Source organism: Rhododendron vialii, chromosome 11a, assembly GCF_030253575.1.
Source record: "Rhododendron vialii isolate Sample 1 chromosome 11a, ASM3025357v1".
NCBI lineage: Eukaryota > Viridiplantae > Streptophyta > Magnoliopsida > Ericales > Ericaceae > Rhododendron > Rhododendron vialii.
Window position 1 is genome coordinate 7255899 of NC_080567.1, and position 144179 is coordinate 7400077.

Genomic DNA, 144179 nt, shown 5'->3' on the forward strand with positions numbered 1-144179 from the left:
TTGGTGTGGTTTGGTACCGTATGGATGTAATCGTACGGTATTGCACCGTTTTGGTGTGGTTCGGTACCGTATGGATGTACTCGTACGGTATTGCACCGTTTTGCTGTGGTTTGGAACCGTAACGAAATACTCGTAAGGTATTGTACTGTTTTGGTGTGGTTTGGTACCGTATGGATGTAATCGTACGGTATTGCACCGTTTTGGTGTGGTTTGGTACCGTATGGATGTACTCGTACGGTATTGCACCGTTTTGCTGTGGTTCGGAACCGTAACGAAGTACTCGTAAGGTATTGTAACGTTTTGGTGTGGTTTGGTACCGTATGGATGTAATCGTACGGTATTGCACCGTTTTGGTGTGGTTCGGTACCGTATGGATGTACTCGTACGGTATTGCACCGTTTTGCTGTGGTTTGGAACCGTAACGAAATACTCGTAAGGTATTGTACCGTTTTGGTGTGGTTTGGTACCGTATGGATGTACTCTTACGGTATTGCACCGTTTTGGTGTGGTTTGGTATCGTATGGATGTACTCGTACGGTACTGCACCGTTTTGGTGTGGTTTGGTACCATATGGAGTTACTCGTACGGTATTGCACCGTTTTGGTGTGGTTTGGTACCGGATGGATGTACTCGTACGATATTGTACCATTTTGGTGTGGTTTGGTATCGTATGGATGCACTCGTACGGTATTGCACCGTTTTGGTGTGGTTTGGTACCTTATGGATGTACTCGTACGGTATTGCACCGTTTTGGTGTGGTTTGGTACCGTATGGATGTACTCGTACGGTTTTGCACTGTTTTGCTGTGGTTTGGAACCGTAACGAAGTACTCGTAAGGTATTGTACCGTTTTGGTGTGGTTTGGTACCGTATGGATGTACTCGTACGGTATTGCACCGTTTTGGTGTGGTTTGGTACCGTATGGATGTACTCGTACGGTATTGCACTGTTTTGCTGTGGTTTGGAACCGTAACGAAGTACTCGTAAGGTATTGTACTGTTTTGGTGTGGTTTGGTACCGTATGAATGTAATCGTACGGTATTGCACCGTTTTGGTGTGGTTTGGTACCGTATGGATGTACTCGTACGGTATTGCACCGTTTTGCTGTGGTTCGGAACCGTAACGAAGTACTCGTAAGGTATTGTAACGTTTTGGTGTGGTTTGGTACCGTATGGATGTAATCGTACGGTATTGCACCGTTTCGGTGTGGTTTGGTACCGTATGGATGTACTCGTACGGTATTGCACCGTTTTGCTGTGGTTCGGAACCGTAACGAAGTACTCGTAAGGTATTGTACCGTTTTGGTGTGGTTTGGTATCGTATGGATGTACTCGTACGGTACTGCACCGTTTTGGTGTGGTTTGGTACCATATGGAGTTACTCGTACGGTATTGCACCGTTTTGGTGTGGTTTGGTACCGGATGGATGTACTCGTACGATATTGTACCATTTTGGTGTGGTTTGGTACCGTATGGATGTACTCGTACGGTATTGCACCGTTTTGGTGTGGTTTGGTACCTTATGGATGTACTCGTACGGTATTGCACCGTTTTGGTGTGGTTTGGTACCGTATGGAGGTACTCGTACGGTATTGCACTGTTTTGGTGTGGTTTGGTACCGTATGGATGTACTCTTACGGTATTGCACCGTTTTGGTGTGGTTTGGTATCGTATTGATGTACTCGTACGGTATTGCCCCGTTTTGGTGTGGTTTGGTACATTATGGATGTACTCGTACGGTATTGCACCGTTTTGGTGTGGTTTGGTACCGTATGGATGTACTCGTACGGTATTGCACCGTTTCGGTGTGGTTTGGAACCGTAACGAAGTACTCGTAAGGTATTGTACCGTTTCGGTGTGGTTTGGTACCGTATGGATGTACTCTTACGGTATTGCACCGTTTTGGTGTGGTTTGGTACCGTATGGATGTACTCGTACGGTATTGCACCGTTTCGGTGTGGTTTGGAACCGTAACGAATTGCTCGTAAGGTATTGTACCATTTTGGTGTGGTTTGGTACCGTATGGATGTACTCGTACGGTATTGCACCATTTTGGTGTGGTTTGGTACCTTATGGATGTACTCGTACGGTATTGCACTGTTTTGCTGTGGTTTGGTATCGTATGGATGTACTCGTACGGTATTGCACCGTTTTGGAGGGGTTTGGTACCTTATGGATGTACTCGTACGGTATTGCACCGTTTTGGTGTGGTTTGGTACCGTATGGATGTACTCGTACGGTATTGCACCGTTTTGCTGTGGTTTGGAACCGTAACGAAGTACTCGTAAGGTACTGTACCGTTTTGGTGTGGTTTGGTACGGTATGGATGTACTCGTACGGTATTGCACCGTTTTGGTGTGGTTTGGTACCGTATGGATGTACTCGTACGGTATTGCACCGTTTTGCTGTGGTTTGGAACCGTAACGAAGTACTCGTAAGGTATTGTACCATTTTGGTGTGGTTTGGTACCGTATGGATGTAATCGTACGGTATTGCACCGTTTCGGTGTGGTTTGGTACCGTATGGATGTACTCGTACGGTATTGCACCGTTTTACTGTGGTTCGGAACCGTAACGAAGTACTCGTAAGGTATTGTACCGTTTTGGTGTGGTTTGGTACCGTATGGATGTACTCTTACGGTATTGCACCGTTTTGGTGTGGTTCGGTACCGTATGGATGTACTCGTACGGTATTGCACCGTTTTGCTGTGGTTTGGAACCTTAACGAAATACTCGTAAGGTATTGTACTGTTTTGGTGTGGTTTGGTACCGTATGGATGTAATCGTACGGTATTGCACCGTTTTGGTGTGGTTTGGTACCGTATGGATGTACTCGTACGGTATTGCACCGTTTTGCTGTGGTTCGGAACCGTAACGAAGTACTCGTAAGGTATTGTAACGTTTTGGTGTGGTTTGGTACCGTATGGATGTAATCGTACGGTATTGCACCGTTTTGGTGTGGTTCGGTACCGTATGGATGTACTCGTACGGTATTGCACCGTTTTGCTGTGGTTTGGAACCGTAACGAAATACTCGTAAGGTATTGTACCGTTTTGGTGTGGTTTGGTACCGTATGGATGTACTCTTACGGTATTGCACCGTTTTGGTGTGGTTTGGTATCGTATGGATGTACTCGTACGGTACTGCACCGTTTTGGTGTGGTTTGGTACCATATGGAGTTACTCGTACGGTATTGCACCGTTTTGGTGTGGTTTGGTACCGGATGGATGTACTCGTACGATATTGTACCATTTTGGTGTGGTTTGGTATCGTATGGATGCACTCGTACGGTATTGCACCGTTTTGGTGTGGTTTGGTACCTTATGGATGTACTCGTACGGTATTGCACCGTTTTGGTGTGGTTTGGTACCGTATGGATGTACTCGTACGGTTTTGCACTGTTTTGCTGTGGTTTGGAACCGTAACGAAGTACTCGTAAGGTATTGTACCGTTTTGGTGTGGTTTGGTACCGTATGGATGTACTCGTACGGTATTGCACCGTTTTGGTGTGGTTTGGTACCGTATGGATGTACTCGTACGGTATTGCACCGTTTTGCTGTGGTTTGGAACCGTAACGAAGTACTCGTAAGGTATTGTACTGTTTTGGTGTGGTTTGGTACCGTATGGATGTAATCGTACGGTATTGCACCGTTTTGGTGTGGTTTGGTACCGTATGGATGTACTCGTACGGTATTGCACCGTTTTGCTGTGGTTCGGAACCGTAACGAAGTACTCGTAAGGTATTGTAACGTTTTGGTGTGGTTTGGTACCGTATGGATGTAATCGTACGGTATTGCACCGTTTCGGTGTGGTTTGGTACCGTATGGATGTACTCGTACGGTATTGCACCGTTTTGCTGTGGTTCGGAACCGTAACGAAGTACTCGTAAGGTATTGTACCGTTTTGGTGTGGTTTGGTATCGTATGGATGTACTCGTACGGTACTGCACCGTTTTGGTGTGGTTTGGTACCATATGGAGTTACTCGTACGGTATTGCACCGTTTTGGTGTGGTTTGGTACCGGATGGATGTACTCGTACGATATTGTACCATTTTGGTGTGGTTTGGTACCGTATGGATGTACTCGTACGGTATTGCACCGTTTTGGTGTGGTTTGGTACCTTATGGATGTACTCGTACAGTATTGCACCGTTTTGGTGTGGTTTGGTACCGTATGGAGGTACTCGTACGGTATTGCACTGTTTTGGTGTGGTTTGGTACCGTATGGATGTACTCTTACGGTATTGCACCGTTTTGGTGTGGTTTGGTATCGTATTGATGTACTCGTACGGTATTGCCCCGTTTTGGTGTGGTTTGGTACATTATGGATGTACTCGTACGGTATTGCACCGTTTTGGTGTGGTTTGGTACCGTATGGATGTACTCGTACGGTATTGCACCGTTTCGGTGTGGTTTGGAACCGTAACGAAGTACTCGTAAGGTATTGTACCGTTTTGGTGTGGTTTGGTACCGTATGGATGTACTCTTACGGTATTGCACCGTTTTGGTGTGGTTTGGTACCGTATGGATGTACTCGTACGGTATTGCACCGTTTCGGTGTGGTTTGGAACCGTAACGAATTGCTCGTAAGGTATTGTACCATTTTGGTGTGGTTTGGTACCGTATGGATATACTCGTACGGTATTGCACCATTTTGGTGTGGTTTGGTACCTTATGGATGTACTCGTACGGTATTGCACTGTTTTGCTGTGGTTTGGTATCGTATGGATGTACTCGTACGGTATTGCACCGTTTTGGAGGGGTTTGGTACCTTATGGATGTACTCGTACGGTATTGCACCGTTTTGGTGTGGTTTGGTACCGTATGGATGTACTCGTACGGTATTGCACCGTTTTGCTGTGGTTTGGAACCGTAACGAAGTACTCGTAAGGTACTGTACCGTTTTGGTGTGGTTTGGTACGGTATGGATGTACTCGTACGGTATTGCACCGTTTTGGTGTGGTTTGGTACCGTATGGATGTACTCGTACGGTATTGCACCGTTTTGCTGTGGTTTGGAACCGTAACGAAGTACTCGTAAGGTATTGTACCATTTTGGTGTGGTTTGGTACCGTATGGATGTAATCGTACGGTATTGCACCGTTTCGGTGTGGTTTGGTACCGTATGGATGTACTCGTACGGTATTGCACCGTTTTACTGTGGTTCGGAACCGTAACGAAGTACTCGTAAGGTATTGTACCGTTTTGGTGTGGTTTGGTACCGTATGGATGTACTCTTACGGTATTGCACCGTTTTGGTGTGGTTTGGTACCGTATGGATGTACTCGTACGGTATTGCACCGTTTCGGTGTGGTTTGGAACCGTAACGAAGTACTCGTAAGGTATTGTACCGTTTTGGTGTGGTTTGGTACCGTATGGATGTACTCTTACGGTATTGCACCGTTTTGGTGTGGTTTGGTACCGTATGGATGTACTCGTACGGTATTGCACCGTTTCGGTGTGGTTTGGAACCGTAACGAATTGCTCGTACGGTATTGTACCATTTTGGTGTGGTTTGGTACCGTATGGATGTACTCGTACGGTATTGCACCGTTTTGGTGTGGTTTGGTACCTTATGGATGTACTCGTACGGTATTGCACTGTTTTGCTGTGGTTTGGTATCGTATGGATGTACTCGTACGGTATTGCACCGTTTTGGAGGGGTTTGGTACCTTATGGATGTACTCGTACGGTATTGCACCGTTTTGGTGTGGTTTGGTACCGTATGGATGTACTCGTACGGTATTGCACCGTTTTGCTGTGGTTTGGAACCGTAACGAAGTACTCGTAAGGTATTGTACCGTTTTGGTGTGGTTTGGTACGGTATGGATGTACTCGTACGGTATTGAACCGTTTTGGTGTGGTTTGGTACCGTATGGATGTACTCGTACGGTATTGCACCGTTTTGCTGTGGTTTGGAACCGTAACGAAGTACTCGTAAGGTATTGTACCATTTTGGTGTGGTTTGGTACCGTATGGATGTAATCGTACGGTATTGCACCGTTTCGGTGTGGTTTGGTACCGTATGGATGTACTCGTACGGTATTGCACCGTTTTACTGTGGTTCGGAACCGTAACGAAGTACTCGTAAGGTATTGTACCGTTTTGGTGTGGTTTGGTACCGTATGGATGTACTCTTACGGTATTGCACCGTTTTGGTGTGGTTTGGTACCGTATGGATGTACTCGTACGGTATTCCACCGTTTTGGAGTGGTTTGGAACCGTAACGAAGTACTCGTAAGGTATTGTACCGTTTTGGTGTGGTTTGGTACCGTATGGATGTAATCGTACGGTATTGCACCGTTTCGGTGTGGTTTGGTACCGTATGGATGTACTCGTACGGTATTGCACCGTTTTGCTGTGGTTCGGAACCGTAACGAAGTACTCGTAAGGTATTGTACCGTTTTGGTGTGGTTTGGTACCGTATGGATGTACTCTTACGGTATTGCACCGTTTTGGTGTGGTTTGGTACCGTATGGATGTACTCGTACGGTATTGCACCGTTTTGCTGTGGTTTGGAACCGTAACGAAGTACTCGTAAGGTATTGTACTGTTTTGGTGTGGTTTGGTACCGTATGGATGTAATCGTACGGTATTGCACCGTTTTGGTTTGGTTTGGTACCGTATGGATGTACTCGTACGGTATTGCACCGTTTTGCTGTGGTTCGGAACCGTAACGAAGTACTCGTAAGGTATTGTAACGTTTTGGTGTGGTTTGGTACCGTATGGATGTAATCGTACGGTATTGCACCGTTTTGGTGTGGTTCGGTACCGTATGGATGTACTCGTACGGTATTGCACCGTTTTGCTGTGGTTTGGAACCGTAACGAAGTACTCGTAAGGTATTGTACCGTTTTTGTGTGGTTTGGTACCGTATGGATGTACACTTACGGTATTGCACCGTTTTGGTGTGGTTTGGTATCGTATGGATGTACTCGTACGGTACTGCACCGTTTTGGTGTGGTTTGGTACCATATGGAGTTACTCGTACGGTATTGCACCGTTTTGGTGTGGTTTGGTACCGGATGGATGTACTCGTACGATATTGTACCATTTTGGTGTGGTTTGGAACCGTATGGATGTACTCGTACGGTATTGCACCGTTTTGGTGTGGTTTGGTACCGTATGGAGGTACTCGTACGGTATTGCACTGTTTTGGTGTGGTTTGGTACCGTATGGATGTACTCTTACGGTATTGCACCGTTTTGGTGTGGTTTGGTATCGTATTGATGTACTCGTACGGTATTGCCCCGTTTTGGTGTGGTTTGGTACATTATGGATGTACTCGTACGGTATTGCACCGTTTTTGTGTGGTTTGGTACCGTATGGATGTACTCGTACGGTATTGCACCGTTTCGGTGTGGTTTGGAACCGTAACGAATTGCTCGTAAGGTATTGTACCATTTTGGTGTGGTTTGGTACCGTATGGATGTACTCGTACGGTATTGCACCGTTTTGGTGTGGTTTGGTACCTTATGGATGTACTCGTACGGTATTGCACTGTTTTGCTGTGGTTTGGTATCGTATGGATGTACTCGTACGGTATTGCACCGTTTTGGAGGGGTTTGGTACCTTATGGATGTACTCGTACGGTATTGCACCGTTTTGGTGTGGTTTGGTACCGTATGGATGTACTCGTACGGTATTGCACCGTTTTGCTGTGGTTTGGAACCGTAACGAAGTACTCGTAAGGTATTGTACCGTTTTGGTGTGGTTTGGTACGGTATGGATGTACTCGTACGGTATTGCACCGTTTTGGTGTGGTTTGGTACCGTATGGATGTACTCGTACGGTATTGCACCGTTTTGCTGTTGTTTGGAACCGTAACGAAGTACTCGTAAGGTATTGTACCATTTTGGTGTGGTTTGGTACCGTATGGATGTAATCGTACGGTATTGCACCGTTTCGGTGTGGTTTGGTACCTTATGGATGTACTCGTACGGTATTGCACCGTTTTGGAGTGTTTTGGTATCGTATGGATGTACTCGTACGGTATTGCACCGTTTTGGTGTGGTTTGGTACCGTATGCATGTACTCGTACGGTATTCCACCGTTTTGGAGTGGTTTGGAACCGTAACGAAGTACTCGTAAGGTATTGTACCGTTTTGGTGTGGTTTGGTACCGTATGGATGTAATCGTACGGTATTGCACCGTTTCGGTGTGGTTTGGTACCGTATGGATGTACTCGTACGGTATTGCACCGTTTTGCTGTGGTTCGGAACCGTAACGAAGTACTCGTAAGGTATTGTACCGTTTTGGTGTGGTTTGGTACCGTATGGATGTACTCTTACGGTATTGCACCGTTTTGGTGTGGTTTGGTACCGTATGGATGTACTCGTACGGTATTGCACCGTTTTGCTGTGGTTTGGAACCGTAACGAAGTACTCGTAAGGTATTGTACTGTTTTGGTGTGGTTTGGTACCGTATGGATGTAATCGTACGGTATTGCACCGTTTTGGTTTGGTTTGGTACCGTATGGATGTACTCGTACGGTATTGCACCGTTTTGCTGTGGTTCGGAACCGTAACGAAGTACTCGTAAGGTATTGTAACGTTTTGGTGTGGTTTGGTACCGTATGGATGTAATCGTACGGTATTGCACCGTTTTGGTGTGATTCGGTACCGTATGGATGTACTCGTACGGTATTGCACCGTTTTGTTGTGGTTTGGAACCGTAACGAAGTACTCGTAAGGTATTGTACCGTTTTGGTGTGGTTTGGTACCGTATGGATGTACTCTTACGGTATTGCACCGTTTTGGTGTGGTTTGGTATCGTATGGATGTACTCGTACGGTACTGCACCGTTTTGGTGTGGTTTGGTACCATATGGAGTTACTCGTACGGTATTGCACCGTTTTGGTGTGGTTTGGTACCGGATGGATGTACTCGTACGATATTGTACCATTTTGGTGTGGTTTGGTACCGTATGGATGTACTCGTACGGTATTGCACCGTTTTGGTGTGGTTTGGTACCTTATGGATGTACTCGTACGGTATTGCACCGTTTTGGTGTGGTTTGGTACCGTATGGAGGTACTCGTACGGTATTGCACTGTTTTGGTGTGGTTTGGTACCGTATGGATGTACTCTTACGGTATTGCACCGTTTTGGTGTGGTTTGGTATCGTATTGATGTACTCGTACGGTATTGCCCCGTTTTGGTGTGGTTTGGTACATTATGGATGTACTCGTACGGTATTGCACCGTTTTGGTGTGGTTTGGTACCGTATGGATGTACTCGTATGGTATTGCACCGTTTCGGTGTGGTTTTGTACCGTATGGATGTACTCGTACGGTATTGCACCGTTTTGCTGTGGTTCGGAACCGTAACGAAGTACTCGTAAGGTATTGTAACGTTTTGGTGTGGTTTGGTACCGTATGGATGTAATCGTACGGTATTGCACCGTTTTGGTGTGGTTTGGAACCGTAACGAAGTACTCGTAAGGTATTGTACCGTTTTGGTGTGGTTTGGTACGGTATGGATGTACTCGTACGGTATTGCACCGTTTTGGTGTGGTTTGGTACCGTATGGATGTACTCGTACGGTATTGCACCGTTTTGCTGTGGTTTGGAACCGTAACGAAGTACTCGTAAGGTATTGTACCATTTTGGTGTGGTTTGGTACCGTATGGATGTAATCGTACGGTATTGCACCGTTTCGGTGTGGTTTGGTACCGTATGGATGTACTCGTACGGTATTGCACCGTTTTGCTGTGGTTCGGAACCGTAACGAAGTACTCGTAAGGTATTGTACCGTTTTGGTGTGGTTTGGTACCGTATGGATGTACTCTTACGGTATTGCACCGTTTTGGTGTGGTTTGGTACCGTATGGATGTACTCGTACGGTATTCCACCGTTTTGGAGTGGTTTGGAACCGTAACGAAGTACTCGTAAGGTATTGGACCGTTTTGGTGTGGTTTGGTACCGTATGGATGTAATCGTACGGTATTGCACCGTTTCGGTGTGGTTTGGTACCGTATGGATGTACTCGTACGGTATTGCACCGTTTTGCTGTGGTTCGGAACCGTAACGAAGTACTCGTAAGGTATTGTACCGTTTTGGTGTGGTTTGGTACCGTATGGATGTACTCTTACGGTATTGCACCGTTTTGGTGTGGTTTGGTACCGTATGGATGTACTCGTACGGTATTGCACCGTTTTGCTGTGGTTTGGAACCGTAACGAAGTACTCGTAAGGTATTGTACTGTTTTGGTGTGGTTTGGTACCGTATGGATGTAATCGTACGGTATTGCACCGTTTTGGTTTGGTTTGGTACCGTATGGATGTACTCGTATGGTATTGCACCGTTTTGCTGTGGTTCGGAACCGTAACGAAGTACTCGTAAGGTATTGTAACGTTTTGGTGTGGTTTGGTACCGTATGGATGTAATCGTACGGTATTGCACCGTTTTGGTGTGGTTCGGTACCGTATGGATGTACTCGTACGGTATTGCACCGTTTTGCTGTGGTTTGGAACCGTAACGAAGTACTCGTAAGGTATTGTACCGTTTTGGTGTGGTTTGGTACCGTATGGATGTACTCTTACGGTATTGCACCGTTTTGGTGTGGTTTGGTATCGTATGGATGTACTCGTACGGTACTGCACCGTTTTGGTGTGGTTTGGTACCATATGGAGTTACTCGTACGGTATTGCACCGTTTTGGTGTGGTTTGGTACCGGATGGATGTACTCGTACGATATTGTACCATTTTGGTGTGGTTTGGTACCGTATGGATGTACTCGTACGGTATTGCACCGTTTTGGTGTGGTTTGGTACCTTATGGATGTACTCGTACGGTATTGCACCGTTTTGGTGTGGTTTGGTACCGTATGGAGGTACTCGTACGGTATTGCACTGTTTTGGTGTGGTTTGGTACCGTATGGATGTACTCTTACGGTATTGCACCGTTTTGGTGTGGTTTGGTATCGTATAGATGTACTCGTACGGTATTGCCCTGTTTTGGTGTGGTTTGGTACATTATGGATGTACTCGTACGGTATTGCACCGTTTTGGTGTGGTTTGGTACCGTATGGATGTACTCGTATGGTATTGCACCGTTTCGGTGTGGTTTTGTACCGTATGGATGTACTCGTACGGTATTGCACCGTTTTGCTGTGGTTCGGAACCGTAACGAAGTACTCGTAAGGTATTGTACCGTTTTGGTGTGGTTTGGTACCGTATGGATGTACTCTTACGGTATTGCACCGTTTTGGTGTGGTTTGGTACCGTATGGATGTACTCGTACGGTATTGCACCGTTTTGCTGTGGTTTGGAACCGTAACGAAGTACTCGTAAGGTATTGTACTGTTTTGGTGTGGTTTGGTACCGTATGGATGTAATCGTACGGTATTGCACCGTTTTGGTTTGGTTTGGTACCGTATGGATGTACTCGTACGGTATTGCACCGTTTTGCTGTGGTTCGGAACCGTAACGAAGTACTCGTAAGGTATTGTAACGTTTTGGTGTGGTTTGGTACCGTATGGATGTAATCGTACGGTATTGCACCGTTTTGGTGTGGTTTGGAACCGTAACGAAGTACTCGTAAGGTATTGTACCGTTTTGGTGTGGTTTGGTACGGTATGGATGTACTCGTACGGTATTGCACCGTTTTGGTGTGGTTTGGTACCGTATGGATGTACTCGTATGGTATTGCACCGTTTTGCTGTGGTTTGGAACCGTAACGAAGTACTCGTAAGGTATTGTACCATTTTGGTGTGGTTTGGTACCGTATGGATGTAATCGTACGGTATTGCACCGTTTCGGTGTGGTTTGGTACCGTATGGATGTACTCGTACGGTATTGCACCGTTTTGCTGTGGTTCGGAACCGTAACGAAGTACTCGTAAGGTATTGTACCGTTTTGGTGTGGTTTGGTACCGTATGGATGTACTCTTACGGTATTGCACCGTTTTGGTGTGGTTTGGTACCGTATGGATGTACTCGTACGGTATTCCACCGTTTTGGAGTGGTTTGGAACCGTAACGAAGTACTCGTAAGGTATTGTACCGTTTTGGTGTGGTTTGGTACCGTATGGATGTAATCGTACGGTATTGCACCGTTTCGGTGTGGTTTGGTACCGTATGGATGTACTCGTACGGTATTGCACCGTTTTGCTGTGGTTCGGAACCGTAACGAAGTACTCGTAAGGTATTGTACCGTTTTGGTGTGGTTTGGTACCGTATGGATGTACTCTTACGGTATTGCACCGTTTTGGTGTGGTTTGGTACCGTATGGATGTACTCGTACGGTATTGCACCGTTTTGCTGTGGTTTGGAACCGTAACGAAGTACTCGTAAGGTATTGTACTGTTTTGGTGTGGTTTGGTACCGTATGGATGTAATCGTACGGTATTGCACCGTTTTGGTTTGGTTTGGTACCGTATGGATGTACTCGTACGGTATTGCACCGTTTTGCTGTGGTTCGGAACCGTAACGAAGTACTCGTAAGGTATTGTAACGTTTTGGTGTGGTTCGGTACCGTATGGATGTAATCGTACGGTATTGCACCGTTTTGGTGTGGTTCGGTACCGTATGGATGTACTCGTACGGTATTGCACCGTTTTGCTGTGGTTTGGAACCGTAACGAAGTACTCGTAAGGTATTGTACCGTTTTGGTGTGGTTTGGTACCGTATGGATGTACTCTTACGGTATTGCACCGTTTTGGTGTGGTTTGGTATCGTATGGATGTACTCGTACGGTACTGCACCGTTTTGGTGTGGTTTGGTACCATATGGAGTTACTCGTACGGTATTGCACCGTTTTGGTGTGGTTTGGTACCGGATGGATGTACTCGTACGATATTGTACCATTTTGGTGTGGTTTGGTACCGTATGGATGTACTCGTACGGTATTGCACCGTTTTGGTGTGGTTTGGTACCTTATGGATGTACTCGTACGGTATTGCACCGTTTTGGTGTGGTTTGGTACCGTATGGAGGTACTCGTACGGTATTGCACTGTTTTGGTGTGGTTTGGTACCGTATGGATGTACTCTTACGGTATTGCACCGTTTTGGTGTGGTTTGGTATCGTATTGATGTACTCGTACGGTATTGCCCCGTTTTGGTGTGGTTTGGTACATTATGGATGTACTCGTACGGTATTGCACCGTTTTGGTGTGGTTTGGTACCGTATGGATGTACTCGTATGGTATTGCACCGTTTCGGTGTGGTTTGGTACCGTATGGATGTACTCGTACGGTATTGCACCGTTTTGCTGTGGTTCGGAACCGTAACGAAGTACTCGTAAGGTATTGTACCGTTTTGGTGTGGTTTGGTACCGTATGGATGTACTCTTACGGTATTGCACCGTTTTGGTGTGGTTTGGTACCGTATGGATGTACTCGTACGGTATTACACCGTTTTGCTGTGGTTTGGAACCGTAACGAAGTACTCGTAAGGTATTGTACTGTTTTGGTGTGGTTTGGTACCGTATGGATGTAATCGTACGGTATTGCACCGTTTTGGTTTGGTTTGGTACCGTATGGATGTACTCGTACGGTATTGCACCGTTTTGCTGTGGTTCGGAACCGTAACGAAGTACTCGTAAGGTATTGTAACGTTTTGGTGTGGTTTGGTACCGTATGGATGTAATCGTACGGTATTGCACCGTTTTGGTGTGGTTCGGTACCGTATGGATGTACTCGTACGGTATTGCACCGTTTTGCTGTGGTTTGGAACCGTAACGAAGTACTCGTAAGGTATTGTACCGTTTTGGTGTGGTTTGGTACCGTATGGATGTACTCTTACGGTATTGCACCGTTTTGGTGTGGTTTGGTATCGTATGGATGTACTCGTACGGTACTGCACCGTTTTGGTGTGGTTTGGTACCATATGGAGTTACTCGTACGGTATTGCACCGTTTTGGTGTGGTTTGGTACCGGATGGATGTACTCGTACGATATTGTACCATTTTGGTGTGGTTTGGTACCGTATGGATGTACTCGTACGGTATTGCACCGTTTTGGTGTGGTTTGGTACCTTATGGATGTACTCGTACGGTATTGCACCGTTTTGGTGTGGTTTGGTACCGTATGGAGGTACTCGTACGGTATTGCACTGTTTTGGTGTGGTTTGGTACCGTATGGATGTACTCTTACGGTATTGCACCGTTTTGGTGTGGTTTGGTACGGTATGGATGTACTCGTACGGTATTGCACCGTTTTGGTGTGGTTTGGTACCGTATGGATGTACTCGTACGGTATTGCACCGTTTTGCTGTGGTTTGGAACCGTAACGAAGTACTCGTAAGGTATTGTACCATTTTGGTGTGGTTTGGTACCGTATGGATGTAATCGTACGGTATTGCACCGTTTCGGTGTGGTTTGGTACCGTATGGATGTACTCGTACGGTATTGCACCGTTTTGCTGTGGTTCGGAACCGTAACGAAGTACTCGTAAGGTATTGTACCGTTTTGGTGTGGTTTGGTACCGTATGGATGTACTCTTACGGTATTGCACCGTTTTGGTGTGGTTTGGTACCGTATGGATGTACTCGTACGGTATTCCACCGTTTTGGAGTGGTTTGGAACCGTAACGAAGTACTCGTAAGGTATTGTACCGTTTTGGTGTGGTTTGGTACCGTATGGATGTAATCGTACGGTATTGCACCGTTTCGGTGTGGTTTGGTACCGTATGGATGTACTCGTACGGTATTGCACCGTTTTGCTGTGGTTCGGAACCGTAACGAAGTACTCGTAAGGTATTGTACCGTTTTGGTGTGGTTTGGTACCGTATGGATGTACTCTTACGGTATTGCACCGTTTTGGTGTGGTTTGGTACCGTATGGATGTACTCGTACGGTATTGCACCGTTTTGCTGTGGTTTGGAACCGTAACGAAGTACTCGTAAGGTATTGTACTGTTTTGGTGTGGTTTGGTACCGTATGGATGTAATCGTACGGTATTGCACCGTTTTGGTTTGGTTTGGTACCGTATGGATGTACTCGTACGGTATTGCACCGTTTTGCTGTGGTTCGGAACCGTAACGAAGTACTCGTAAGGTATTGTAACGTTTTGGTGTGGTTTGGTACCGTATGGATGTAATCGTACGGTATTGCACCGTTTTGGTGTGGTTTGGAACCGTAACGAAGTACTCGTAAGGTATTGTACCGTTTTGGTGTGGTTTTGTACGGTATGGATGTACTCGTACGGTATTGCACCGTTTTGGTGTGGTTTGGTACCGTATGGATGTACTCGTACGGTATTGCACCGTTTTGCTGTGGTTTTGAACCGTAACGAAGTACTCGTAAGGTATTGTACCATTTTGGTGTGGTTTGGTACCGTATGGATGTAATCGTACGGTATTGCACCGTTTCGGTGTGGTTTGGTACCGTATGGATGTACTCGTACGGTATTGCACCGTTTTGCTGTGGTTCGGAACCGTAACGAAGTACTCGTAAGGTATTGTACCGTTTTGGTGTGGTTTGGTACCGTATGGATGTACTCTTACGGTATTGCACCGTTTTGGTGTGGTTTGGTACCGTATGGATGTACTCGTACGGTATTCCACCGTTTTGGAGTGGTTTGGAACCGTAACGAAGTACTCGTAAGGTATTGTACCGTTTTGGTGTGGTTTGGTACCGTATGGATGTAATCGTACGGTATTGCACCGTTTCGGTGTGGTTTGGTACCGTATGGATGTACTCGTACGGTATTGCACCGTTTTGCTGTGGTTCGGAACCGTAACGAAGTACTCGTAAGGTATTGTACCGTTTTGGTGTGGTTTGGTACCGTATGGATGTACTCTTACGGTATTGCACCGTTTTGGTGTGGTTTGGTACCGTATGGATGTACTCGTACGGTATTGCACCGTTTTGCTGTGGTTTGGAACCGTAACGCAGTACTCGTAAGGTATTGTACTGTTTTGGTGTGGTTTGGTACCGTATGGATGTAATCGTACGGTATTGCACCGTTTTGGTTTGGTTTGGTACCGTATGGATGTACTCGTACGGTATTGCACCGTTTTGCTGTGGTTCGGAACCGTAACGAAGTACTCGTAAGGTATTGTAACGTTTTGGTGTGGTTCGGTACCGTATGGATGTAATCGTACGGTATTGCACCGTTTTGGTGTGGTTCGGTACCGTATGGATGTACTCGTACGGTATTGCACCGTTTTGCTGTGGTTTGGAACCGTAACGAAGTACTCGTAAGGTATTGTACCGTTTTGGTGTGGTTTGGTACCGTATGGATGTACTCTTACGGTATTGCACCGTTTTGGTGTGGTTTGGTATCGTATGGATGTACTCGTACGGTACTGCACCGTTTTGGTGTGGTTTGGTACCATATGGAGTTACTCGTACGGTATTGCACCGTTTTGGTGTGGTTTGGTACCGGATGGATGTACTCGTACGATATTGTACCATTTTGGTGTGGTTTGGTACCGTATGGATGTACTCGTACGGTATTGCACCGTTTTGGTGTGGTTTGGTACCTTATGGATGTACTCGTACGGTATTGCACCGTTTTGGTGTGGTTTGGTACCGTATGGAGGTACTCGTACGGTATTGCACTGTTTTGGTGTGGTTTGGTACCGTATGGATGTACTCTTACGGTATTGCACCGTTTTGGTGTGGTTTGGTATCGTATTGATGTACTCGTACGGTATTGCCCCGTTTTGGTGTGGTTTGGTACATTATGGATGTACTCGTACGGTATTGCACCGTTTTGGTGTGGTTTGGTACCGTATGGATGTACTCGTATGGTATTGCACCGTTTCGGTGTGGTTTGGTACCGTATGGATGTACTCGTACGGTATTGCACCGTTTTGCTGTGGTTCGGAACCGTAACGAAGTACTCGTAAGGTATTGTACCGTTTTGGTGTGGTTTGGTACCGTATGGATGTACTCTTACGGTATTGCACCGTTTTGGTGTGGTTTGGTACCGTATGGATGTACTCGTACGGTATTGCACCGTTTTGCTGTGGTTTGGAACCGTAACGAAGTACTCGTAAGGTATTGTACTGTTTTGGTGTGGTTTGGTACCGTATGGATGTAATCGTACGGTATTGCACCGTTTTGGTTTGGTTTGGTACCGTATGGATGTACTCGTACGGTATTGCACCGTTTTGCTGTGGTTCGGAACCGTAACGAAGTACTCGTAAGGTATTGTAACGTTTTGGTGTGGTTTGGTACCGTATGGATGTAATCGTACGGTATTGCACCGTTTTGGTGTGGTTCGGTACCGTATGGATTTACTCGTACGGTATTGCACCGTTTTGCTGTGGTTTGGAACCGTAACGAAGTACTCGTAAGGTATTGTACCGTTTTGGTGTGGTTTGGTACCGTATGGATGTACTCTTACGGTATTGCACCGTTTTGGTGTGGTTTGGTACCGTATGGATGTACTCGTACGGTATTCCACCGTTTTGGAGTGGTTTGGAACCGTAACGAAGTACTCGTAAGGTATTGTACCGTTTTGGTGTGGTTTGGTACCGTATGGATGTAATCGTACGGTATTGCACCGTTTCGGTGTGGTTTGGTACCGTATGGATGTACTCGTACGGTATTGCACCGTTTTGCTGTGGTTCGGAACCGTAACGAAGTACTCGTAAGGTATTGTACCGTTTTGGTGTGGTTTGGTACCGTATGGATGTACTCTTACGGTATTGCACCGTTTTGGTGTGGTTTGGTACCGTATGGATGTACTCGTACGGTATTGCACCGTTTTGCTGTGGTTTGGAACCGTAACGCAGTACTCGTAAGGTATTGTACTGTTTTGGTGTGGTTTGGTACCGTATGGATGTAATCGTACGGTATTGCACCGTTTTGGTTTGGTTTGGTACCGTATGGATGTACTCGTACGGTATTGCACCGTTTTGCTGTGGTTCGGAACCGTAACGAAGTACTCGTAAGGTATTGTAACGTTTTGGTGTGGTTCGGTACCGTATGGATGTAATCGTACGGTATTGCACCGTTTTGGTGTGGTTCGGTACCGTATGGATGTACTCGTACGGTATTGCACCGTTTTGCTGTGGTTTGGAACCGTAACGAAGTACTCGTAAGGTATTGTACCGTTTTGGTGTGGTTTGGTACCGTATGGATGTACTCTTACGGTATTGCACCGTTTTGGTGTGGTTTGGTATCGTATGGATGTACTCGTACGGTACTGCACCGTTTTGGTGTGGTTTGGTACCATATGGAGTTACTCGTACGGTATTGCACCGTTTTGGTGTGGTTTGGTACCGGATGGATGTACTCGTACGATATTGTACCATTTTGGTGTGGTTTGGTACCGTATGGATGTACTCGTACGGTATTGCACCGTTTTGGTGTGGTTTGGTACCTTATGGATGTACTCGTACGGTATTGCACCGTTTTGGTGTGGTTTGGTACCGTATGGAGGTACTCGTACGGTATTGCACTGTTTTGGTGTGGTTTGGTACCGTATGGATGTACTCTTACGGTATTGCACCGTTTTGGTGTGGTTTGGTATCGTATTGATGTACTCGTACGGTATTGCCCCGTTTTGGTGTGGTTTGGTACATTATGGATGTACTCGTACGGTATTGCACCGTTTTGGTGTGGTTTGGTACCGTATGGATGTACTCGTATGGTATTGCACCGTTTCGGTGTGGTTTGGTACCGTATGGATGTACTCGTACGGTATTGCACCGTTTTGCTGTGGTTCGGAACCGTAACGAAGTACTCGTAAGGTATTGTACCGTTTTGGTGTGGTTTGGTACCGTATGGATGTACTCTTACGGTATTGCACCGTTTTGGTGTGGTTTGGTACCGTATGGATGTACTCGTACGGTATTGCACCGTTTTGCTGTGGTTTGGAACCGTAACGAAGTACTCGTAAGGTATTGTACTGTTTTGGTGTGGTTTGGTACCGTATGGATGTAATCGTACGGTATTGCACCGTTTTGGTTTGGTTTGGTACCGTATGGATGTACTCGTACGGTATTGCACCGTTTTGCTGTGGTTCGGAACCGTAACGAAGTACTCGTAAGGTATTGTAACGTTTTGGTGTGGTTTGGTACCGTATGGATGTAATCGTACGGTATTGCACCGTTTTGGTGTGGTTCGGTACCGTATGGATTTACTCGTACGGTATTGCACCGTTTTGCTGTGGTTTGGAACCGTAACGAAGTACTCGTAAGGTATTGTACCGTTTTGGTGTGGTTTGGTACCGTATGGATGTACTCTTACGGTATTGCACCGTTTTGGTGTGGTTTGGTACCGTATGGATGTACTCGTACGGTATTCCACCGTTTTGGAGTGGTTTGGAACCGTAACGAAGTACTCGTAAGGTATTGTACCGTTTTGGTGTGGTTTGGTACCGTATGGATGTAATCGTACGGTATTGCACCGTTTCGGTGTGGTTTGGTACCGTATGGATGTACTCGTACGGTATTGCACCGTTTTGCTGTGGTTCGGAACCGTAACGAAGTACTCGTAAGGTATTGTACCGTTTTGGTGTGGTTTGGTACCGTATGGATGTACTCTTACGGTATTGCACCGTTTTGGTGTGGTTTGGTACCGTATGGATGTACTCGTACGGTATTGCACCGTTTTGCTGTGGTTTGGAACCGTAACGCAGTACTCGTAAGGTATTGTACTGTTTTGGTGTGGTTTGGTACCGTATGGATGTAATCGTACGGTATTGCACCGTTTTGGTTTGGTTTGGTACCGTATGGATGTACTCGTACGGTATTGCACCGTTTTGCTGTGGTTCGGAACCGTAACGAAGTACTCGTAAGGTATTGTAACGTTTTGGTGTGGTTCGGTACCGTATGGATGTAATCGTACGGTATTGCACCGTTTTGGTGTGGTTCGGTACCGTATGGATGTACTCGTACGGTATTGCACCGTTTTGCTGTGGTTTGGAACCGTAACGAAGTACTCGTAAGGTATTGTACCGTTTTGGTGTGGTTTGGTACCGTATGGATGTACTCTTACGGTATTGCACCGTTTTGGTGTGGTTTGGTATCGTATGGATGTACTCGTACGGTACTGCACCGTTTTGGTGTGGTTTGGTACCATATGGAGTTACTCGTACGGTATTGCACCGTTTTGGTGTGGTTTGGTACCGGATGGATGTACTCGTACGATATTGTACCATTTTGGTGTGGTTTGGTACCGTATGGATGTACTCGTACGGTATTGCACCGTTTTGGTGTGGTTTGGTACCTTATGGATGTACTCGTACGGTATTGCACCGTTTTGGTGTGGTTTGGTACCGTATGGAGGTACTCGTACGGTATTGCACTGTTTTGGTGTGGTTTGGTACAGTATGGATGTACTCTTACGGTATTGCACCGTTTTGGTGTGGTTTGGTATCGTATTGATGTACTCGTACGGTATTGCCCCGTTTTGGTGTGGTTTGGTACATTATGGATGTACTCGTACGGTATTGCACCGTTTTGGTGTGGTTTGGTACCGTATGGATGTACTCGTATGGTATTGCACCGTTTCGGTGTGGTTTGGTACCGTATGGATGTACTCGTACGGTATTGCACCGTTTTGCTGTGGTTCGGAACCGTAACGAAGTACTCGTAAGGTATTGTACCGTTTTGGTGTGGTTTGGTACCGTATGGATGTACTCTTACGGTATTGCACCGTTTTGGTGTGGTTTGGTACCGTATGGATGTACTCGTACGGTATTGCACCGTTTTGCTGTGGTTTGGAACCGTAACGAAGTACTCGTAAGGTATTGTACTGTTTTGGTGTGGTTTGGTACCGTATGGATGTAATCGTACGGTATTGCACCGTTTTGGTTTGGTTTGGTACCGTATGGATGTACTCGTACGGTATTGCACCGTTTTGCTGTGGTTCGGAACCGTAACGAAGTACTCGTAAGGTATTGTAACGTTTTGGTGTGGTTTGGTACCGTATGGATGTAATCGTACGGTATTGCACCGTTTTGGTGTGGTTCGGTACCGTATGGATTTACTCGTACGGTATTGCACCGTTTTGCTGTGGTTTGGAACCGTAACGAAGTACTCGTAAGGTATTGTACCGTTTTGGTGTGGTTTGGTACCGTATGGATGTACTCTTACGGTATTGCACCGTTTTGGTGTGGTTTGGTATCGTATGGATGTACTCGTACGGTACTGCACCGTTTTGGTGTGGTTTGGTACCATATGGAGTTACTCGTACGGTATTGCACCGTTTTGGTGTGGTTTGGTACCGGATGGATGTACTCGTACGATATTGTACCATTTTGGTGTGGTTTGGTACCGTATGGATGTACTCATACGGTATTGCACCGTTTTGGTGTGGTTTGGTACCTTATGGATGTACTCGTACGGTATTGCACCGTTTTGGTGTGGTTTGGTACCGTATGGAGGTACTCGTACGGTATTGCACTGTTTTGGTGTGGTTTGGTACCGTATGGATGTACTCTTACGGTATTGCACCGTTTTTGTGTGGTTTGGTATCGTATTGATGTACTCGTACGGTATTGCCCCGTTTTGGTGTGGTTTGGTACATTATGGATGTACTCGTACGGTATTGCACCGTTTTGGTGTGGTTTGGTACCGTATGGATGTAATCGTACGGTATTGCACCGTTTCGGTGTGGTTTGGTACCGTATGGATGTACTCGTACGGTATTGCACCGTTTTGCTGTGGTTCGGAACCGTAACGAAGTACTCGTAAGGTATTGTACCGTTTTGGTGTGGTTTGGTACCGTATGGATGTACTCTTACGGTATTGCACCGTTTTGGTGTGGTTTGGTACCGTATGGATGTACTCGTACGGTATTCCACCGTTTTGGAGTGGTTTGGAACCGTAACGAAGTACTCGTAAGGTATTGTACCGTTTTGGTGTGGTTTGGTACCGTATGGATGTAATCGTACGGTATTGCACCGTTTCGGTGTGGTTTGGTACCGTATGGATGTACTCGTACGGTATTGCACCGTTTTGCTGTGGTTAGGAACCGTAACGAAGTAATCGTAAGGTATTGTACCGTTTTGGTGTGGTTTGGTACCGTATGGATGTACTCTTACGGTATTGCACCGTTTTGGTGTGGTTTGGTACCGTATGGATGTACTCGTACGGTATTGCACCGTTTTGCTGTGGTTTGGAACCGTAACGAAGTACTCGTAAGGTATTGTACTGTTTTGGTGTGGTTTGGTACCGTATGGATGTAATCGTACGGTATTGCACCGTTTTGGTTTGGTTTGGTACCGTATGGATGTACTCGTACGGTATTGCACCGTTTTGCTGTGGTTCGGAACCGTAACGAAGTACTCGTAAGGTATTGTAACGTTTTGGTGTGGTTTGGTACCGTATGGATGTAATCGTACGGTATTGCACCGTTTTGGTGTGGTTCGGTACCGTATGGATGTACTCGTACGGTATTGCACCGTTTTGCTGTGGTTTGGAACCGTAACGAAGTACTCGTAAGGTATTGTACCGTTTTGGTGTGGTTTGGTACCGTATGGATGTACTCTTACGGTATTGCACCGTTTTGGTGTGGTTTGGTATCGTATGGACGTACTCGTACGGTACTGCACCGTTTTGGTGTGGTTTGGTACCATATGGAGTTACTCGTACGGTATTGCACCGTTTTGGTGTGGTTTGGTACCGGATGGATGTACTCGTACGATATTGTACCATTTTGGTGTGGTTTGGTACCGTATGGATGTACTCGTACGGTATTGCACCGTTTTGGTGTGGTTTGGTACCTTATGGATGTACTCGTACGGTATTGCACCGTTTTGGTGTGGTTTAGTACCGTATGGAGGTACTCGTACGGTATTGCACTGTTTTGGTGTGGTTTGGTACCGTATGGATGTACTCTTACGGTATTGCACCGTTTTGGTGTGGTTTGGTATCGTATTGATGTACTCGTACGGTATTGCCCCGTTTTGGTGTGGTTTGGTACATTATGGATGTACTCGTACGGTATTGCACCGTTTTGGTGTGGTTTGGTACCGTATGGATGTAATCGTACGGTATTGCACCGTTTCGGTGTGGTTTGGTACCGTATGGATGTACTCGTACGGTATTGCACCGTTTTGCTGTGGTTCGGAACCGTAACGAAGTACTCGTAAGGTATTGTACCGTTTTGGTGTGGTTTGGTACCGTATGGATGTACTCTTACGGTATTGCACCGTTTTGGTGTGGTTTGGTACCGTATGGATGTACTCGTACGGTATTGCACCGTTTTGCTGTGGTTTGGAACCGTAACGAAGTACTCGTAAGGTATTGTACTGTTTTGGTGTGGTTTGGTACCGTATGGATGTAATCGTACGGTATTGCACCGTTTTGGTTTGGTTTGGTACCGTATGGATGTACTCGTACGGTATTGCACCGTTTTGCTGTGGTTCGGAACCGTAACGAAGTACTCGTAAGGTATTGTAACGTTTTGGTGTGGTTTGGTACCGTATGGATGTAATCGTACGGTATTGCACCGTTTTGGTGTGGTTCGGTACCGTATGGATGTACTCGTACGGTATTGCACCGTTTTGCTGTGGTTTGGAACCGTAACGAAGTACTCGTAAGGTATTGTACCGTTTTGGTGTGGTTTGGTACCGTATGGATGTACTCTTACGGTATTGCACCGTTTTGGTGTGGTTTGGTATCGTATTGATGTACTCGTACGGTATTGCCCCGTTTTGGTGTGGTTTGGTACATTATGGATGTACTCGTACGGTATTGCACCGTTTTGGTGTGGTTTGGTACCGTATGGATGTACTCGTACGGTATTGCACCGTTTCGGTGTGGTTTGGAACCGTAACGAATTGCTCGTAAGGTATTGTACCATTTTGGTGTGGTTTGGTACCGTATGGATGTACTCGTACGGTATTGCACCGTTTTGGTGTGGTTTGGTACCTTATGGATGTACTCGTACGGTATTGCACTGTTTTGCTGTGGTTTGGTATCGTATGGATGTACTCGTACGGTATTGCACCGTTTTGGAGGGGTTTGGTACCTTATGGATGTACTCGTACGGTATTGCACCGTTTTGGTGTGGTTTGGTACCGTATGGATGTACTCGTACGGTATTGCACCGTTTTGCTGTGGTTTGGAACCGTAACGAAGTACTCGTAAGGTATTGTACCGTTTTGGTATGGTTTGGTACGGTATGGATGTACTCGTACGGTATTGCACCGTTTTGGTGTGGTTTGGTACCGTATGGATGTACTCGTACGGTATTGCACCGTTTTGCTGTGGTTTGGAACCGTAACGAAGTACTCGTAAGGTATTGTACCGTTTTGGTGTGGTTTGGTACCGTATGGATGTACTCTTACGGTATTGCACCGTTTTGGTGTGGTTTGGTATCGTGTGGATGTACTCGTACGGTACTGCACCGTTTTGGTGTGGTTTGGTACCATATGGAGTTACTCGTACGGTATTGCACCGTTTTGGTGTGGTTTGGTACCGGATGGATGTACTCGTACGATATTGTACCATTTTGGTGTGGTTTGGTACCGCATGGATGTACTCGTACGGTATTCTACCGTTTTTGTGTGGTTTTTTACCGTATGGATGTACTCGTACGGTATTGCACCGTTTTGGTGTGGTTTGGTACCGTAACGAAGTACTCGTAAAGTATTAAACCGTTTTGGTGTGGTTTGGTACCGTATGGATATACTCGTACGGTATTGCACCGTTTTGGTGTGGTTTGGTACCGTATGGATGTACTCGTACGGTATTGCACCGTTTTGCTGTGGTTTGGAACCGTAACGAAGTACTCGTAAGGTATTGTACCGTTTTGGTGTGGTTTGGTACCGTATGGATGTACTCTTACGGTATTGCACCGTTTTGGTGTGGTTTGGTATCGTATGGATGTACTCGTACGGTACTGCACCGTTTTGTTGTGGTTTGGTACCATATGGAGTTACTCGTACGGTATTGCACCGTTTTGGTGTGGTTTGGTACCGGATGGATGTACTCGTACGATATTGTACCATTTTGGTGTGGTTTGGTACCGCATGGATGTACTCGTACGGTATTCTACCGTTTTTGTGTGGTTTTTTACCGTATGGATGTACTCGTACGGTATTGCACCGTTTTTGTGTGGTTTGGTACCGTAACGAAGTACTCGTAAGGTATTGTACCGTTTTGGTGTGGTTTGGTACCGTATGGATGTAATCGTACGGTATTGCACCGTTTCGGTGTGGTTTGGTACCGTATGGATGTACTCGTACGGTATTGCACCGTTTTGCTGTGGTTCGGAACCGTAACGAAGTACTCGTAAGGTATTGTACCGTTTTGGTGTGGTTTGGTACCGTATGGATGTACTCTTACGGTATTGCACCGTTTTGGTGTGGTTTGGTACCGTATGGATGTACTCGTACGGTATTGCACCGTTTTGCTATGGTTTGGAACCGTAACGAAGTACTCGTAAGGTATTGTACTGTTTTGGTGTGGTTTGGTACCGTATGGATGTAATCGTACGGTATTGCACCGTTTTGGTGTGGTTTGGTACCGTATGGATGTACTCGTACGGTATTGCACCGTTTGGCTGTGGTTCGGAACCGTAACGAAGTACTCGTAAGGTATTGTAACGTTTTGGTGTGGTTTGGTACCGTATGGATGCAATCGTACGGTATTGCACCGTTTTGGTGTGGTTCGGTACCGTATGGATGTACTCGTACGGTATTGCACCGTTTTGCTGTGGTTTGGAACCGTAACGAAGTACTCGTAAGGTATTGTACCGTTTTGGAGTGGTTTGGTACCGTATGGATGTACTCTTACGGTATTGCACCGTTTTGGTGTGGTTTGGTATCGTATGGATGTACTCGTACGGTACTGCACCGTTTTGGTGTGGTTTGGTACCATATGGAGTTACTCGTACGGTATTGCACCGTTTTGGTGTGGTTTGGTACCGGATGGATGTACTCGTACGATATTGTACCATTTTGGTGTGGTTTGGTACCGTATGGATGTACTCGTACGGTATTGCACCGTTTTGGTGTGGTTTGGTACCTTATGGATGTACTCGTACGGTATTGCACCGTTTTGGTGTGGTTTGGTACCGTATGGAGGTACTCGTACGGTATTGCACGGTTTTGGTGTGGTTTTGTACCGTATGGATGTACTCTTACGGTATTGCACCGTTTTGGTGTGGTTTGGTATCGTATTGATGTACTCGTACGGTATTGCCCCGTTTTGGTGTGGTTTGGTACATTATGGATGTACTCGTACGGTATTGCACCGTTTTGGTGTGGTTTGGTACCGTATGGATGTACTCGTACGGTATTGCACCGTTTCGGTGTGGTTTGGAACCGTAACGAATTGCTCGTAAGGTATTGTACCATTTTGGTGTGGTTTGGTACCGTATGGATGTACTCGTACGGTATTGCACCGTTTTGGTGTGGTTTGGTACCTTATGGATGTACTCGTACGGTATTGCACTGTTTTGCTGTGGTTTGGAACCGTAACGAAGTACTCGTAAGGTATTGTACCGTTTTGGTGTGGTTTGGTACCGTATGGATGTACTCTTACGGTATTGCACCGTTTTGGTGTGGTTTGGTATCGTGTGGATGTACTCGTACGGTACTGCACCGTTTTGGTGTGGTTTGGTACCATATGGAGTTACTCGTACGGTATTGCACCGTTTTGGTGTGGTTTGGTACCGGATGGATGTACTCGTACGATATTGTACCATTTTGGTGTGGTTTGGTACCGCATGGATGTACTCGTACGGTATTCTACCGTTTTTGTGTGGTTTTTTACCGTATGGATGTACTCGTACGGTATTGCACCGTTTTGGTGTGGTTTGGTACCGTAACGAAGTACTCGTAAAGTATTAAACCGTTTTGGTGTGGTTTGGTACCGTATGGATATACTCGTACGGTATTGCACCGTTTTGGTGTGGTTTGGTACCGTATGGATGTACTCGTACGGTATTGCACCGTTTTGCTGTGGTTTGGAACCGTAACGAAGTACTCGTAAGGTATTGTACCGTTTTGGTGTGGTTTGGTACCGTATGGATGTACTCTTACGGTATTGCACCGTTTTGGTGTGGTTTGGTATCGTATGGATGTACTCGTACGGTACTGCACCGTTTTGGTGTGGTTTGGTACCATATGGAGTTACTCGTACGGTATTGCACCGTTTTGGTGTGGTTTGGTACCGGATGGATGTACTCGTACGATATTGTACCATTTTGGTGTGGTTTGGTACCGCATGGATGTACTCGTACGGTATTCTACCGTTTTTGTGTGGTTTCTTACCGTATGGATGTACTCGTACGGTATTGCACCGTTTTGGTGTGGTTTGGTACCGTAACGAAGTACTCGTAAGGTATTGTACCGTTTTGGTGTGGTTTGGTACCGTATGGATGTAATCGTACGGTATTGCACCGTTTCGGTGTGGTTTGGTACCGTATGGATGTACTCGTACGGTATTGCACCGTTTTGCTGTGGTTCGGAACCGTAACGAAGTACTCGTAAGGTATTGTACCGTTTTGGTGTGGTTTGGTACCGTATGGATGTACTCTTACGGTATTGCACCGTTTTGGTGTGGTTTGGTACCGTATGGATGTACTCGTACGGTATTGCACCGTTTTGCTATGGTTTGGAACCGTAACGAAGTACTCGTAAGGTATTGTACTGTTTTGGTGTGGTTTGGTACCGTATGGATGTAATCGTACGGTATTGCACCGTTTTGGTGTGGTTTGGTACCGTATGGATGTACTCGTACGGTATTGCACCGTTTGGCTGTGGTTCGGAACCGTAACGAAGTACTCGTAAGGTATTGTAACGTTTTGGTGTGGTTTGGTACCGTATGGATGCAATCGTACGGTATTGCACCGTTTTGGTGTGGTTCGGTACCGTATGGATGTACTCGTACGGTATTGCACCGTTTTGCTGTGGTTTGGAACCGTAACGAAGTACTCGTAAGGTATTGTACCGTTTTGGTGTGGTTTGGTACCGTATGGATGTACTCTTACGGTATTGCACCGTTTTGGTGTGGTTTGGTATCGTATGGATGTACTCGTACGGTACTGCACCGTTTTGGTGTGGTTTGGTACCATATGGAGTTACTCGTACGGTATTGCACCGTTTTGGTGTGGTTTGGTACCGGATGGATGTACTCGTACGATATTGTACCATTTTGGTGTGGTTTGGTACCGTATGGATGTACTCGTACGGTATTGCACCGTTTTGGTGTGGTTTGGTACCTTATGGATGTACTCGTACGGTATTGCACCGTTTTGGTGTGGTTTGGTACCGTATGGGGGTACTCGTACGGTATTGCACGGTTTTGGTGTGGTTTGGTACCGTATGGATGTACTCTTACGGTATTGCACCGTTTTGGTGTGGTTTGGTATCGTATTGATGTACTCGTACGGTATTGCCCCGTTTTGGTGTGGTTTGGTACATTATGGATGTACTCGTACGGTATTGCACCGTTTTGGTGTGGTTTGGTACCGTATGGATGTACTCGTACGGTATTGCACCGTTTCGGTGTGGTTTGGAACCGTAACGAATTGCTCGTAAGGTATTGTACCATTTTGGTGTGGTTTGGTACCGTATGGATGTACTCGTACGGTATTGCACCGTTTTGGTGTGGTTTGGTACCTTATGGATGTACTCGTACGGTATTGCACTGTTTTGCTGTGGTTTGGAACCGTAACGAAGTACTCGTAAGGTATTGTACCGTTTTGGTGTGGTTTGGTACCGTATGGATGTACTCTTACGGTATTGCACCGTTTTGGTGTGGTTTGGTATCGTGTGGATGTACTCGTACGGTACTGCACCGTTTTGGTGTGGTTTGGTACCATATGGAGTTACTCGTACGGTATTGCACCGTTTTGGTGTGGTTTGGTACCGGATGGATGTACTCGTACGATATTGTACCATTTTGGTGTGGTTTGGTACCGCATGGATGTACTCGTACGGTATTCTACCGTTTTTGTGTGGTTTTTTACCGTATGGATGTACTCGTACGGTATTGCACCGTTTTGGTGTGGTTTGGTACCGTAACGAAGTACTCGTAAAGTATTAAACCGTTTTGGTGTGGTTTGGTACCGTATGGATATACTCGTACGGTATTGCACCGTTTTGGTGTGGTTTGGTACCGTATGGATGTACTCGTACGGTATTGCACCGTTTTGCTGTGGTTTGGAACCGTAACGAAGTACTCGTAAGGTATTGTACCGTTTTGGTGTGGTTTGGTACCGTATGGATGTACTCTTACGGTATTGCACCGTTTTGGTGTGGTTTGGTATCGTATGGATGTACTCGTACGGTACTGCACCGTTTTGGTGTGGTTTGGTACCATATGGAGTTACTCGTACGGTATTGCACCGTTTTGGTGTGGTTTGGTACCGGATGGATGTACTCGTACGATATTGTACCATTTTGGTGTGGTTTGGTACCGCATGGATGTACTCGTACGGTATTCTACCGTTTTTGTGTGGTTTCTTACCGTATGGATGTACTCGTACGGTATTGCACCGTTTTGGTGTGGTTTGGTACCGTAACGAAGTACTCGTAAGGTATTGTACCGTTTTGGTGTGGTTTGGTACCGTATGGATGTAATCGTACGGTATTGCACCGTTTCGGTGTGGTTTGGTACCGTATGGATGTACTCGTACGGTATTGCACCGTTTTGCTGTGGTTCGGAACCGTAACGAAGTACTCGTAAGGTATTGTACCGTTTTGGTGTGGTTTGGTACCGTATGGATGTACTCTTACGGTATTGCACCGTTTTGGTGTGGTTTGGTACCGTATGGATGTACTCGTACGGTATTGCACCGTTTTGCTGTGGTTTGGAACCGTAACGAAGTACTCGTAAGGTATTGTACTGTTTTGGTTTGGTTTGGTACCGTATGGATGTAATCGTACGGTATTGCACCGTTTTGGTGTGGTTTGGTACCGTATGGATGTACTCGTACGGTATTGCACCGTTTGGCTGTGGTTCGGAACCGTAACGAAGTACTCGTAAGGTATTGTAACGTTTTGGTGTGGTTTGGTACCGTATGGATGCAATCGTACGGTATTGCACCGTTTTGGTGTGGTTCGGTACCGTATGGATGTACTCGTACGGTATTGCACCGTTTTGCTGTGGTTTGGAACCGTAACGAAGTACTCGTAAGGTATTGTACCGTTTTGGTGTGGTTTGGTACCGTATGGATGTACTCTTACGGTATTGCACCGTTTTGGTGTGGTTTGGTATCGTATGGATGTACTCGTACGGTACTGCACCGTTTTGGTGTGGTTTGGTACCATATGGAGTTACTCGTACGGTATTGCACCGTTTTGGTGTGGTTTGGTACCGGATGGATGTACTCGTACGATATTGTACCATTTTGGTGTGGTTTGGTACCGTATGGATGTACTCGTACGGTATTGCACCGTTTTGGTGTGGTTTGGTACCTTATGGATGTACTCGTACGGTATTGCACCGTTGTGGTGTGGTTTGGTACCGTATGGAGGTACTCGAACGGTATTGCACGGTTTTGGTGTGGTTTGGTACCGTATGGATGTACTCTTACGGTATTGCACCGTTTTGGTGTGGTTTGGTATCGTATTGATGTACTCGTACGGTATTGCCCCGTTTTGGTGTGGTTTGGTACCGTATGGATGCACTCGTACGGTATTGCACCGTTTTGCTGTGGTTTGGAACCGTAACGAAGTACTCGTAAAGTGTTGTACCGTTTTGGTGTGGTTTATACCGTATGGATGTACTCTTACGGTATTGCACCGTTTTGGTGTGGTTTGGTATCGTATGGATGTACTCGTACGGTACTGCACCGTTTGGGTGTGGTTTGGTATCTTATGGATGTACTCGTACGGTACTGCACCGTTTTGGTGTGGTTTGGTACCATATGGAGTTACTCGTACGGTATTGCACCGTTTTGGTGTGGTTTGGTACCGGATGGATGTACTCGTACGATATTGTACCATTTTGGTGTGGTTTGGTACCGCATGGATGTACTCGTACGGTATTCTACCGTTTTTGTGTGGTTTTTTACCGTATGGATGTACTCGTACGGTATTGCACCGTTTTGGTGTGGTTTGGTACCGTAACGAAGTACTCGTAAAGTATTAAACCGTTTTGGTGTGGTTTGGTACCGTATGGATATACTCGTACGGTATTGCACCGTTTTGGTGTGGTTTGGTACCGTATGGATGTACTCGTACGGTATTGCACCGTTTTGCTGTGGTTTGGAACCGTAACGAAGTACTCGTAAGGTATTGTACCGTTTTGGTGTGGTTTGGTACCGTATGGATGTACTCTTACGGTATTGCACCGTTTTGGTGTGGTTTGGTATCGTATGGATGTACTCGTACGGTACTGCACCGTTTTGGTGTGGTTTGGTACCATATGGAGTTACTCGTACGGTATTGCACCGTTTTGGTGTGGTTTGGTACCGGATGGATGTACTCGTACGATATTGTACCATTTTGGTGTGGTTTGGTACCGCATGGATGTACTCGTACGGTATTCTACCGTTTTTGTGTGGTTTCTTACCGTATGGATGTACTCGTACGGTATTGCACCGTTTTGGTGTGGTTTGGTACCGTAACGAAGTACTCGTAAGGTATTGTACCGTTTTGGTGTGGTTTGGTACCGTATGGATGTAATCGTACGGTATTGCACCGTTTCGGTGTGGTTTGGTACCGTATGGATGTACTCGTACGGTATTGCACCGTTTTGCTGTGGTTCGGAACCGTAACGAAGTACTCGTAAGGTATTGTACCGTTTTGGTGTGGTTTGGTACCGTATGGATGTACTCTTACGGTATTGCACCGTTTTGGTGTGGTTTGGTACCGTATGGATGTACTCGTACGGTATTGCACCGTTTTGCTGTGGTTTGGAACCGTAACGAAGTACTCGTAAGGTATTGTACTGTTTTGGTTTGGTTTGGTACCGTATGGATGTAATCGTACGGTATTGCACCGTTTTGGTGTGGTTTGGTACCGTATGGATGTACTCGTACAGTATTGCACCGTTTGGCTGTGGTTCGGAACCGTAACGAAGTACTCGTAAGGTATTGTAACGTTTTGGTGTGGTTTGGTACCGTATGGATGCAATCGTACGGTATTGCACCGTTTTGGTGTGGTTCGGTACCGTATGGATGTACTCGTACGGTATTGCACCGTTTTGCTGTGGTTTGGAACCGTAACGAAGTACTCGTAAGGTATTGTACCGTTTTGGTGTGGTTTGGTACCGTATGGATGTACTCTTACGGTATTGCACCGTTTTGGTGTGGTTTGGTATCGTATGGATGTACTCGTACGGTACTGCACCGTTTTGGTGTGGTTTGGTACCATATGGAGTTACTCGTACGGTATTGCACCGTTTTGGTGTGGTTTGGTACCGGATGGATGTACTCGTACGATATTGTACCATTTTGGTGTGGTTTGGTACCGTATGGATGTACTCGTACGGTATTGCACCGTTTTGGTGTGGTTTGGTACCTTATGGATGTACTCGTACGGTATTGCACCGTTGTGGTGTGGTTTGGTACCGTATGGAGGTACTCGAACGGTATTGCACGGTTTTGGTGTGGTTTGGTACCGTATGGATGTACTCTTACGGTATTGCACCGTTTTGGTGTGGTTTGGTATCGTATTGATGTACTCGTACGGTATTGCCCCGTTTTGGTGTGGTTTGGTACCGTATGGATGCACTCGTACGGTATTGCACCGTTTTGCTGTGGTTTGGAACCGTAACGAAGTACTCGTAAAGTGTTGTACCGTTTTGGTGTGGTTTATACCGTATGGATGTACTCTTACGGTATTGCACCGTTTTGGTGTGGTTTGGTATCGTATGGATGTACTCGTACGGTACTGCACCGTTTGGGTGTGGTTTGGTATCTTATGGATGTACTCGTACGGTACTGCACCGTTTTGGTGTGGTTTGGTACCATATGGAGTTACTCGTACGGTATTGCACCGTTTTGGTGTGGTTTGGTACCGGATGGATGTACTCGTACGATATTGTACCATTTTGGTGTGGTTTGGTACCGCATGGATGTACTCGTACGGTATTCTACCGTTTTTGTGTGGTTTCTTACCGTATGGATGTACTCGTACGGTATTGCACCGTTTTGGTGTGGTTTGGTACCGTAACGAAGTACTCGTAAGGTATTGTACCGTTTTGGTGTGGTTTGGTACCGTATGGATGTAATCGTACGGTATTGCACCGTTTCGGTGTGGTTTGGTACCGTATGGATGTACTCGTACGGTATTGCACCGTTTTGGTGTGGTTTGGTACCTTATGGATGTACTCGTACGGTATTGCACTGTTTTGCTGTGGTTTGGTATCGTATGGATGTACTCGTACGGTATTGCACCGTTTTGGAGGGGTTTGGTACCTTATGGATGTACTCGTACGGTATTGCACCGTTTTGGTGTGGTTTGGTACCGTATGGATGTACTCGTACGGTATTGCACCGTTTTGCTGTGGTTTGGAACCGTAACGAAGTACTCGTAAGGTATTGTACCGTTTTGGTGTGGTTTGGTACGGTATGGATGTACTCGTACGGTATTGCACCGTTTTGGTGTGGTTTGGTACCGTATGGTTGTACTCGTACGGTATTGCACCGTTTTGCTGTGGTTTGGAACCGTAACGAAGTACTCGTAAGGTATTGTACCATTTTGGTGTGGTTTGGTACCGTATGGATGTAATCGTACGGTATTGCACCGTTTCGGTGTGGTTTGGTACCGTATGGATGTACTCGTACGGTATTGCACCGTTTTGCTGTGGTTCGGAACCGTAACGAAGTACTCGTAATGTATTGTACCGTTTTGGTGTGGTTTGGTACCGTATGGATGTACTCTTACGGTATTGCACCGTTTTGGTGTGGTTTGGTACCGTATGGATGTACTCGTACGGTATTCCACCGTTTTGGAGTGGTTTGGAACCGTAACGAAGTACTCGTAAGGTATTGTACCGTTTTGGTGTGGTTTGGTACCGTATGGATGTAATCGTACGGTATTGCACCGTTTTGGTGTGGTTTGGTACCGTATGGATGTACTCGTACGGTATTGCACCGTTTTGCTGTGGTTTGGAACCGTAACGAAGTACTCGTAAGGTATTGTACCGTTTTGGTGTGGTTTGGTACTGTATGGATGTACTCTTACGGTATTGCACCGTTTTGGTGTGGTTTGGTATCGTATGGATGTACTCGAACGGTACTGCACCGTTTTGGTGTGGTTTGGTACCATATGGAGTTACTCGTACGGTATTGCACCGTTTTGGTGTGGTTTGGTACCGGATGGATGTACTCGTACGATATTGTACCATTTTGGTGTGGTTTTGTACCGCATGGATGTACTCGTACGGTATTCTACCGTTTTTGTGTGGTTTTTTACCGTATGGATGTACTCGTACGGTATTGCACCGTTTTGGTGTGGTTTGGTAACGTAACGAAGTACTCGTAAAGTATTAAACCGTTTTGGTGTGGTTTGGTACCGTATGGATATACTCGTACGGTATTGCACCGTTTTGGTGTGGTTTGGTACCGTATGGATGTACTCGTACGGTATTGCACCGTTTTGCTGTGGTTTGGAACCGTAACGAAGTACTCGTAAGGTATTGTACCGTTTTGGTGTGGTTTGGTACTGTATGGATGTACTCTTACGGTATTGCACCGTTTTGGTGTGGTTTGGTATCGTATGGATGTACTCGAACGGTACTGCACCGTTTTGGTGTGGTTTGGTACCATATGGAGTTACTCGTACGGTATTGCACCGTTTTGGTGTGGTTTGGTACCATATGGAGTTACTCGTACGGTATTGCACCGTTTTGGTGTGGTTTGGTACCGCATGGATGTACTCGTACGGTATTCTACCGTTTTTGTGTGGTTTTTTACCGTATGGATGTACTCGTACGGTATTGCACCGTTTTGGTGTGGTTTGGTACCGTAACGAAGTACTCGTAAGGTATTGTACCGTTTTGGTGTGGTTTGGTACCGTATGGATGTAATCGTACGGTATTGCACCGTTTCGGTGTGGTTTGGTACCGTATGGATGTACTCGTACGGTATTGCACCGTTTTGCTGTGGTTCGGAACCGTAACGAAGTACTCGTAAGGTATTGTACCGTTTTGGTGTGGTTTGGTACCGTATGGATGTACTCGTACGGTATTGCACCGTTTTGCTGTGGTTTGGAACCGTAACGAAGTACTCGTAAGGTATTGTACTGTTTTGGTGTGGTTTGGTACCGTATGGATGTACTCGTACGGTATTGCACCGTTTTGCTGTGGTTCGGAACCGTAACGAAGTACTCGTAAGGTATTGTAACGTTTTGGTGTGGTTTGGTACCGTATGGATGTAATCGTACGGTATTGCACCGTTTTGGTGTGGTTCGGTACCGTATGGATGTACTCGTACGGTATTGCACCGTTTTGCTGTGGTTTGGAACCGTAACGAAGTACTCGTAAGGTATTGTACCGTTTTGGTGTGGTTTGGTACCGTATGGATGTACTCTTACGGTATTGCACCGTTTTGGTGTGGTTTGGTATCGTATGGATGTACTCGTACGGTACTGCACCGTTTTGGTGTGGTTTGGTACCATATGGAGTTACTCGTACGGTATTGCACCGTTTTGGTGTGGTTTGGTACCGGATGGATGTACTCGTACGATATTGTACCATTTTTGTGTGGTTTGGTACCGTATGGATGTACTCGTACGGTATTGCACCGTTTTGGTGTGGTTTGGTACCTTATGGATGTACTCGTACGGTATTGCACCGTTTTGGTGTGGTTTGGTACCGTATGGAGGTACTCGTACGGTATTGCACTGTTTTGGTGTGGTTTGGTACCGTATGGATGTACTCTTACGGTATTGCACCGTTTTGGTGTGGTTTGGTATCGTATTGATGTAGTCGTACGGTATTGCCCCGTTTTGGTGTGATTTGGTACATTATGGATGTACTCGTACGGTATTGCACCGTTTTGGTGTGGTTTGGTACCGTATGGATGTACTCGTACGGTATTGCACCGTTTCGGTGTGGTTTGGAACCGTAACGAATTGCTCGTAAGGTATTGTACCATTTTGGTGTGGTTTGGTACCGTATGGATGTACTCGTACGGTATTGCACCGTTTTGGTGTGGTTTGGTACCTTATGGATGTACTCGTACGGTATTGCACTGTTTTGCTGTGGTTTGGTATCGTATGGATGTACTCGTACGGTATTGCACCGTTTTGGAGGGGTTTGGTACCTTATGGATGTACTCGTACGGTATTGCACCGTTTTGGTGTGGTTTGGTACCGTATGGATGTACTCGTACGGTATTGCACCGTTTTGCTGTGGTTTGGAACCGTAACGAAGTACTCGTAAGGTATTGTACCGTTTTGGGGTGGTTTGGTACGGTATGGATGTACTCGTACGGTATTGCACCGTTTTGGTGTGGTTTGGTACCGTATGGATGTACTCGTACGGTATTGCACCGTTTTGCTGTGGTTTGGAACCGTAACGAAGTACTCGTAAGGTATTGTACCATTTTGGTGTGGTTTGGTACCGTATGGATGTAATCGTACGGTATTGCACCGTTTCGGTGTGGTTTGGTACCGTATGGATGTACTCGTACGGTATTGCACCGTTTTGCTGTGGTTCGGAACCGTAACGAAGTACTCGTAAGGTATTGTACCGTTTTGGTGTGGTTTGGTACCGTATGGATGTACTCTTACGGTATTGCACCATTTTGGTGTGGTTTGGTACCGTATGGATGTACTCGTACGGTATTCCACCGTTTTGGAGTGGTTTGGAACCGTAACGAAGTACTCGTAAGGTATTGTACCGTTTTGGTGTGGTTTGGTACCGTATGGATGTAATCGTACGGTATTGCACCGTTTTGGTGTGGTTTGGTACCGTATGGATGTACTCGTACGGTATTGCACCGTTTTGCTGTGGTTTGGAACCGTAACGAAGTACTCGTAAGGTATTGTACCGTTTTGGTGTGGTTTGGTACCGTATGGATGTACTCTTACGGTATTGCACCGTTTTGGTGTGGTTTGGTATCGTATGGATGTACTCGTACGGTACTGCACCGTTTTGGTGTGGTTTGGTACCATATGGAGTTACTCGTACGGTATTGCACCGTTTTGGTGTGGTTTGGTACCGGATGGATGTACTCGTACGATATTGTACCATTTTGGTGTGGTTTGGTACCGCATGGATGTACTCGTACGGTATTCTACCGTTTTTGTGTGGTTTTTTACCGTATGGATGTACTCGTACGGTATTGCACCGTTTTGGTGTGGTTTGGTACCGTAACGAAGTACTCGTAAAGTATTAAACCGTTTTGGTGTGGTTTGGTACCGTATGGATATACTCGTACGGTATTGCACCGTTTTGGTGTGGTTTGGTACCGTATGGATGTACTCGTACGGTATTCCACCGTTTTGGAGTGGTTTGGAACCGTAACGAAGTACTCGTAAGGTATTGTACCATTTTGGTGTGGTTTGGTACCGTATGGATGTACTCGTACGGTATTGCACCGTTTTGGTGTGGTTTGGTAACTTATGGTTGTAGTCGTACGGTATTGCACCATTTTGGTGTGGTTTGGTACCTTATGGATGTACTCGTACGGTATTGCACCGTTTTGGTGTGGTTTGGTACCGTATGCATGTACTCGTACGGTATTCCACCGTTTTGGAGTGGTTTGGAACCGTAACGAAGTACTCGTAAGGTATTGTACCGTTTTGGTGTGGTTTGGTACCGTATGGATGTAATCGTACGGTATTGCACCGTTTTGGTGTGGTTTGGTACCGTATGGATGTACTCGTACGGTATTGCACCGTTTTGCTGTGGTTTGGAACCGTAACGAAGTACTCGTAAGGTATTGTACCGTTTTGGTGTGGTTTGGTACCGTATGGATGTACTCGTACGGTATTGCACCATTTTTGTGTGGTTTGGTACCTTAGGGATGTACTCGTACGGTATTGCACCGTTTTGGTGTGGTTTGGTATCGTATGGATGTACTCGTACGGTATTGCACCGTTTTGGTGTGGTTTGGTACCTTATGGATGTACTCGTACGGTATTGCACCGTTTTGGTGTTGTTTGGTACCGTATGGATGTACTCGTACGGTATTCCACCGTTTTGGAGTGGTTTGGAACCGTAACGAAGTACTCGTAAGGTATTGTACCGTTTTGGTGTGGTTTGGTACCGTATGGATGTAATCGTACGGTATTGCACCGTTTTGGTGTGGTTTGGTACCGTATGGATGCACTCGTACGGTATTGCACCGTTTTGCTGTGGTTTGGATCCGTAACGAAGTACTCGTAAGGTATTGTACCATTTTGGTGTGGTTTGGTACCGTATGGATGTACTCTTACGGTATTGCACCGTTTTGGTGTGGTTTTGTATCGTATGGATGTACTCGTACGGTACTGCACCGTTTTGGTGTGGTTTGGTATCTTATGGATGTACTCGTACGGTATTGCACCGTTTTGGTGTGGTTTGGTACCATATGGAGTTACTCGTACGGTATTGCACCGTTTTGGTGTGGTTTGGTACCGGATGGATGTACTCGTACGATATTGTACCATTTTGGTGTGGTTTGGTACCGTATGGATGTACTCGTACGGTATTCTACCGTTTTTGTGTGGTTTTTTACCGTATGGATGTACTCGTACGGTATTGCACCGTTTTGGTGTGGTTTGGTACCGTATGGATGTACTCGTACGGTATTGCACCGTTTTGCTGTGGTTTGGAACCGTAACGAAGTACTCGTAAGGTATTGTACCGTTTTGGTGTGGTTTGGTACCGTATGGATGTACTCTTACGGTATTGCACCGTTTTGGTGTGGTTTGGTATCGTATGGATGTACTCGTACGGTACTGCACCGTTTTGGTGTGGTTTGGTACCATATGGAGTTACTCGTACGGTATTGCACCGTTTTGGTGTGGTTTGGTACCGGATGGATGTACTCGTACGATATTGTACCATTTTGGTGTGGTTTGGTACCGCATGGATGTACTCGTACGGTATTCTACCGTTTTTGTGTGGTTTTTTACCGTATGGATGTACTCGTACGGTATTGCACCGTTTTGGTGTGGTTTGGTACCGTAACGAAGTACTCGTAAAGTATTAAACCGTTTTGGTGTGGTTTGGTACCGTATGGATATACTCGTACGGTATTGCACCGTTTTGGTGTGGTTTGGTACCGTATGGATGTACTCGTACGGTATTCCACCGTTTTGGAGTGGTTTGGAACCGTAACGAAGTACTCGTAAGGTATTGTACCATTTTGGTGTGGTTTGGTACCGTATGGATGTACTCGTACGGTATTGCACCGTTTTGGTGTGGTTTGGTAACTTATGGTTGTAGTCGTACGGTATTGCACCATTTTGGTGTGGTTTGGTACCTTATGGATGTACTCGTACGGTATTGCACCGTTTTGGTGTGGTTTGGTACCGTATGCATGTACTCGTACGGTATTCCACCGTTTTGGAGTGGTTTGGAACCGTAACGAAGTACTCGTAAGGTATTGTACCGTTTTGGTGTGGTTTGGTACCGTATGGATGTAATCGTACGGTATTGCACCGTTTTGGTGTGGTTTGGTACCGTATGGATGTACTCGTACGGTATTGCACCGTTTTGCTGTGGTTTGGAACCGTAACGAAGTAATCGTAAGGTATTGTACCGTTTTGGTGTGGTTTGGTACCGTATGGATGTACTCGTACGGTATTGCACCATTTTTGTGTGGTTTGGTACCTTAGGGATGTACTCGTACGGTATTGCACCGTTTTGGTGTGGTTTGGTATCGTATGGATGTACTCGTACGGTATTGCACCGTTTTGGTGTGGTTTGGTACCTTATGGATGTACTCGTACGGTATTGCACCGTTTTGGTGTTGTTTGGTACCGTATGGATGTACTCGTACGGTATTCCACCGTTTTGGAGTGGTTTGGAACCGTAACGAAGTACTCGTAAGGTATTGTACCGTTTTGGTGTGGTTTGGTACCGTATGGATGTAATCGTACGGTATTGCACCGTTTTGGTGTGGTTTGGTACCGTATGGATGCACTCGTACGGTATTGCACCGTTTTGCTGTGGTTTGGATCCGTAACGAAGTACTCGTAAGGTATTGTACCATTTTGGTGTGGTTTGGTACCGTATGGATGTACTCTTACGGTATTGCACCGTTTTGGTGTGGTTTGGTATCGTATGGATGTACTCGTACGGTACTGCACCGTTTTGGTGTGGTTTGGTATCTTATGGATGTACTCGTACGGTATTGCACCGTTTTGGTGTGGTTTGGTACCATATGGAGTTACTCGTACGGTATTGCACCGTTTTGGTGTGGTTTGGTACCGGATGGATGTACTCGTACGATATTGTACCATTTTGGTGTGGTTTGGTACCGTATGGATGTACTCGTACGGTATTCTACCGTTTTTGTGTGGTTTTTTACCGTATGGATGTACTCGTACGGTATTGCACCTTTTTGGTGTGGTTTGGTACCATAACGAAGTACTCGTAAAGTATTAAACCGTTTTGGTGTGGTTTGGTACCGTATGGATATACTCGTACGGTATTGCACCGTTTTGGTGTGGTTTGGTACCGTATGGATGTACTCGTACGGATGTACTCGTACGGATGTACTCGTATGGTATTCCACCGTTTTGGAGTGGTTTGGAACCGTAACGAAGTACTCGTAAGGTATTGTACCGTTTTGGTGTGGTTTGGTACCGTATGGATGTACTCGTACGGTATTGCACCATTTTGGTGTGGTTTGGTAACTTATGGTTGTAGTCGTACGGTATTGCACCGTTTTGGTGTGGTTTGGTATCGTATGGATGTACTCGTACGGTATTGCACCGTTTTGGTGTGGTTTGGTACCTTATGGATGTACTCGTACGGTATTGCACTGTTTTGCTGTGGTTTGGTATCGTATGGATGTACTCGTACGGTATTGCACCGTTTTGGAGTGGTTTGGTACCTTATGGATGTACTCGTACGGTATTGCACCGTTTTGGTGTGGTTTGGTACCGTATGGATGTACTCGTACGGTTTTGCACTGTTTTGCTGTGGTTTGGAACCGTAACGAAGTACTCGTAAGGTATTGTACCGTTTTGGTGTGGTTTGGTACCGTATGGATGTACTCGTACGGTATTGCACCGTTTTGGTGTGGTTTGGTACCGTATGGATGTACTCGTACGGTATTGCACCGTTTTGCTGTGGTTTGGAACCGTAACGAAGTACTCGTAAGGTATTGTACTGTTTTGGTGTGGTTTGGTACCGTATGGATGTAATCGTACGGTATTGCACCGTTTTGGTGTGGTTTGGTACCGTATGGATGTACTCGTACGGTTTTGCACTGTTTTGCTGTGGTTTGGAACCGTAACGAAGTACTCGTAAGGTATTGTACCGTTTTGGTGTGGTTTGGTACCGTATGGATGTACTCTTACGGTATTGCACCGTTTTGGTGTGGTTTGGTACCGTATGGATGTACTCGTACGGTATTCCACCGTTTTGGAGTGGTTTGGAACCGTAACGAAGTACTCGTAAGGTATTGTACCGTTTTGGTGTGGTTTGGTACCGTATGGATGTAATCGTACGGTATTGCACCGTTTTGGTGTGGTTTGGTACCGTATGGATGCACTCGTACGGTATTGCACCGTTTTGCTGTGGTTTGGAACCGTAAGGAAGTACTCGTAAGGTATTGTACCGTTTTGGTGTGGTTTGGTACCGTATGGATGTACTCTTACGGTATTGCACCGTTTTGGTGTGGTTTGGTATCGTATGGATGTACTCGTACGGTACTGCACCGTTTTGGTGTGGTTTGGTATCTTATGGATGTACTCGTACGGTATTGCACCGTTTTGGTGTGGTTTGGTACCATATGGAGTTACTCGTACGGTATTGCACCGTTTTGGTGTGGTTTGGTACCGGATGGATGTACTCGTACGATATTGTACCATTTTGGTGTGGTTTGGTACCGTATGGATGTACTCGTACGGTATTCTACCGTTTTTGTGTGGTTTTTTACCGTATCGATGTACTCGTACGGTATTGCACCGTTTTGGTGTGGTTTGGTACCATAACGAAGTACTCGTAAAGTATTAAACCGTTTAGGTGTGGTTTGGTACCGTATGGATATACTCGTACGGTATTGCACCGTTTTGGTGTGGTTTGGTACCGTATGGATGTACTCGTATGGTATTCCACCGTTTTGGAGTGGTTTAGAACCGTAACGAAGTACTCGTAAGGTATTGTACCGTTTTGGTGTGGTTTGGTACCGTATGGATGTACTCGTACGGTATTGCACCGTTTTGGTGTGGTTTGGTAACTTATGGTTGTAGTCGTACGGTATTGCACCGTTTTGGTGTGGTTTGGTATCGTATGGATGTACTCGTACGGTATTGCACCGTTTTGGTATGGTTTGGTACCTTATGGATGTACTCGTACGGTATTGCACCGTTTTGGTGTGGTTTGGTACCGTATGGATGTACTCGTACGGTATTCCACCGTTTTGGAGTGGTTTGGAACCGTAACGAAGTACTCGTAAGGTATTGTACCATTTTGGTGTGGTTTGGTACCGTATGGATGTAATCGTACGGTATTACACTGTTTTGGTGTGGTTTGGTACCGTATGGATGTACTCGTACGGTATTGCACCGTTTTGCAGTGGTTTGGAACCGTAACGAAGTACTCGTAAGGTATTGTACCGTTTCGGTGTGGTTTGGTACCGTATGGATGTACTCGTACGGTATTGCACCGTTTTTGTGTGGTTTGGTACCTTATGGATGTACTCGTAGGGTATTGCACCGTTTTGTTGTGGTTTGGTATCGTATGGATGTACTCGTACGGTATTGCACCGTTTTGGTGTGGTTTGGTACCTTATGGATGTACTCGTACGGTATTCCACCGTTTTGGAGTGGTTTGGAACCGTAACGAAGTACTCGTAAGGTATTGTACCGTTTTGGTGTGGTTTGGTACCGTATGGATGTAATCGTACGGTATTGCACCGTTTTGGTGTGGTTTGGTACCGTATGGATGCACTCGTACGGTATTGCACCGTTTTGCTGTGGTTTGGAACCGTAACGAAGTACTCGTAAAGTGTTGTACCGTTTTGGTGTGGTTTATACCGTATGGATGTACTCTTACGGTATTGCACCGTTTTGGTGTGGTTTGGTATCGTATGGATGTACTCGTACGGTACTGCACCGTTTGGGTGTGGTTTGGTATCTTATGGATGTACTCGTACGGTATTGCACCGTTTTTGTGTGGTTTGGTACCATATGGAGTTACTCGTACGGTATTGCACCGTTTTGGTGTGGTTTGGTACCGGATGGATGTACTCGTACGATATTGTACCATTTTGGTGTGGTTTGGTACCGTATGGATGTACTCGTACGGTATTCTACCGTTTTTGTGTGGTTTTTTACCGTATCGATGTACTCGTACGGTATTGCACCGTTTTGGTGTGGTTTGGTACCATAACGAAGTACTCGTAAAGTATTAAACCGTTTTGGTGTGGTTTGGTACCGTATGGATATACTCGTACGGTATTGCACCGTTTTGGTGTGGTTTGGTACCGTATGGATGTACTCGTACGGTATTCCACCGTTTTGGAGTGGTTTGGAACCGTAACGAAGTACTCGTAAGGTATTGTACCGTTTTGGTGTGGTTTGGTACCGTATGGATGTACTCGTACGGTATTGCACCGTTTTGGTGTGGTTTGGTAACTTATGGTTGTAGTCGTACGGTATTGCACCGTTTTGGTGTGGTTTGGTATCGTATGGACGTACTCGTACGGTATTGCACCGTTTTGGTGTCGTTTGGTACCTTATGGATGTACTCGTACGGTATTGCACCGTTTTGGTGTGGTTTGGTACCGTATGGATGTACTCGTACGGTATTCCACCGTTTTGGAGTGGTTTGGAACCGTAACGAAGTACTCGTTAGGTATTGTACCGTTTTGGTGTGGTTTGGTACCGTATGGATGTAATCGTACGGTATTGCACCGTTTTGGTGTGGTTTGGTATCGTATGGATGTACTCGTACGGTATTGCACCGTTTTGGTGTGGTTTGGTACCTTATGGATGTACTCGTACGGTATTGCACCGTTTTGGTGTGGTTTGGTACCGTATGGATGTACTCGTACGGTATTCCACCGTTTTGGAGTGGTTTGGAACCGTAACGAAGTACTCGTAAGGTATTGTACCGTTTTGGTGTGGTTTGGTACCGTATGGATGTAATCGTACGGTATTGCACCGTTTTGGTGTGGTTTGGTACCGAATGGATGTACTCGTACGGTATTGCACCGTTTTGCTGTGGTTTGGAACCGTAACGAAGTACTCGTAAGGTATTGTACCGTTTTGGTGTGGTTTGGTACCGTATGGATGTACTCTTACGGTATTGCACCGTTTTGGTGTGGTTCGGTACCGTATGGATGTACTCGTACGGTATTACACCGTTTTGCTGTGGTTTGGAACCGTAACGAAGTACTCGTAAGGTATTGTTCCGTTTTGGTGTGGTTTGGTACCGTATGGATGTACTCTTACGGTATTGCACCGTTTTGGTGTGGTTTGGTATCGTATGGATGTACTCGTACGGTACTGCACCGTTTTGGTGTGGTTTGGTACCATATGGAGTTACTCGTACGGTATTGCACCGTTTTGGTGTGGTTTGGTACCGGATGGATGTACTCGTACGATATTGTACCATTTTGGTGTGGTTTGGTACCGTATGGATGTACTCGAACGGTATTGCACCGTTTTGGTGTGGTTTGGTACCTTATGGATGTACTCGTACGGTATTGCACCGTTTTGGTGTGGTTTGGTACCGTATGGAGGTACTCGTACGGTATTGCACTGTTTTGGTGTGGTTTGGTACCGTATGGATGTACTCTTACGGTATTGCAGCGTTTTGGTGTGGTTTGGTATCGTATTGATGTACTCGTACGGTATTGCCCCGTTTTGGTGTGGTTTGGTACATTATGGATGTACTCGTACGGTATTGCACCGTTTTGGTGTGGTTTGGTACCGTATGGATGTACTCATACGGTATTGCACCGTTTCGGTGTGGTTTGGAACCGTAACGAATTGCTCGTAAGGTATTGTACCATTTTGGTGTGGTTTAGTACCGTATGGATGTACTCGTACGGTATTGCACCGTTTTGGTGTGGTTTGGTACCTTATGGATGTACTCGTACGGTATTGCACTGTTTTGCTGTGGTTTGGTATCGTATGGATGTACTCGTACGGTATTGCACCGTTTTGGAGGGGTTTGGTACCTTATGGACGTACTCGTACGGTATTGCACCGTTTTGGTGTAGTTTGGTACCGTATGGATGTACTCGTACGATATTGCACCGTTTTGCTGTGGTTTGGAACCGTAACGAAGTACTCGTAAGGTATTGTACCGTTTTGGTGTGGTTTGGTACGGTATGGATGTACTCGTACGGTATTGCACCGTTTTGGTGTGGTTTGGTACCGTATGGATGTACTCGTACGGTATTGCACCGTTTTGCTGTGGTTTGGAACCGTAACGAAGTACTCGTAAGGTATTGTACCATTTTGGTGTGGTTTGGTACCATATGGATGTAATCGTACGGTATTGCACCGTTTCGGTGTGGTTTGGTACCGTATGGATGTACTCGTACGGTATTGCACCGTTTTTGTGTGGTTTGGTACCTTATGGATGTACTCGTAGGGTATTGCACCGTTTTGGTGTGGTTTGGTATCGTATGGATGTACTGGTACGGTATTGCACCGTTTTGGTGTGGTTTGGTACCTTATGGATGTACTCGTACGGTATTCCACCGTTTTGGAGTGGTTTGGAACCGTAACGAAGTACTCGTAAGGTATTGTACCGTTTTGGTGTGGTTTGGTACCGTATGGATGTAATCGTACGGTATTGCACCGTTTTGGTGTGGTTTGGTACCGTATGGATGCACTCGTACGGTATTGCACCGTTTTGCTGTGGTTTGGAACCGTAACGAAGTACTCGTAAGGTATTGTACCGTTTTGGTGTGGTTTATACCGTATGGATGTACTCTTACGGTATTGCACCGTTTATGTGTGGTTTGGTATCGTATGGATGTACTCGTACGGTACTGCACCGTTTTGGTGTGGTTTGGTATCTTATGGATGTACTCGTACGGTATTGCAGCGTTTTGGTGTGGTTTGGTACCATATGGAGTTACTCGTACGGTATTGCACCGTTTTGGTGTGGTTTGGTACCGGATGGATGTACTCGTACGATATTGTACCATTTTGGTGTGGTTTGGTACCGTATGGATGTACTCGTACGGTATTCTACCGTTTTTGTGTGGTTTTTTACCGTATCGATGTACTCGTACGGTATTGCACCGTTTTGGTGTGGTTTGGTACCATAACGAAGTACTCGTAAAGTATTAAACCGTTTTGGTGTGGTTTGGTACCGTATGGATATACTCGTACGGTATTGCACCGTTTTGGTGTGGTTTGGTACCGTAACGAAGTACTCGTAAGGTATTGTACTGTTTTGGTGTGGTTTGGTACCATATGGATGTAATCGTACGGTATTGCACCGTTTTGGTGTGGTTTGGTACCGTATGGATGTACTCGTACGGTTTTTCACTGTTTTGCTGTGGTTTGGAACCGTAACGAAGTACTCGTAAGGTATTGTACCGTTTTGGTGTGGTTTGGTACCGTATGGATGTACTCTTACGGTATTGCACCGTTTTGGTGTGGTTTGGTACCGTATGGATGTACTCGTACGGTATTCCACCGTTTTGGAGTGGTTTGGAACCGTAACGAAGTACTCGTAAGGTATTGTACCGTTTTGGTGTGGTTTGGTACCGTATGGATGTACTCGTACGGTATTGCACCGTTTTGGTGTGGTTTGGTATCGTATGGATGTACTCGTACGGTACTGCACCGTTTTGGTGTGGTTTGGTATCTTATGGATGTACTCGTACGGTATTGCACCGTTTTGGTGTGGTTTGGTACCATATGGAGTTACTCGTACGGTATTGCACCGTTTTGGTGTGGTTTGGTACCGGATGGATGTACTCGTACGATATTGTACCATTTTGGTGTGGTTTGGTACCGTATGGATGTACTCGTACGGTATTCTACCGTTTTTGTGTGGTTTTTTACCGTATCGATGTACTCGTACGGTATTGCACCGTTTTGGTGTGGTTTGGTACCATAACGAAGTACTCGTAAAGTATTAAACCGTTTTGGTGTGGTTTGGTACCGTATGGATATACTCGTACGGTATTGCACCGTTTTGGTGTGGTTTGGTACCGTAACGAAGTACTCGTAAGGTATTGTACTGTTTTGGTGTGGTTTGGTACCATATGGATGTAATCGTACGGTATTGCACCGTTTTGGTGTGGTTTGGTACCGTATGGATGTACTCGTACGGTTTTGCACTGTTTTGCTGTGGTTTGGAACCGTAACGAAGTACTCGTAAGGTATTGTACCGTTTTGGTGTGGTTTGGTACCGTATGGATGTACTCTTACGGTATTGCACCGTTTTGGTGTGGTTTGGTACCGTATGGATGTACTCGTACGGTATTCCACCGTTTTGGAGTGGTTTGGAACCGTAACGAAGTACTCGTAAGGTATTGTACCGTTTTGGTGTGGTTTGGTACCGTATGGATGTACTCGTACGGTATTGCACCGTTTTGGTGTGGTTTGGTATCGTATGTATGTACTCGTACGGTACTGCACCGTTTTGGTGTTGTTTGGTACCATATGGAGTTACTCGTACGGTATTGCACCGTTTTGGTGTGGTTTGGTACCGGATGGATGTACTCGTACGATATTGTACCATTTTGGTGTGGTTTGGTACCGTATGGATGTACTCGTACGGTATTCTACCGTTTTTGTGTGGTTTTTTACCGTATCGATGTACTCTTACGGTATTGCACCGTTTTGGTGTGGTTTGGTACCATAACGAAGTACTCGTAAAGTATTAAACCGTTTTGGTGTGGTTTGGTACCGTATGGATATACTCGTACGGTATTGCACCGTTTTGGTGTGGTTTGGTACCGTATGGATGTACTCGTACGGTATTCCACCGTTTTGGAGTGGTTTGGAACCGTAACGAAGTACTCGTAAGGTATTGTACCGTTTTGGTGTGGTTTGGTACCGTATGGATGTACTCGTACGGTATTGCACCGTTTTGGTGTGGTTTGGTAACTTATGGTTGTAGTCGTACGGTATTGCACCGTTTTGGTGTGGTTTGGTATCGTATGGACGTACTCGTACGGTATTGCACCGTTTTGGTGTCGTTTGGTACCTTATGGATGTACTCGTACGGTATTGCACCGTTTTGGTGTGGTTTGGTACCGTATGGATGTACTCGTACGGTATTCCACCGTTTTGGAGTGGTTTGGAACCGTAACGAAGTACTCGTTAGGTATTGTACCGTTTTGGTGTGGTTTGGTACCGTATGGATGTAATCGTACGGTATTGCACCGTTTTGGTGTGGTTTGGTATCGTATGGATGTACTCGTACGGTATTGCACCGTTTTGGTGTGGTTTGGTACCTTATGGATGTACTCGTACGGTATTGCACCGTTTTGGTGTGGTTTGGTACCGTATGGATGTACTCGTACGGTATTCCACCATTTTGGAGTGGTTTGGAACTGTAACGAAGTACTCGTAAGGTATTGTACCGTTTTGGTGTGGTTTGGTACCGTATGGATGTAATCGTACGGTATTGCACCGTTTTGGTGTGGTTTGGTACCGAATGGATGTACTCGTACGGTATTGCACCGTTTTGCTGTGGTTTGGAACCGTAACGAAGTACTCGTAAGGTATTGTACCGTTTTGGTGTGGTTTGGTACCGTATGGATGTACTCTTACGGTATTGCACCGTTTTGGTGTGGTTCGGTACCGTATGGATGTACTCGTACGGTATTGCACCGTTTTGCTGTGGTTTGGAACCGTAACGAAGTACTCGTAAGGTATTGTACCGTTTTGGTGTGGTTTGGTACCGTATGGATGTACTCTTACGGTATTGCACCGTTTTGGTGTGGTTTGGTATCGTATGGATGTACTCGTACGGTACTGCACCGTTTTGGTGTGGTTTGGTACCATATGGAGTTACTCGTACGGTATTGCACCGTTTTGGTGTGGTTTGGTACCGGATGGATGTACTCGTACGATATTGTACCATTTTGGTGTGGTTTGGTACCGTATGGATGTACTCGTACGGTATTGCACCATTTTGGTGTGGTTTGGTACCTTATGGATGTACTCGTACGGTATTGCACCGTTTTGGTGTGGTTTGGTACCGTATGGAGGTACTCGTACAGTATTGCACGGTTTTGGTGTGGTTTGGTACCGTATGGATGTACTCTTACGGTATTGCACCGTTTTGGTGTGGTTTGGTATCGTATTGATGTACTCGTACGGTATTGCCCCGTTTTGGTGTGGTTTGGTACATTATGGATGTACTCGTACGGTATTGCACCGTTTTGGTGTGGTTTGGTACCGTATGGATGTACTCGTACGGTATTGCACCGTTTTGCTGTGGTTTGGAACCGTAACGAAGTACTCGTAAGGTATTGTACCGTTTTGGTGTGGTTTGGTACGGTATGGATGTACTCGTACGGTATTGCACCGTTTTGGTGTGGTTTGGTACCGTATGGATGTACTCGTACGGTATTGCACCGTTTTGCTGTGCTTTGGAACCGTAACGAAGTACTCGTAAGGTATTGTACCATTTTGGTGTGGTTTGGTACCGTATGGATGTAATCGTACGGTATTGCACCGTTTCGGTGTGGTTTGGTACCGTATGGATGTACTCGTACGGTATTGCACCGTTTTGCTGTGGTTCGGAACCGTAACGAAGTACTCGTAAGGTATTGTACCGTTTTGGTGTGGTTTGGTACCGTATGGATGTACTCTTACGGTATTGCACCGTTTTGGTGTGGTTTGGTACCGTATGGATGTACTCGTACGGTATTCCACCGTTTTGGAGTGGTTTGGAACCGTAACGAAGTACTCGTAAGGTATTGTACCGTTTTGGTGTGGTTTGGTACCGTATGGATGTAATCGTACGGTATTGCACCGTTTTGGTGTGGTTTGGTACCGTATGGATGTACTCGTACGGTATTGCACCGTTTTGCTGTGGTTTGGAACCGTAACGAAGTACTCGTAAGGTATTGTACCGTTTTGGTGTGGTTTGGTACCGTATGGATGTACTCTTACGGTATTGCACCGTTTTGCTGTGGTTTGGTATCGTATGGATGTACTCGTACGGTACTGCACCGTTTTGGTGTGGTTTGGTACCATATGGAGTTACTCGTACGGTATTGCACCGTTTTGGTGTGGTTTGGTACCGGATGGATGTACTCGTACGATATTGTACCATTTTGCTGTGGTTTGGTACCGCATGGATGTACTCGTACGGTATTCTACCGTTTTTGTGTGGTTTTTTACCGTATGGATGTACTCGTACGGTATTGCACCGTTTTGGTGTGGTTTGGTACCGTAACGAAGTACTCGTAAAGTATTAAACCATTTTGGTGTGGTTTGGTACCGTATGGATATACTCGTACGGTATTGCACTGTTTTGGTGTGGTTTGGTACCGTATGGATGTACTCGTACGGTATTCCACCGTTTTGGAGTGGTTTGGAACCGTAACGAAGTACTCGTAAGGTATTGTACCATTTTGGTGTGGTTTGGTACCGTATGGATGTAATCGTACGGTATTGCACCGTTTTGGTGTGGTTTGGTAACTTATGGTTGTAGTCGTACGGTATTGCACCGTTTTGGTGTGTTTTGGTATCGTATGGATGTACTCGTACGGTATTGCACCGTTTTGGTGTGGTTTGGTACCGTATGCATGTACTCGTACGGTATTCCACCGTTTTGGAGTGGTTTGGAACCGTAACGAAGTACTCGTAAGGTATTGTACCGTTTTGGTGTGGTTTGGTACCGTATTGATGTAATCGTACGGTATTGCACCGTTTTGGTGTGGTTTGGTACCGTATGGATGTACTCGTACAGTATTGCACCGTTTTGCTGTGGTTTGGAACCGTAACGAAGTACTCGTAAGGTATTGTACCATTTTGGTGTGGTTTGGTACCGTATGGATGTAATCGTACGGTATTGCACCGTTTCGGTGTGGTTTGGTACCGTATGGATGTACTCGTACGGTATTGCACCGTTTTGCTGTGGTTCGGAACCGTAACGAAGTACTCGTAAGGTATTGTACCGTTTTGGTGTGGTTTGGTACCGTATGGATGTACTCTTACGGTATTGCACCGTTTTGGTGTGGTTTGGTACCGTATGGATGTACTCGTACGGTATTCCACCGTTTTGGAGTGGTTTGGAACCGTAACGAAGTACTCGTAAGGTATTGTACCGTTTTGGTGTGGTTTGGTACCGTATGGATGTAATCGTACGGTATTGCACCGTTTTGGTGTGGTTTGGTACCGTATGGATGTACTCGTACGGTATTGCACCGTTTTGCTGTGGTTTGGAACCGTAACGAAGTACTCGTAAGGTATTGTACCGTTTTGGTGTGGTTTGGTACCGTATGGATGTACTCTTACGGTATTGCACCGTTTTGGTGTGGTTTGGTATCGTATGGATGTACTCGTACGGTACTGCACCGTTTTGGTGTGGTTTGGTACCATATGGAGTTACTCGTACGGTATTGCACCGTTTTGGTGTGGTTTGGTACCGGATGGATGTACTCGTACGATATTGTACCATTTTGCTGTGGTTTGGTACCGCATGGATGTACTCGTACGGTATTCTACCGTTTTTGTGTGGTTTTTTACCGTATGGATGTACTCGTACGGTATTGCACCGTTTTGGTGTGGTTTGGTACCGTAACGAAGTACTCGTAAAGTATTAAACCATTTTGGTGTGGTTTGGTACCGTATGGATATACTCGTACGGTATTGCACCGTTTTGGTGTGGTTTGGTACCGTATGGATGTACTCGTACGGTATTCCACCGTTTTGGAGTGGTTTGGAACCGTAACGAAGTACTCGTAAGGTATTGTACCATTTTGGTGTGGTTTGGTACCGTATGGATGTAATCGTACGGTATTGCACCGTTTTGGTGTGGTTTGGTAACTTATGGTTGTAGTCGTACGGTATTGCACCGTTTTGGTGTGTTTTGGTATCGTATGGATGTACTCGTACGGTATTGCACCGTTTTGGTGTGGTTTGGTACCGTATGCATGTACTCGTACGGTATTCCACCGTTTTGGAGTGGTTTGGAACCGTAACGAAGTACTCGTAAGGTATTGTACCGTTTTGGTGTGGTTTGGTACCGTATTGATGTAATCGTACGGTATTGCACCGTTTTGGTGTGGTTTGGTACCGTATGGATGTACTCGTACGGTATTGCACCGTTTTGCTGTGGTTTGGAACCGTAACGAAGTACTCGTAAGGTATTGTACCGTTTTGGTGTGGTTTGGTACCGTATGGATGTACTCGTACGGTATTGCACCATTTTTGTGTGGTTTGGTACCTTATGGATGTACTCGTACGGTATTGCACCGTTTTGGTGTGGTTTGGTATCGTATGGATGTACTCGTACGGTATTGCACCGTTTTGGTGTGGTTTGGTACCTTATGGACGTACTCGTACGGTATTGCACCGTTTTGGTGTTGTTTGGTACCGTATGGATGTACTCGTACGGTATTCCACCGTTTTGGAGTGGTTTGGAACCGTAACGAAGTACTCGTAAGGTATTGTACCGTTTGGGTGTGGTTTGGTACCGTATGGATGTAATCGTACGGTATTGCACCGTTTTGGTGTGGTTTGGTACCGTATGGATGCACTCGTACGGTATTGCACCGTTTTGCTGTGGTTTGGAACCGTAACGAAGTACTCGTAAGGTATTGTACCATTTTGGTGTGGTTTGGTACCGTATGGATGTACTCTTACGGTATTGCACCGTTTTGGTGTGGTTTGGTATCGTATGGATGTACTCGTACGGTACTGCACCGTTTTGGTGTGGTTTGGTATCTTATGGATGTACTCGTACGGTATTGCACCGTTTTGGTGTGGTTTGGTACCATATGGAGTTACTCGTACGGTATTGCACCGTTTTGGTGTGGTTTGGTACCGGATGGATGTACTCGTACGATATTGTACCATTTTTGTGTGGTTTGGTACCGTATGGATGTACTCGTACGGTATTCTACCGTTTTTGTGAGGTTTTTTACCGTATGGATGTACTCGTACGGTATTGCACCGTTTTGTTGTGGTTTGGTACCGTATGGATGTACTCGTACGGTATTCCACCGTTTTGGAGTGGTTTGGAACCGTAACGAAGTACTCGTAAGGTATTGTACCGTTTTGGTGTGGTTTGGTACCGTATGGATGTACTCGTACGGTATTGCACCGTTTTGGTGTGGTTTGGTAACTTATGGTTGTAGTCGTACGGTATTGCACCGTTTTGGTGTGGTTTGGTATCGTATGGACGTACTCGTACGGTATTGCACCGTTTTGGTGTCGTTTGGTACCTTATGGATGTACTCGTACGGTATTGCACCGTTTTGGTGTGGTTTGGTACCGTATGGATGTACTCGTACGGTATTCCACCGTTTTGGAGTGGTTTGGAACCGTAACGAAGTACTCGTTAGGTATTGTACCGTTTTGGTGTGGTTTGGTACCGTATGGATGTAATCGTACGGTATTGCACCGTTTTCGTGAGGTTTGGTATCGTATGGATGTACTCGTACGGTATTGCACCGTTTTGGTGTGGTTTGGTACCTTATGGATGTATTCGTACGGTATTGCACCGTTTTGGTGTGGTTTGGTACCGTATGGATGTACTCGTACGGTATTCCACCGTTTTGGAGTGGTTTGGAACTGTAACGAAGTACTCGTAAGGTATTGTACCGTTTTGGTGTGGTTTGGTACCGTATGGATGTAATCGTACGGTATTGCACCGTTTTGGTGTGGTTTGGTACCGAATGGATGTACTCGTACGGTATTGCACCGTTTTGCTGTGGTTTGGAACCGTAACGAAGTACTCGTAAGGTATTGTACCGTTTTGGTGTGGTTTGGTACCGTATGGATGTACTCTTACGGTATTGCACCGTTTTGGTGTGGTTCGGTACCGTATTGATGTACTCGTACGGTATTGCACCGTTTTGCTGTGGTTTGGAACCGTAACGAAGTACTCGTAAGGTATTGTACCGTTTTGGTGTGGTTTGGTACCGTATGGATGTACTCTTACGGTATTGCACCGTTTTGGTGTGGTTTGGTATCGTATGGATGTACTCGTACGGTACTGCACCGTTTTGGTGTGGTTTGGTACCATATGGAGTTACTCGTACGGTATTGCACCGTTTTGGTGTGGTTTGGTACCGGATGGATGTACTCGTACGATATTGTACCATTTTGGTGTGGTTTAGTACCGTATGGATGTACTCGTACGGTATTGCACCGTTTTGGTGTGGTTTGGTACCTTATGGATGTACTCGTACGGTATTGCACCGTTTTGGTGTTGTTTGGTACCGTATGGAGGTACTCGTACGGTATTGCACTGTTTTGGTGTGGTTTGGTACCGTATGGATGTACTCTTACGGTATTGCACCGTTTTGGTGTGGTTTGGTATCGTATTGATGTACTCGTACGGTATTGCCCCGTTTTGGTGTGGTTTGGTACATTATGGATGTACTCGTACGGTATTGCACCGTTTTGGTGTGGTTTGGTACCATATGGATGTACTCGTACGGTATTGCACCGTTTTGCTGTGGTTTGGAACCGTAACGAAGTACTCGTAAGGTATTGTACCGTTTTGGTGTGGTTTGGTACGGTATGGATGTACTCGTACGGTATTGCACCGTTTTGGTGTGGTTTGGTACCGTATGGATGTACTCGTACGGTATTGCACCGTTTTGCTGTGGTTTGGAACCGTAACGAAGTACTCGTAAGGTATTGTACCATTTTGGTGTGGTTTGGTACCGTATGGATGTAATCGTACGGTATTGCACCGTTTCGGTGTGGTTTGGTACCGTATGGATGTACTCGTACGGTATTGCACCGTTTTGCTGTGGTTCGGAACCGTAACGAAGTACTCGTAAGGTATTGTACCGTTTTGGTGTGGTTTGGTACCGTATGGATGTACTCTTACGGTATTGCACCGTTTTGGTGTGGTTTGGTACCGTATGGATGTACTCGTACGGTATTCCACCGTTTTGGAGTGGTTTGGAACCGTAACGAAGTACTCGTAAGGTATTGTACCGTTTTGGTGTGGTTTGGTACCGTATGGATGTAATCGTACGGTATTGCACCGTTTTGGTGTGGTTTGGTACCGTATGGATGTACTCGTACGGTATTGCACCGTTTTGCTGTGGTTTGGAACCGTAACGAAGTACTCGTAAGGTATTGTACCGTTTTGGTGTGGTTTGGTACCGTATGGATGTACTCTTACGGTATTGCACCATTTTGGTGTGGTTTGGTATCGTATGGATGTACTCGTACGGTACTGCACCGTTTTGGTGTGGTTTGGTACCATATGGAGTTACTCGTACGGTATTGCACCGTTTTGGTGTGGTTTGGTACCGGATGGATGTACTCGTACGATATTGTACCATTTTGGTGTGGTTTGGTACCGTATGGATGTACTCTTACGGTATTGCACCGTTTTGGTGTGGTTTGGTATCGTATGGATGTACTCGTACGGTACTGCACCGTTTTGGTGTGGTTTGGTATCTTATGGATGTACTCGTACGGTATTGCACCGTTTTGGTGTGGTTTGGTACCATATGGAGTTACTCGTACGGTATTGCACCGTTTTGGTGTGGTTTGGTACCGGATGGATGTACTCGTACGATATTGTACCATTTTGGTGTGGTTTGGTACCGTATGGATGTACTCGTACGGTATTCTACCGTTTTTGTGAGGTTTTTTACCGTATGGATGTACTCGTACGGTATTGCACCGTTTTGGTGTGGTTTGGTACCGTATGGATGTACTCGTACGGTATTCCACCGTTTTGGAGTGGTTTGGAACCGTAACGAAGTACTCGTAAGGTATTGTACCGTTTTGGTGTGGTTTGGTACCGTATGGATGTACTCGTACGGTATTGCACCGTTTTGGTGTGGTTTGGTAACTTATGGTTGTAGTCGTACGGTATTGCACCGTTTTGGTGTGGTTTGGTATCGTATGGACGTACTCGTACGGTATTGCACCGTTTTGGTGTCGTTTGGTACCTTATGGATGTACTCGTACGGTATTGCACCGTTTTGGTGTGGTTTGGTACCGTATGGATGTACTCGTACGGTATTCCACCGTTTTGGAGTGGTTTGGAACCGTAACGAAGTACTCGTTAGGTATTGTACCGTTTTGGTGTGGTTTGGTACCGTATGGATGTACTCGTACGGTATTGCACCGTTTTGGTGTGGTTTGGTACCTTATGGATGTACTCGTACGGTATTGCACCGTTTTGGTGTGGTTTGGTACCGTATGGATGTACTCGTACGGTATTCCACCGTTTTGGAGTGGTTTGGAACTGTAACGAAGTACTCGTAAGGTATTGTACCGTTTTGGTGTGGTTTGGTATCGTATGGATGTAATCGTACGGTATTGCACCGTTTTGGTGTGGTTTGGTACCGAATGGATGTACTCGTACGGTATTGCACCGTTTTGCTGTGGTTTGGAACCGTAACGAAGTACTCGTAAGGTATTGTACCGTTTTGGTGTGGTTTGGTACCGTATGGATGTACTCTTACGGTATTGCACCGTTTTGGTGTGGTTCGGTACCGTATGGATGTACTCGTACGGTATTGCACCGTTTTGCTGTGGTTTGGAACCGTAACGAAGTACTCGTAAGGTATTGTACCGTTTTGGTGTGGTTTGGTACCGTATGGATGTACTCTTACGGTATTGCACCGTTTTGGTGTGGTTTGGTATCGTATGGATGTACTCGTACGGTACTGCACCGTTTTGGTGTGGTTTGGTACCATATGGAGTTACTCGTACGGTATTGCACCGTTTTGGTGTGGTTTGGTACCGGATGGATGTACTCGTACGATATTGTACCATTTTGGTGTGGTTTGGTACCGTATGGATGTACTCGTACGGTATTGCACCGTTTTGGTGTGGTTTGGTACCTTATGGATGTACTCGTACGGTATTGCACCGTTTTGGTGTGGTTTGGTACCGTATGGAGGTACTCGTACGGTATTGCACTGTTTTGGTGTGGTTTGGTACCGTATGGATGTACTCTTACGGTATTGCACCGTTTTGGTGTGGTTTGGTATCGTATTGATGTACTCGTACGGTATTGCCCATTTTTGGTGTGGTTTGGTACATTATGGATGTACTCGTACGGTATTGCACCGTTTTGGTGTGGTTTGGTACCATATGGATGTACTCGTACGGTATTGCACCGTTTTGCTGTGGTTTGGAACCGTAACGAAGTACTCGTAAGGTATTGTACCGTTTTGGTGTGGTTTTGTACGGTATGGATGTACTCGTACGGTATTGCACCGTTTTGGTGTGGTTTGGTACCGTATGGATGTACTCGTACGGTATTGCACCGTTTTGCTGTGGTTTGGAACCGTAACGAAGTACTCGTAAGGTATTGTACCATTTTGGTGTGGTTTGGTACCGTATGGATGTAATCGTACGGTATTGCACCGTTTCGGTGTGGTTTGGTACCGTATGGATGTACTCGTACGGTATTGCACCGTTTTGCTGTGGTTCGGAACCGTAACGAAGTACTCGTAAGGTATTGTACCGTTTTGGTGTGGTTTGGTACCGTATGGATGTACTCTTACGGTATTGCACCGTTTTGGTGTGGTTTGGTACCGTATGGATGTACTCGTACGGTATTCCACCGTTTTGGAGTGGTTTGGAACCGTAACGAAGTACTCGTAAGGTATTGTACCGTTTTGGTGTGGTTTGGTACCGTATGGATGTAATCGTACGGTATTGCACCGTTTTGGTGTGGTTTGGTACCGTATGGATGTACTCGTACGGTATTGCACCGTTTTGCTGTGGTTTGGAACCGTAACGAAGTACTCGTAAGGTATTGTACCGTTTTGGTGTGGTTTGGTACCGTATGGATGTACTCTTACGGTATTGCACCGTTTTGGTGTGGTTTGGTATCGTATGGATGTACTCGTACGGTACTGCACCGTTTTGGTGTGGTTTGGTACCATATGGAGTTACTCGTACGGTATTGCACCGTTTTGGTGTGGTTTGGTACCGGATGGATGTACTCGTACGATATTGTACCATTTTGGTGTGGTTTGGTACCGCATGGATGTACTCGTACGGTATTCTACCGTTTTTGTGTGGTTTTTTACCGTATGGATGTACTCGTACGGTATTGCACCGTTTTGGTGTGGTTTGGTACCGTAACGAAGTACTCGTAAAGTATTAAACCATTTTGGTGTGGTTTGGTACCGTATGGATATACTCGTACGGTATTGCACCGTTTTGGTGTGGTTTGGTACCGTATGGATGTACTCGTACGGTATTGCACCGTTTTGGTGTGGTTTGCTAACTTATGGTTGTAGTCGTACGGTATTGCACCGTTTTGGTGTGGTTTTGTATCGTATGGACGTACTCGTACGGTATTGCACCGTTTTGGTGTCGTTTGGTACCTTATGGATGTACTCGTACGGTATTGCACCGTTTTGGTGTGGTTTGGTACCGTATGGATGTACTCGTACGGTATTCCACCGTTTTGGAGTGGTTTGGAACCGTAACGAAGTACTCGTTAGGTATTGTACCGTTTTGGTGTGGTTTGGTACCGTATGGATGTAATCGTACGGTATTTCACCGTTTTGGTGTGGTTTGGTATCGTATGGATGTACTCGTACGGTATTGCACCGTTTTGGTGTGGTTTGGTACCTTATGGATGTACTCGTACGGTATTGCACCGTTTTGGTGTGGTTTGGTACCGTATGGATGTACTCGTACGGTATTCCACCGTTTTGGAGTGGTTTGGAACTGTAACGAAGTACTCGTAAGGTATTGTACCGTTTTGGTGTGGTTTGGTACCGTATGGATGTAATCGTACGGTATTGCACCGTTTTGGTGTGGTTTGGTACCGAATGGATGTACTCGTACGGTATTGCACCGTTTTGCTGTGGTTTGGAACCGTAACGAAGTACTCGTAAGGTATTGTACCGTTTTGGTGTGGTTTGGTACCGTATGGATGTACTCTTACGGTATTGCACCGTTTTGGTGTGGTTCGGTACCGTATGGATGTACTCGTACGGTATTGCACCGTTTTGCTGTGGTTTGGAACCGTAACGAAGTACTCGTAAGGTATTGTACCGTTTTGGTGTGGTTTGGTACCATATGGATGTACTCTTACGGTATTGCACCGTTTTGGTGTGGTTTGGTATCGTATGGATGTACTCGTACGGTACTGCACCGTTTTGGTGTGGTTTGGTACCATATGGAGTTACTCGTACGGTATTGCACCGTTTTGGTGTGGTTTGGTACCGGATGGATGTACTCGTACGATATTGTACCATTTTGGTGTGGTTTGGTACCGTATGGATGTACTCGTACGGTATTGCACCGTTTTGGTGTGGTTTGGTACCTTATGGATGTACTCGTACGGTATTGCACCGTTTTGGTGTGGTTTGGTACCGTATGGAGGTACTCGTACGGTATTGCACTGTTTTGGTGTGGTTTGGTACCGTATGGATGTACTCTTACGGTATTGCACCGTTTTGGTGTGGTTTGGTATCGTATTGATGTACTCGTACGGTATTGCCCATTTTTGGTGTGGTTTGGTACATTATGGATGTACTCGTACGGTATTGCACCGTTTTGGTGTGGTTTGGTACCATATGGATGTACTCGTACGGTATTGCACCGTTTTGCTGTGGTTTGGAACCGTAACGAAGTACTCGTAAGGTATTGTACCGTTTTGGTGTGGTTTGGTACGGTATGGATGTACTCGTACGGTATTGCACCGTTTTGGTGTGGTTTGGTACCGTATGGATGTACTCGTACGGTATTGCACCGTTTTGCTGTGGTTTGGAACCGTAACGAAGTACTCGTAAGGTATTGTACCATTTTGGTGTGGTTTGGTACCGTATGGATGTAATCGTACGGTATTGCACCGTTTCGGTGTGGTTTGGTACCGTATGGATGTACTCGTACGGTATTGCACCGTTTTGCTGTGGTTCGGAACCGTAACGAAGTACTCGTAAGGTATTGTACCGTTTTGGTGTGGTTTGGTACCGTATGGATGTACTCTTACGGTATTGCACCGTTTTGGTGTGGTTTGGTATCGTATGGATGTACTCGTACGGTACTGCACCGTTTTGGTGTGGTTTGGTACCATATGGAGTTACTCGTACGGTATTGCACCGTTTTGGTGTGGTTTGGTACCGGATGGATGTACTCGTACGATATTGTACCATTTTGGTGTGGTTTGGTACCGCATGGATGTACTCGTACGGTATTCTACCGTTTTTGTGTGGTTTTTTACCGTATGGATGTACTCGTACGGTATTGCACCGTTTTGGTGTGGTTTGGTACCGTAACGAAGTACTCGTAAAGTATTAAACCATTTTGGTGTGGTTTGGTACCGTATGGATATACTCGTACGGTATTGCACCGTTTTGGTGTGGTTTGGTACCGTATGGATGTACTCGTACGGTATTGCACCGTTTTGGTGTGGTTTGCTAACTTATGGTTGTAGTCGTACGGTATTGCACCGTTTTGGTGTGGTTTGGTATCGTATGGACGTACTCGTACGGTATTGCACCGTTTTGGTGTCGTTTGGTACCGTATGGATGTAATCGTACGGTATTGCACCGTTTTGGTGTGGTTTGGTACCGTATGGATGTACTCGTACGGTATTGCACCGTTTTGCTGTGGTTTGGAACCGTAACGAAGTACTCGTAAGGTATTGTACCGTTTTGGTGTGGTTTGGTACCGTATGGATGTACTCTTACGGTATTGCACCGTTTTGGTGTGGTTTGGTATCGTATGGATGTACTCGTACGGTACTGCACCGTTTTGGTGTGGTTTGGTACCATATGGAGTTACTCGTACGGTATTGCACCGTTTTGGTGTGGTTTGGTACCGGATGGATGTACTCGTACGATATTGTACCATTTTGGTGTGGTTTGGTACCGTATGGATGTACTCTTACGGTATTGCACCGTTTTGGTGTGGTTTGGTATCGTATGGATGTACTCGTACGGTACTGCACCGTTTTGGTGTGGTTTGGTATCTTATGGATGTACTCGTACGGTATTGCACCGTTTTGGTGTGGTTTGGTACCATATGGAGTTACTCGTACGGTATTGCACCGTTTTGGTGTGGTTTGGTACCGGATGGATGTACTCGTACGATATTGTACCATTTTGGTGTGGTTTGGTACCGTATGGATGTACTCGTACGGTATTCTACCGTTTTTGTGAGGTTTTTTACCGTATGGATGTACTCGTACGGTATTGCACCGTTTTGGTGTGGTTTGGTACCGTATGGATGTACTCGTACGGTATTCCACCGTTTTGGAGTGGTTTGGAACCGTAACGAAGTACTCGTAAGGTATTGTACCGTTTTGGTGTGGTTTGGTACCGTATGGATGTACTCGTACGGTATTGCACCGTTTTGGTGTGGTTTGGTAACTTATGGTTGTAGTCGTACGGTATTGCACCGTTTTGGTGTGGTTTGGTATCGTATGGACGTACTCGTACGGTATTGCACCGTTTTGGTGTCGTTTGGTACCTTATGGATGTACTCGTACGGTATTGCACCGTTTTGGTGTGGTTTGGTACCGTATGGATGTACTCGTACGGTATTCCACCGTTTTGGAGTGGTTTGGAACCGTAACGAAGTACTCGTTAGGTATTGTACCGTTTTGGTGTGGTTTGGTACCGTATGGATGTACTCGTACGGTATTGCACCGTTTTGGTGTGGTTTGGTACCTTATGGATGTACTCGTACGGTATTGCACCGTTTTGGTGTGGTTTGGTACCGTATGGATGTACTCGTACGGTATTCCACCGTTTTGGAGTGGTTTTGAACTGTAACGAAGTACTCGTAAGGTATTGTACCGTTTTGGTGTGGTTTGGTATCGTATGGATGTAATCGTACGGTATTGCACCGTTTTGGTGTGGTTTGGTACCGAATGGATGTACTCGTACGGTATTGCACCGTTTTGCTGTGGTTTGGAACCGTAACGAAGTACTCGTAAGGTATTGTACCGTTTTGGTGTGGTTTGGTACCGTATGGATGTACTCTTACGGTATTGCACCGTTTTGGTGTGGTTCGGTACCGTATGGATGTACTCGTACGGTATTGCACCGTTTTGCTGTGGTTTGGAACCGTAACGAAGTACTCGTAAGGTATTGTACCGTTTTGGTGTGGTTTGGTACCGTATGGATGTACTCTTACGGTATTGCACCGTTTTGGTGTGGTTTGGTATCGTATGGATGTACTCGTACGGTACTGCACCGTTTTGGTGTGGTTTGGTACCATATGGAGTTACTCGTACGGTATTGCACCGTTTTGGTGTGGTTTGGTACCGGATGGATGTACTCGTACGATATTGTACCATTTTGGTGTGGTTTGGTACCGTATGGATGTACTCGTACGGTATTGCACCGTTTTGGTGTGGTTTGGTACCTTATGGATGTACTCGTACGGTATTGCACCGTTTTGGTGTGGTTTGGTACCGTATGGAGGTACTCGTACGGTATTGCACTGTTTTGGTGTGGTTTGGTACCGTATGGATGTACTCTTACGGTATTGCACCGTTTTGGTGTGGTTTGGTATCGTATTGATGTACTCGTACGGTATTGCCCATTTTTGGTGTGGTTTGGTACATTATGGATGTACTCGTACGGTATTGCACCGTTTTGGTGTGGTTTGGTACCATATGGATGTACTCGTACGGTATTGCACCGTTTTGCTGTGGTTTGGAACCGTAACGAAGTACTCGTAAGGTATTGTACCGTTTTGGTGTGGTTTTGTACGGTATGGATGTACTCGTACGGTATTGCACCGTTTTGGTGTGGTTTGGTACCGTATGGATGTACTCGTACGGTATTGCACCGTTTTGCTGTGGTTTGGAACCGTAACGAAGTACTCGTAAGGTATTGTACCATTTTGGTGTGGTTTGGTACCGTATGGATGTAATCGTACGGTATTGCACCGTTTCGGTGTGGTTTGGTACCGTATGGATGTACTCGTACGGTATTGCACCGTTTTGCTGTGGTTCGGAACCGTAACGAAGTACTCGTAAGGTATTGTACCGTTTTGGTGTGGTTTGGTACCGTATGGATGTACTCTTACGGTATTGCACCGTTTTGGTGTGGTTTGGTACCGTATGGATGTACTCGTACGGTATTCCACCGTTTTGGAGTGGTTTGGAACCGTAACGAAGTACTCGTAAGGTATTGTACCGTTTTGGTGTGGTTTGGTACCGTATGGATGTAATCGTACGGTATTGCACCGTTTTGGTGTGGTTTGGTACCGTATGGATGTACTCGTACGGTATTGCACCGTTTTGCTGTGGTTTGGAACCGTAACGAAGTACTCGTAAGGTATTGTACCGTTTTGGTGTGGTTTGGTACCGTATGGATGTACTCTTACGGTATTGCACCGTTTTTGTGTGGTTTGGTATCGTATGGATGTACTCGTACGGTACTGCACCGTTTTGGTGTGGTTTGGTACCATATGGAGTTACTCGTACGGTATTGCACCGTTTTGGTGTGGTTTGGTACCGGATGGATGTACTCGTACGATATTGTACCATTTTGGTGTGGTTTGGTACCGCATGGATGTACTCGTACGGTATTCTACCGTTTTTGTGTGGTTTTTTACCGTATGGATGTACTCGTACGGTATTGCACCGTTTTGGTGTGGTTTGGTACCGTAACGAAGTACTCGTAAAGTATTAAACCATTTTGGTGTGGTTTGGTACCGTATGGATATACTCGTACGGTATTGCACCGTTTTGGTGTGGTTTGGTACCGTATGGATGTACTCGTACGGTATTGCACCGTTTTGGTGTGGTTTGCTAACTTATGGTTGTAGTCGTACGGTATTGCACCGTTTTGGTGTGGTTTTGTATCGTATGGACGTACTCGTACGGTATTGCACCGTTTTGGTGTCGTTTGGTACCTTATGGATGTACTCGTACGGTATTGCACCGTTTTGGTGTGGTTTGGTACCGTATGGATGTACTCGTACGGTATTCCACCGTTTTGGAGTGGTTTGGAACCGTAACGAAGTACTCGTTAGGTATTGTACCGTTTTGGTGTGGTTTGGTACCGTATGGATGTAATCGTACGGTATTTCACCGTTTTGGTGTGGTTTGGTATCGTATGGATGTACTCGTACGGTATTGCACCGTTTTGGTGTGGTTTGGTACCTTATGGATGTACTCGTACGGTATTGCACCGTTTTGGTGTGGTTTGGTACCGTATGGATGTACTCGTACGGTATTCCACCGTTTTGGAGTGGTTTGGAACTGTAACGAAGTACTCGTAAGGTATTGTACCGTTTTGGTGTGGTTTGGTACCGTATGGATGTAATCGTACGGTATTGCACCGTTTTGGTGTGGTTTGGTACCGTAACGAAGTACTCGTAAAGTATTAAACCATTTTGGTGTGGTTTGGTACCGTATGGATATACTCGTACGGTATTGCACCGTTTTGGTGTGGTTTGGTACCGTATGGATGTACTCGTACGGTATTGCACCGTTTTGGTGTGGTTTGCTAACTTATGGTTGTAGTCGTACGGTATTGCACCGTTTTGGTGTGGTTTTGTATCGTATGGACGTACTCGTACGGTATTGCACCGTTTTGGTGTCGTTTGGTACCTTATGGATGTACTCGTACGGTATTGCACCGTTTTGGTGTGGTTTGGTACCGTATGGATGTACTCGTACGGTATTCCACCGTTTTGGAGTGGTTTGGAACCGTAACGAAGTACTCGTTAGGTATTGTACCGTTTTGGTGTGGTTTGGTACCGTATGGATGTAATCGTACGGTATTTCACCGTTTTGGTGTGGTTTGGTATCGTATGGATGTACTCGTACGGTATTGCACCGTTTTGGTGTGGTTTGGTACCTTATGGATGTACTCGTACGGTATTGCACCGTTTTGGTGTGGTTTGGTACCGTATGGATGTACTCGTACGGTATTCCACCGTTTTGGAGTGGTTTGGAACTGTAACGAAGTACTCGTAAGGTATTGTACCGTTTTGGTGTGGTTTGGTACCGTATGGATGTAATCGTACGGTATTGCACCGTTTTGGTGTGGTTTGGTACCGAATGGATGTACTCGTACGGTATTGCACCGTTTTGCTGTGGTTTGGAACCGTAACGAAGTACTCGTAAGGTATTGTACCGTTTTGGTGTGGTTTGGTACCGTATGGATGTACTCTTACGGTATTGCACCGTTTTGGTGTGGTTCGGTACCGTATGGATGTACTCGTACGGTATTGCACCGTTTTGCTGTGGTTTGGAACCGTAACGAAGTACTCGTAAGGTATTGTACCGTTTTGGTGTGGTTTGGTACCGTATGGATGTACTCTTACGGTATTGCACCGTTTTGGTGTGGTTTGGTATCGTATGGATGTACTCGTACGGTACTGCACCGTTTTGGTGTGGTTTGGTACCATATGGAGTTACTCGTACGGTATTGCACCGTTTTGGTGTGGTTTGGTACCGGATGGATGTACTCGTACGATATTGTACCATTTTGGTGTGGTTTGGTACCGTATGGATGTACTCGTACGGTATTGCACCGTTTTGGTGTGGTTTGGTACCTTATGGATGTACTCGTACGGTATTGCACCGTTTTGGTGTGGTTTGGTACCGTATGGAGGTACTCGTACGGTATTGCACTGTTTTGGTGTGGTTTGGTACCGTATGGATGTACTCTTACGGTATTGCACCGTTTTGGTGTGGTTTGGTATCGTATTGATGTACTCGTACGGTATTGCCCATTTTTGGTGTGGTTTGGTACATTATGGATGTACTCGTACGGTATTGCACCGTTTTGGTGTGGTTTGGTACCATATGGATGTACTCGTACGGTATTGCACCGTTTTGCTGTGGTTTGGAACCGTAACGAAGTACTCGTAAGGTATTGTACCGTTTTGGTGTGGTTTGGTACGGTATGGATGTACTCGTACGGTATTGCACCGTTTTGGTGTGGTTTGGTACCGTATGGATGTACTCGTACGGTATTGCACCGTTTTGCTGTGGTTTGGAACCGTAACGAAGTACTCGTAAGGTATTGTACCATTTTGGTGTGGTTTGGTACCGTATGGATGTAATCGTACGGTATTGCACCGTTTCGGTGTGGTTTGGTACCGTATGGATGTACTCGTACGGTATTGCACCGTTTTGCTGTGGTTCGGAACCGTAACGAAGTACTCGTAAGGTATTGTACCGTTTTGGTGTGGTTTGGTACCGTATGGATGTACTCTTACGGTATTGCACCGTTTTGGTGTGGTTTGGTATCGTATGGATGTACTCGTACGGTACTGCACCGTTTTGGTGTGGTTTGGTACCATATGGAGTTACTCGTACGGTATTGCACCGTTTTGGTGTGGTTTGGTACCGGATGGATGTACTCGTACGATATTGTACCATTTTGGTGTGGTTTGGTACCGCATGGATGTACTCGTACGGTATTCTACCGTTTTTGTGTGGTTTTTTACCGTATGGATGTACTCGTACGGTATTGCACCGTTTTGGTGTGGTTTGGTACCGTAACGAAGTACTCGTAAAGTATTAAACCATTTTGGTGTGGTTTGGTACCGTATGGATATACTCGTACGGTATTGCACCGTTTTGGTGTGGTTTGGTACCGTATGGATGTACTCGTACGGTATTGCACCGTTTTGGTGTGGTTTGCTAACTTATGGTTGTAGTCGTACGGTATTGCACCGTTTTGGTGTGGTTTGGTATCGTATGGACGTACTCGTACGGTATTGCACCGTTTTGGTGTCGTTTGGTACCTTATGGATGTACTCGTACGGTATTGCACCGTTTTGGTGTGGTTTGGTACCGTATGGATGTACTCGTACGGTATTCCACCGTTTTGGAGTGGTTTGGAACCGTAACGAAGTACTCGTTAGGTATTGTACCGTTTTGGTGTGGTTTGGTACCGTATGGATGTAATCGTACGGTATTTCACCGTTTTGGTGTGGTTTGGTATCGTATGGATGTACTCGTACGGTATTGCACCGTTTTGGTGTGGTTTGGTACCTTATGGATGTACTCGTACGGTATTGCACCGTTTTGGTGTGGTTTGGTACCGTATGGATGTACTCGTACGGTATTCCACCGTTTTGGAGTGGTTTGGAACTGTAACGAAGTACTCGTAAGGTATTGTACCGTTTTGGTGTGGTTTGGTACCGTATGGATGTAATCGTACGGTATTGCACCGTTTTGGTGTGGTTTGGTACCGAATGGATGTACTCGTACGGTATTGCACCGTTTTGCTGTGGTTTGGAACCGTAACGAAGTACTCGTAAGGTATTGTACCGTTTTGGTGTGGTTTGGTACCGTATGGATGTACTCTTACGGTATTGCACCGTTTTGGTGTGGTTCGGTACCGTATGGATGTACTCGTACGGTATTGCACCGTTTTGCTGTGGTTTGGAACCGTAACGAAGTACTCGTAAGGTATTGTACCGTTTTGGAGTGGTTTGGTACCGTATGGATGTACTCTTACGGTATTGCACCGTTTTGGTGTGGTTTGGTATCGTATGGATGTACTCGTACGGTACTGCACCGTTTTGGTGTGGTTTGGTACCATATGGAGTTACTCGTACGGTATTGCACCGTTTTGGTGTGGTTTGGTACCGGATGGATGTACTCGTACGATATTGTACCATTTTGGTGTGGTTTGGTACCGTATGGATGTACTCGTACGGTATTGCACCGTTTTGGTGTGGTTTGGTACCTTATGGATGTACTCGTACGGTATTGCACCGTTTTGGTGTGGTTTGGTACCGTATGGAGGTACTCGTACGGTATTGCACTGTTTTGGTGTGGTTTGGTACCGTATGGATGTACTCTTACGGTATTGCACCGTTTTGGTGTGGTTTGGTATCGTATTGATGTACTCGTACGGTATTGCCCATTTTTGGTGTGGTTTGGTACATTATGGATGTACTCGTACGGTATTGCACCGTTTTGGTGTGGTTTGGTACCATATGGATGTACTCGTACGGTATTGCACCGTTTTGCTGTGGTTTGGAACCGTAACGAAGTACTCGTAAGGTATTGTACCGTTTTGGTGTGGTTTGGTACGGTATGGATGTACTCGTACGGTATTGCACCGTTTTGGTGTGGTTTGGTACCGTATGGATGTACTCGTACGGTATTGCACCGTTTTGCTGTGGTTTGGAACCGTAACGAAGTACTCGTAAGGTATTGTACCATTTTGGTGTGGTTTGGTACCGTATGGATGTAATCGTACGGTATTGCACCGTTTCGGTGTGGTTTGGTACCGTATGGATGTACTCGTACGGTATTGCACCGTTTTGCTGTGGTTCGGAACCGTAACGAAGTACTCGTAAGGTATTGTACCGTTTTGGTGTGGTTTGGTACCGTATGGATGTACTCTTACGGTATTGCACCGTTTTGGTGTGGTTTGGTACCGTATGGATGTACTCGTACGGTATTCCACCGTTTTGGAGTGGTTTGGAACCGTAACGAAGTACTCGTAAGGTATTGTACCGTTTTGGTGTGGTTTGGTACCGTATGGATGTAATCGTACGGTATTGCACCGTTTTGGTGTGGTTTGGTACCGTATGGATGTACTCGTACGGTATTGCACCGTTTTGCTGTGGTTTGGAACCGTAACGAAGTACTCGTAAGGTATTGTACCGTTTTGGTGTGGTTTGGTACCGTATGGATGTACTCTTACGGTATTGCACCGTTTTGGTGTGGTTTGGTATCGTATGGATGTACTCGTACGGTACTGCACCGTTTTGGTGTGGTTTGGTACCATATGGAGTTACTCGTACGGTATTGCACCGTTTTGGTGTGGTTTGGTACCGGATGGATGTACTCGTACGATATTGTACCATTTTGGTGTGGTTTGGTACCGCATGGATGTACTCGTACGGTATTCTACCGTTTTTGTGTGGTTTTTTACCGTATGGATGTACTCGTACGGTATTGCACCGTTTTGGTGTGGTTTGGTACCGTAACGAAGTACTCGTAAAGTATTAAACCATTTTGGTGTGGTTTGGTACCGTATGGATATACTCGTACGGTATTGCACCGTTTTGGTGTGGTTTGGTACCGTATGGATGTACTCGTACGGTATTGCACCGTTTTGGTGTGGTTTGCTAACTTATGGTTGTAGTCGTACGGTATTGCACCGTTTTGGTGTGGTTTGGTATCGTATGGACGTACTCGTACGGTATTGCACCGTTTTGGTGTCGTTTGGTACCTTATGGATGTACTCGTACGGTATTGCACCGTTTTGGTGTGGTTTGGTACCGTATGGATGTACTCGTACGGTATTCCACCGTTTTGGAGTGGTTTGGAACCGTAACGAAGTACTCGTTAGGTATTGTACCGTTTTGGTGTGGTTTGGTACCGTATGGATGTAATCGTACGGTATTTCACCGTTTTGGTGTGGTTTGGTATCGTATGGATGTACTCGTACGGTATTGCACCGTTTTGGTGTGGTTTGGTACCTTATGGATGTACTCGTACGGTATTGCACCGTTTTGGTGTGGTGTGGTACCGTATGGATGTACTCGTACGGTATTCCACCGTTTTGGAGTGGTTTGGAACTGTAACGAAGTACTCGTAAGGTATTGTACCGTTTTGGTGTGGTTTAGTACCGTATGGATGTAATCGTACGGTATTGCACCGTTTTGGTGTGGTTTGGTACCGAATGGATGTACTCGTACGGTATTGCACCGTTTTGCTGTGGTTTGGAACCGTAACGAAGTACTCGTAAGGTATTGTACCGTTTTGGTGTGGTTTGGTACCGTATGGATGTACTCTTACGGTATTGCACCGTTTTGGTGTGGTTCGGTACCGTATGGATGTACTCGTACGGTATTGCACCGTTTTGCTGTGGTTTGGAACCGTAACGAAGTACTCGTAAGGTATTGTACCGTTTTGGTGTGGTTTGGTACCGTATGGATGTACTCTTACGGTATTGCACCGTTTTGGTGTGATTTGGTATCGTATGGATGTACTCGTACGGTACTGCACCGTTTTGGTGTGGTTTGGTACCATATGGAGTTACTCGTACGGTATTGCACCGTTTTGGTGTGGTTTGGTACCGGATGGATGTACTCGTACGATATTGTACCATTTTGGTGTGGTTTGGTACCGTATGGATGTACTCGTACGGTATTGCACCGTTTTGGTGTGGTTTGGTACCTTATGGATGTACTCGTACGGTATTGCACCGTTTTGGTGTGGTTTGGTACCGTATGGAGGTACTCGTACGGTATTGCACTGTTTTGGTGTGGTTTGGTACCGTATGGATGTACTCTTACGGTATTGCACCGTTTTGGTGTGGTTTGGTATCGTATTGATGTGCTCGTACGGTATTGCCCATTTTTGGTGTGGTTTGGTACATTATGGATGTACTCGTACGGTATTGCACCGTTTTGGTGTGGTTTGGTACCATATGGATGTACTCGTACGGTATTGCACCGTTTTGCTGTGGTTTGGAACCGTAACGAAGTACTCGTAAGGTATTGTACCGTTTTGGTGTGGTTTGGTACGGTATGGATGTACTCGTACGGTATTGCACCGTTTTGGTGTGGTTTGGTACCGTATGGATGTACTCGTACGGTATTGCACCGTTTTGCTGTGGTTTGGAACCGTAACGAAGTACTCGTAAGGTATTGTACCATTTTGGTGTGGTTTGGTACCGTATGGATGTAATCGTACGGTATTGCACCGTTTCGGTGTGGTTTGGTACCGTATGGATGTACTCGTACGGTATTGCACCGTTTTGCTGTGGTTCGGAACCGTAACGAAGTACTCGTAAGGTATTGTACCGTTTTGGTGTGGTTTGGTACCGTATGGATGTACTCTTACGGTATTGCACCGTTTTGGTGTGGTTTGGTACCGTATGGATGTACTCGTACGGTATTCCACCGTTTTGGAGTGGTTTGGAACCGTAACGAAGTACTCGTAAGGTATTGTACCGTTTTGGTGTGGTTTTGTACCGTATGGATGTAATCGTACGGTATTGCACCGTTTTGGTGTGGTTTGGTACCGTATGGATGTACTCGTACGGTATTGCACCGTTTTGCTGTGGTTTGGAACCGTAACGAAGTACTCGTAAGGAATTGTACCGTTTTGGTGTGGTTTGGTACCGTATGGATGTACTCTTACGGTATTGCACCGTTTTGGTGTGGTTTGGTATCGTATGGATGTACTCGTACGGTACTGCACCGTTTTGGTGTGGTTTGGTACCATATGGAGTTACTCGTACGGTATTGCACCGTTTTGGTGTGGTTTGGTACCGGATGGATGTACTCGTACGATATTGTACCATTTTGGTGTGGTTTGGTACCGCATGGATGTACTCGTACGGTATTCTACCGTTTTTGTGTGGTTTTTTACCGTATGGATGTACTCGTACGGTATTGCACCGTTTTGGTGTGGTTTGGTACCGTAACGAAGTACTCGTAAAGTATTAAACCATTTTGGTGTGGTTTGGTACCGTATGGATATACTCGTACGGTATTGCACCGTTTTGGTGTGGTTTGGTACCGTATGGATGTACTCGTACGGTATTCCACCGTTTTGGAGTGGTTTGGAACCGTAACGAAGTACTCGTAAGGTATTGTACCATTTTGGTGTGGTTTGGTACCGTATGGATGTAATCGTACGGTATTGCACCGTTTTGGTGTGGTTTGGTAACTTATGGTTGTAGTCGTACGGTATTGCACCGTTTTGGTGTGTTTTGGTATCGTATGGATGTACTCGTACGGTATTGCACCGTTTTGGTGTGGTTTGGTACCGTATGCATGTACTCGTACGGTATTCCACCGTTTTGGAGTGGTTTGGAACCGTAACGAAGTACTCGTAAGGTATTGTACCGTTTTGGTGTGGTTTGGTACCGTATGGATGTAATCGTACGGTATTGCACCGTTTTGGTGTGGTTTGGTACCGTATGGATGTACTCGTACGGTATTGCACCGTTTTGCTGTGGTTTGGAACCGTAACGAAGTACTCGTAAGGTATTGTACCGTTTTGGTGTGGTTTGGTACCGTATGGATGTACTCGTACGGTATTGCACCATTTTTGTGTGGTTTGGTACCTTATGGATGTACTCGTACGGTATTGCACCGTTTTGGTGTGGTTTGGTATCGTATGGATGTACTCGTACGGTATTGCACCGTTTTGGTGTGGTTTGGTACCTTATGGACGTACTCGTACGGTATTGCACCGTTTTGGTGTTGTTTGGTACCGTATGGATGTACTCGTACGGTATTCCACCGTTTTGGAGTGGTTTGGAACCGTAACGAAGTACTCGTAAGGTATTGTACCGTTTGGGTGTGGTTTGGTACCGTATGGATGTAATCGTACGGTATTCCACCGTTTTGGTGTGGTTTGGTACCGTATGGATGCACTCGTACGGTATTGCACCGTTTTGCTGTGGTTTGGAACCGTAACGAAGTACTCGTAAGGTATTGTACCATTTTGGTGTGGTTTGGTACCGTATGGATGTACTCTTACGGTATTGCACCGTTTTGGTGTGGTTTGGTATCGTATGGATGTACTCGTACGGTACTGCACCGTTTTGGTGTGGTTTGGTATATCTTATGGATGTACTCGTACGGTATTGCACCGTTTTGGTGTGGTTTGGTACCATATGGAGTTACTCGTACGGTATTGCACCGTTTTGGTGTGGTTTGGTACCGGATGGATGTACTCGTACGATATTGTACCATTTTGGTGTGGTTTGGTATCGTATGGATGTACTCGTACGGTATTCTACCGTTTTTGTGAGGTTTTTTACCGTATGGATGTACTCGTACGGTATTGCACCTTTTTGGTGTGGTTTGGTACCATAACGAAGTACTCGTAAAGTATTAAACCGTTTTGGTGTGGTTTGGTACCGTATGGATATACTCGTACGGTATTGCACCGTTTTGGTGTGGTTTGGTACCGTATGGATGTACTCGTACGGTATTCCACCGTTTTGGAGTGGTTTGGAACCGTAACGAAGTACTCGTAAGGTATTGTACCGTTTTGGTGTGGTTTGGTACCGTATGGATGTACTCGTACGGTATTGCACCGTTTTGGTGTTGTTTGGTAACTTATGGTTGTAGTCGTACGGTATTGCACCGTTTTGGTGTGGTTTGGTATCGTATGGATGTACTCGTACGGTATTGCACCGTTTTGGTGTGGTTTGGTACCTTATGGATGTACTCGTACGGTATTGCACTGTTTTGCTGTGGTTTGGTATCGTATGGATGTACTCGTACGGTATTGCACCGTTTTGGAGTGGTTTGGTACCTTATGGATGTACTCGTACGGTATTGCACCGTTTTGGTGTGGTTTGGTACCGTATGGATGTACTCGTACGGTTTTTCACTGTTTTGCTGTGGTTTGGAACCGTAACGAAGTACTCGTAAGGTATTGTACCGTTTTGGTGTGGTTTGGTACCGTATGGATGTACTCGTACGGTATTGCACCGTTTTGGTGTGGTTTGGTACCGTATGGATGTACTCGGACGGTATTGCACCGTTTTGCTGTGGTTTGGAACCGTAACGAAGTACTCGTAAGGTATTGTACTGTTTTGGTGTGGTTTGGTACCATATGGATGTAATCGTACGGTATTGCACCGTTTTGGTGTGGTTTGGTACCGTATGGATGTACTCGTACGGTTTTGCACTGTTTTGCTGTGGTTTGGAACCGTAACGAAGTACTCGTAAGGTATTGTACCGTTTTGGTGTGGTTTGGTACCGTATGGATGTACTCTTACGGTCTTGCACCGTTTTGGTGTGGTTTGGTACCGTATGGATGTACTCGTACGGTATTCCACCGTTTTGGAGTGGTTTGGAACCGTAACGAAGTACTCGTAAGGTATTGTACCGTTTTGGTGTGGTTTGGTACCGTATGGATGTAATCGTACGGTATTGCACCGTTTTGGTGTGGTTTGGTACCGTATGGATGCACTCGTACGGTATTGCACCGTTTTGCTGTGGTTTGGAACCGTAACGAAGTACTCGTAAGGTATTGTACCGTTTTGGTGTGGTTTGGTACCGTATGGATGTACTCTTACGGTATTGCACCGTTTTGGTGTGGTTTGGTATCGTATGGATGTACTCGTACGGTACTGCACCGTTTTGGTGTGGTTTGGTATCTTATGGATGTACTCGTACGGTATTGCACCGTTTTGGTGTGGTTTGGTACCATATGGAGTTACTCGTACGGTATTGCACCGTTTTGGTGTGGTTTGGTACCATAACGAAGTACTCGTAAAGTATTAAACCGTTTAGGTGTGGTTTGGTATCGTATGGATATACTCGTACGGTATTGCACCGTTTTGGTGTGGTTTGGTACCGTATGGATGTACTCGTACGGTATTCCACCGTTTTGGAGTGGTTTGGAACCGTAACGAAGTACTCGTAAGGTATTGTACCGTTTTGGTGTGGTTTGGTACCGTATGGATGTACTCGTACGGTATTGCACCGTTTTGGTGTGGTTTGGTAACTTATGGTTGTAGTCGTACGGTATTGCACCGTTTTGGTGTGGTTTGGTATCGTATGGATGTACTCGTACGGTATTGCACCGTTTTGGTGTGGTTTGGTACCTTATGGCTGTACTCGTACGGTATTGCACCGTTTTGGTGTGGTTTGGTACCGTATGGATGTACTCGTACGGTATTCCACCGTTTTGGAGTGGTTTGGAACCGTAACGAAGTACTCGTAAGGTATTGTACCATTTTGGTGTGGTTTGGTACCGTATGGATGTAATCGTACGGTATTGCACTGTTTTGGTGTGGTTTGGTACCGTATGGATGTACTCGTACGGTATTGCACCGTTTTGCTGTGGTTTGGAACCGTAACGAAGTACTCGTAAGGTATTGTACCGTTTCGGTGTGGTTTGGTACCGTATGGATGTACTCGTACGGTATTGCAACGTTTTTGTGTGGTTTGGTACCTTATGGATGTACTCGTAGGGTATTGCACCGTTTTGGTGTGGTTTGGTATCGTATGGATGTACTCGTACGGTATTGCACCGTTTTGGTGTGGTTTGGTACCTTATGGATGTACTCGTACGGTATTCCACCGTTTTGGAGTGGTTTGGAACCGTAACGAAGTACTCGTAAGGTATTGTACCGTTTTGGTGTGGTTTGGTACCGTATGGATGTAATCGTACGGTATTGCACCGTTTTGGTGTGGTTTGGTACCGTATGGATGCACTCGTACGGTATTGCACCGTTTTGCTGTGGTTTGGAACCGTAACGAAGTACTCGTAAGGTATTGTACCGTTTTGGTGTGGTTTATACCGTATGGATATACTCTTACGGTATTGCACCGTTTTGGTGTGGTTTGGTATCGTATGGATGTACTCGTACGGTACTGCACCGTTTTGGTGTGGTTTGGTATCTTATGGATGTACTCGTACGGTATTGCACCGTTTTGGTGTGGTTTGGTACCATATGGAGTTACTCGTACGGTATTGCACCGTTTTGGTGTGGTTTGGTACCGGATGGATGTACTCGTACGATATTGTACCATTTTGGTGTGGTTTGGTACCGTATGGATGTACTCGTACGGTATTCAACCGTTTTTGTGTGGTTTTTTACCGTATCGATGTACTCGTACGGTATTGACCATAACGAAGTACTTGTAAAGTATTAAACCGTTTTGGTGTGGTTTGGTACCGTATGGATATACTCGTACGGTATTGCACCGTTTTGGTGTGGTTTGGTACCGTATGGATGTACTCGTACGGTATTCCACCGTTTTGGAGTTGTTTGGAACCGTAACGAAGTACTCGTAAGGTATTGTACCGTTTTGGTGTGGTTTGGTACCGTATGGATGTACTCGTACGGTATTGCACCGTTTTGGTGTGGTTTGGTAACTTATGGTTGTAGTCGTACGGTATTGCACCGTTTTGGTGTGGTTTGGTATCGTATGGATGTACTCGTACGGTATTGCACCGTTTTGGTGTGGTTTGGTACCTTATGGATGTACTCGTACGGTATTGCACCGTTTTGGAGTGGTTTGGAACCGTAACGAAGTAATCGTTAGGTATTGTACCGTTTTGGTTTGGTTTGGTACCGTATGGATGTAATCGTACGGTATTGCACCGTTTTGGTGTGGTTTGGTATCGTATGGATGTACTCGTACGGTATTGCACCGTTTTGGTGTGGTTTGGTACCTTATGGATGTACTCGTACGGTATTGCACCGTTTTGGTGTGGTTTGGTACCGTATGGATGTACTCGTACGGTATTCCACCGTTTTGGAGTGGTTTGGAACCGTAACGAAGTACTCGTAAGGTATTGTACCGTTTTGGTGTGGTTTGGTATCGTATGGATGTACTCGTACGGTATTGCACCGTTTTGGTGTGGTTTGGTACCTTATGGATGTACTCGTACGGTATTGCACCGTTTTGGTGTGGTTTGGTACCGTATGGATGTACTCGTACGGTATTGTACCGTTTTGGTGTGGTTTGGTACCGTATGGATGTAATCGTACGGTATTGCACCGTTTTGGTGTGGTTTGGTACCGTATGGATGTACTCGTACGGTATTGCACCGTTTTGCTGTGGTTTGGAACCGTAACGAAGTACTCGTAAGGTATTGTACCGTTTTTGTGTGGTTTCGTACCGTATGGATGTACTCGTACGGTATTGCACCGTTTTTGTGTGGTTTGGTACCTTATGGATGTACTCGTACGGTATTGCACCGTTTTGGTGTGGTTTGGTATCGTATGGATGTACTCGTACGGTATTGCACCGTTTTGGTGTGGTTTGGTACCTTATGGATGTACTCGTACGGTATTGCACCGTTTTGGTGTGGTTTGGTACCGTATGGATGTGCTCGTACGGTATTCCACCGTTTTGGAGTGGTTTGGAACCGTAACGAAGTACTCGTAAGGTATTCTACCGTTTTGGTGTAGTTTGGTACCGTATGGATGTAATCGTACCGTATTCCACCGTTTTGGTATGGTTTGGTACCATATGGATGTACTCGTACGGTATTGCACCGTTTTGGTGTGGTTTGATACCGTATGGATGTACTCGTACGGTATTGCACCGTTTCGGTGTGGTTTGGAACCGTAACGAAGTACTCGTAAGGTATTGTACCGTTTTGGTGTGGTTTCGTACCGTATGGATGTACTCGTACGGTATTGCACCGTTTTTGTGTGGTTTGGTACCTTATGGATGTACTCGTACGGTATTGCACCGTTTTGGTGTGGTTTGGTATCGTATGGATGTACTCGTACGGTATTGCTCCGTTTTGGTGTGGTTTGGTACCTTATGGATGTACTCGTACGGTATTGCACCGTTTTGGTGTGGTTTGGTACCGTATGGATGTACTCGTACGGTATTCCACCGTTTTGGAGTTGTTTGGAACCGTAACGAAGTACTCGTAAGGTATTGTACCGTTTTGGTGTGGTTTGGTACCGTATGGATGTAATCGTTTGGTATTGCACCGTTTTGGTGTGGTTTGGTACCGTATGGATGTACTCGTACGGTATTGCACCGTTTTGCTGTGGTTTGGAACCGTAACGAAGTACTCGTAAGGTATTGTACCGTTTTGGTGTGGTTTGGTACCGTATGGATGTACTCTTACGGTATTGCACCGTTTTGGTGTGGTTTGGTATCGTATGGATGTACTCGTACGGTATTGCACCGTTTTGGTTTGGTTTGGTACCTTATGGATGTACTCGTACGGTATTGCACCGTTTTGGTGTGGTTTGGTACCGTATGGATGTACTCGTACGGTATTCCACCGTTTTGGAGTGGTTTGGAACCGTAACGAAGTACTCGTAAGGTATTGTACCGTTTTGGTGTGGTTTGGTACCGTATGGATGTAATCGTACGGTATTGCACCGTTTTGGTGTGGTTTGGTACCGTATGGATGTACTCGTACGGTATTGCACCGTTTTGCTGTGGTTTGGAACCGTAATGAAGTACTCGTAAGGTATTGTACCGTTTTGGTGTGGTTTGGTACCGTATGGATGTAATCGTACGGTATTGCACCGTTTTGGTGTGGTTTGGTACCGTATGGATGTACTCGTACGGTATTGCACCGTTTTGCTGTGGTTTGGAACCGTAACGAAGTACTCGTAAGGTATTGTACTGTTTTGGTGTGGTTTCGTACCGTATGGATGTACTCGTACGGTATTGCACCGTTTTTGTGTGGTTTGGTACCTTATGGATGTACTCGTACGGTATTGCACCGTTTTGGTGTGGTTTGGTATCGTATGGATGTACTCGTACGGTATTGCACCGTTTTGGTGTGGTTTGGTACCTTATGGATGTACTCGTACGGTATTGCACCGTTTTGGTGTGGTTTGGTACCGTATGGATGTACTCGTACGGTATTCCACCGTTTTGGAGTGGTTTGGAACCGTAACGAAGTACTCGTAAGGTATTCTACCGTTTTGGTGTAGTTTGGTACCGTATGGATGTAATCGTACGGTATTCCACCGTTTTGGTGTGGTTTGGTACCGTATGGATGTACTCGTACGGTATTGCACCGTTTCGGTGTGGTTTTGAACCGTAACGAATTGCTCGTAAGGTATTGTATCATTTTGGTGTGGTTTGGTACCGTATGGATGTACTCATACGGTATTGGACCGTTTTGGTGTGGTTTGGTACCGGATGGATGTACTCGTACGGTATTGCACCGTTTTGGTGTGGTTTGGTACCGTATGGATGTACTCGTACGGTATTGCACCGTTTTGTTGTTGTTTGGCAACGTATGGATGTACTCGTACGGTATTGCACCGTTTTGGTGTGGTTTGGTACCGTATGGATGTACTCGTAAGGTATTGCACCGTTTTGGTGTGGTTTGGTACCTTATGGATGTACTCATACGGTATTGCACCGTTTTGGTGTGGTTTGGTACCGTATGGATGTAATCGTACTGTATTGCACCGTTTTGCTGTGGTTTGGTATCGTATGGATGTACTCGTACGGTATTGCACCGTTTTGGTGTGGTTTGGTACCTTATGGATGTACTCCTACGGTATTGCACCGTTTTTGTGTGGTTTGGTACCTTATGGATGTACTCGTACGGTATTGCACCGTTTTGGTGTGGTTTGGTATCGTATGGATGTACTCGTACGGTATTGCACCGTTTTGGTGTGGTTTGGTACCTTATGGATGTACTCGTACGCTATTGCACCGTTTTGGTGTGGTTTGGTACCGTATGGATGTACTCGTACGGTATTGCACCGTTTTGGTGTGGTTTGGTACCTTATGGATGTACTCGTACGGTATTGCACCGTTTTGGTGTGGTTTGGTACCGTATGGATGTACTCGTACGGTATTCCACCGTTTTGGAGTGGTTTGGAACCGTAACGAAGTACTCGTAAGGTATTGTACCGTTTTGGTGTGGTTTGGTACCGTATGGATGTAATCGTACGGTATTGCACCGTTTTGGTGTGGTTTTGTACCGTATGGATGTACTCGTACGGTATTGCACCGTTTTGCTGTGGTTTGGAACCGTAACGAAGTACTCGTATGGTATTGTACCGTTTTGGTGTGGTTTGGTACCGTATGGATGTACTCGTACGGTATTGCACCGTTTTTGTGTGGTTTGGTACCTTATGGATGTACTCGTACGGTATTGCACCGTTTTGGTGTGGTTTGGTATCGTATGGATGTACTCGTACGGTATTGCGCCGTTTTGGTGTGGTTTGGTACCTTATGGATGTACTCGTACGGTATTGCACCGTTTTGGTGTGGTTTGGTACCGTATGGATGTACTCGTACGGTATTCCACCATTTTGGAGTGGTTTGGAACCGTAACGAAGTACTCGTAAGGTATTGTACCGTTTTGGTGTGGTTTGGTACCGTATGGATGTAATCGTACGGTATTGCACCGTTTTGGTGTGGTTTGGTACCGTATGGATGTACTCGTACGGTATTGCACCGTTTTGCTGTGGTTTGGAACCGTAACGAAGTACTCGTAAGTTATTGTACCGTTTTGGTGTGGTTTCGTACCGTATGGATGTACTCGTACGGTATTGCACCGTTTTTGTGTGGTTTGGTACCTTATGGATGTACTCGTACGGTATTGCACCGTTTTGGTGTGGTTTGGTATCGTATGGATGTACTCGTACGGTATTGCACCGTTTTGGTGTGGTTTGGTACCGTATGGATGTACTCGTACGGTATTGCACCGTTTTGTTGTTGTTTGGCAACGTATGGATGTACTCGTACGGTATTGCACCGTTTTGGTGTGGTTTGGTACCGTATGGATGTACTCGTAAGGTATTGCACCGTTTTGGTGTGGTTTGGTACCGTATGGATGTACTCGTAAGGTATTGCACCGTTTTGGTGTGGTTTGGTACCTTATGGATGTACTCATACGGTATTGCACCGTTTTGGTGTGGTTTGGTACCGTATGGATGTAATCGTACGGTATTGCACCGTTTTGGTGTGGTTTGGTACCTTATGGATGTACTCGTACGGTATTGCACTGTTTTGCTGTGGTTTGGTATCGTATGGATGTACTCGTACGGTATTGCACCGTTTTGGTGTGGTTTGGTACCTTATGGATGTACTCCTACGGTATTGCACCGTTTTTGTGTGGTTTGGTACCTTATGGATGTACTCGTACGGTATTGCACCGTTTTGGTGTGGTTTGGTATCGTATGGATGTACTCGTACGGTATTGCACCGTTTTGGTGTGGTTTGGTACCTTATGGATGTACTCGTACGCTATTGCACCGTTTTGGTGTGGTTTGGTACCGTATGGATGTCCTCGTACGGTATTCCACCGTTTTGGAGTGGTTTGGAACCGTAACGAAGTACTCGTAAGGTATTGTACCGTTTTGGTGTGGTTTGGTACCGTATGGATGTAATCGTACGGTATTGCACCGTTTTGGTGTGGTTTGGTACCGTATGGATGTACTCGTACGGTATTGCACCGTTTTGGTGTGGTTTGATACCGTATGGATTTACTCGTACGGTATTGCACCCTTTTGGTGTGGTTTGGTACCGTATGGATGTACTCGTACGGTATTCTACCGTTTTTGTGTGGTTTTTTACCGTATGGATGTACTCGTACGGTATTGCACCGTTTAGGTGTGGTTTGGTACCGTAACGAAGTACTCGTAAACTATTAAACCGTTTTGGTGTGGTTTGGTACCGTATGGATGTAATCGTACGGTATTGCACCGTTTTGGTGTGGTTTGGTACCGTATGGATGTACTCGTACGGTATTGCACCGTTTTGCTGTGGTTTGGAACCGTAACGAAGTACTCGTAAGTTATTGTACCGTTTTGGTGTGGTTTCGTACCGTATGGATGTACTCGTACGGTATTGCACCGTTTCGGTGTGGTTTTGAACCGTAACGAATTGCTCGTAAGGTATTGTATCATTTTGGTGTGGTTTGGTACCGTATGGATGTACTCATACGGTATTGGACCGTTTTGGTGTGGTTTGGTACCGGATGGATGTACTCGTACGGTATTGCACCGTTTTGGTGTGGTTTGGTACCGTATGGATGTACTCGTACGGTATTGCACCGTTTTGTTGTTGTTTGGCAACGTATGGATGTACTCGTACGGTATTGCACCGTTTTGGTGTGGTTTGGTACCGTATGGATGTACTCGTAAGGTATTGCACCGTTTTGGTGTGGTTTGGTACCTTATGGATGTACTCATACGGTATTGCACCGTTTTGGTGTGGTTTGGTACCGTATGGATGTAATCGTACTGTATTGCACCGTTTTGCTGTGGTTTGGTATCGTATGGATGTACTCGTACGGTATTGCACCGTTTTGGTGTGGTTTGGTACCTTATGGATGTACTCCTACGGTATTGCACCGTTTTTGTGTGGTTTGGTACCTTATGGATGTACTCGTACGGTATTGCACCGTTTTGGTGTGGTTTGGTATCGTATGGATGTACTCGTACGGTATTGCACCGTTTTGGTGTGGTTTGGTACCTTATGGATGTACTCGTACGCTATTGCACCGTTTTGGTGTGGTTTGGTACCGTATGGATGTACTCGTACGGTATTGCACCGTTTTGGTGTGGTTTGGTACCTTATGGATGTACTCGTACGGTATTGCACCGTTTTGGTGTGGTTTGGTACCGTATGGATGTACTCGTACGGTATTCCACCGTTTTGGAGTGGTTTGGAACCGTAACGAAGTACTCGTAAGGTATTGTACCGTTTTGGTGTGGTTTGGTACCGTATGGATGTAATCGTACGGTATTGCACCGTTTTGGTGTGGTTTTGTACCGTATGGATGTACTCGTACGGTATTGCACCGTTTTGCTGTGGTTTTGAACCGTAACGAAGTACTCGTATGGTATTGTACCGTTTTGGTGTGGTTTGGTACCGTATGGATGTACTCGTACGGTATTGCACCGTTTTTGTGTGGTTTGGTACCTTATGGATGTACTCGTACGGTATTGCACCGTTTTGGTGTGGTTTGGTATCGTATGGATGTACTCGTACGGTATTGCGCCGTTTTGGTGTGGTTTGGTACCTTATGGATGTACTCGTACGGTATTGCACCGTTTTGGTGTGGTTTGGTACCGTATGGATGTACTCGTACGGTATTCCACCATTTTGGAGTGGTTTGGAACCGTAACGAAGTACTCGTAAGGTATTGTACCGTTTTGGTGTGGTTTGGTACCGTATGGATGTAATCGTACGGTATTGCACCGTTTTGGTGTGGTTTGGTACCGTATGGATGTACTCGTACGGTATTGCACCGTTTTGCTGTGGTTTGGAACCGTAACGAAGTACTCGTAAGTTATTGTACCGTTTTGGTGTGGTTTCGTACCGTATGGATGTACTCGTACGGTATTGCACCGTTTTTGTGTGGTTTGGTACCTTATGGATGTACTCGTACGGTATTGCACCGTTTTGGTGTGGTTTGGTATCGTATGGATGTACTCGTACGGTATTGCACCGTTTTGGTGTGGTTTGGTACCGTATGGATGTACTCGTACGGTATTGCACCGTTTTGTTGTTGTTTGGCAACGTATGGATGTACTCGTACGGTATTGCACCGTTTTGGTGTGGTTTGGTACCGTATGGATGTACTCGTAAGGTATTGCACCGTTTTGGTGTGGTTTGGTACCGTATGGATGTACTCGTAAGGTATTGCACCGTTTTGGTGTGGTTTGGTACCTTATGGATGTACTCATACGGTATTGCACCGTTTTGGTGTGGTTTGGTACCGTATGGATGTAATCGTACGGTATTGCACCGTTTTGGTGTGGTTTGGTACCTTATGGATGTACTCGTACGGTATTGCACTGTTTTGCTGTGGTTTGGTATCGTATGGATGTACTCGTACGGTATTGCACCGTTTTGGTGTGGTTTGGTACCTTATGGATGTACTCCTACGGTATTGCACCGTTTTTGTGTGGTTTGGTACCTTATGGATGTACTCGTACGGTATTGCACCGTTTTGGTGTGGTTTGGTATCGTATGGATGTACTCGTACGGTATTGCACCGTTTTGGTGTGGTTTGGTACCTTATGGATGTACTCGTACGCTATTGCACCGTTTTGGTGTGGTTTGGTACCGTATGGATGTCCTCGTACGGTATTCCACCGTTTTGGAGTGGTTTGGAACCGTAACGAAGTACTCGTAAGGTATTGTACCGTTTTGGTGTGGTTTGGTACCGTATGGATGTAATCGTACGGTATTGCACCGTTTTGGTGTGGTTTGGTACCGTATGGATGTACTCGTACGGTATTGCACCGTTTTGGTGTGGTTTGATACCGTATGGATTTACTCGTACGGTATTGCACCCTTTTGGTGTGGTTTGGTACCGTATGGATGTACTCGTACGGTATTCTACCGTTTTTGTGTGGTTTTTTACCGTATGGATGTACTCGTACGGTATTGCACCGTTTAGGTGTGGTTTGGTACCGTAACGAAGTACTCGTAAACTATTAAACCGTTTTGGTGTGGTTTGGTACCGTATGGATGTAATCGTACGGTATTGCACCGTTTTGGTGTGGTTTGGTACCGTATGGATGTACTCGTACGGTATTGCACCGTTTTGCTGTGGTTTGGAACCGTAACGAAGTACTCGTAAGTTATTGTACCGTTTTGGTGTGGTTTCGTACCGTATGGATGTACTCGTACGGTATTGCACCGTTTTTGTGTGGTTTGGTACCTTATGGATGTACTCGTACGGTATTGCACCGTTTTGGTGTGGTTTGGTATCGTATGGATGTACTCGTACGGTATTGCATCGTTTTGGTGTGGTTTGGTACCGTATGGATGTACTCGTACGGTATTGCACCGTTTTGTTGTTGTTTGGCAACGTATGGATGTACTCGTACGGTATTGCACCGTTTTGGTGTGGTTTGGTACCGTATGGATGTACTCGTAAGGTATTGCACCGTTTTGGTGTGGTTTGGTACCGTATGGATGTACTCGTACGGTATTGCACCGTTTTGCTGTGGTTTGGTACCGTTTGGATGTACTCGTACGGTATTGCACCGTTTTGGTGTGGTTTGGTAACGTATGGATGTACTCGTACGGTATTGCACCGTTTTGTTGTTGTTTGGCAACGTATGGATGTACTCGTACGGTATTGCACCGTTTTGGTGTGGTTTGGTACCGTATGGATGTACTCGTAAGGTATTGCACCGTTTTGGAGTGGTTTGATACCGTATGGATGTACTCGTACGGTATTGCACCGTTTTGGTGTGGTTTGGTACCTTATGGATGTACTCATACGGTATTGCACCGTTTTGGTGTGGTTTGGTACCGTATGGATGTAATCGTACGGTATTGCACCGTTTTGCTGTGGTTTGGTATCGTATGGATGTACTCGTACGGTATTGCACCGTTTTGGTGTGGTTTGGTACCTTATGGATGTACTCCTACGGTATTGCACCGTTTTTGTGTGGTTTGGTACCTTATGGATGTACTCGTACGGTATTGCACCGTTTTGGTGTGGTTTGGTATCGTATGGATGTACTCGTACGGTATTGCACCGTTTTGGTGTGGTTTGGTACCTTATGGATGTACTCGTACGCTATTGCACCGTTTTGGTGTGGTTTGGTACCGTATGGATGTCCTCGTACGGTATTCCACCGTTTTGGAGTGGTTTGGAACCGTAACGAAGTACTCGTAAGGTATTGTACCGTTTTGGTGTGGTTTGGTACCGTATGGATGTAATCGTACGGTATTGCACCGTTTTGGTGTGGTTTGGTACCGTATGGATGTACTCGTACGGTATTGCACCGTTTTGGTGTGGTTTGATACCGTATGGATGTACTCGTACGGTACTGCACCCTTTTGGTGTGGTTTGGTACCGTATGGATGTACTCGTACGGTATTCTACCGTTTTTGTGTGGTTTTTTACCGTATGGATGTACTCGTACGGTATTGCACCGTTTAGGTGTGGTTTGGTACCGTAACGAAGTACTCGTAAACTATTAAACCGTTTTGGTGTGGTTTGGTACCATATTGATATACTCGTACGATATTGCACCGTTTTGGTGTGGTTTGTTACCGTATGGATGTACTCGTACGGTATTGCACCGTTTCGGTGTGGTTTGGAACCGTAACGAATTGCTCGTAAGGTATTGTACCATTTTGGTGTGGTTTGGTACCGTATGGATGTACTCGTACGGTATTGCACCGTTTTGGTGTGGTTTGGTACCTTATGGATGTACTCGTACGGTATTGCACTGTTTTGCTGTAGTTTGGTATCGTATGGATGTACTCGTACGGTATTGCACCGTTTTGGTGTGGTTTGGTACCTTATGGATGTACTCATACGGTATTGCACCGTTTTGGTGTGGTTTGGTACCGTATGGATGTACTCGTACGGTATTGCACCGTTTTGCTGTGGTTTGGTACCTTTTGGATGTACTCGTACGGTATTGCACCGTTTTGGTGTGGTTTGGTACCATATGGAGTTACTCGTACGGTATTGCACCGTTTTGGTGTGGTTTGGCACCGGATGGTTGTACTCGTACGGTATTGTACCATTTTGGTGTGGTTTGGTACCGTATGGATGTACTCGTACGGTATTGCACCGTTTTGGTGTGGTTTGGTACCATATAGAGGTACTCGTACGGTATTGCACCGTTTTGGTGTGGTTTGGTACCGTATGGATGTACTCTTACGGTATTGCACCGTTTTGGTGTGGTTTGGTATCGTATGGATGTACTCGTACGGTATTGCACAGTTTGGTGTGGGCTGGTACCTTATGGATGTACTCGTACGGTATTGCACTGTTTTGCTGTGGTTTGGTATCGTATGGATGTACTCGTACGGTATTGCACCGTTTTGGTGTGGTTTGGTACCTTATGGATGTACTTCTACGGTATTGCACCGTTTTGGTGTGGTTTGGTACCGTATGGATGTACTCATACAGTATTGGACCGTTTTGGTGTGGTTTGGTACCGGATGGATTTACTCGTACGGTATTGCACCGTTTTGGTGTGGTTTGGTACCGTATGGATGTACTCGTAAGGTATTGCACCGTTTTGGTGTGGTTTGCTACCCTATGGATGTACTCGTACGGTATTGCACCGTTTTGGTGTGGTTTGGTACCTTATGGATGTACTCATACGGTATTGCACCGTTTTGGTGTGGTTTGGTACCGTATGGATGTAATCGTACGGTATTGCACCGTTTTGCTGTGGTTTGGTATCGTATGGATGTACTCGTACGGTATTGCACCGTTTTGGTGTGGTTTGGTACCTTATGGATGTACTCCTACGGTATTGCACCGTTTTTGTGTGGTTTGGTACCTTATGGATGTACTCGTACGGTATTGCACCGTTTTGGTGTGGTTTGGTATCGTATGGATGTACTCGTACGGTATTGCACCGTTTTGGTGTGGTTTGGTACCTTATGGATGTACTCGTACGCTATTGCACCGTTTTGGTGTGGTTTGGTACCGTATGGATGTCCTCGTACGGTATTCCACCGTTTTGGAGTGGTTTGGAACCGTAACGAAGTACTCGTAAGGTATTGTACCGTTTTGGTGTGGTTTGGTACCGTATGGATGTAATCGTACGGTATTGCACCGTTTTGGTGTGGTTTGGTACCGTATGGATGTACTCGTACGGTATTGCACCGTTTTGGTGTGGTTTGATACCGTATGGATTTACTCGTACGGTATTGCACCCTTTTGGTGTGGTTTGGTACCGTATGGATGTACTCGTACGGTATTCTACCGTTTTTGTGTGGTTTTTTACCGTATGGATGTACTCGTACGGTATTGCACCGTTTAGGTGTTGTTTGGTACCGTAACGAAGTACTCGTAAACTATTAAACCGTTTTGGTGTGGTTTGGTACCGTATGGATGTAATCGTACGGTATTGCACCGTTTTGGTGTGGTTTGGTACCGTATGGATGTACTCGTACGGTATTGCACCGTTTTGCTGTGGTTTGGAACCGTAACGAAGTACTCGTAAGTTATTGTACCGTTTTGGTGTGGTTTCGTACCGTATGGATGTACTCGTACGGTATTGCACCGTTTTTGTGTGGTTTGGTACCTTATGGATGTACTCGTACGGTATTGCACCGTTTTGGTGTGGTTTGGTATCGTATGGATGTACTCGTACGGTATTGCATCGTTTTGGTGTGGTTTGGTACCGTATGGATGTACTCGTACGGTATTGCACCGTTTTGTTGTTGTTTGGCAACGTATGGATGTACTCGTACGGTATTGCACCGTTTTGGTGTGGTTTGGTACCTTATGGATGTACTCGTACGGTATTGCACTGTTTTGCTGTAGTTTGGTATCGTATGGATGTACTCGTACGGTATTGCACCGTTTTGGTGTGGTTTGGTACCATATAGAGGTACTCGTACGGTATTGCACCGTTTTGGTGTGGTTTGGTACCGTATGGATGTACTCTTACGGTATTGCACCGTTTTGGTGTGGTTTGGTATCGTATGGATGTACTCGTACGGTATTGCACAGTTTGGTGTGGGCTGGTACCTTATGGATGTACTCGTACGGTATTGCACCGTTTTGTTGTTGTTTGGCAACGTATGGATGTACTCGTACGGTATTGCACCGTTTTGGTGTGGTTTGGTACCGTATGGATGTACTCGTAAGGTATTGCACCGTTTTGGAGTGGTTTGATACCGTATGGATGTACTCGTACGGTATTGCACCGTTTTGGTGTGGTTTGGTACCTTATGGATGTACTCATACGGTATTGCACCGTTTTGGTGTGGTTTGGTACCGTATGGATGTAATCGTACGGTATTGCACCGTTTTGCTGTGGTTTGGTATCGTATGGATGTACTCGTACGGTATTGCACCGTTTTGGTGTGGTTTGGTACCTTATGGATGTACTCCTACGGTATTGCACCGTTTTTGTGTGGTTTGGTACCTTATGGATGTACTCGTACGGTATTGCACCGTTTTGGTGTGGTTTGGATGTACTCGTACGGTATTGCACCGTTTTGGTGTGGTTTGGTACCTTATGGATGTACTCGTACGCTATTGCACCGTTTTGGTGTGGTTTGGTACCGTATGGATGTCCTCGTACGGTATTCCACCGTTTTGGAGTGGTTTGGAACCGTAACGAAGTACTCGTAAGGTATTGTACCGTTTTGGTGTGGTTTGGTACCGTATGGATGTAATCGTACGGTATTGCACCGTTTTGGTGTGGTTTGGTACCGTATGGATGTACTCGTACGGTATTGCACCGTTTTGGTGTGGTTTGATACCGTATGGATGTACTCGTACGGTACTGCACCCTTTTGGTGTGGTTTGGTACCGTATGGATGTACTCGTACGGTATTCTACCGTTTTTGTGTGGTTTTTTACCGTATGGATGTACTCGTACGGTATTGCACCGTTTAGGTGTGGTTTGGTACCGTAACGAAGTACTCGTAAACTATTAAACCGTTTTGGTGTGGTTTGGTACCATATGGATATACTCGTACGATATTGCACCGTTTTGGTGTGGTTTGTTACCGTATGGATGTACTCGTACGGTATTGCACCGTTTCGGTGTGGTTTGGAACCGTAACGAATTGCTCGTAAGGTATTGTACCATTTTGGTGTGGTTTGGTACCGTATGGATGTACTCGTACGGTATTGCACCGTTTTGGTGTGGTTTGGTACCTTATGGATGTACTCGTACGGTATTGCACTGTTTTGCTGTAGTTTGGTATCGTATGGATGTACTCGTACGGTATTGCACCGTTTTGGTGTGGTTTGGTACCATATAGAGGTACTCGTACGGTATTGCACCGTTTTGGTGTGGTTTGGTACCGTATGGATGTACTCTTACGGTATTGCACCGTTTTGGTGTGGTTTGGTATCGTATGGATGTACTCGTACGGTATTGCACAGTTTGGTGTGGGCTGGTACCTTATGGATGTACTCGTACGGTATTTCACTGTTTTGCTGTGGTTTGGTATCGTATGGATGTACTCGTACGGTATTGCACCGTTTTGGTGTGGTTTGGTACCTTATGGATGTACTTCTACGGTATTGCACCGTTTTGGTGTGGTTTGGTACCGTATGGATGTACTCATACAGTATTGGACCGTTTTGGTGTGGTTTGGTACCGGATGGATGTACTCGTACGGTATTGCACCGTTTTGGTGTGGTTTGGTACCGTATGGATGTACTCGTACGGTATTGCACCGTTTTGTTGTTGTTTGGCAACGTATGGATGTACTCGTACGGTATTGCACCGTTTTGGTGTGGTTTGGTACCGTATGGATGTACTCGTAAGGTATTGCACCGTTTTGGTGTGGTGTTATACCGTATGGATGTACTCGTACGGTATTGCACCCTTTTGGTGTGGTTTGGTACGGTATGGATGTACTCGTACGGTATTCTACCGTTTTTGTGTAGTTTTTTACCGTATGGATGTACTCGTACGGTATTGCACCATTTTGGTGTGGTTTGGTACCGTAACGAAGTACTCGTAAAGTATTAAACCGTTTTGGTGTGGTTTGGTACCGGATGGTTGTACTCGTACGGTATTGTACCATTTTGGTGTGGTTTGGTACCGTATGGATGTACTCGTATGGTATTGCACCGTTTTGGTGTGGTTTGGTACCGTATGGATGTACTCGTAGGGTATTGTACCATTTTGGTGTGGTTTTTGTACCGTATGGATGTTTTCGTACGGTATTGCACCGTTTTGGTGTGGTTTGGTACCGTATGGAGTTACTCGTACGGTATTGCACCGTTTTGGTGTGGTTTGGTATCGGATGGATGTACTCGTACGGTATTGTACCATTTTGGTGTGGTTTGGTACCGTATGGATGTACTCGTACGGTATTGCACCGTTTTGGTGTGGTTTGGTACCTTATGGATGTACTCGTACGGTATTGCACCGTTTTGGTGTGGTTTGGTACCATGTGGAGGTACTCGTACGGTATTGAACTGTTTTTGTGTGGTTTGGTACCATATAGATGTACTCGTTCGGTATTGCACCGTTTTGGTGTGGTTTGGTATCGTATGGATGTACTCGTACGGTATTGCACCGTTTTGGTGTGGTTTGGTACCTTATGGATGTACTCGTACGGTATTGCACCGTTTTGGTGTGGTTTGGTACCGTATGGATGTACTCGTACGGTATTGCACCGTTTTGGTGTGGTTTGATACCGTATGGATGTACTCGTACGGTATTGCACCATTTTGGTGTGGTTTGGTACCGTATGGATGTACTCGTACGGTATTCTACCGTTTTTGTGTGGTTTTTTACCGTATGGATGTACTCGTACGGTATTGCACCATTTTGGTGTTGTTTGGTACCGTAACGAAGTACTCGTAAAGTATTAAACCGTTTTGGTGTGGTTTGGTACCGGATGGTTGTACTCGTACGGTATTGTACCATTTTGGTGTGGTTTTGTACCGTATGGATGTACTCGTATGGTATTGCACCGTTTTGGTGTGGTTTGGTACCGTATGGATGTACTCGTAGGGTATTGTACCATTTTGGTGTGGTTTTGGTACCGTATGGATGTTTTCGTACGGTATTGCACCGTTTTGGTGTGGTTTGGTACCGTATGGAGTTACTCGTACGGTATTGCACCGTTTTGGTGTGGTTTGGTATCGGATGGATGTACTCGTACGGTATTGTACCATTTTGGTGTGGTTTGGTACCGTATGGATGTACTCGTACGGTATTGCACCGTTTTGGTGTGGTTTGGTACCTTATGGATGTACTCGTACGGTATTGCACCGTTTTGGTGTGGTTTGGTACCATATGGAGGTACTCGTACAGTATTGAACTGTTTTGGTGTGGTTTGGTACCATATAGATGTACTCGTTCGGTATTGCACCGTTTTGATGTGGTTTGGTATCGTATGGATGTACTCGTACGGTATTGCACCGTTTTGGTGTGGTTTGGTACCTTATGGATGTACTCGTACGGTATTGCACCGTTTTGGTGTGGTTTGGTACCGTATGGATGTACTCGTACGGTATTGCACCGTTTTGGTGTGGTTTGATACCGTATGGATGTACTCGTACGGTATTGCACCATTTTGGTGTGGTTTGGTACCGTATGGATGTACTCGTACGGTATTCTACCGTTTTTGTGTGGTTTTTTACCGTATGGATGTACTCGTACGGTATTGCACCGTTTTGGTGTGGTTTGGTACCGTAACGAAGTACTCGTAAAGTATTAAACCGTTTTGGTGTGGTTTGGTACCGTATGGATGTACTCGTACGGTATTGCACCGTTTTGGTGTGGTTTGGTACCTTATGGATGTACTCGTACGGTATTGCACCGTTTTGGTGTTGTTTGGTAACGTATGGATGTACTCGTACGGTATTGCACCGTTTTGGTGTGGTTTGCTACCGTATGGATGTACTCGTACGGTATTGCACCGTTTTGGTGTGGTTTGCTACCGTATGGATGTACTCATACGGTATTGCACCCTTTTGGTGTGGTTTGGTACCGTATGGATGTACTCGTACGGTATTCTACCGTTTTTGTGTGGTTTTTTACCGTATGGATGTAATCGTACGGTATTGCACCGTTTTGGTGTGGTTTGGTACCTTATGGATGTACTCGTACGGTATTGCACCGTTTTGGTGTGGTTTGGTACCATATTGATGTACTCGTACGGTATTGCACCGTTTTGGTGTGGTTTGGTACCATATGTGTAACGCCCCTCAATTTTGGTCAATAAAAATTTTCGTTAAATATTTGAATTTTATTTAAATTACTTATTTTCTCTTGAGTGGCTATTTGATTTCTTGCTAGTTAGACTATTTAGTGTAACAACTCTGATTTTTCATTCAATAAAAATCTCGTCGTTATTCGAAATTTCTTAATTTCTCGATGATTTTCTTATTTGATTCCTAGTAGTTCGTATTCAAGCAATTGAACACCGTATCACCGTATTCCTCGACTAGAAACTCTAATTGCACTTTAGCCCCTCAAGGATCGTTTCTTGAACTTTAAGCCCTACCTAGCAAGCCTAGTTAGCTTCTAACCGACTTGTTGGTGAAACCAAACTAGGAAGTCACCTAGTTACGTTTCCCTAATCGAAGATCGACCATTTTGCCCATCTTGAACCTTTTGAACCTTTTGAACCCTAGACTAGAAATGGTTTAATTGTTTTCTTTTATTGTTTTAGTTTTATTCTTTATCCATTGGACAATAAATGTTAGGGGAATTATTACCCATTGGATAAAAGAAACCCATTTCTTTATATTAAAAGGATTTTTGAAAGATTTAAACAAAGTACTATGATTGACATTTATAATTATTTTTGAAAAGTACTTTTCGATTAAATTACTAATAAAAGTACCCAAGTAACTATGGACCATTGGATAATAACCATTAGGGTAGTCTTTACCCATTGGACAAAAGCCTTTTCTTTATTTTATTTGGTAAGTACATATATATATATATATATATATATATATATATATATATATATATATATATATATATATATATATCACATGTGTAATAAAAAGGACATTTAGTCATTTTCAAAAAATTAGTTTAGTATTTAAAGTACCCGCACCTTATTATCCTTTGGATAATAACCATTAGGGATTCTATTAACCATTGGGTAATAGGCTCATCTTTCAAACAAAGTACTTATCCCATTAAAATAATATTTTGTTAAGATTCCCGGGAGTACAAAAGTACATTATTATATTAATTAAAGTACTTGTACCTTTTAATTGTTTATTGGGAGAATCTTGACCCTTTTAGCCCTAGTATATATTTGTACATATGTATATATGTATATAAGTACTTGGATGATGTAAATTGCCTTAGTACACTTGTACCCATTTGTTAGTTTATTAAGTAGAATCTTGACCCTTAAAGGCTAGTTTGATCATTTGTACAAAAGTACCTATTAATTTATTTTTGCCTTGTATTAGTAGTACATATATATATATAGATAGTACATGAGAGAGAGAGAGAGAGAGAGAGAGAGAGCCGTGAGGGAGAGAGAGGAGAGAGGCCGAGAGAGAGAAAGAGGGAGAGGGAGAGAGAGAGAAGGAAAGAAGAAGGAAGGAGAAGAAAGATGGGACTTGTACTTGGTGATTCTTCATCTTTTCAAAAATTGAAGATGTATATCTTCCATATCTTCCTTCAATGTCCTCCTTTGTACCAATTTCATTTGTTTAAACCAAGAATCTTGTACCCATGTCTCCTCCATTGCAACAAATCTTCCAAGAGTCCAATCCAAGGACTAAACTAGCCTTGTAAGCTACCACATTAGACCCAAGTCGATTTTGCCTAATGACAACCTATGATGGGCCATAATCCTAGCCTTTATTAGCCTAAGATTTGACTACAAGCTAGACCTAGGTTTTCATTACCTAGATTCACCTAAAAAGCCTAATGATCTTATTTGATTTCTTAGCCTTACACCTAAGATTTTGCCTAAGATATGTTTGGACAAAGCATGGCATGACATGTGATGTGGTTTGACAACTTAATGGAACAAATCCATGGAGGATTTGGAGAGAGAGAGGGCCGGCCTTAGAGAGAGAGGGAGAGCCCAAGTTTTGCCTATAAATAGCACCCCATACTTCTCATTCAACTCACACCTTCACCTAGCAACTTCTCTCTCTAGAAAAATTGTGTTCTTTCTTGTTCTTTCTTTTTGTTCTTCATGTTCTTAAGTAGTTCTTGAGTTTTTCAAGAAACTCAACCTAGGCCGCCACTAAACCGCCACTCGACCACCCCCTCGATCCAAAAGTAGTAGTAGTAATAGTCAAGTAGAAGTTTCGAGAGAAACCTTTCTCTTTCGAAGCTCCCGAAGGCATACCGTAGGAAGTCACTCCGTCCGACCGTCGACTAACTTTCCGTAGCCTTCTACCGCCAAGAAGCAAGGTAGGATTCCTTATCCCTATTCCTAAGTATAATGTAGGATATCCTTATCTTCCATCCCAAGTAGTTATCTTTACCTATTTTCCCAAATATAGTCTTGTACCCAATTATAAGTTCGTTAGGAAGAAACTTTAATAATGTCATTTAAAGTAGATAATGTTATCTTTTGTTGAAAGTATATGAAAGGCATGATGTTTGTTATTAGTGATTCAAGCATGTCAAGTAGTTTTAAAATGGATGATCTTGTTAGATTGAATAGTACAATGAATGATATCGTATGTGAAAAAGTTCCACCACGGAGTCTATGCATGATAACGTGACATGAGAACCAAGAAAGTAGAGACATGACACCTAGGGTGTGGATAATGATGAGATGTGTTTTGAAACCGCAATGTGGCCGGACTTGGTAGCCCATTGTGTGTATGGAAACCCGCGATGTGGCCGGACGTGGTAGCCCATCGTGTGGATTGTGAAAACCGCAACGTGGCCGGACTTGGTAGCCCGTTGTGTGTATGAAAACTCGTAATGTGGCCGGACTTGGTAGCCCATTGTGAAGATTGCCAATGCGGCCGGACGTGGTAGCCTCATTGGTAATATGGCTTGGTTATCCGCGGAGAGGAGCCAATGCAAGTTTTGTGTGCCAATGGGAACCCGGCGCGGCGGAACCATTGTGAGGATACTCGGGAGACCGGCGCGGCGGAACCGAGGTTGGGTGTGTAGCTTGGTTATCCGCGGTACGGAGCCAATGCAAATTGTGTGAGTTAAACAAATGGTTTTTGTTAAAAGATGAATTGGTATGTGAAAATGTTGACACGGTCTACGATGAGTTGCATAGGAGAAACTCAGAGAATCTTGGACACCAACGATAGTGATATAGTAATTGCGGATGTGTTATTAATGTTATTTTTTGTAGCTGTGTATACACATATCATGTGGAAATCAATGTGACGTTATAACCTGTTGTTTGTTAGTTATGGGTTAGCGGGTATAGGATTTTTCTATTGAGCTTTCGTAGCTCACGGTGTTGCCTTTTCGGTGACCCTGACATATTATATCGGTGGCGACGCTGGTATAATGTGTCAGACGTTGTAGATGAACAGGGTGAACGTTACACCTTGGAGGCATTTGGAGCTGAAGAGCTGGCTCAGATGGAGGAGCAGGCGGAGCTGTAGTTAGGAACCTTAGTTCCCTTCCGTTTGTAATAAAAGTACTCCTTTTAAGTTTCTGTTGTAATAAAGAGCTTGACTCAGTTTATTTTCAATAAAATTACTTATTTAACGCCAGACTCCATTTGATTTTATGAATAAAATGTCTTTTTAACGTACCCAAAATTCGGGGCGTTACAATATGGATGTGCTCGTATGGTATTGCACCGTTTTGGTGTGGTTTGGTATCGTATGGATGTACTCGTACGGTATTGCACCGTTTTGGTGTGGTTTGGTACCGTATGGATGTACTCGTACGGTATTGCACCGTTTTGGTGTGGTTTGGTACCGTATGGATGTACTCGTACGGTATTGCACCCTTTTGGTGTGGTTTGGTACCGTATGGATGTACTCGTACGGTATTCTACCGTTTTTGTGTGGTTTTTTACCGTATGGATGTACTCGTACGGTATTGCACCGTTTTGGTGTGGTTTGGTACCGTAACGAAGTACTCGTAAAGTATTAAACCGTTTTGGTGTGGTTTGGTACCGTATGGATGTACTCGTACGGTATTGCACCGTTTTGGTGTGGTTTGGTACTGTATGGATGTACTCGTACGGTATTGCACCCTTTTGGTGTGGTTTGGTACCGTATGGATGTACTCGTACGGTATTGCACCGTTTTGGTGTGGTTTGGTACCGTATGGATGTACTCGTACGGTATTCCACCGTTTTGGAGTGGTTTGGAACCGTAACGAAGTACTCGTAAGGTATTGTACCGTTTTGGTGTGGTTTGGTACCGTATGGATGTACTCGTACGGTATTGCACCGTTTTGGTGTGGTTTGGTAACTTATGGTTGTAGTCGTACGGTATTGCACCGTTTTGGTGTGGTTTGGTACCGTATGGATGTACTCGTACGGTATTGCACCGTTTTGGTGTGGTTTGGTACCTTATGGATGTACTCGTACGGTATTGCACCGTTTTGGTGTGGTTTGGTACCGTATGGATGTACTCGTACGGTATTCCACCGTTTTGGAGTGGTTTGGAACCGTAACGAAGTACTCGTAAGGTATTGTACCGTTTTGGTGTGGTTTGGTACCGTATGGATGTAATCGTACGGTATTGCACCGTTTTGGTGTCGTTTGGTACCGTATGGATGTACTCGTACGGTATTGCACCGTTTTGCTGTGGTTTGGAATCGTAACGAAGTACTCGTAAGGTATTGTACCGTTTTGGTGTGGTTTGGTACCGTATGGATGTACTCGTACGGTATTGCACCGTTTTGGTGTGGTTTGGTACCTTATGGATGTACTCGTACGGTATTGCACCGTTTTGGTGTGGTTTGGTACCTTATGGATGTACTCGTACGGTATTGCACCGTTTTGGTGTGGTTTGGTACCGTATGGATGTACTCGTACGGTATTCCACCGTTTTGGAGTGGTTTGGAACCGTAACGAAGTACTCGTAAGGTATTGTACCGTTTTGGTGTGGTTTGGTACCGTATGGATGTAATCGTACGGTATTGCACCGTTTTGGTGTGGTTTGGTACCGTATGGATGTACTCGTACGGTATTGCACCGTTTTGGTGTGGTTTGATACCGTATGGATGTACTCGTACGGTATTGCACCCTTTTGGTGTGGTTTGGTACCGTATGGATGTACTCGTACGGTATTCTACCGTTTTTGTGTGGTTTTTTACCGTATGGATGTACTCGTACGGTATTGCACCGTTTTGGTGTGGTTTGGTACCGTAACGAAGTACTCGTAAAGTATTAAACCGTTTTGGTGTGGTTTGGTACCGGATGGATATACTCGTACGATATTGCACCGTTTTGGTGTGGTTTGGTACCGTATGGATGTACTCGTACGGTATTGCACCGTTTTGGTGTGGTTTGGTACCGTATGGAGTTACTCGTACGGTATTGCACCGTTTTGGTGTGGTTTGGTACCGGATGGATGTACTCGTACGGTATTGTACCATTTTGGTGTGGTTTAGTACCGTATGGATGTACTCGTACGGTATTGCACCGTTTTGGTGTGGTTTGGTACCGTAACGAAGTACTCGTAAAGTATTAAACCGTTTTGGTGTGGTTTGGTACCGTATGGATGTACTCGTACGGTATTGTACCGTTTTGGTGTGGTTTGGAACCGTAACGAATTGCTCGTAAGGTATTGTACCATTTTGGTGTGGTTTGGTACCGTATGGATGTACTCGTATGGTATTGCACCGTTTTTGTGTGGTTTGGTACCATATGTATGTACTCGTACGGTATTGCACTGTTTTGCTGTGGTTTGGTATCGTATGGATGTACTCGTACGGTATTGCACCGTTTTGGTGTGGTTTGGTACCTTATGGATGTACTCGTACGGTATTGCACCGTTTTGGTGTGGTTTGGTACCGTATGGATGTACTCGTACGGTATTGCACCGTTTCGGTGTGGTTTGGAACCGTAACGAATTACTCGTAAGGTATTGTACCATTTTGGTGTGGTTTGGTACCGTATGGATGTACTCGAACGGTATTGCACCGTTTTGGTGTGGTTTGGTACCTTATGGATGTACTCGTACGGTATTGCACCGTTTTGGTGTGGTTTGGTACCATATGGAGTTACTCGTACGGTATTGCACCGTTTTGGTGTGGTTTGGTACCGGATGGATGTACTCGTACGATATTGTAGCATTTTGGTGTGGTTTGGTACCGTATGGATGTACTCGTATGGTATTCTACCGTTTTTGTGTGGTTTTTTACCATATGGATGTACTCGTACGGTATTGCACCGTTTTGGTGTGGTTTGGTACCTTATGGATGTACTCGTACGGTATTGCACCGTTTTGGTGTGGTTTGGTACCGTATGGAGGTACTCGTACGGTATTGCACCGTTTTGGTGTGGTTTGGTACCGTATGGATGTACTCTTACGGTATTGCACCGTTTTGGTGTGGTTTGTTATCGTATTGATGGACTCGTACGGTATTGCCCCGTTTTGGTGTGGTTTGGTACCTTATGGATGTACTCATACGGTATTGCACCGTTTTGGTGTGGTTTGGTACCGTATGGATGTACTCGTACGGTATTGCACCGTTTCGGTGTGGTTTGGAACCGTAACGAATTGCTCGTAAAGTATTGTACCATTTTGGTGTGGTTTGGTACCGTATGGATGTACTCGTACGGTATTGCACCGTTTTGGTGTGGTTTGGTACCTTATGGATGTACTCGTACGGTATTGCACTGTTTTGCTGTGGTTTGGTATCGTATGGATGTACTCGTACGGTATTGCACCGTTTTGGAGTGGTTTGGAACCTTATGGATGTACTCGTACGGTATTGCACCGTTTTGGTGTGGTTTGGTACCGTATGGATGTACTCGTACGGTATTGCACCGTTTTGCTGTGGTTTGGAACCGTAACGAAGTACTCGTAAGGTATTGTACCGTTTTCGTGTGGTTTGGTACCGTATGATGTACTCGTACGGTATTGCACCATTTTGGTGTGGTTTGGTACCATATGGAGTTACTCGTACGGTATTGCACCGTTTTGGTGTGGTTTGGTACCGGATGGATGTACTCGTACGGTATTGTACCATTTTGGTGTGGTTTGGTACCGTATGGATGTACTCGTACGGTATTGCACCGTTTTGGTGTGGTTTGGTACCGTAACGAAGTACTCGTAAAGTATTAAACCGTTTTGGTGTGGTTTGGTACCGTATGGATGTACTCGTACGGTATTGCACCGTTTTGGTGTGGTTAGGTACCGTATGGATGTACTCGTACGGTATTGCACCGTTTCGGTGTGGTTTGGAACCGTAACGAATTGCTCGTAAGGTATTGTACCATTTTGGTGTGGTTTGGTACCGTATGGATGTACTCGTACGGTATTGCACCGTTTTTGTGTGGTTTGGTACCTTATGGATGTACTCGTACGGTATTGCACTGTTTTGCTGTGGTTTGGTATCGTACGGATGTACTCGTACGGTATTGCACCGTTTTGGTGTGGTTTGGTACCGGATGGATGTACTCGTACGATATTGTACCATTTTGGTGTGGTTTGGTACCGTATGGATGTACTCGTACGGTATTCTACCGTTTTTGTGTTGTTTTTTACCGTATGGATGTACTCGTACGGTATTGCACCGTTTTGGTGTGGTTTGGTACCTTATAGATGTACTCGTACGGTATTGCACCGTTTTGGTGTGGTTTGGTACCGTATGGATGTACTCGTACGGTATTGCACCGTTTTTGTGTGGTTTGGTACCTTATGGATGTACTCGTACGGTATTGCACTGTTTTGCTGTGGTTTGGTATCGTATGGATGTACTCGTACGGTATTGCACCGTTTTGGTGTGGTTTGGTACCGTATGGATGTACTCGTACGGTATTGCACCGTTTTGGTGTGGTTAGGTACCGTATGGATGTACTCGTACGGTATTGCACCGTTTCTGTGTGGTTTGGAACCGTAACGAATTACTCGTAAGGTATTGTACCATTTTGGTGTGGTTTGGTACCGTATGGATGTACTCGTACGGTATTGCACCGTTTTGGTGTGGTTTGGTACCTTATGGATGTACTCGTACGGTATTGCACCGTTTTGGTGTGGTTTGGTACCATATGGAGTTACTCGTACGGTATTGCACCGTTTTTGTGTGTTTTGGTACCGGATGGATGTACTCGTACGATATTGTACCATTTTGGTGTGGTTTGGTACCGCATGGATGTACTCGTACGGTATTCTACCGTTTTTGTGTTGTTTTTTACCGTATGGATGTACTCGTACGGTATTGCACCGTTTTGGTGTGGTTTGGTACCTTATGGATGTACTCGTACGGTATTGCACCGTTTTGGTGTGGTTTGGTACCGTATGGATGTACTCGTACGGTATTGCACCGTTTCGGTGTGGTTTTGAACCGTAACGAAGTACTCGTAAGGTATTGTACCGTTTTGGTGTGGTTTGGTACCTTATGGATGTACTCGTACGGTATTGCACCGTTTTGGTGTGGTTTGGTACCATATGGAGTTACTCGTACGGTATTGCACCGTTTTGGTGTGGTTTGGTACCGGATGGATGTACTCGTACGATATTGTACCATTTTGGTGTGGTTTGGTACCGTATGGATGTACTCGTACGGTATTCTACCGTTTTTGTGTGGTTTTTTACCGTATGGATGTACTCGTACGGTATTGCACCGTTTTGGTGTGGTTTGGTACCGTATGGATGTACCCGTACGGTATTGCACCGTTTCGGTGTGGTTTTGAACCGTAACGAATTGCTCGTAAGGTATTGTACCATTTTGGTGTGGTTTGGTACCGTATGGATGTACTCGTACGGTATTGCACCGTTTTTGTGTGGTTTGGTACCTTATGGATGTACTCGTACGGTATTGTACTGTTTTGCTGTGGTTTGGTATCGTATGGATGTACTCGTACGGTATTGCACCGTTTTGGTGTGGTTTGGTACCGGATGGATGTACTCGTACGATATTGTACCATTTTGGTGTGGTTTGGTACCGTATGGATGTACTCGTACGGTATTCTACCATTTTTGTGTTGTTTTTTACCGTTTGGATGTACTCGTACGGTATTGCACCGTTTTGGTGTGGTTTGGTACCTTATGGATGTACTCGTACGGTATTGCACCGTTTTGGTGTGGTTTGGTACCTTATGGATGTACTCGTACGGTATTGCACCGTTTTGGTGTGGTTTGGTACCGGATGGATGTACTCGTACGATATTGTACCATTTTGGTGTGGTTTGGTACCATGCATGTACTCGTACGGTATTCTACCGTTTTTGTGTTGTTTTTTACCGTATGGATGTACTTGTACGGTATTGCACCGTATTGGTGTGGTTTGGTACCTTATGGATGTACTCGTACGGTATTGCACCGTTTTGGTGTGGTTTGGTACCGTATGGATGTACTCGTACGGTATTGCACCGTTTTTGTGTGGTTTGGTACCTTATGGATGTACTCGTACGGAATTGCACTGTTTTGCTGTGGTTTGGTACCGTATGGATGTACTCGTACGGTATTGCACCGTTTTGGTGTGGTTTTGGTACCTTATGGATGTACTCGTACGGTATTGCACCGTTTTGGTGTGGTTTGGTACCGTATGGATGTACTCGTACGGTATTGCACCGTTTCGGTGTGGTTTGGAACCGTAACGAATTACTCGTAAGGTATTGTACCATTTTGGTGTGGTTTGGTACCGTATGGATGTACTCGTACGGTATTGCACCGTTTTGGTGTGGTTTGGTACCTTATGGATGTACTCGTACGGTATTGCAACGTTTTGGTGTGGTTTGGAACCGTAACGAATTACTCGTAAGGTATTGTACCATTTTTGTGTGGTTTGGTACCGTATGGATATACTCGTACGGTATTGCACCGTTTTGGTGTGGTTTGGTACCTTATGGATGTACTCGTACGGTATTGCACCGTTTTGGTGTGGTTTGGTACATTATGGAGTTACTCTTACGGTATTGCACCGTTTTGGTGTGGTTTGGTACCTTATGGATGTACTCGTACGGTATTGCACCGTTTTGGTGTGGTTTGGTACCTTATGGATGTACTCGTACGGTATTGCACCGTTTTGGTGTGGTTTGGTACCTTATGGATGTACTCGTACGGTATTGCTCTGTTTTGCTGTGGTTTGGTATCGTATGGATGTACTCGTACGGTATTGCACCGTTTTGGAGTGGTTTGGAACCTTATGGATGTACTCGTACGGTATTGCACCGTTTTGGTGTGGTTTGGTACCGTATGGATGTACTCGTACGGTATTGCACCGTTTTGCTGTGGTTTGGAACCGTAACGAAGTACTCGTAAGGTATTGTACCGTTTTCGTGTGGTTTGGTACCGTATGATGTACGCGTACGGTATTGCACCATTTTGGTGTGGTTTGGTACCATATGGAGTTACTCGTACGGTATTGCACCGTTTTGGTGTGGTTTGGTACCGGATGGATGTACTCGTACGGTATTGTACCATTTTGGTGTGGTTTGGTACCGTATGGATGTACTCGTACGGTATTGCACCGTTTTGGTGTGGTTTGGTACCGTAACGAAGTACTAGTAAAGTATTAAACCGTTTTGGTGTGGTTTGGTACCGTATGGATGTACTCGTACGGTATTGCACCGTTTTGGTGTGGTTAGGTACCGTATGGATGTACTCGTACGGTATTGCACCGTTTCGGTGTGGTTTGGAACCGTAACGAATTGCTCGTAAGGTATTGTACCATTTTGGTGTGGTTTGGTACCGTATGGATGTACTCGTACGGTATTGCACCGTTTTTGTGTGGTTTGGTACCTTATGGATGTACTCGTACGGTATTGCACTGTTTTGCTGTGGTTTGGTATCGTACGGATGTACTCGTACGGTATTGCACCGTTTTGGTGTGGTTTGGTACCGGATGGATGTACTCGTACGATATTGTACCATTTTGGTGTGGTTTGGTACCGTATGGATGTACTCGTACGGTATTCTACCGTTTTTGTGTTGTTTTTTACCGTATGGATGTACTCGTACGGTATTGCACCGTTTTGGTGTGGTTTGGTACCTTATGGATGTACTCGTACGGTATTGCACCGTTTTGGTGTGGTTTGGTACCGTATGGATGTACTCGTACGGTATTGCACCGTTTTTGTGTGGTTTGGTACCTTATGGATGTACTCGTACGGAATTGCACTGTTTTGCTGTGGTTTGGTACCGTATGGATGTACTCGTACGGTATTGCACCGTTTTGGTGTGGTTTGGTACCTTATGGATGTACTCGTACGGTATTGCACCGTTTTGGTGTGGTTTGGTACCGTATGGATGTACTCGTACGGTATTGCACCGTTTCGGTGTGGTTTGGAACCGTAACGAATTACTCGTAAGGTATTGTACCATTTTGGTGTGGTTTGGTACCGTATGGATGTACTCGTACGGTATTGCACCGTTTTGGTGTGGTTTGGTACCTTATGGATGTACTCGTACGGTATTGCAACGTTTTGGTGTGGTTTGGAACCGTAACGAATTACTCGTAAGGTATTGTACCATTTTGGTGTGGTTTGGTACCGTATGGATATACTCGTACGGTATTGCACCGTTTTGGTGTGGTTTGGTACCTTATGGATGTACTCGTACGGTATTGCACCGTTTTGGTGTGGTTTGGTACATTATGGAGTTACTCTTACGGTATTGCACCGTTTTGGTGTGGTTTGGTACCTTATGGATGTACTCGTACGGTATTGCACCGTTTTGGTGTGGTTTGGTACCTTATGGATGTACTCGTACGGTATTGCACCGTTTTGGTGTGGTTTGGTACCGGATGGATGTACTCGTACGATATTGTACCATTTTGGTGTGGTTTGGTACCGTATGGATGTACTCGTACGGTATTCTACCGTTTTTGTGTTGTTTTTTACCGTATGGATGTACTCGTACGGTATTGCACCGTTTTGGTGTGGTTTGGTACCTTATGGATGTACTCGTACGGTATTGCACCGTTTTGGTGTGGTTTGGTACCGTATGGATGTACTCGTACGGTATTGCACCGTTTTTGTGTGGTTTGGTACCTTATGGATGTACTCGTACGGTATTGCACTGTTTTGCTGTGGTTTGGTATCGTATGGATGTACTCGTACGGTATTGCACCGTTTTGGTGTGGTTTGGTACCTTATGGATGTACTCGTACGCTATTGTACCATTTTGGTGTGGTTTGGTACCGTATGGATGTACTTGTACGGTATTCTACCGTTTTTGTGTTGTTTTTTACCGTATGGATGTACTCGTACGGTATTGCACCGTTTTGGTGTGGTTTGGTACCTTATGGATGTACTCGTACGGTATTGCAACGTTTTGGTGTGGTTTGGTACCGTATGGATGTACTCGTACTGTATTGCACCGTTTCGGTGTGGTTTGGAACCGTAACGAAGTACTCGTAAGGTATTGTACCGTTTTGGTGTGGTTTGGTACCTTATGGATGTACTCGTACGGTATTGCACCGTTTTGGTGTGGTTTGGTACCTTATGGAGTTACTCGTACGGTATTGCACCGTTTTGGTGTGGTTTGGTACCGGATGGATGTACTCGTACGATATTGTACCATTTTGGTGTGGTTTGGTACCGTATGGATGTACTCGTACGGTATTCTACCGTTTTTGTGTGGTTTTTTACCGTATGGATGTACTCGTACGGTATTGCACCGTTTTGGTGTGGTTTGGTACCGTATGGATGTAATCGTACGGTATTGCACCGTTTCGGTGTGGTTTGGAACCGTAACGAATTGCTCGTAAGGTATTGTACCATTTTGGTGTGGTTTGGTACCGTATGGACGTACTCGTACGGTATTGCACCGTTTTTGTGTGGTTTGGTACCTTATGGATGTACTCGTACGGTATTGCACTGTTTTGCTGTGGTTTGGTATCGTATGGATGTACTCGTACGGTATTGCACCGTTTTGGTGTGGTTTGGTACCGGATGGATGTACTCGTACGATATTGTACCATTTTGGTGTGCTTTGGTACCGTATGGATGTACTCGTACGGTATTCTACCGTTTTTGTGTTGTTTCTTACCGTATGGATGTACTCGTACGGTATTGCACCGTTTTGGTGTGGTTTGGTACCTTATGGATGTACTCGTACGGTATTGCACCGTTTTGGTGTGGTTTGGTACCTTATGGATGTACTCGTACGGTATTGCACCGTTTTGGTGTGGTTTGGTACCGGATGGATGTACTCGTACGCTATTGTACCATTTTGGTGTGGTTTGGTACCGTATGGATGTACTCGTACGGTATTCTACCGTTTTTGTGTTGTTTTTTACCGTATGGATGTACTCGTACGGTATTGCACCGTTTTGGTGTGGTTTGGTACCGTATGGATGTACTCGTACGGTATTGCACCGTTTTTGTGTGGTTTGGTACCTTATGGATGTACTCGTACGGTATTGCACCGTTTTTGTGTGGTTTGGTACCTTATGGATGTACTCGTACGGTATTGCACTGTTTTGCTGTGGTTTGGTATCGTATGGATGTACTCGTACGGTATTACACCGTTTTGGTGTGGTTTGGTACCGGATGGATGTACTCGTACGATATTGTACCATTTTGGTGTGGTTTGGTACCGTATGGATGTACTCGTACGGTATTCTACCGTTTTTGTGTTGTTTTTTATCGTATGGATGTACTCGTACGGTATTGCACCGTTTTGGTGTGGTTTGGTACCTTATGGATGTACTCGTACGGTATTGCACCGTTTTGGTGTGGTTTGGTACCTTATGGATGTACTCGTACGGTATTGCACCGTTTTGGTGTGGTTTGGTACCGGATGGATGTACTCGTACGATATTGTACCGTTTTGGTGTGGTTTGGTACCGTATGGATGTACTCGTACGGTATTCTACCGTTTTTGTGTTGTTTTTTACCGTATGGATGTACTCGTACGGTATTGCACCGTTTTGGTGTGGTTTGGTACCTTATGGATGTACTCGTACGGTATTGCACCGTTTTGGTGTGGTTTGGTACCGTATGGATGTACTCGTACGGTATTGCACCGTTTTTGTGTGGTTTGGTACCTTATGGATGTACTCGTACGGTATTGCACTGTTTTGCTGTGGTTTGGTATCGTATGGATGTACTCGTACGGTATTGCACCGTTTTGGTGGGGTTTGGTACCTTATGGATGTACTCGTACGGTATTGCACCGTTTTGGTGTGGTTTGGTACCGTATGGATGTACTCGTACGGTATTGCACCGTTTCGGTGTGGTTTGGAACCATAACGAATTACTCGTAAGGTATTGTACCATTTTGGTGTGGTTTGGTACCGTATGGATGTACTCGTACGGTATTGCACCGTTTTGGTGTGGTTTGGTACCTTATGGATGTACTCGTACGGTATTGCACCGTTTTGGTGTGGTTTGGTACCATATGGAGTTACTCGTACGGTATTGCACCGTTTTGGTGTGGTTTGGTACCGGATGGATGTACTCGTACGATATTGTACCATTTTGGTGTGGTTTGGTACCGTATGGATGTACTCGTACGGTATTCTACCGTTTTTGTGTGGTTTTTTACCGTATGGATGTACTCGTACGGTATTGCACCGTTTTGGTGTGGTTTGGTACCGTATGGATGTACCCGTACGGTATTGCACCGTTTCGGTGTGGTTTTGAACCGTAACGAATTGCTCGTAAGGTATTGTACCATTTTGGTGTGGTTTGGTACCGTATGGATGTACTCGTACGGTATTGCACCGTTTTTGTGTGGTTTGGTACCTTATGGATGTACTCGTACGGTATTGTACTGTTTTGCTGTGGTTTGGTATCGTATGGATGTACTCGTACGGTATTGCACCGTTTTGGTGTGGTTTGGTACCGGATGGATGTACTCGTACGATATTGTACCATTTTGGTGTTGTTTGGTACCGTATGGATGTACTCGTACGGTATTCTACCATTTTTGTGTTGTTTTTTACCGTTTGGATGTACTCGTACGGTATTGCACCGTTTTGGTGTGGTTTGGTACCTTATGGATGTACTCGTACGGTATTGCACCGTTTTGGTGTGGTTTGGTACCTTATGGATGTACTCGTACGGTATTGCACCGTTTTGGTGTGGTTTGGTACCGGATGGATGTACTCGTACGATATTGTACCATTTTGGTGTGGTTTGGTACCATGCATGTACTCGTACGGTATTCTACCATTTTTGTGTTGTTTTTTACCGTATGGATGTACTTGTACGGTATTGCACCGTATTGGTGTGGTTTGGTACCTTATGGATGTACTCGTACGGTATTGCACCGTTTTGGTGTGGTTTGGTACCGTATGGATGTACTCGTACGGTATTGCACCGTTTTTGTGTGGTTTGGTACCTTATGGATGTACTCGTACGGAATTGCACTGTTTTGCTGTGGTTTGGTACCGTATGGATGTACTCGTACGGTATTGCACCGTTTTGGTGTGGTTTGGTACCTTATGGATGTACTCGTACGGTATTGCACCGTTTTGGTGTGGTTTGGTACCGTATGGATGTACTCGTACGGTATTGCACCGTTTCGGTGTGGTTTGGAACCGTAACGAATTACTCGTAAGGTATTGTACCATTTTGGTGTGGTTTGGTACCGTATGGATGTACTCGTACGGTATTGCACCGTTTTGGTGTGGTTTGGTACCTTATGGATGTACTCGTACGGTATTGCAACGTTTTGGTGTGGTTTGGAACCGTAACGAATTACTCGTAAGGTATTGTACCATTTTGGTGTGGTTTGGTACCGTATGGATATACTCGTACGGTATTGCACCGTTTTGGTGTGGTTTGGTACCTTATGGATGTACTCGTACGGTATTGCACCGTTTTGGTGTGGTTTGGTACATTATGGAGTTACTCTTACGGTATTGCACCGTTTTGGTGTGGTTTGGTACCTTATGGATGTACTCGTACGGTATTGCACCGTTTTGGTGTGGTTTGGTACCTTATGGATGTACTCGTACGGTATTGCACCGTTTTGGTGTGGTTTGGTACCGGATGGATGTACTCGTACGATATTGTACCATTTTGGTGTGGTTTGGTACCGTATGGATGTACTCGTACGGTATTCTACCGTTTTTGTGTTGTTTTTTACCGTATGGATGTACTCGTACGGTATTGCACCGTTTTGGTGTGGTTTGGTACCTTATGGATGTACTCGTACGGTATTGCACCGTTTTGGTGTGGTTTGGTACCGTATGGATGTACTCGTACGGTATTGCACCGTTTTTGTGTGGTTTGGTACCTTATGGATGTACTCGTACGGTATTGCACTGTTTTGCTGTGGTTTGGTATCGTATGGATGTACTCGTACGGTATTGCACCGTTTTGGTGTGGTTTGGTACCTTATGGATGTACTCGTACGCTATTGTACCATTTTGGTGTGGTTTGGTACCGTATGGATGTACTCGTACGGTATTCTACCGTTTTTGTGTTGTTTTTTACCGTATGGATGTACTCGTACGGTATTGCACCGTTTTGGTGTGGTTTGGTACCTTATGGATGTACTCGTACGGTATTGCACCGTTTTGGTGTGGTTTGGTACCGTATGGATGTACTCGTACGGTATTGCACCGTTTTTGTGTGGTTTGGTACCTTATGGATGTACTCGTACGGTATTGCACCGTTTTTGTGTGGTTTGGTACCTTATGGATGTACTCGTACGGTATTGCACCGTTTTGGTGTGGTTTGGTACCTTATGGATTTACTCGTACGGTATTGCACCGTTTTGGTGTGGTTTGGTACCGGATGGATGTACTCGTACGATATTGTACCATTTTGGTGTGGTTTGGTACCGTATGGATGTACTCGTACGGTATTCTACCGTTTTTGTGTTGTTTTTTACCGTATGGATGTACTCGTACGGTATTGCACCGTTTTGGTGTGGTTTGGTACCTTATGGATGTACTCGTACGGTATTGCACCGTTTTGGTGTGGTTTGGTACCGTATGGATGTACTCGTACTGTATTGCACCGTTTCGGTGTGGTTTGGAACCGTAACGAAGTACTCGTAAGGTATTGTACCGTTTTGGTGTGGTTTGGTACCTTATGGATGTACTCGTACGGTATTGCACCGTTTTGGTGTGGTTTGGTACCTTATGGAGTTACTCGTACGGTATTGCACCGTTTTGGTGTGGTTTGGTACCGGATGGATGTACTCGTACGATATTGTACCATTTTGGTGTGGTTTGGTACCGTATGGATGTACTCGTACGGTATTCTACCGTTTTTGTGTGGTTTTTTACCGTATGGATGTACTCGTACGGTATTGCACCGTTTTGGTGTGGTTTGGTACCGTATGGATGTAATCGTACGGTATTGCACCGTTTCGGTGTGGTTTGGAACCGTAACGAATTGCTCGTAAGGTATTGTACCATTTTGGTGTGGTTTGGTACCGTATGGACGTACTCGTACGGTATTGCACCGTTTTTGTGTGGTTTGGTACCTTATGGATGTACTCGTACGGTATTGCACTGTTTTGCTGTGGTTTGGTATCGTATGGATGTACTCGTACGGTATTGCACCGTTTTGGTGTGGTTTGGTACCGGATGGATGTACTCGTACGATATTGTACCATTTTGGTGTGGTTTGGTACCGTATGGATGTACTCGTACGGTATTCTACCGTTTTTGTGTTGTTTCTTACCGTATGGATGTACTCGTACGGTATTGCACCGTTTTGGTGTGGTTTTGTACCTTATGGATGTACTCGTACGGTATTGCACCGTTTTGGTGTGGTTTGGTACCTTATGGATGTACTCGTACGGTATTGCACCGTTTTGGTGTGGTTTGGTACCGGATGGATGTACTCGTACGCTATTGTACCATTTTGGTGTGGTTTGGTACCGTATGGATGTACTCGTACGGTATTCTACCGTTTTTGTGTTGTTTTTTACCGTATGGATGTACTCGTACGGTATTGCACCGTTTTGGTGTGGTTTGGTACCGTATGGATGTACTCGTACGGTATTGCACCGTTTTTGTGTGGTTTGGTACCTTATGGATGTACTCGTACGGTATTGCACCGTTTTTGTGTGGTTTGGTACCTTATGGATGTACTCGTACGGTATTGCACTGTTTTGCTGTGGTTTGGTATCGTATGGATGTACTCGTACGGTATTACACCGTTTTGGTGTGGTTTGGTACCGGATGGATGTACTCGTACGATATTGTACAATTTTGGTGTGGTTTGGTACCGTATGGATGTACTCGTACGGTATTCTACCGTTTTTGTGTTGTTTTTTATCGTATGGATGTACTCGTACGGTATTGCACCGTTTTGGTGTGGTTTGGTACCTTATGGATGTACTCGTACGGTATTGCACCGTTTTGGTGTGGTTTGGTACCTTATGGATGTACTCGTACGGTATTGCACCGTTTTGGTGTGGTTTGGTACCGGATGGATGTACTCGTACGATATTGTACCGTTTTGGTGTGGTTTGGTACCGTATGGATGTACTCGTACGGTATTCTACCGTTTTTGTGTTGTTTTTTACCGTATGGATGTACTCGTACGGTATTGCACCGTTTTGGTGTGGTTTGGTACCTTATGGATGTACTCGTACGGTATTGCACCGTTTTGGTGTGGTTTGGTACCGTATGGATGTACTCGTACGGTATTGCACCGTTTTTGTGTGGTTTGGTACCTTATGGATGTACTCGTACGGTATTGCACTGTTTTGCTGTGGTTTGGTATCGTATGGATGTACTCGTACGGTATTGCACCGTTTTGGTGGGGTTTGGTACCTTATGGATGTACTCGTACGGTATTGCACTGTTTTGGTGTGGTTTGGTACCGTATGGATGTACTCGTACGGTATTGCACCGTTTCGGTGTGGTTTGGAACCATAACGAATTACTCGTAAGGTATTGTACCATTTTGGTGTGGTTTGGTACCGTATGGATGTACTCGTACGGTATTGCACCGTTTTGGTGTGGTTTGGTACCTTATGGATGTACTCGTACGGTATTGCACCGTTTTGGTGTGGTTTGGTACCATATGGAGTTACTCGTACGGTATTGCACCGTTTTGGTGTGGTTTGGTACCGGATGGATGTACTCGTACGATATTGTACCATTTTGGTGTGGTTTGGTACCGCATGGATGTACTCGTACGGTATTCTACCGTTTTTGTGTTGTTTTTTACCGTATGGATGTACTCGTACGGTATTGCACCGTTTTGGTGTGGTTTGGTACCTTATGGATGTACTCGTACGGTATTGCACCGTTTTGGTGTGGTTTGGTACCGTATGGAGGTACTCGTACGGTATTGCACCATTTTGGTGTGGTTTGGTACCGTATGGATGTACTCTTACGGTATTGCACCGTTTTGGTGTGGTTTGTTATCGTATTGATGGACTCGTACGGTATTGCCCCGTTTTGGTGTGGTTTGGTACCTTATGGATGTACTCGTACGGTATTGCACCGTTTCGGTGTGGTTTGGAACCGTAACGAATTGCTCGTAAGGTATTGTACCATTTTGGTGTGGTTTGGTACCGTATGGATGTACTCGTACGGTATTGCACCGTTTTGGTGTGGTTTGGTACCTTATGGATGTACTCGTACGGTATTGCACTGTTTTGCTGTGGTTTGGTATCGTATGGATGTACTCGTACGGTATTGCACCGTTTTTGAGTGGTTTTGAACCTTATGGATGTACTCGTACGGTATTGCACCGTTTTGGTGTGGTTTGGTACCGTATGGATGTACTCGTACGGTATTGCACCGTTTTGCTGTGGTTTGGAACCGTAACGAAGTACTCGTAAGGTATTGTACCGTTTTGGTGTGGTTTGGTACCATATGGAGTTACTCGTACGGTATTGCACCGTTTTGGTGTGGTTTGGTACCGGATGGATGTACTCGTACGGTATTGTACCATTTTTGTGTGGTTTGGTACTGTATTGATGTACTCGTACGGTATTGCACCGTTTTGGTGTGGTTTGGTACCGTAACGAAGTACTCGTAAAGTATTAAACCGTTTTGGTGTGGTTTGGTACCGTATGGATGTACTCGTACGGTATTGCACCGTTTTGGTGTGGTTTGGTACCGTATGGATGTACTCGTACGGTATTGCACCGTTTCGGTGTGGTTTGGAACCGTAACGAATTGCTCGTAAGGTATTGTACCATTTTGGTGTGGTTTGGTACCGTATGGATGTACTCGTACGGTATTGCACCGTTTTTGTGTGGTTTGGTACCTTATGGATGTACTCGTACGGTATTGCACTGTTTTGCTGTGGTTTGGTATCGTATGGATGTACTCGTACGGTATTGCACCGTTTTGGTGTGGTTTGGTACCGGATGGATGTACTCGTACGATATTGTACCATTTTGGTGTGGTTTGGTACCGTATGGATGTACTCGTACGGTATTCTACCGTTATTGTGTTGTTTTTTACCGTATGGATGTACTCGTACGGTATTGCACCGTTTTGGGGTGGTTTGGTACCTTATGGATGTACTCGTACGGTATTGCACCGTTTTGGTGTGGTTTGGTACCTTATGGATGTACTCGTACGGTATTGCACCGTTTTGGTGTGGTTTGGTACCGGATGGATGTACTCGTACGATATTGTACCATTTTGGTGTGGTTTGGTACCGTATGGATGTACTCGTACGGTATTCTACCGTTTTTGTGTTGTTTTTTACCGTATGGATGTACTCGTACGGTATTGCACCGTTTTGGTGTGGTTTGGTACCTTACGGATGTACTCGTACGGTATTGCACCGTTTTGGTGTGGTTTGGTACCGTATGGATGTACTCGTACGGTATTGCACCGTTTTTGTGTGGTTTGGTACCTTATGGATGTACTCGTACGGTATTGCACTGTTTTGCTGTGGTTTGGTATCGTATGGATGTACTCGTACGGTATTGCACCGTTTTGGTGTGGTTTGGTACCTTATGGATGTACTCGTACGGTATTGCACCGTTTTGCTGTGGTTTGGTACCGTATGGATGTACTCGTACGGTATTGCACCGTTTCGGTGTGGTTTGGAACCGTAACGAATTACTCGTAAGGTATTGTACCATTTTGGTGTGGTTTGGTACCGTATGGATGTACTCGTACGGTATTGCACTGTTTTGGTGTGGTTTGGTACCTTATGGATGTACTCGTACGGTATTGCACCGTTTTGGTGTGGTTTGGAACCGTAACGAATTACTCGTAAGGTATTGTACCATTTTGGTGTGGTTTGGTACCGTATGGATGTACTCGTACGGTATTGCACCGTTTTGGTGTGATTTGGTACCTTATGGATGTACTCGTACAGTATTGCACCGTTTTGGTGTGGTTTGGTACCATATGGAGTTACTCGTACGGTATTGCACCGTTTTGGTGTGGTTTGGTACCGGATGGATGTACTCGTACGGTATTGTACCATTTTGGTGAGGTTTGGTACCGTATGGATGTACTCGTACGGTATTGCACCGTTTTGGTGTGGTTTGGTACCGTAACGAAGTACTCGTAAAGTATTAAACCGTTTTGGTGTGGTTTGGTACCGTATGGATGTACTCGTACGGTATTGCACCGTTTTGGTGTGGTTTGGTACCGTATGGATGTACTCGTACGGTATTGCACCGTTTCGGTGTGGTTTGGAACCGTAACGAATTGCTCGTAAGGTATTGTACCATTTTGGTGTGGTTTGGTACCGTATGGATGTACTCGTACGGTATTGCACCGTTTTTGTGTGGTTTGGTACCTTATGGATGTACTCGTACGGTATTGCACTGTTTTGCTGTGGTTTGGTATCGTATGGATGTACTCGTACGGTATTGCACCGTTTTGGTGTGGTTTGGTACCGGATGGATGTACTCGTACGATATTGTACCATTTTGGTGTGGTTTGGTACCGTATGGATGTACTCGTACGGTATTCTACCGTTATTGTGTTGTTTTTTACCGTATGGATGTACTCGTACGGTATTGCACCGTTTTGGTGTGGTTTGGTACCTTATGGATGTACTCGTACGGTATTGCACCGTTTTGGTGTGGTTTGGTACCTTATGGATGTACTCGTACGGTATTGCACCGTTTTGGTGTGGTTTGGTACCGTATGGATGTACTCGTACGGTATTGCACCGTTTTTGTGTGGTTTGGTACCTTATGGATGTACTCGTACGGTATTGCACTGTTTTGCTGTGGTTTGGTATCGTATGGATGTACTCGTACGGTATTGCACCGTTTTGGTGGGGTTTGGTACCTTATGGATGTACTCGTACGGTATTGCACCGTTTTGGTGTGGTTTGGTACCGTATGGATGTACTCGTACGGTATTGCACCGTTTCGGTGTGGTTTGGAACCGTAACGAATTACTCGTAAGGTATTGTACCATTTTGGTGTGGTTTGGTACCGTATGGATGTACTCGTACGGTATTGCACCGTTTTGGTGTGGTTTGGTACCTTATGGATGTACTCGTACGGTATTGCACCGTTTTGGTGTGGTTTGGTACCATATGGAGTTACTCGTACGGTATTGCACCGTTTTGGTGTGGTTTGGTACCGGATGGATGTACTCGTACGATATTGTACCATTTTGGTGTGGTTTGGTACCGCATGGATGTACTCGTACGGTATTCTACCGTTTTTGTGTTGTTTTTTACCGTATGGATGTACTCGAACGGTATTGCACCGTTTTGGTGTGGTTTGGTACCTTATGGATGTACTCGTACGGTATTGCACCGTTTTGGTGTGGTTTGGTACCGTATGGAGGTACTCGTACGGTATTGCACCGTTTTGGTGTGGTTTGGTACCGTATGGATGTACTCTTACGGTATTGCACCGTTTTGGTGTGGTTTGTTATCGTATTGATGGACTCGTACGGTATTGCCCCGTTTTGGTGTGGTTTGGTACCTTATGGATGTACTCATACGGTATTGCACCGTTTTGGTGTGGTTTGGTACCGTATGGATGTACTCGTACGGTATTGCACCGTTTCGGTGTGGTTTGGAACCGTAACGAATTGCTCGTAAGGTATTGTACCATTTTGGTGTGGTTTCGTACCGTATGGATGTACTCGTACGGTATTGCACCGTTTTGGTGTGGTTTGGTACCTTATGGATGTACTCGTACGGTATTGCACTGTTTTGCTGTGGTTTGGTATCGTATGGATGTACTCGTACGGTATTGCACCGTTTTGGAGTGGTTTGGAACCTTATGGATGTACTCGTACGGTATTGCACCGTTTTGGTGTGGTTTGGTACCGTATGGATGTACTCGTACGGTATTGCACCGTTTTGCTGTGGTTTGGAACCGTAACGAAGTACTCGTAAGGTATTGTACCGTTTTGGTGTGGTTTGGTACCATATGGAGTTACTCGTACGGTATTGCACCGTTTTGGTGTGGTTTGGTACCGGATGGATGTACTCGTACGGTATTGTACCATTTTGGTGTGGTTTGGTACCGTATTGATGTACTCGTACGGTATTGCACCGTTTTGGTGTGGTTTGGTACCGTAACGAAGTACTCGTAAAGTATTAAACCGTTTTGGTGTGGTTTGGTACCGTATGGATGTACTCGTACGGTATTGCACCATTTTGGTGTGGTTTGGTACCGTATGGATGTACTCGTACGGTATTGCACCGTTTCGGTGTGGTTTGGAACCGTAACGAATTGCTCGTAAGGTATTGTACCATTTTGGTGTGGTTTGGTACCGTATGGATGTACTCGTACGGTATTGCACCGTTTTTGTGTGGTTTGGTACCTTATGGATGTACTCGTACGGTATTGCACTGTTTTGCTGTGGTTTGGTATCGTATGGATGTACTCGTACGGTATTGCACCGTTTTGGTGTGGTTTGGTACCATATGAAGTTACTCGTACGGTATTGCACCGTTTTGGTGTGGTTTGGTACCGGATGGATGTACTCGTACGATATTGTACCATTTTGGTGTGGTTTGGTACCGTATGGATGTACTCGTACGTTATTCTACCGTTTTTGTGTGGTTTTTTACCGTATGGATGTACTCGTACGGTATTGCACCGTTTTGGTGTGGTTTGGTACCGTATGGATGTACTCGTACGGTATTGCACCGTTTCGGTGTGGTTTGGAACCGTAACGAATTGCTCGTAACGTATTGTACCATTTTGGTGTGGTTTGGTACCGTATGGATGTACTCGTACGGTATTGCACCATTTTTGTGTGGTTTGGTACCTTATGGATGTACTCGTGCGGTATTGCACTGTTTTGCTGTGGTTAGGTATCGTATGGATGTACTCGTACGGTATTGCACCGTTTTGGTGTGGTTTGGTACCGGATGGATGTACTCGTACGATATTGTACCATTTTGGTGTGGTTTGGTACCGTATGGATGTACTCGTACGGTATTCTACCATTTTTGTGTTGTTTTTTACCGTATGGATGTACTCGTACGGTATTGCACCGTTTTGGTGTGGTTTGGTACCTTATGGATGTACTCGTACGGTATTGCACCGTTTTGGTGTGGTTTGGTACCGGATGGATGTACTCGTACGATATTGTACCATTTTGGTGTGGTTTGGTACCGTATGGATGTACTCGTACGGTATTCTACCGTTTTTGTGTTGTTTTTTACCGTATGGATGTACTCGTACGGTATTGCACCATTTTGGTGTGGTTTGGTACCTTATGGATGTACTCGTACGGTATTGCACCGTTTTGGTGTGGTTTGGTACCGTATGGATGTACTCGTACGGTATTGCACCGTTTTTGTGTGGTTTGGTACCTTATGGATGTACTCGTACGGTATTGCACCGTTTTTGTGTGGTTTGGTACCTTATGGATGTACTCGTACGGTATTGCACTGTTTTGCTGTGGTTTGGTATCGTATGGATGTACTCGTACGGTATTGCACCGTTTTGGTGTTGTTTGGTACCGGATGCATGTACTCGTACGATATTGTACCATTTTGGTGTGGTTTGGTACCGTATGGATGTACTCGTACGGTATTCTACCGTTTTTGTGTTGTTTTTTACCGTATGGATGTACTCGTACGGTATTGCACCATTTTGGTGTGGTTTGGTACCTTATGGATGTACTCGTACGGTATTGCACCGTTTTGGTGTGGTTTGGTACCTTATGGATGTACTCGTACGGTATTGCACCGTTTTGGTGTGGTTTGGTACCGGATGGATGTACTCGTACGATATTGTACCATTTTGGTGTGGTTTGGTACCGTATGGATGTACTCGTACGGTATTCTACCGTTTTTGTGTTGTTTTTTACCGTATGGATGTACTCGTACGGTATTGCACCGTTTTGGTGTGGTTTGGTACCTTAATGATGTACTCGTACGGTATTGCACCGTTTTGGTGTGGTTTGGTACCGTATGGATGTACTCGTACGGTATTGCACCGTTTTTGTGTGGTTTGGTACCTTATGGATGTACTCGTACGGTATTGCACTGTTTTGCTGTGGTTTGGTATCGTATGGATGTACTCGTACGGTATTGCACCGTTTTGGTGTGGTTTGGTACCTTATGGATGTACTCGTACGGTATTGCACCGTTTCGGTGTGGTTTGGTACCGTAACGAATTGCTCGTAAGGTATTGTACCATTTTGGTGTGGTTTGGTACCGTATGGATGTACTCGTACGGTATTGCACCGTTTTGGTGTGGTTTGGTACCTTATGGATGTACTCGTACGGTATTGCACTGTTTTGCTGTGGTTTGGTATCGTATGGATGTTCTCGTACGGTATTGCACCGTTTTGGAGTGGTTTGGAACCTTATGGATGTACTCGTACGGTATTTCACCGTTTTGGTGTGGTTTGGTACCGTATGGATGTACTCGTACGGTATTGCACCGTTTTGCTGTGGTTTGGAACCGTAACGAAGTACTCGTAAGGTATTGTACCGTTTTGGTGTGGTTTGGTACCATATGGAGTTACTCGTACGGTATTGCACCGTTTTGGTGTGGTTTGGTACCGGATGGATGTACTCGTACGGTATTGTACCATTTTGGTGTGGTTTGGTACCGTATGGATGTACTCGTACGGTATTGCACCGTTTTGGTGTGGTTTGGTACCGTAACGAAGTACTCGTAAAGTATTAAACCGTTTTGGTGTGGTTTGGTACCGTATGGATGTACTCGTACGGTATTGCACCGTTTTGGTGTGGTTTGGTACCGTATGGATGTACTCGTACGGTATTGCACCGTTTCGGTGTGGTTTGGAACCGTAACGAATTGCTCGTAAGGTATTGTACCATTTTGGTGTGGTTTGGTACCGTATGGATGTACTCGTACGGTATTGCACCGTTTTTGTGTGGTTTGGTACCTTATGGATGTACTCGTACGGTATTGCACTGTTTTGCTGTGGTTTGGTATCGTATGGATGTACTCGTACGGTATTGCACCGTTTTGGTGTGGTTTGGTACCGGATGGATGTACTCGTACGATATTGTACCATTTTGGTGTGGTTTGGTACCGTATGGATGTACTCGTACGGTATTCTACCGTTATTGTGTTGTTTTTTACCGTATGGATGTACTCGTATGGTATTCTACCGTTTTTGTGTTGTTTTTTACCGTATGGATGTACTCGTACGGTATTGCACCGTTTTGGTGTGGTTTGGTACCTTATGGATGTACTCGTACGGTATTGCACCGTTTTGGTGTGGTTTGGTACCTTATGGATGTACTCGTACGGTATTGCACCGTTTTGGTGTGGTTTGGTACCGGATGGATGTACTCGTACGATATTGTACCATTTTGGTGTGGTTTGGTACCGTATGGATGTACTCGTACGGTATTGCACCGTTTTGGTGTGGTTTGGTACCGTAACGAAGTACTCGTAAAGTATTAAACCGTTTTGTTGTGGTTTGGTACCGTATGGATGTACTCGTACGGTATTGCACCGTTTTGGTGTGGTTTGGTACCGTATGGATGTACTCGTACGGTATTGCACCGTTTCGGTGTGGTTTGGAACCGTAACGAATTGCTCGTAAGGTATTGTACCATTTTGGTGTGGTTTGGTACCGTATGGATGTACTCGTACGGTATTGCACCGTTTTTGTGTGGTTTGGTACCTTATGAATGTACTCGTACGGTATTGCACTGTTTTGCTGTGGTTTGGTATCGTATGGATGTACTCGTACGGTATTGCACCGTTTTGGTGTGGTTTGGTACCGGATGGATGTACTCGTACGATATTGTACCATTTTGGTGTGGTTTGGTACCGTATGGATGTACTCGTACGGTATTCTACCGTTATTGTGTTGTTTTTTACCGTATGGATGTACTCGTACGGTATTCTACCGTTTTTGTGTTGTTTTTTACCGTATGGATGTACTCGTACGGTATTGCACCGTTTTGGTGTGGTTTGGTACCTTATGGATGTACTCGTACGGTATTGCACCGTTTTGGTGTGGTTTGGTACCTTATGGATGTACTCGTACGGTATTGCACCGTTTTGGTGTGGTTTGGTACCGGATGGATGTACTCGTACGATATTGTACCATTTTGGTGTGGTTTGGTACCGTATGGATGTACTCGTACGGTATTGCACCGTTTTGGTGTGGTTTGGTACCGTAACGAAGTACTCGTAAAGTATTAAACCGTTTTGGTGTGGTTTGGTACCGTATGGATGTACTCGTACGGTATTGCACCGTTTTGGTGTGGTTTGGTACCGTATGGATGTACTCGTACGGTATTGCACCGTTTCGGTGTGGTTTGGAACCGTAACGAATTGCTCGTAAGGTATTGTACCATTTTGGTGTGGTTTGGTACCGTATGGATGTACTCGTACGGTATTGCACCGTTTTTGTGTGGTTTGGTACCTTATGAATGTACTCGTACGGTATTGCACTGTTTTGCTGTGGTTTGGTATCGTATGGATGTACTCGTACGGTATTGCACCGTTTTTGTGTGGTTTGGTACCGGATGGATGTACTCGTACGATATTGTACCATTTTGGTGTGGTTTGGTACCGTATGGATGTACTCGTACGGTATTCTACCGTTTTTGTGTTGTTTTTTACCGTATGGATGTACTCGTACGGTATTGCACCGTTTTGGTGTGGTTTGGTACCTTATGGATGTACTCGTACGGTATTGCACCGTTTTGGTGTGGTTTGGTACCGGATGGATGTACTCGTACGATATTGTACCATTTTGGTGTGGTTTGGTACCGTATGGATGTACTCGTACGGTATTCTACCGTTTTTGTGTTGTTTTTTACCGTATGGATGTACTCGTACGGTATTGCACCGTTTTGGTGTGGTTTGGTACCTTATGGATGTACTCGTACGGTATTGCACCGTTTTGGTGTGGTTTGGTACCGTATGGATGTACTCGTACGGTATTGCACCGTTTTGCTGTGGTTTGGAACCGTAACGAAGTACTCGTAAGGTATTGTACCGTTTTGGTGTGGTTTGGTACCATATGGAGTTACTCGTACGGTATTGCACCGTTTTGGTGTGGTTTGGTACCGGATGGATGTACTCGTACGGTATTGTACCATTTTTGTGTGGTTTGGTACCGTATGGATGTACTCGTACGGTATTGCACCGTTTTGGTGTGGTTTGGTACCGTAACGAAGTACTCGTAAAGTATTAAACCGTTTTGGTGTGGTTTGGTACCGTATGGATGTACTCGTACGGTATTGCACCGTTTTGGTGTGGTTTGGTACCGTATGGATGTACTCGTACGGTATTGCACCGTTTAGGTGTGGTTTGGAACCGTAACGAATTGCTCGTAAGGTATTGTACCATTTTGGTGTGGTTTGGTACCGTATGGATGTACTCGTACGGTATTGCACCGTTTTTGTGTGGTTTGGTACCTTATGGATGTACTCGTACGGTATTGCACTGTTTTGCTGTGGTTTGGTATCGTATGGATGTACTCGTACGGTATTGCACCGTTTTGGTGTGGTTTGGTACCGGATGGATGTACTCGTACGATATTGTACCATTTTGGTGTGGTTTGGTACCGTATGGATGTACTCGTACGGTATTCTACCGTTTTTGTGTGGTTTTTTACCGTATGGATGTACTCGTACGGTATTGCACCGTTTTGGTGTGGTTTGGTACCGTATGGATGTACTCGTACGGTATTGCACCGTTTCGGTGTGGTTTGGAACCGTAACGAATTGCTCGTAAGGTATTGTACCATTTTGGTGTGGTTTGGTACCGTATGGATGTACTCGCACGGTATTGCACCGTTTTTGTGTTGTTTGGTACCTTATGGATGTACTCGTACGGTATTGCACTGTTTTGCTGTGGTTTGGTATCGTATGGATGTACTCGTGCGGTATTGCACCGTTTTGGTGTGGTTTGGTACCGGATGGATGTACTCGTACGATATTGTACCATTTTGGTGTGGTTTGGTACCGTATGGATGTATTCGTACGGTATTCTACCGTTTTTCTGTTGTTTTTTACCGTATGGATGTACTCGTACGGTATTGCACCGTTTTGGTGTGGTTTGGTACCGTATGGATGTACTCGTACGGTATTGCACCGTTTCGGTGTGGTTTGGAACCGTAACGAATTGCTCGTAAGGTATTGTACCATTTTGGTGTGGTTTGGTACCGTATGGATGTACTCGTACGGTATTGCACCGTTTTTGTGTGGTTTGGTACCTTATGGATGTACTCGTACGGTATTGCACTGTTTTGCTGTGGTTTGGTATCGTATGGATGTACTCGTACGGTATTGCACCGTTTTGGTGTGGTTTGGTACCGGATGGATGTACTCGTACGATATTGTACCATTTTGGTGTGGTTTGGTACCGTATGGATGTACTCGTACGGTATTCTACCGTTTTTGTGTGGTTTTTTACCGTATGGATGTACTCGTACGGTATTGCACCGTTTTGGTGTGGTTTGGTACCGTATGGATGTACTCGTACGGTATTGCACCGTTTCGGTGTGGTTTGGAACCGTAACGAATTGCTCGTAAGGTATTGTACCATTTTGGTGTGGTTTGGTACCGTATGGATGTACTCGCACGGTATTGCACCGTTTTTGTGTGGTTTGGTACCTTATGGATGTACTCGTACGGTATTGCACTGTTTTGCTGTGGTTTGGTATCGTATGGATGTACTCGTGCGGTATTGCACCGTTTTGGTGTGGTTTGGTACCGGATGGATGTACTCGTACGATATTGTACCATTTTGGTGTGGTTTGGTACCGTATGGATGTATTCGTACGGTATTCTACCGTTTTTCTGTTGTTTTTTACCGTATGGATGTACTCGTACGGTATTGCACCGTTTTGGTGTGGTTTGGTACCTTATGGATGTACTCGTACGGTATTGCACCGTTTTGGTGTGGTTTGGTACCTTATGGATGTACTCGTACGGTATTGCACCGTTTTGGTGTGGTTTGGTACCGGATGGATGTACTCGTACGATATTGTACCATTTTGGTGTGGTCTGGTACCGTATGGATGTACTCGTACGGTATTCTACCGTTTTTGTGTTGTTTTTTACCGTATGGATGTACTCGTACGGTATTGCACCGTTTTGGTGTGGTTTGGTACCTTATGGATGTACTCGTACGGTATTGCACCGTTTTGGTGTGGTTTGGTACCGTATGGATGTACTCGTACGGTATTGCACCGTTTTTGTGTGGTTTGGTACCTTATGGATGTACTCGTACGGTATTGCACTGTTTTGCTGTGGTTTGGTATCGTATGGATGTACTCGTACGGTATTGCACCGTTTTGGTGTGGTTTGGTACCTTATGGATGTACTCGTACGGTATTGCACCGTTTTGGTGTGGTTTGGTACCGTATGGATGTACTCGTACGGTATTGCACCGTTTCGGTGTGGTTTGGAACCGTAACGAATTACTCGTAAGGTATTGTACCATTTTGGTGTGGTTTGGTACCGTATGGATGTACTCGTACGGTATTGCACCGTTTTGGTGTGGTTTGGTACCTTATGGATGTACTCGTACGGTATTGCACCGTTTTGGTGTGGTTTGGTACCATATGGAGTTACTCGTACGGTATTGCACCGTTTTGGTGTGGTTTGGTACCGGATGGATGTACTCGTACGATATTGTACCATTTTGGTGTGGTTTGGTACCGCATGGATGTACTCGTACTGTATTCTACTATTTTTGTGTTGTTTTTTACCGTATGGATGTACTCGTACGGTATTGCACCATTTTGGTGTGGTTTGGTACCTTATGGATGTACTCGTACGGTATTGCACCGTTTTGGTGTGGTTTGGTACCGTATGGATGTACTCGTATGGTATTGCACCGTTTCGGTGTGGTTTGGAACCGTAACGAATTGCTCGTAAGGTATTGTACCATTTTGGTGTGGTTTGGTACCGTATGGATGTACTCGTACGGTATTGCACCGTTTTGGTGTGGTTTGGTACCTTATGGATGTACTCGTACGGTATTGCACTGTTTTGCTGTGGTTTGGTATCGTATGGATGTACTCGTACGGTATTGCACCGTTTTGGAGTGGTTTGGTACCTTATGGATGTACTCTTACGGTATTGCACCGTTTTGGTGTGGTTTGGTATCGTATTGATGTACTCGTACGGTATTGCCCCGTTTTGGTGTGGTTTGGTACCTTATGGATGTACTCGTACGGTATTGCACCGTTTTGGTGTGGTTTGGTACCTTATGGATGTACTCGTACGGTATTGCACCGTTTTGGTGTGGTTTGGTACCGTATGCATGTACTCGTACGGTATTGCACCGTTTCGGTGCGGTTTGGAACCGTCACGAATTAATCGTAAGGTATTGTACCCTTTTGGTGTGGTTTGGTACCGTATGGATGTACTCGTACGGTATTGCACCGTTTTGGTGTGGTTTGGTACCTTATGGATGTACTCGTACGGTATTGCACCGTTTTGGTGTGGTTTGGTACCGTATGGAGGTACTCGTACGGTATTGCACCGTTTTGGTGTGGTTTGGTACCGTATGGATGTACTCTTACGGTATTGCACCGTTTTGGTGTGGTTTGGTATCGTATTGATGTACTCGTACGGTATTGCCCCGTTTTGGTGTGGTTTGGTACCTTATGGATGTACTCGTACGGTATTGCACCGTTTTGGTGTGGTTTGGTACCGTATGGATGTACTCGTACGGTATTGCACCGTTTCGGTGTGGTTTGGAACCGTAACGAATTGCTCGTAAGGTATTGTACCATTTTGGTGTGGTTTGGTACCGTATGGATGTACTCGTACGGTATTGCACCGTTTTGGTGTGGTTTGGTACCTTATGGATGTACTCGTACGGTATTGCACCGTTTTGGAGTGGTTTGGTATCGTATGGATGTACTCGTACGGTATTGCACCGTTTTGGAGTGGTTTGGTACCTTATGGATGTACTCGTACGGTATTGCACCGTTTTGGTGTGGTTTGGTACCGTATGGATGTACTCGTACGGTATTTGCACCGTTTTGCTGTGGTTTGGAACCGTAACGAAGTACTCGTAAGGTATTGTACCGTTCTGGTGTGGTTTGGTACCGTATGGATGTACTCGTACGGTATTGCACCGTTTTGGTGTGGTTTGGTACCGTATGGATGTACTCGTACGGTATTGCACCGTTTCGGTATGGTTTGGAACCGTAACGAAGTACTCGTAAGGTATTGTACCGTTTTGGTGTGGTTTGGTACCTTATGGATGTACTCGTACGGTATTGCGCCGTTTTGGTGTGGTTTGGTACCGTATGCATGTACTCGTACGGTATTGCACCGTTTCGGTGCGGTTTGGAACCGTAACGAATTAATCGTAAGGTATTGTACCCTTTTGGTGTGGTTTGGTACCGTATGGATGTACTCGTACGGTATTGCACCGTTTTGGTGTGGTTTGGTACCTTATGGATGTACTCGTACGGTATTGCACCGTTTTGGTGTGGTTTGGTACCGTATGGAGGTACTCGTACGGTATTGCACCGTTTTGGTGTGGTTTGGTACCGTATGGATGTACTCTTACGGTATTGCACCGTTTTGGTGTGGTTTGGTATCGTATTGATGTACTCGTACGGTATTGCCCCGTTTTGGTGTGGTTTGGTACTTTATGGATGTACTCGTACGGTATTGCACCGTTTTGGTGTGGTTTGGTACCGTATGGATGTACTCGTATGGTATTGCACCGTTTCGGTGTGGTTTGGAACCGTAACGAATTGCTCGTAAGGTATTGTACCATTTTGGTGTGGTTTGGTACCGTATGGATGTACTCGTACGGTATTGCACCGTTTTGGTGTGGTTTGGTACCTTATGGATGTACTCGTACGGTATTGCACTGTTTTGCTGTGGTTTGGTATCGTATGGATGTACTCGTACGGTATTGCACCGTTTTGGAGTGGTTTGGTACCTTATGGATGTACTCGTACGGTATTGCACCGTTTTGGTGTGGTTTGGTACCGTATGGATGTACTCGTACGGTATTGCACCGTTTTGCTGTGGTTTGGAACCGTAACGAAGTACTCGTAAGGTATTGTACCGTTTTGGTGTGGTTTGGTACCGTATGGATGTACTCGTACGGTATTGCACCGTTTTGGTGTGGTTTGGTACCGGATGGATGTACTCGTACGATATTGTACCATTTTGGTGTGGTTTGGTACCGCATGGATGTACTCGTACGGTATTCTACTATTTTTGTGTTGTTTTTTACCGTATGGATGTACTCGTACGGTATTGCACCATTTTGGTGTGGTTTGGTACCTTATGGATGTACTCGTATGGTATTGCACCGTTTTGGTGTGGTTTGGAACCGTATGGATGTACTCGTACGGTATTGCACCGTTTCGGTGTGGTTTGGAACCGTAACGAAGTACTCGTAAGGTATTGTACCGTTTTGGTGTGGTTTGGTACCTTATGGATGTACTCGTACGGTATTGCGCCGTTTTGGTGTGGTTTGGTACTGTATGCATGTACTCGTACGGTATTGCACCGTTTCGGTGCGGTTTGGAACCGTAACGAATTAATCGTAAGGTATTGTACCCTTTTGGTGTGGTTTGGTACCGTATGGATGTACTCGTACGGTATTGCACCGTTTTGGTGTGGTTTGGTACCTTATGGATGTACTCGTACGGTATTGCACCGTTTTGGTGTGGTTTGGTACCGTATGGAGGTACTCGTACGGTATTGCACCGTTTTGGTGTGGTTTGGTACCGTATGGATGTACTCTTACGGTATTGCACCGTTTTGGTGTGGTTTGGTATCGTATTGATGTACTCGTACGGTATTGCCCCGTTTTGGTGTGGTTTGGTACCTTATGGATGTACTCGTACGGTATTGCACCGTTTTGGTGTGGTTTGGTACCGTATGGATGTACTCGTACGGTATTGCACCGTTTTGGTGTGGTTTGGTACCTTATGGATGTACTCGTACGGTATTGCACCGTTTTGGTGTGGTTTTGTACCGTATGGATGTAATCGTACGGTATTGCACCGTTTTGGTTTGGTTTGGTACCTTATGGATGTACTCGTACGGTATTGCACCGTTTTGGTGTGGTTTGGTACCATATGGAGTTACTCGTACGGTATTGCACCGTTTTGGTGTGGTTTGGTACCGGATGGATGTAGTCGTACGATATTGTACCATTTTGGTGTGGTTTGGTACCGCATGGATGTACTCGTACGGTATTCTACCGTTTTTGTGTTGTTTTTTACCGTATGGATGTACTCGTACGGTATTGCACCGTTTTGGTGTGGTTTGGTACCTTATGGATGTACTCGTACGGTATTGCACCGTTTTGGTGTGGTTTGGTACCGTATGGATGTACTCGTACGGTATTGCACCGTTTCGGTGTGGTTTGGAACCGTAACGAAGTACTCGTAAGGTATTGTACCGTTTTGGTGTGGTTTGGTACCTTATGGATGTACTCGTACGGTATTGCACCGTTTTGGTGTGGTTTGGTACCATATGGAGTTACTCGTACGGTATTGCACCGTTTTGGTGTGGTTTGGTACCGGATGGATGTACTCGTACGATATTGTACCATTTTGGTGTGGTTTGGTACCGTATGGATGTACTCGTACGGTATTCTACCGTTTTTGTGTGGTTTTTTACCGTATGGATGTACTCGTACGGTATTGCACCGTTTTGGTGTGGTTTGGTACCGTATGGATGTACTCGTACGGTATTGCACCGTTTCGGTGTGGTTTGGAACCGTAACGAATTGCTCGTAAGGTATTGTACCATTTTGGTGTGGTTTGGTACCGTATGGATGTACTCGCACGGTATTGCACCGTTTTTGTGTGGTTTGGTACCTTATGGATGTACTCGTACGGTATTGCACTGTTTTGCTGTGGTTTGGTATCGTATGGATGTACTCGTGCGGTATTGCACCGTTTTGGTGTGGTTTGGTACCGGATGGATGTACTCGTACGATATTGTACCATTTTGGTGTGGTTTGGTACCGTATGGATGTATTCGTACGGTATTCTACCGTTTTTCTGTTGTTTTTTACCGTATGGATGTACTCGTACGGTATTGCCTGTTTTGGTGTGGTTTGGTACCTTATGGATGTACTCGTACGGTATTGCACCGTTTTGGTGTGGTTTGGTACCTTATGGATGTACTCGTACGGTATTGCACCGTTTTGGTGTGGTTTGGTACCGGATGGATGTACTCGTACGATATTGTACCATTTTGGTGTGGTCTGGTACCGTATGGATGTACTCGTACGGTATTCTACCGTTTTTGTGTTGTTTTTTACCGTATGGATGTACTCGTACGGTATTGCACCGTTTTGGTGTGGTTTGGTACCTTATGGATGTACTCGTACGGTATTGCACCGTTTTGGTGTGGTTTGGTACCGTATGGATGTACTCGTACGGTATTGCACCGTTTTTGTGTGGTTTGGTACCTTATGGATGTACTCGTACGGTATTGCACTGTTTTGCTGTGGTTTGGTATCGTATGGATGTACTCGTACGGTATTGCACCGTTTTGGTGTGGTTTGGTACCTTATGGATGTACTCGTACGGTATTGCACCGTTTTGGTGTGGTTTGGTACCGTATGGATGTACTCGTACGGTATTGCACCGTTTCGGTGTGGTTTGGAACCGTAACGAATTACTCGTAAGGTATTGTACCATTTTGGTGTGGTTTGGTACCGTATGGATGTACTCGTACGGTATTGCACCGTTTTGGTGTGGTTTGGTACCTTATGGATGTACTCGTACGGTATTGCACCGTTTTGGTGTGGTTTGGTACCATATGGAGTTACTCGTACGGTATTGCACCGTTTTGGTGTGGTTTGGTACCGGATGGATGTACTCGTACGATATTGTACCATTTTGGTGTGGTTTGGTACCGCATGGATGTACTCGTACTGTATTCTACTATTTTTGTGTTGTTTTTTACCGTATGGATGTACTCGTACGGTATTGCACCATTTTGGTGTGGTTTGGTACCTTATGGATGTACTCGTACGGTATTGCACCGTTTTGGTGTGGTTTGGTACCGTATGGATGTACTCGTATGGTATTGCACCGTTTCGGTGTGGTTTGGAACCGTAACGAATTGCTCGTAAGGTATTGTACCATTTTGGTGTGGTTTGGTACCGTATGGATGTACTCGTACGGTATTGCACCGTTTTGGTGTGGTTTGGTACCTTATGGATGTACTCGTACGGTATTGCACTGTTTTGCTGTGGTTTGGTATCGTATGGATGTACTCGTACGGTATTGCACCGTTTTGGAGTGGTTTGGTACCTTATGGATGTACTCTTACGGTATTGCACCGTTTTGGTGTGGTTTGGTATCGTATTGATGTACTCGTACGGTATTGCCCCGTTTTGGTGTGGTTTGGTACCTTATGGATGTACTCGTACGGTATTGCACCGTTTTGGTGTGGTTTGGTACCTTATGGATGTACTCGTACGGTATTGCACCGTTTTGGTGTGGTTTGGTACCGTATGCATGTACTCGTACGGTATTGCACCGTTTCGGTGCGGTTTGGAACCGTCACGAATTAATCGTAAGGTATTGTACCCTTTTGGTGTGGTTTGGTACCGTATGGATGTACTCGTACGGTATTGCACCGTTTTGGTGTGGTTTGGTACCTTATGGATGTACTCGTACGGTATTGCACCGTTTTGGTGTGGTTTGGTACCGTATGGAGGTACTCGTACGGTATTGCACCGTTTTGGTGTGGTTTGGTACCGTATGGATGTACTCTTACGGTATTGCACCGTTTTGGTGTGGTTTGGTATCGTATTGATGTACTCGTACGGTATTGCCCCGTTTTGGTGTGGTTTGGTACCTTATGGATGTACTCGTACGGTATTGCACCGTTTTGGTGTGGTTTGGTACCGTATGGATGTACTCGTACGGTATTGCACCGTTTCGGTGTGGTTTGGAACCGTAACGAATTGCTCGTAAGGTATTGTACCATTTTGGTGTGGTTTGGTACCGTATGGATGTACTCGTACGGTATTGCACCGTTTTGGTGTGGTTTGGTACCTTATGGATGTACTCGTACGGTATTGCACCGTTTTGGAGTGGTTTGGTATCGTATGGATGTACTCGTACGGTATTGCACCGTTTTGGAGTGGTTTGGTACCTTATGGATGTACTCGTACGGTATTGCACCGTTTTGGTGTGGTTTGGTACCGTATGGATGTACTCGTACGGTATTTGCACCGTTTTGCTGTGGTTTGGAACCGTAACGAAGTACTCGTAAGGTATTGTACCGTTCTGGTGTGGTTTGGTACCGTATGGATGTACTCGTACGGTATTGCACCGTTTTGGTGTGGTTTGGTACCGTATGGATGTACTCGTACGGTATTGCACCGTTTCGGTATGGTTTGGAACCGTAACGAAGTACTCGTAAGGTATTGTACCGTTTTGGTGTGGTTTGGTACCTTATGGATGTACTCGTACGGTATTGCGCCGTTTTGGTGTGGTTTGGTACCGTATGCATGTACTCGTACGGTATTGCACCGTTTCGGTGCGGTTTGGAACCGTAACGAATTAATCATAAGGTATTGTACCCTTTTGGTGTGGTTTGGTACCGTATGGATGTACTCGTACGGTATTGCACCGTTTTGGTGTGGTTTGGTACCTTATGGATGTACTCGTACGGTATTGCACCGTTTTGGTGTGGTTTGGTACCGTATGGAGGTACTCGTACGGTATTGCAACGTTTTGGTGTGGTTTGGTACCGTATGGATGTACTCTTACGGTATTGCACCGTTTTGGTGTGGTTTGGTATCGTATTGATGTACTCGTACGGTATTGCCCCGTTTTGGTGTGGTTTAGTACCTTATGGCTGTACTCGTACGGTATTGCACCGTTTTGGTGTGGTTTGGTACCGTATGGATGTACTCGTATGGTATTGCACCGTTTCGGTGTGGTTTGGAACCGTAACGAATTGCTCGTAAGGTATTGTACCATTTTGGTGTGGTTTGGTACCGTATGGATTTACTCGTACGGTATTGCACCGTTTTGGTGTGGTTTGGTACCTTATGGATGTACTCGTACGGTATTGCACTGTTTTGCTGTGGTTTGGTATCGTATGGATGTACTCGTACGGTATTGCACCGTTTTGGAGTGGTTTGGTACCTTATGGATGTACTCGTACGGTATTGCACCGTTTTGGTGTGGTTTGGTACCGTATGGATGTACTCGTACGGTATTGCACCGTTTTGCTGTGGTTTGGAACCGTAACGAAGTACTCGTAAGGTATTGTACCGTTTTGGTGTGGTTTGGTACCGTATGGATGTACTCGTACGGTATTGCACCGTTTTGGTGTGGTTTGGTACCGGATGGATGTACTCGTACGATATTGTACCATTTTGGTGTGGTTTGGTACCGCATGGATGTACTCGTACGGTATTCTACTATTTTTGTGTTGTTTTTTACCGTATGGATGTACTCGTACGGTATTGCACCATTTTGGTGTGGTTTGGTACCTTATGGATGTACTCGTATGGTATTGCACCGTTTTGGTGTGGTTTGGAACCGTATGGATGTACTCGTACGGTATTGCACCGTTTCGGTGTGGTTTGGAACCGTAACGAAGTACTCGTAAGGTATTGTACCGTTTTGGTGTGGTTTGGTACCTTATGGATGTACTCGTACGGTATTGCGCCGTTTTGGTGTGGTTTGGTACTGTATGCATGTACTCGTACGGTATTGCACCGTTTCGGTGCGGTTTGGAACCGTAACGAATTAATCGTAAGGTATTGTACCCTTTTGGTGTGGTTTGGTACCGTATGGATGTACTCGTACGGTATTGCACCGTTTTGGTGTGGTTTGGTACCTTATGGATGTACTCGTACGGTATTGCACCGTTTTGGTGTGGTTTGGTACCGTATGGAGGTACTCGTACGGTATTGCACCGTTTTGGTGTGGTTTGGTACCGTATGGATGTACTCTTACGGTATTGCACCGTTTTGGTGTGGTTTGGTATCGTATTGATGTACTCGTACGGTATTGCCCCGTTTTGGTGTGGTTTGGTACCTTATGGATGTACTCGTACGGTATTGCACCGTTTTGGTGTGGTTTGGTACCGTATGGATGTACTCGTACGGTATTGCACCGTTTCGGTGTGGTTTGGAACCGTAACGAATTGCTCGTAAGGTATTGTACCATTTTGGTGTGGTTTGGTACCGTATGGATGTACTCGTAGGGTATTGCACCGTTTTGGTGTGGTTTGGTACCTTATGGATGTACTCGTACGGTATTGCACTGTTTTGCTGTGGTTTGGTATCGTATGGATGTACTCGTACGGTATTGCACCGTTTTGGAGTGGTTTGGTACCTTATGGATGTACTCGTACGGTATTGCACCGTTTTGGTGTGGTTTGGTACCGTATGGATGTACTCGTACGGTATTGCACCGTTTTGCTGTGGTTTGGAACCGTAACGAAGTACTCGTAAGGTATTGTACCGTTTTGGTGTGGTTTGGTACCGTATGGATGTACTCGTACGGTATTGCACCGTTTTGGTGTGGTTTGGTACCGTATGGATTTACTCGTACGGTATTGCACCGTTTTGCTGTGGTTTGGAACCGTAACGAAGTACTCGTAAGGTATTGTACCGTTTTGGTGTGGTTTGGTACCGTATGGATGTACTCGTACGGTATTGCACCATTTTGGTGTGGTTTGGTACCGTATGGATGTACTCGTACGGTATTGCACCGTTTTGGTGTGGTTTGGTACCTTATGGATGTACTCGTACGGTATTGCACTGTTTTGCTGTGGTTTGGTATCGTATGGATGTACTCGTACGGTATTGCACCGTTTTGGAGTGGTTTGGTACCTTATGGATGTACTCGTACGGTATTGCACCGTTTTGGTGTGGTTTGGTACCGTATGGATGTACTCGTACGGTAATGCACCGTTTTGCTGTGGTTTGGAACCGTAACGAAGTACTCGTAAGGTATTGTACCGTTTTGGTGTGGTTTGGTACCGTATGGATGTACTCGTACGGTATTGCACCATTTTGGTGTGGTTTGGTACCGTATGGATGTACTCGTACGGTATTGCACCGTTTTGCTGTGGTTTGGAACCGTAACGAAGTACTCGTAAGGTATTGTACCGTTTTGGTGTGGTTTGGTACCTTATGGATGTACTCGTACGGTATTGCGCCGTTTTGGTGTGATTTGGTACCGTATGCATGTACTCGTACGGTATTGCACCGTTTCGGTGTGGTTTGGAACCGTAACGAATTAATTGTAAGGTATTGTACCATTTTGTTGTGGTTTGGTACCGTATGGATGTACTCGTACGGTATTGCACCGTTTTGGTGTGGTTTGGTACCTTATGGATGTACTCGTACGGTATTGCACCGTTTTGGTGTAGTTTGGTACCATATGGAGTTACTCGTACGGTATTGCACCGTTTTGGTGTGGTTTGGTACCGGATGGATGTACTCGTACGGTATTGCACCGTTTTGGTGTGGTTTGGTACCGTATGGATGTACTCTTACGGTATTGCACCGTTTTGGTGTGGTTTGGTACCTTATGGATGTACTCGTACGGTATTGCACCGTTTTGGTGTGGTTTGGTACCATATGGAGTTACTCGTACGGTATTGCACCGTTTTGGTGTGGTTTGGTACCGGATGGATGTACTCGTACGATATTGTACCATTTTGGTGTGGTTTGGTACCGCATGGATGTACTCGTACGGTATTCTACCGTTTTTGTGTTGTTTTTTACCGTATGGATGTACTCGTACGGTATTGCACCGTTTTCGTGTGGTTTGGTACCGTATGGATGTACTCGTACGGTATTGCACCATTTTGGTGTGGTTTGGTACCGTATGGATGTACTCGTACGGTATTGCACCGTTTTGGTGTGGTTTGGTACCTTATGGATGTACTCGTACGGTATTGCACTGTTTTGCTGTGGTTTGGTATCGTATGGATGTACTCGTACGGTATTGCACCGTTTTGGAGTGGTTTGGTACCGTATGGATGTACTCGTACGGTATTGCACCGTTTTGGTGTGGTTTGGTACCGTATGGATGTACTCGTACGGTATTGCACCGTTTCGGTGTGGTTTGGAACCGTAACGAATTGCTCGTAAGGTATTGTACCATTTTGGTGTGGTTTGGTACCGTATGGATGTACTCGTACGGTATTGCACCGTTTTTGTGTGGTTTGGTACCTTATGGATGTACTCGTACGGTATTGCACTGTTTTGCTGTGGTTTGGTATCGTATGGATGTACTCGTACGTTATTGCACCGTTTTGGTGTGGTTTGGTACCGGATGGATGTACTCGTACGATATTGTACCATTTTGGTGTGGTTTGGTACCGTATGGATGTACTCGTACGGTATTCTACCGTTTTTGTGTTGTTTTTTACCGTATGGATGTACTCGTACGGTATTGCACCGTTTTGGTGTGGTTTGGTACCTTATGGATGTACTCGTACGGTATTGCACCGTTTTGGTGTGGTTTGGTACCTTATGGATGTACTCGTACGGTATTGCACCGTTTTGGTGTGGTTTGGTACCGGATGGATGTACTCGTACGATATTGTACCATTTTGGTGTGGTTTGGTACCGTATGGATGTACTCGTACGGTATTCTACCGTTTTTGTGTTGTTTTTTACCGTATGGATGTACTCGTACGGTATTGCACCGTTTTGGTGTGGTTTGGTACCTTATGGATGTACTCGTACGGTATTGCACCGTTTTGGTGTGGTTTGGTACCGTATGGATGTACTCGTACGGTATTGCACCGTTTTTGTGTGGTTTGGTACCTTATGGATGTACTCGTACGGTATTGCACTGTTTTGCTGTGGTTTGGTATCGTATGGATGTACTCGTACGGTATTGCACCGTTTTGGTGTGGTTTGGTACCTTATGGATGTACTCGTACGGTATTGCACCGTTTTGGTGTGGTTTGGTACCGTATGGATGTACTCGTACGGTATTGCACCGTTTCGGTGTGGTTTGGAACCGTAACGAATTACTCGTAAGGTATTGTACCATTTTGGTGTGGTTTGGTACCGTATGGATGTACTCGTACGGTATTGCACCGTTTTGGTGTGGTTTGGTACCTTATGGATGTACTCGTACGGTATTGCACCGTTTTGGTGTGGTTTGGTACCATATGGAGTTACTCGTACGGTATTGCACCGTTTTGGTGTGGTTTGGTACCGGATGGATGTACTCGTACGATATTGTACCATTTTGGTGTGGTTTGGTACCGCATGGATGTACTCGTACGGTATTCTACCGTTTTTGTGTTGTTTTTTACCGTATGGATGTACTCGTACGGTATTGCACTGTTTTAGTGTGGTTTGGTACCTTATGGATGTACTCGTACGGTATTGCACCGTTTTGGTGTGGTTTGGTACCGTATGGATGTACTCGTACGGTATTGCACCGTTTCGGTGTGGTTTGGAACCGTAACGAAGTACTCGTAAGGTATTGTACCGTTTTGGTGTGGTTTGGTACCTTATGGATGTACTCGTACGGTATTGCACCGTTTTGGTGTGGTTTGGTACCATATGGAGTTACTCGTACGGTATTGCACCGTTTTGGTGTGGTTTGGTACCGGATGGATGTACTCGTACCATATTGTACCATTTTGGTGTGGTTTGGTACCGTATGGATGTACTCGTACGGTATTCTACCGTTTTTGTGTGGTTTTTTACCGTATGGATGTACTCGTACGGTATTGCACCGTTTTGGTGTGGTTTGGTACCGTATGGATGTACTCGTACGGTATTGCACCGTTTCGGTGTGGTTTGGAACCGTAACGAATTGCTCGTAAGGTATTGTAACATTTTGGTGTGGTTTGGTACCGTATGGATGTACTCGTACGGTATTGCACCGTTTTTGTGTGGTTTGGTACCTTATGGATGTACTCGTACGGTATTGCACTGTTTTGCTGTGGTTTGGTATCGTATGGATGTACTCGTACGGTATTGCACCGTTTTGGTGTGGTTTGGTACCGGATGGATGTACTCGTACGATATTGTACCATTTTGGTGTGGTTTGGTACCGTATGGATGTACTCGTACGGTATTCTACCGTTTTTGTGTTGTTTTTTACCGTATGGATGTACTCGTATGGTATTGCACCGTTTTGGTTTGGTTTGGTACCTTATGGATGTACTCGTACGGTATTGCACCGTTTTGGTGTGGTTTGGTACCTTATGGATGTACTCGTACGGTATTGCACCGTTTTGGTGTGGTTTGGTACCGGATGGATGTACTCGTACGATATTGTACCATTTTGGTGTGGTTTGGTACCGTATGGATGTACTCGTACGGTATTCTACCGTTTTTGTGTTGTTTTTTACCGTATGGATGTACTCGTACGGTATTGCACCGTTTTGGTGTGGTTTGGTAACTTATGGATGTACTCGTACGGTATTGCACCGTTTTGGAGTGGTTTGGTACCTTATGGATGTACTCGTACGGTATTGCACTGTTTCGCTGTGGTTTGGTATCGTATGGATGTACTCGTACGGTATTGCACCGTTTTGGTGTGGTTTGGTACCTTATGGATGTACTCGTACGGTATTGCACCGTTTGGGTGTGGTTTGGTACCGTATGGATGTACTCGTACGGTATTGCACCGTTTCGGTGTGGTTTGGAACCGTAACGAATTACTCGTAAGGTATTGTACCATTTTGGTGATGTTTGGTACCGTATTGATGTACTCGTACGGTATTGCACCGTTTTGGTGTGGTTTGGTACCTTATGGATGTACTCGTACGGTATTGCACCGTTTTGGTGTGGTTTGGTACCATATGGAGTTACTCGTACGGTATTGCACCGTTTTGGTGTGGTTTGGTACCGGATGGATGTACTCGTACGATATTGTACCATTTTGGTGTGGTTTGGTACCGCATGGATGTACTCGTACGGTATTCTACCGTTTTTGTGTTGTTTTTTACCGTATGGATGTACTCGTACGGTATTGCACCGTTTTGGTGTGGTTTGGTACCTTATGGATGTACTCGTACGGTATTGCACCGTTTTGGTGTGGTTTGGTACCGTATGGATGTACTCGTACGGTATTGCACCGTTTCGGTGTGGTTTGGAACCGTAACGAAGTACTCGTAAGGTATTGTACCGTTTTGGTGTGGTTTGGTACCTTATGGATGTACTCGTACGGTATTGCACCGTTTTGGTGTGGTTTGGTACCATATGGAGTTACTCGTACGGTATTGCACCGTTTTGGTGTGGTTTGGTACCAGATGGATGTACTCGTACGATATTGTACCATTTTGGTGCGGTTTGGTACCGTATGGATGTACTCGTACGGTATTCTACCGTTTTTGTGTGGTTTTTTACCGTATGGATGTACTCGTACGGTATTGCACCGTTTTGGTGTGGTTTGGTACCGTATGGATGTACTCGTACGGTATTGCACCGTTTCGGTGTGGTTTGGAACCGTAACGAATTGCTCGTAAGGTATTGTACCATTTTGGTGTGGTTTGGTACCGTATGGATGTACTCGTACGGTATTGCACCGTTTTTGTGTGGTTTGGTACCTTATGGATGTACTCGTACGGTATTGCACTGTTTTGCTGTGGTTTGGTATCGTATGGATGTACTCGTACGGTATTGCACCGTTTTGGTGTGGTTTGGTACCGGATGGATGTACTTGTACGATATTGTACCATTTTGGTGTGGTTTGGTACCGTATGGATGTACTCGTACGGTATTCTACCGTTTTTGTGTTGTTTTTTACCGTATGGATGTACTCGTACGGTATTGCACCGTTTTGGTGTGGTTTGGTACCTTATGGATGTACTCGTACGGTATTGCACCGTTTTGGTGTGGTTTGGTACCTTATGGATGTACTCGTACGGTATTGCACCGTTTTGGTGTGGTTTGGTACCGGATGGATGTACTCGTACGATATTGTACCATTTTGGTGTGGTTTGGTACCGTATGGATGTACTCGTACGGTATTCTACCGTTTTTGTGTTGTTTTTTACCGTATGGATGTACTCGTACGGTATTGCACCGTTTTGGTGTGGTTTGGTACCTTATGGATGTACTCGTATGGTATTGCACCGTTTTAGTGTGGTTTGGTACCGTATGGATGTACTCGTACGGTATTGCACCGTTTTTGTGTGGTTTGGTACCTTATGGATGTACTCGTACGGTATTACACTGTTTTGCTGTGGTTTGGTATCGTATGGATGTACTCGTACGGTATTGCACCGTTTTGGTGTGGTTTGGTACCTTATGGATGTACTCGTACGGTATTGCACCGTTTTGGTGTGGTTTGGTACCGTATGGATGTACTCGTACGGTATTGCACCGTTTCGGTGTGGTTTGGAACCGTAACGAATTACTCGTAAGGTATTGTACCATTTTGGTGTGGTTTGGTACCGTATGGATGTACTCGTACGGTATTGCACCGTTTTGGTGTGGTTTGGTACCTTATGGATGTACTCGTACGGTATTGCACCGTTTTGGTGTGGTTTGGTACCTTATGGATGTACTCGTACGGTATTGCACCGTTTTGGTGTGGTTTGGTACCGGATGGATGTACTCGTACGATATTGTACCATTTTGGTGTGGTTTGGTACCGTATGGATGTACTCGTACGGTATTCTACCGTTTTTGTGTTGTTTTTTACCGTATGGATGTACTCGTATGGTATTGCACCGTTTTGGTGTGGTTTGGTACCTTATGGATGTACTCGTACGGTATTGCACCGTTTTGGTGTGGTTTGGTACCTTATGGATGTACTCGTACGGTATTGCACCGTTTTGGTGTGGTTTGGTACCGTATGGATGTACTCGTACGATATTGTACCATTTTGGTGTGGTTTGGTACCGTATGGATGTACTCGTACGGTATTCTACCGTTTTTGTGTTGTTTTTTACCGTATGAATGTACTCGTACGGTATTGCACCGTTTTGGTGTGGTTTGGTACCTTATGGATGTACTCGTACGGTATTGCACCGTTTTGGAGTGGTTTGGTACCTTATGGATGTACTCGTACGGTATTGCACTGTTTCGCTGTGGTTTGGTATCGTATGGATGTACTCGTACGGTATTGCACCGTTTTGGTGTGGTTTGGTACCTTATGGATGTACTCGTACGGTATTGCACCGTTTGGGTGTGGTTTGGTACCGTATGGATGTACTCGTACGGTATTGCACCGTTTCGGTGTGGTTTGGAACCGTAACGAATTACTCGTAAGGTATTGTACCATTTTGGTGATGTTTGGTACCGTATGGATGTACTCGTACGGTATTGCACCGTTTTGGTGTGGTTTGGTACCTTATGGATGTACTCGTACGGTATTGCACCGTTTTGGTGTGGTTTGGTACCATATGGAGTTACTCGTACGGTATTGCACCGTTTTGGTGTGGTTTGGTACCGGATGGATGTACTCGTACGATATTGTACCATTTTGGTGTGGTTTGGTACCGCATGGATGTACTCGTACGGTATTCTACCGTTTTTGTGTTGTTTTTTACCGTATGGATGTACTCGTACGGTATTGCACCGTTTTGGTGTGGTTTGGTACCTTATGGATGTACTCGTACGGTATTGCACCGTTTTGGTGTGGTTTGGTACCGTATGGATGTACTCGTACGGTATTGCACCGTTTCGGTGTGGTTTGGAACCGTAACGAAGTACTCGTAAGGTATTGTACCGTTTTGGTGTGGTTTGGTACCTTATGGATGTACTCGTACGGTATTGCACCGTTTTGGTGTGGTTTGGTACCATATGGAGTTACTCGTACGGTATTGCACCGTTTTGGTGTGGTTTGGTACCAGATGGATGTACTCGTACGATATTGTACCATTTTGGTGTGGTTTGGTACCGTATGGATGTACTCGTACGGTATTCTACCGTTTTTGTGTGGTTTTTTACCGTATGGATGTACTCGTACAGTATTGCACCGTTTTGGTGTGGTTTGGTACCGTATGGATGTACTCGTACGGTATTGCACCGTTTCGGTGTGGTTTGGAACCGTAACGAATTGCTCGTAAGGTATTGTACCATTTTGGTGTGGTTTGGTACCGTATGGATGTACTCGTACGGTATTGCACCGTTTTTATGTGGTTTGGTACCTTATGGATGTACTCGTACGGTATTGCACTGTTTTGCTGTGGTTTGGTATCGTATGGATGTACTCGTACGGTATTGCACCGTTTTGGTGTGGTTTGGTACCGGATGGATGTACTTGTACGATATTGTACCATTTTGGTGTGGTTTGGTACCGTATGGATGTACTCGTACGGTATTCTACCGTTTTTGTGTTGTTTTTTACCGTATGGATGTACTCGTACGGTATTGCACCGTTTTGGTGTGGTTTGGTACCTTATGGATGTACTCGTACGGTATTGCACCGTTTTGGTGTGGTTTGGTACCTTATGGATGTACTCGTACGGTATTGCACCGTTTTGGTGTGGTTTGGTACCGGATGGATGTACTCGTACGATATTGTACCATTTTGGTGTGGTTTGGTACCGTATGGATGTACTCGTACGGTATTCTACCGTTTTTGTGTTGTTTTTTACCGTATGGATGTACTCGTACGGTATTGCACCGTTTTGGTGTGGTTTGGTACCTTATGGATGTACTCGTATGGTATTGCACCGTTTTAGTGTGGTTTGGTACCGTATGGATGTACTCGTACGGTATTGCACCGTTTTTGTGTGGTTTGGTACCTTATGGATGTACTCGTACGGTATTACACTGTTTTGCTGTGGTTTGGTATCGTATGGATGTACTCGTACGGTATTGCACCGTTTTGGTGTGGTTTGGTACCGGATGGATGTACTCGTACGATATTGTACCATTTTGGTGTGGTTTGGTACCGTATGGATGTACTCGTACGGTATTCTACCGTTTTTGTGTTGTTTTTTACCGTATGGATGTACTCGTACGGTATTGCACCGTTTTGGTGTGGTTTGGTAACTTATGGATGTACTCGTACGGTATTGCACCGTTTTGGAGTGGTTTGGTACCTTATGGATGTACTCGTACGGTATTGCACTGTTTCGCTGTGGTTTGGTATCGTATGGATGTACTCGTACGGTATTGCACCGTTTTGGTGTGGTTTGGTACCTTATGGATGTACTCGTACGGTATTGCACCGTTTGGGTGTGGTTTGGTACCGTATGGATGTACTCGTACGGTATTGCACCGTTTCGGTGTGGTTTGGAACCGTAACGAATTACTCGTAAGGTATTGTACCATTTTGGTGATGTTTGGTACCGTATGGATGTACTCGTACGGTATTGCACCGTTTTGGTGTGGTTTGGTACCTTATGGATGTACTCGTACGGTATTGCACCGTTTTGGTGTGGTTTGGTACCATATGGAGTTACTCGTACGGTATTGCACCGTTTTGGTGTGGTTTGGTACCGGATGGATGTACTCGTACGATATTGTACCATTTTGGTGTGGTTTGGTACCGCATGGATGTACTCGTACGGTATTCTACCGTTTTTGTGTTGTTTTTTACCGTATGGATGTACTCGTACGGTATTGCACCGTTTTGGTGTGGTTTGGTACCTTATGGATGTACTCGTACGGTATTGCACCGTTTTGGTGTGGTTTGGTACCGTATGGATGTACTCGTACGGTATTGCACCGTTTCGGTGTGGTTTGGAACCGTAACGAAGTACTCGTAAGGTATTGTACCGTTTTGGTGTGGTTTGGTACCTTATGGATGTACTCGTACGGTATTGCACCGTTTTGGTGTGGTTTGGTACCATATGGAGTTACTCGTACGGTATTGCACCGTTTTGGTGTGGTTTGGTACCAGATGGATGTACTCGTACGATATTGTACCATTTTGGTGTGGTTTGGTACCGTATGGATGTACTCGTACGGTATTCTACCGTTTTTGTGTGGTTTTTTACCGTATGGATGTACTCGTACGGTATTGCACCGTTTTGGTGTGGTTTGGTACCGTATGGATGTACTCGTACGGTATTGCACCGTTTCGGTGTGGTTTGGAACCGTAACGAATTGCTCGTAAGGTATTGTACCATTTTGGTGTGGTTTGGTACCGTATGGATGTACTCGTACGGTATTGCACCGTTTTTGTGTGGTTTGGTACCTTATGGATGTACTCGTACGGTATTGCACTGTTTTGCTGTGGTTTGGTATCGTATGGATGTACTCGTACGGTATTGCACCGTTTTGGTGTGGTTTGGTACCGGATGGATGTACTTGTACGATATTGTACCATTTTGGTGTGGTTTGGTACCGTATGGATGTACTCGTACGGTATTCTACCGTTTTTGTGTTGTTTTTTACCGTATGGATGTCCTCGTACGGTATTGCACCGTTTTGGTGTGGTTTGGTACCTTATGGATGTACTCGTACGGTATTGCACCGTTTTGGTGTGGTTTGGTACCTTATGGATGTACTCGTACGGTATTGCACCGTTTTGGTGTGGTTTGGTACCGGATGGATGTACTCGTACGATATTGTACCATTTTGGTGTGGTTTGGTACCGTATGGATGTACTCGTACGGTATTCTACCGTTTTTGTGTTGTTTTTTACCGTATGGATGTACTCGTACGGTATTGCACCGTTTTGGTGTGGTTTGGTACCTTATGGATGTACTCGTATGGTATTGCACCGTTTTAGTGTGGTTTGGTACCGTATGGATGTACTCGTACGGTATTGCACCGTTTTTGTGTGGTTTGGTACCTTATGGATGTACTCGTACGGTATTACACTGTTTTGCTGTGGTTTGGTATCGTATGGATGTACTCGTACGGTATTGCACCGTTTTGGTGTGGTTTGGTACCTTATGGATGTACTCGTACGGTATTGCACCGTTTTGGTGTGGTTTGGTACCGTATGGATGTACTCGTACGGTATTGCACCGTTTCGGTGTGGTTTGGAACCGTAACGAATTACTCGTAAGGTATTGTACCATTTTGGTGTGGTTTGGTACCGTATGGATGTACTCGTACGGTATTGCACCGTTTTGGTGTGGTTTGGTACCTTATGGATGTACTCGTACGGTATTGCACCGTTTTGGTGTGGTTTGGTACCTTATGGATGTACTCGTACGGTATTGCACCGTTTTGGTGTGGTTTGGTACCGGATGGATGTACTCGTACGATATTGTACCATTTTGGTGTGGTTTGGTACCGTATGGATGTACTCGTACGGTATTCTACCGTTTTTGTGTTGTTTTTTACCGTATGGATGTACTCGTATGGTATTGCACCGTTTTGGTGTGGTTTGGTACCTTATGGATGTACTCGTACGGTATTGCACCGTTTTGGTGTGGTTTGGTACCTTATGGATGTACTCGTACGGTATTGCACCGTTTTGGTGTGGTTTGGTACCGTATGGATGTACTCGTACGATATTGTACCATTTTGGTGTGGTTTGGTACCGTATGGATGTACTCGTACGGTATTCTACCGTTTTTGTGTTGTTTTTTACCGTATGGATGTACTCGTACGGTATTGCACCGTTTTGGTGTGGTTTGGTACCTTATGGATGTACTCGTACGGTATTGCACCGTTTTGGAGTGGTTTGGTACCTTATGGATGTACTCGTACGGTATTGCACTGTTTCGCTGTGGTTTGGTATCGTATGGATGTACTCGTACGGTATTGCACCGTTTTGGTGTGGTTTGGTACCTTATGGATGTACTCGTACGGTATTGCACCGTTTGGGTGTGGTTTGGTACCGTATGGATGTACTCGTACGGTATTGCACCGTTTCGGTGTGGTTTGGAACCGTAACGAATTACTCGTAAGGTATTGTACCATTTTGGTGATGTTTGGTACCGTATGGATGTACTCGTACGGTATTGCACCGTTTTGGTGTGGTTTGGTACCTTATGGATGTACTCGTACGGTATTGCACCGTTTTGGTGTGGTTTGGTACCATATGGAGTTACTCGTACGGTATTGCACCGTTTTGGTGTGGTTTGGTACCGGATGGATGTACTCGTACGATATTGTACCATTTTGGTGTGGTTTGGTACCGCATGGATGTACTCGTACGGTATTCTACCGTTTTTGTGTTGTTTTTTACCGTATGGATGTACTCGTACGGTATTGCACCGTTTTGGTGTGGTTTGGTACCTTATGGATGTACTCGTACGGTATTGCACCGTTTTGGTGTGGTTTGGTACCGTATGGATGTACTCGTACGGTATTGCACCGTTTCGGTGTGGTTTGGAACCGTAACGAAGTACTCGTAAGGTATTGTACCGTTTTGGTGTGGTTTGGTACCTTATGGATGTACTCGTACGGTATTGCACCGTTTTGGTGTGGTTTGGTACCATATGGAGTTACTCGTACGGTATTGCACCGTTTTGGTGTGGTTTGGTACCAGATGGATGTACTCGTACGATATTGTACCATTTTGGTGTGGTTTGGTACCGTATGGATGTACTCGTACGGTATTCTACCGTTTTTGTGTGGTTTTTTACCGTATGGATGTACTCGTACGGTATTGCACCGTTTTGGTGTGGTTTGGTACCGTATGGATGTACTCGTACGGTATTGCACCGTTTCGGTGTGGTTTGGAACCGTAACGAATTGCTCGTAAGGTATTGTACCATTTTGGTGTGGTTTGGTACCGTATGGATGTACTCGTACGGTATTGCACCGTTTTTGTGTGGTTTGGTACCTTATGGATGTACTCGTACGGTATTGCACTGTTTTGCTGTGGTTTGGTATCGTATGGATGTACTCGTACGGTATTGCACCGTTTTGGTGTGGTTTGGTACCGGATGGATGTACTTGTACGATATTGTACCATTTTGGTGTGGTTTGGTACCGTATGGATGTACTCGTACGGTATTCTACCGTTTTTGTGTTGTTTTTTACCGTATGGATGTCCTCGTACGGTATTGCACCGTTTTGGTGTGGTTTTGTACCTTATGGATGTACTCGTACGGTATTGCACCGTTTTGGTGTGGTTTGGTACCTTATGGATGTACTCGTACGGTATTGCACCGTTTTGGTGTGGTTTGGTACCGGATGGATGTACTCGTACGATATT